The sequence below is a fragment of the Gymnogyps californianus genome, chromosome 27 (genome assembly GCF_018139145.2).
Source record: "Gymnogyps californianus isolate 813 chromosome 27, ASM1813914v2, whole genome shotgun sequence".
Taxonomy (NCBI): domain Eukaryota; kingdom Metazoa; phylum Chordata; class Aves; order Accipitriformes; family Cathartidae; genus Gymnogyps; species Gymnogyps californianus.
The window spans coordinates 3734090-3873325 of record NC_059497.1 but is presented as its reverse complement, the minus strand read 5'-3'; the positions used below and the strand labels follow the sequence as shown (position 1 = coordinate 3873325).

Genomic DNA, 139236 nt, shown 5'->3' with positions numbered 1-139236 from the left:
AACATGAAATGTGAAGAGCCAAACCCCAAATTATAAAAACACCTGAGGTGCAATGGTAGGCTGAGAAGTGACTATAAATAGTCAACTAAGGCCCTATGTTTCTCATAGAATTCTAAAATCAAAATGATTACATATACAGACATTTTTGTAGCCTTTCAAACTCAACATGGAATTTGAGATTTAACTACATTCCTTCCCTTTATGTCCCAGCAGAAATAAAGACTTCACAGGCTGAATTCTGCTCACGACACCTGTGCAACCTCACTGCCTTCGGTTAGTCCGGGCCTTGTGTGACAACTGCAATTAATGAATATTTCCATTACAGAAGCTGTAACAGAAGCTAGCTCTGTCTCCCACCGTTGTGGTACTACCACCACCCTGTTCCCCTGAGGAAAACAAGCCACACTTGTAAAAAAGTGCTAGTTTGCCAGCGTAAGATGCCTCCACGCTACCCGCTTCTGCTGTCACAGCTGTGCAAGCCAGGGCTCAGACTTCTTCATAATCCTGATGACAAAGTTATGCCAGCAGAAGCCTGTAGTATAGGCTTTGTTTTTGCTGCCACTGTAAACAGATATGACACACAGGTACATTCCTATTTTATTACAGGGTTTTGTTTTTTAAACACACTTTCTCCAGAGCAGAACTGTTTTAAAATCACATTCCTAGTGAATTTAGCTGCCAATTCAGTTCAGCCCAGAGAATAAACCATCAAGTGTGCACACAGCCCCACTAGCACTGAGAAAAAGAGCTGCTGACAAAGCTTGCCAGCCATGGGTTTGCCCTCAACTGATGGCAAAGAAATCGGTATCACAGAGATAGCTGAGGCCTGGGGGAGTATTTTCTCTAGTAGAAGAACGTTAAACATTTCTCCAGCAAGAATGGCTCTTCGGGCAGTCAACTCCATCTAGCCAACAACCGTTCAAATAAATACTTGGGTGACTGTGATTCAAACCCTGGAAATCTGAATGGCAATTAAAGGGGAGGGTACTATACCTGTTCCTTCTGGCGTTTTATCAGCATTACTAGGTACGGAAGGTTTTTGAAGCCAGCTGAATGCTTCTATTTCCTGGTTGTGCTCATCTATTACATGCCTTACGCAATTCCTTTTTGATATTAGATGAATGATATACAGCATCAAGCTTTCTCATTTCATTTTGTGAGCATAACTTAACAACAAGATGCTTTAAAAAAAGATTCTGACTACAATCTTACATGTCAGAATTGCACAGCTCGATATGCTTTTCCAGACCCTGGGCGGCAAACATCATGATCTGATCCCCCTTCCTGCAGCGAGCCTTTTTTCCTACAAAGAGGAAAGATGTGAACGCCAATGGTTTTAAAAAAAAAAACAAACAACTGAGACTGCTGATTGAGTTACAGAGCTCCCCATCATGGGAACGTCAGTCCTCTGTCCTTATCACTATTTTTGGACGGCACCTGAGCTTGGAGTTGTTTTTCTGAGATTCTTGCTTTGTCCTGCACTGTTCTTTGAGTGTAAAAAAGAATGTAGGCCTGGGTTTTGCACACTTCCTCCACGCTACATACATTCAGTTTGGAGTCATTGCAGTGGACCCAAAAACCTAGGAATCAAAGTGAGAAAGAGGACGTTAGTAAGGGAGGCATAATTCCTTCTGAATGCATTTTGGAACTGTTCATAGGAAACATCCACAGAGAAAAAGGGCAATGTAGGAGAAAAGGCATCTCTATCTTTTCCTCTACAGATGCTTTGGAAAGGAGCTTCTAGTCTGGAAAACATTTTGATCGTTTCTGTGCTGTTAACAGAGTTCAGAAATACCAAATCATAATTTAACCAATTGTATATTACAGCCCAAAAACTCAATTAGGAAAATAAAAATTCCCTGGAGATAGCCAATTTGTACCTCTTTCTCCACAAGTCAGAAGGCAGAGTCAATACTAATTCAGCTGCAGAAAGAGACTGCTGGAAATTCACAAAAACCCTGCGGATGTTATTCATGAATAGTTCCTGTCCAGTTTCAAAACACTTTCTGTTTATCTCATCATCCCAAGGATACTGAGAAAAGACACCCAGCTGGAGCAGCTCCACAGAGTTACATCGCAAGAGAAAATGAAGCATTCATGCTGTTAACAGCAAGCAATAAAAGGCATCCCGAAGGACTGCAAAGCAAAGAGCAGCAATCTGTGGCTTTATGCAAAAAAAAAAAAAAAAAACCCAACAAAAAACCACCCCAACAAAACATGCTACTAGCAATACATTCTGGGAAACAAACTACCAAATGTCAGGAAACTTGATTCCAAACAACTTTGATCATAAAGCTTTACAACGCACTACATCTATGGAATAAAACACGAGTTTCTTGAATTTGTTTTCCCCCCTAGTAAGGCACACGCACCTCCCTCTGTGTTGTAGCAATATGCTGTGTAGTGTCCTGAGCCAAACCCTTTCCCGTGATGCATCACCACAGCGGAGAGGTCATAGACAAAGGTCTCTTTGTCAAGAGAGGAGAGAGAGTCCCTGCAGCAGTAAGGTTCCATGTTTAATACCTGGTCAAAGAGGACATGGACCCCAATCTTCTCACGGTGATTACGTTCAGACCACCTGCAAACACAAGGGCACGAATCAAAGATTCGGGATCCTGCTTCTTGACAGCGGTACAGGGCTGCGGGAAGATGCACACAAAAGTAGCCACTGCTGAACAACTCTGAAGAGCTTTCCTTGCAAGGGTCAAGTAGGCGTCATATAATTTTTTCCTTCTGTTTTCACTCTAACATCTTTTGCATACAGCTGATTCTGTCATTGATGCCCATTTGGTATAGTTGAGCTTTTCAACAGCCAAACACAAAGAAAGCCAAACATCTACTGTGACAGTCAAACAGCATTTAAAATACTTAGTTATATAAATATAAACACCACACACCTCAATTGCCTGTGCTAACCATTTTAGAAACTTTTCATAACCTTTTGAACTTTGTCTGCTATGTTTTATTCAACAGGTAAATAGATAATATTGGCATTTAACTACCACAGGCTTCCAGCTTCAACAAATCTTTCACTCAACTTATCAGTTCATCCGTCTCACAGCCACTGTTTCAAGTTGTCTGCAAACTCAGACAAATACTGTTGGTACAATTCAAGGAAATCAGTATTAATATTTACAAAACATTACGTTGTGTGTATAGTAGAAAACACGCTACAAACAAGCTACTGATTGTGATGTAAGTAGTACTCTGAGAGGGTATCACACATCTGGTTTGGGTAAAATGTTTCTACACACTCATTTCTCAGAAAGCGAGAGAAGTTATGGGCCCACGCTAATCACTTCTTTCCAAAAAGACAGAGCCTGGTCACTTGCCTGACGTTATGTGGTGTGCCCCACTCACCTGAATCGTTTAAGGTGCAGTCGGAGGACCTGAGGTAGTCTGTAGATCATTAACTGCTTTTTAGCTTCACTCAGAACAAGAGGTTTAGGAGAAGACTTTCGCCGTTTGCCTACCAAAAAAAAAAAAAAAAAAAAAAATCAAGGCAAAGATTGTTAGGGTGTAATTAATTTTCAGAAGGGGAAAAGAGCACATTATGAACTCTTTTTTTCCAGTAGCAGTAGTCCAGCTCACTTGCACTCAGGATGGGCACGCAAGTAAACAATTCTTATTAATTCCTTCACAAAGCAGGAACTTCTCTAGGATCAAAACTCACACGTTTAAAAATACTTAAACTTTTTCACTTTTGTGATGCTCATAATCACACAATCAGATATCACCTTCAAGCTGCTCATGCTGACATTTTGCTCTGAGAAATACACCAGAAATATTAAGACAGAGCTAGTGCCAAAGACATCTAGGGCTGTAGCAGTTTCAACAGGTGAACTACCAGCATACAAATAATACTATTTGACATTGTATTCTGTCTACTACTTTCATCCTCTTATACCACTAGAATAAGGCTTGTAGTAGCAAGCTTCACTAGAATAAGGCTTGTAGTAGCAAGCTTCACTAGCTCAAGAATATTAGTACAAGTCAGAGGAAAATGCTTCCAAAAAGGTTCGACCTCTCACAGGGCTTCTGCCTGCCCAAGAATGCAAAACAACTGCTGAACCAAAACTGGAGAAGAGGAAAAAAGGTTCCTCTTCCCAGTGATTACTCTTTCCAGGACACTGAACATACGACTATACCAGGAGGAAGACAGGTGGCTTTCAGAGCTTCCAATAAGAAATGTACCTGTTAATTAGATTTCTGCACCTCACTGCACCAGTTCAGAACAGATGGGTTGCTCCTCCTCCATCACGTCTGACAAGCAGTGCCCCCAATAGTTTTTGGCACCTAGACGCAGGCTTGTTGCCTTTCCCTGACTTTTTTTTCAGCTGGTTAATGTTTCCTTAGCCATTTAACTCTGAAGTAACTGTTAAAATTCAGGCTTTCACAAAGAATCAAAGAAAACAGTCAAGATGAAGCTGTACTCATCGATATCGACACTGTGAACATTATTTGTGAATCAGAATCTGTTCAAATTATATTTGGCTTTGTTTCAAGAACATCTAGTCAACGATTATTTCCTAACGCTTTGTGAAGATGTTTGGTAACAGATTTGCAAGTTGATAGAGAACAGATCTCTACAAATATTTGCTACTTCAGCTGCTTACTTGCAATGTAAGTCAAATTATTGGCATTTTCCTCCCAAGGGGATGAACATTTGCCATAAATACCTGCATGAAAAAAATTTCAAATCCAGCTTATCAGAGTAGCTGAGCTGCATGATAATACACAAGGCTAAAATTATTTTCAAGCATATAATGACCTTACGCTCAGACCTGCTACAGGAAAGCAGAAGTCATCTTCTAGCTGAGCGCAGCAAAACACGTGCATTCATATAACGGGTAATACATTAACCTGAGACTCCCAGAATAATGTCAGTTCATTGCTTCTTGACAAAATGCCCACAGAGAGATGGAAACTCTAACCTGGCAGCAGACCTTGAGAACTCTGCATTTGTGATTTCTGGTTAAAGGATTCAATCAAGAACAAGCAGCATATAGATGACTTGTTATGAAAGCTTTCATGCCATGCAAAGATGAGCAAACCATAGGGGATAAGGTTCCTTCTTTTGTCTCTAAATCCAACCCCCTCTCACCCAAAAAATTCTTGAAGTTGCCTTCCCCTCCAACACAAGCAGCGAGAGCAGTTCTGAACAGGGTTGTGTTAAACCTTTAGTAAATTGTGCTGCTGAATGGCAGAGACGTGAGAAAAATGACATATCAGATCCAAACTGGTGCCCAAAGGAGCAGAAGCTACCAACAGGAGGAAACAAACCAGCATGAGCACCAAGGAAGAACACAGTTTTCCTATACATATAGGCCACAATACATGTTTTCAGACACACAAAACACGCATCAGAAACCTCTCACTTGGAAAAACAGACAGTGCTTCTAATGGCAGAGACAGCAGCAGCAGCCGACTTACTGTTGCATTGGTCGCACGCATATATCCGCCCTTCCAGAGCTTCGGTCTCGGTGAACTTGGCCAACATTTCTGTCAGCATGCACTCTGTCTGGTTAACAGGGACGATCCCTTTCTCGATAGAGTGATAGCGCTCGGGGAATTCCAGGGAAAGATCCCAAAAGGGCTCAACGGTGTTGGATTTGTAGTTGCATGTTATGCAGGTGACCTGGGAATGAAATGCGTACACACAAATAAAGTTACGTACATGTACACCTGCAGACTGGCGTTTACATTCACATCTAAAGAGCAAGTTTATGCCCAAAAGGCAGTGCAGTTTCACAGACGTAAAGATGATCTGTAAGTCAAGAGAAACACTACTTATTTCCAGTCTGAAAGATAAGTCTATCTTGAGCAAATAATTTAAACTACTTTCTCAATTCTCAAAAAAACGGAGACAATGTTCACCTTTATGGGATTTACTTCCTCAGATAAACACCATTACAGGGATAATACCAATTCACAGTTGGGTAACAAGCACCTTGGATCTGTTTTCTACTACAAAAAGTACACATTGGCATATATCATGCAATCTTCCTTCCATAGTTTCTCTACTTTCCTTGCATATTTCAAAGTGTATAATTCCTTTAAAGTTTCATCTGCTAACTATATAAAAATTACTCATGAATGGAGGATGAAAGGACAAATTTCAGATGCTCTTGTTTTCTTATGTCATCCCAGAGTATTATAAATAAGAACAGCAGAAAAGTTTTCAATTAAACTCAGAGGCAGAAAGTGAGAACACGAGCAGGTAACAAAACCAGAAAGCAAATCTGGTCAGACTCTGTATTATTGTGAGAACCATCCACCAGAAACCAACTTCCAACCTTGCAGCTTCATGCACTGAATGCACCAGTAACTTCAAGATGGATTCATAGCTAGCAGACAGGGAAGGAAGTCGTCTGTGCATAGAGGGGTTTGAAATTAAATACAGTACATGTACACAAGAGTTACGTAAGTAGAATAAATAGCTCGGCAAGTTATTTATAGTGTAGCATATTAGCAGATAAATTACACTGATTTGTGAATGTCTTCACACTGTTAATAGAGACCTACCACTGAATCTAGAACACTGACCCGAGCCACAACACACCATCATCCAGAGCCAAGAGACACAACTGAAGGAAGAACTGTAGTTAAGAAGTCCACAAGAAGTTCATGCACTGCAGAGATGATTCAAATGAACCATGACTTCAAGAATCCTTTCCCTGAAAGCCAAAAGCTTTAACTTGAAAAATACACCTTTTAATCTTTAACATGCACTTAAGTTCTTATGAGGGGTAAGCTCACTGGCACTGACAAGGACGATATAAATAGTAATGAGAACGCACACATATAACACGCTTCATGGTCTGATCTTGTAAACCCTTGAGTGTCAAGTTATGCACACGTTTCATTTCTCCTGGAAAGCAAAGGTAGTTGAGGACTTTCAAAATGCACTGGGCTCTCAGGGTCTGCCTTGTGGGGAATAATATGTTTCAGACAAGGGAACGGCACAGGAATAAGAGACCGAGCAGCACAACAGGCACTTTCATCTCCTACAGAAACGTATGTTAAGCATTCTCAGTATCTCAAGATGACTTTCATATGCCTGCAAAAAAAAAGAATTGTCACGGAGAGCTTATTCTTTATAGCACAAGATGACTGCCCTCTCTGTCCTTCATCATATTCTCTCTAGCCATGGAGACAAAACTAGGAAGGGACAAAACAAATTACAAAAGACACTTTAAAAACACAGTAAAAACTTAAAACTAAGGGCTCAGAACTTCTGTACTTGTGCAGTTTTCATTCTGAAGTGGTAGAAGTCAACTGAATTTACAATACACGTGGCAAGTATTGAAAACGCTGACAACCTACACGGCAACCCAACAGATTTCTTTCTCAGGAGGCACTCCTAAGCAACTCCTCTTACGTATCTGGTGGCTCCTCAACAAACAGAACCTTTGCTCCTTGGTGTGAACGGCTCCAACTGATTTCTGTGCAAAAGGAGGTGCATACCTGACTAAGCAACTGCCCATGAAAGATGGTGTTCACCACCTTCAGGACCTGCTTCGTGAGCTTCCTCTGTGAGAAAGGGATAAGGATCCTGCGCTTCGTTCCTTCTGACTCCAGCTCCTGCTGTACTTTATCCAACAACTCACAGAGAAATTCCTGAGCGTCCTGCTGATCGTAACCTCGAAACGCTGGGATCAGACTCCACACAGAGTGCAGCATGGCAAAGGGGGACACGAGCGCCCACTTGCCAGACCACATCACTCTGAAGAGGGTGTGCAATTCGTGACAGAGGGAGATGTGCTTTGAACTCGGTTCCTTGGGTTGTATTAGTTCTAAACTCCTGCTTATTGAGGAGCCACCATTTAAGCCAGCTGGCAAGCTCTGCGTGCCATATGATCCCACTTTGTCAGTCTTCCCTGACTCATTAGCAGCAGACCCATTTGCCAATTTGCCAGGCATCCTAGACTTCCCATTCACAGTTTTAGCTAAGAGTTCTTCTGTTTCACAGAGATCAAGTGTCAAAAAACATTCTCTAAATTTCTGGAGGTGACTTAGCACTTGCAGAATAGAATTCATATAACATGTGTTTCCCAGGTTCCTTAGACCCGTTACCCCGGGAGTCATCAGAGGCTTACGCCGGATGGAATAAAACTGTTTGAATCTGCTGCTCTGCATCTGCCTTGAGGTAGGGGAAGCGGTCGCCACCTCCCTGAATTTCCTTGGAATCAAGTTCTCTCTGTGCACGTGAGACAACAGCCTTGCACTCTTCCTCGGCGGAGTGTTTGCCAGCTCCTCCAGGAGTTGCCTCTTCATCTCCTGCCGCCGCTGCCGAGCTGCCTCCTTCTTTTTCTCCAACTCCTCCATTTGTTTCTTTTGTTTTAATTTTAGCTGGCCTCTAGAGCTCTTATCAAACCAGGTCCGCAGCGCCTTCGCAAGCAAGGACTGGCGCCTGTGCCAGAGAGCTGTAAGCATCTGAGATTGTCCCTGAGGGGTCCTTTGATGGCTGCACATGTCCTCTCCCAAAGCCATTGATCGCAATGTCCTGCCACTTCTTGTTGACGGATCATGTTTTTGACTTTTAATTGCTGACAGAGAACTTCTCAGCAATTTCAAATCACCCTCCGGGTTATCATTCAAGACATAATCTTCACAAAGGTAACAAAAGACATACAGATCATTAACTTCCATTGCCAACGGATGCCTGGTTTCTTCAAAGTGTTTAAGTGCATGCTCCTCGATGTACCTCCCACAGGCTACGTGGGAGCACTTCAGACAAGCCCAGATAGATTCAGTTGTCTGGCAGTCCACGCAGTGCCACTTCTGGGGGTTCAGGATAGAGTGGTCCTGGGCGAGTCGTAGCCGCCCAACATGTTTGCATCTATCCATGTCTTACAGAAGTCTTCGCTGCTTTGACCTTGGAAGGCAAAAAACCAGAAAGAAAAGGATCTTAGAGCCACTATACGTATTTAAAATGATCTCTTTTGTACCAGCTGTAAAGACATAAAAATACAGATGTCACGTCTTGTCAATCCCAACCGCAGTTTTCCCTCAACCGACTACATTATTTCTGCGCGCAGTTTTTTTAAAAGCAGTTTTTAGTACTAGCGAAAGATATTGGATTGACAAGGTCTACAGAATAAAACTGTCTATCTGTCTACTAAGGACGGCCCAGACGGCTGCCAGCACGCCTTACCCAACCTGAATGGCTCGCTTCCAAGGAGAAAAAGATTAATTCAGTCCACACACACGTTTGATCTTTAGCTGCCCTCTTGAAATTGATACATACAAAATGAATTTGGAATTGGAATGCATGTCATCAGGAACTAGACTGAGGTTACCAACTTCTCACAGAAGGCACAAAAATACCAGATAATTGTCATAACCAGAGCATTTGCAAGTCCGTAGGCTTTAGGCTTTACATTCTACTCTTTAATTCTCTGATTTCCCACAGCCTCCTAAACATTTTAATGTTTAAAAAAAAATCAGCAGGGAAAAAAAAATGAAACTTAACACCATGTTACAGTAAACCTAAAGGAACATCTGCATGTGTACATGTTTGCATGAGCACACATAAACAGAAAAAGCAACTGATTTACTAAATTACTATATTGTAACTGAAGAGAAATCAAAGCAAGGATACTAGAAGGCACGAAAAGCTTTCACTCCATGTCCTGTGCCCATATGTTTTATAAAAGATACTCAGCCGTACAAAGAGCACAACTGAAACACTGCGTGCCAGCGCTGTGGTTTCTTTTGTACAGTCCCTCCAACGCTCTGATCCAACAGAAAGAGATCAGGGCGCAGAAACAGCGCCCAGACCCGCTCGCTCGCGCTACTCACGGAGTCATGTTTAAACATCCTTTCCTCCACGACGCAGCATCCAGGGCACGGAACATCCCCATTTCAGCCAAAGGAGTCTTGGCAGTTCTTCGAGAATTTAATTACTCCTTAAGTCTTCATTGTAAGGCAGCACAGCTTCAAAGCCCTAGAGAGAATATTCTTGTGATGCACATAAACAAACTAAGAACGCTGGCAGGGTTGCTTTTGAACACGATTAATCCCCCCAGTGCGAGAGCTACTGCGGAGAACACATGTATTACAGAGAAGAGAATTATCTGGAAGTCAAAGCATGAATGCACCTACGAACCCAAATACTTAGATGTTAAGAAACGTCACATGGAAGAGGCACTCTGGAATTTCATTTTTCTGCTTTCATTTTCTGATAATCTATAAATCTGCTGATCACATGTAGCCTCTTCATCATAAGTCTTTTGTAGTGGATGACCCAACATATGGCAGAGAAAAAAATCTGAGTTAAAAAAACGGAGCAAAAACGTGCACCTCCTGTGATCACTTCAATTTTGGCTGCTTCGATAACTTGGTGAAAGAAGAGGGGAGGAGATGGGGAAAAAGAAAAAAAAAAAAACCCTGTCCTGAATTAAATTTCATTTCTAGGTGATTCTTCAAACAATAAAAATGAAGTAACGAATAGTTGTCAAGTGTGAACCGCAACGAAATAAGAACCACAGAGGAAAGAAAAATAGGAAAACCCTGCATTTTGCCAAAGACAGAAAAGAATGTAAAAACATATCTGTTGTAATAATCCAAGAAAGACTAGATTAACTTGCTTACGCATCTACGACTACAGTACTTGAATACAATACAAAGTAGTGATAGGAGGGACAGCAATAATAGGCACAAAGTGGTTACAGATGTCACAGTGTCAGATCTGGCACACAGAGTATTTAGACAAAAAAATCATTTTACGAGGGGCGAAGTTCAACATAACGAAGGCCACGGCATGCTTTCCCAAAGCTTTAGGATAGGTATTGAACAGTTGCCTCGATTGGTATGCAGAAAACCTATCTGACCAGGCTAAGAAAACATATTTTTAGTGGTCCTCAAATTATGCAAATTTACTTTAATTACTGTCTTTTTCCAGTGACACTGCTGCTAAAGATGGAATCTGTTAAAGAAAAATCAAAGCTCTTCTATTCTTTAACTCTTCTCGACTTCAGATTAAAGCACAAGTGGCCACTTCAGAATTCATCTCCACAGAGTGATTCTGCAGTGTCTAAATAACCATTTTAGTTGCTTATTTAAAACAGTTTAGAAATCGCTACACCTCTCCTTTGGGCTGCGTTCATTCACTCATCAATCCTAGGAACTGAAAAGGCACTTTCGGAAATCCTACACTAAACAAAGGACAGATTTGGTCTCTTCCTTCCAAGTTGGAAACATCCCTTCCCACCTTCCTCTCACCTTCCTCCCTGACCTTTTTCCCCTCTTTCTTCTTTATTTTTCTGCTCAGGTCTTGACAGAAAATCGTGGAATAATCCCGTCTAGCCTTGGTGAGACCAAGTGGCATAGATTCCAGCTTGAAAGAGTATAGACACTATGGTAACATTGACAGCCTTCATTTACATAAAAGAATACTAATTATGTTGTATCATCAACATCTGTGATTCTGCTCACTGCCATATGCGACAGTGTTGGGAATTTAACCCTTGAGTCTCACCAGCATATTCGAGATTTGTACCGTGTAACAAAAAACGGGCCTTACAAATACAATTTTCTAGAGACTGACTGAAGAGCCGCCAAGCGCGGCCGTTCACCAGCTCTGCAAGGTCTCAGGACACAATATTTTCAAAGAACACTGAATTTATCCTCAATTTCCAAGGAAAAAGAAACAATGCTGCTAAGTTGCTAGTTTCAGCTGCGTAACAGGCTACAAGGAAATCAATCACACACCAGATACAGTGCATTAAAGAATCATGTTTAACAATGAAGTAGGCTGTCAGTATATAAATTACAAGCCTTTTGTCAACTGCTTTTGCTTTTCCTGTGTGGGCCAGCAAGATTTCCTGTTTGAAAAAGGAAAGAGAATTTAACAACGCTGGTCAGTTAACAAAGCAGCTTTGTTACACCTTAATTCAGTACTCCTCAGCACAAAAGCATCTTTGATACTGCATGCGATATTCCCCACCTGTTTCTCTTTAGGTATCTATGGATACTTCCCTTGCAAATCTAAGCCCTAATACCATATACATTCAGCTGCTCTGCAAGTCAGAAACAAACGGTGTTTATTTAACCCAAACCACTTAAATGAGACGTCTTTTCAACCTCCTCAAATGAGATCTCCTGCTTTTCATCGGTGTGGTTTTCATGTCAAAGCTGAGAAGGCAGAGCAGGCTGCCTGCACAGCCAGGCTGCCGGAGCATCTGCATTGCTCACGACAGCGTGCAGTAGGCTCGCTTGCCATGCACCTGGCTGCTGCGCCAGTGGAGCTTCTCCACGCACCACACTTAAGGATTTCTTCTTCACATCAAAGATGCCTGTTACTGACTCACATTTTTGACCCCTTCCCTGGGAAAAAAAAAAAAAAAAGAAAAAAAAACCCCAAAACTAAAATTGGCTCTCTCGCATTGTGCAACACATGTACTAAAGGCAGTTGGAGTGTCTGCAGGTTCAGTCCTGCCATCCCACATGCAAACAGACTACTAAATAAGTCATTGAAAGACATGCACATGGCTAAGAACAAAATTTGTTCCTCTTTTACATAAGTAAACAAATAGCTTGCCACAACCTACTAGCAAGAATAAAAAGAACACACTAACAGGAGAAACTACAAAGCTATGATGAAATGAAAACACAAAGATGAGTCAGAACCTGTAAACAGTTGCACAAGGGGAAAAACAAACCTTGCAAAGATTACAGGGCTGGAGCTATTTAAGATATTGCAACAACTGAACACAAATTTATGCAGTTGATGTGACAAGCCATGAGCAACAAGAAAGTTTAATGATGGAGAATTAACACCTTACATTTTAAGGTGTTGGAAACAAACAAACAGAACTCTTCTCTTTGCAGTTATAGTATATCAGGTTCATTTCTTGGTTTTACAATTTTTTTCCATCAAGGTAGATCTCATTTTAAGAAATATCTATAAACTCGTCCTCTCTCACCTACTTAGATCTTTTCTTTTCCAGATAAAGGGAGTGGGAAGGAAGAGAGGGGAGGGGGAACAACTTAATTGCTTTGTATGGAGAAGAGGTACCAGAAGAAGCGTGGATCTGCATTGCAATACAACTAGAGATGAGTTAAAACTGAAATAAAATAATAGGAAATAAAAGGAAAATAAGGACACTGGTTTAGCTAGTAATGTTTTAGAGACAATTTGAAAAATTCACCTTGCAAATCACTTATAGTATTTAAACACTAAGTCAAACCCTACTTTCTTTTCTTGCATGGCTCATAATCCTGGAAAAACTTATGGTAAGATCCTATAACAGCTTCAAGAACGAAATGCAGCAGAAACAATTTGGCTCTTGACCCTAAAAGAGTGTTAAAATAAAACACATGACTTTATTATGTTTCTTTGTACCATTGTTACACATTTGGAAACTGATTAAAGACATCTGTACAGATCTGTTGACACCAGCTACTTTCTTTTTCTAAATAAATGTGCACAAAGCAAAAAGAGAAGTTTAGGGATCAGGAAAGGTGCTAGATGGTTAGCCTTGGAAACTAGATGCATCTTTCTTTTGTCCAAGAGCTGATTCCAGAACAAATAAGAGTTTTCAGTATTGACACAAACTCCTTTAGCTGCAGTCTGGAAATCATCTTTAAGGACAGGTGGGAAGCTCAGACTGAACGATTCTTTCATTCATTCATCCCTCTCCTGGGAGTGGCAAAAGTGAAACACAGCAGCATTTCACCAGTCCATCGGGAATTGGTACCGCACTAAATAAAGCACGTTTGCCTCCCCCCCCCCCGCTTCTCATTTTGTTTTAAAACACTAGGGAAAAAATATCCTTAGATATTCTTGGTTTCCATCAAAACTACACGTCCTACACAAATATACTGCATTTGATCAAATAGGTTTCAAAATCTTGGACGCAAAGAAACAAGCACCTTCCACTCTCCCCCCAATAAACAATTTTTCACGTGCAACTCGAGTAGAATTTCTAGCCTGCTGCAAATACTAAAAAATGCAAATAAGGAGATATTAGAGAGAATATATATCTAAAAGTTGCATACAACTACTCAAAAACTTTATTCCTCTGGTTATTTTAACCTACCCATTTGTGAGGAACCAATTATTCAACCAGATGTCTAATGAAAACATGTAATCTGAGCTGCGCGGAAGATGGTGAAAAAAATTTCCTGCTCAAGACACTCATGTTCCTTTGCTAGCAAGAGCCGTCCATGTACGTACTCACAGCAAAATCCTGTATTTGCTTCTCAAAGCCACTAGCAATGACACTTCTTCAAACAGAAAAACCCATGTAACTGATATTCCATTAGAGAAAAGGAACTGCTGCATGAACGAACAAGTGCCGCCACCACATCACCTGAGCAGGTATCCTCTGTCCTTACAAAGTCACTGCACGGTCCAGAACTACTCACTCAGTAACCAGAGCAAGGAAACCACCCAGGAAAACGTGCAAGCAGCTCTTTTTGCTTCTCCTTCTCCAAAGAGCCATCGGCTTGCCCAGGCAGGAATGGGTTTTCTCCCTTGACTCCTCTAGTTCAAACCCTGCTGATTTTAGACTTTCAAATTGCATCTCCAAAGAGTAACAATAGCCCTGGAGATTTTTTCAATTATTCTGAAAGCATATTTTCTTGAAAACTGTCAGCTTTATATCCTACAATTGCTGGATTCTCTCTATCCAGGATGACATACTATCAAGTTAGTTACAGGCAAATTAACACAGCTGACAAAGGAAAAAAAAAAAAGAAAACACACGAGGAAGAGTTACAGATGATTCAGGATTCAGCGTTTCTTTGAAAAGACAAGCAAAGCAATGAATTAAATAGCTACTGTGAATACATGAATAAACCACATTTTAAAAGACAGACAGACAAATAGACAGGAGACTTGAGCTGTGACAGCCAAAGCGGTCACTGATCCCACCTCCCTCCTGGCCAGCCCACTCCTCGAGCCTTAACCTCCTCGGGGCCAGAGCCCCAAAACACAGAAATCCTCCACCTGAACCCAAAGCTTACCAAATTCTGAAACATCCCACCCGTGCATGCCGGAAGGTGGCCAGTGTCCTACAGGAGTCATGACAAGCTCAAAGGACTTCAGCTGGTTTCAGTCGTTCAGTACAGGCGCTGGAGAACCCCACACGCCCCACCACGCTGTTCAACTCTGAAGCTACAATCACAAGGGAGCTTGACGAAAATGTGACTTCCCTGCCAACTTCCACAGCGAGTTCTGTTTTATTAACTCCTTTAAGTTAATTGTAACTATGTCAATGTTAAACTGTTTCTGGGAGCTCACATTGTGCTGTAAAAATTTGCTCTAGGCTCAAACCCGGAATCTCGGGAATCAGTTTTCAAAGAAATATTCAGTCATTGCAAACAAAAAAAAAAAAAACCCACAAAAAACAACCAACCAAAACCAAAAAACCAAAAGCACTCAAAAGCACGAGGATTAAGAAAATCCTATTTCCTGCACAAGCATCCTCAGTGGGAGTAAATGCAACTTCTGCAGGACTTTGTCCTCAGAATCATCTTAGGAAGCTAAAATTGGCGGATATCGGTCCATATCTGATTTTAGAGTACAACGAAGAGCAGAGACACTACGATGTACTGAGTACAATAGCTGCAAACATTTCATACTCCACAGCAAAAAGTAGAAGGCTCCCAGGGGCCCCAATTTGTCCCTAACACCAACCCACCCACAAAAATTGGTCCTCCTCCCTACCAAGTTCAGTTCACGTAGATTTATGGGGATAACTGAGAGAAGATAAACATTTGCTTCACGTTTTGCATCAGCTGACAGATGTAAATGTCCCAAACCTGCCAAATCAGAGATGTTAAGACCCTACTACCACAATGCACCAGACAGAAAACCGGTCAAACACCAGGCAGCTACAAGTAGCAGATATAGATATATAGATAGAGAGATACATATAAAACATTTACAGGTAGTATCTGCTAACAGTCTAACCACCAAGTCAATCAGACAAATTGCTAAAGCTGAATTCAGTGCTCAGGCAATGGAGCCCCAGGGAAGGAGCAAGGATGAAAAAACTTCTCTTTTTCCTAAAACTCTGGAATTTTGAAGTACTTCAGAAAAAAGTTTTAATGTCTCCAAGACTCTTTTAAATACGACTGGTGTAGTTAAATCTAAGGCCTCACATAAACTGAAATGTGCTGTTAACCCGTCTATACTGATCAAGACTGAAAAGAACGTGAAATGTTCCCCAGTCCCTATTCCTCAAGCTAGTGAATGCCTGGAACAGATAAAATAACCTTATCCTGCCTTTTTTGCTGTTATGGCTTATTGTGCTTGGTGAACTGGTTTAGCTATACTCCCCAAAGCAACCTTTTTGCAGATACACACTCTCTTTACCAAAGAGGCTTGCTGGCAAACTCTAAGAAGTCAGAAAAAAACCACCAAACTCCTTTTGTTTGGTTAGAATAAATTTATGACTAAACCAAAAGACTTCACACTGCCTGCATCCTCAAAGAGCAATAATTCATACTTTATACAGGCCAACAAATAGTTGCAAATGTGCATGTGTCTTCTATCCACATTCCTTCCCGATGAAGATCCTCTTAAGCAAGAGACAGTTCAGCATTCACTAGGAACAGATCCGGCAGTTTATGGTTTGAAAATAATCATGGAAAGGCAAAGAGAAGGTGAAATTCTTCAGTTCGCAAAGCATTTTAATACAGCCCTCCTTAGAAACTAGCTATTCTATTATTTACACTGCCATTCAAATTCTCCAGCCATACAAGTTTAAACTTGGAAGTTTTTAAAATTTAAAATATGTTTAAGATGAAATATGAATATTCTTATTAAGCCAAACTCACACTGTTTCTCATTTAAGTGCAAGAGATGAATAAAAATAAGTGACTAAAACCTCAGGTAAAGCCCCCAGCTACCTGCATTTTCAATTTTCACCTTTTGACCTTAGCTTTAGGAATAGCTTTTCAATGTGCAACACAACCAATACTATTTATTCTTTAGGGTCACCGTAAAACAAACAAACAAACAGATATATGTCCTACAGTTCCCTGAAAATGTGGGAAGTTACTATATAATGGCCCTGGATGTTAAAAAGCGTTATTAAAATGCTATATACTTCTTAGTTCATGGCTTTCTAGAAGTTAATGTTTCTTCATTTATTGCAACACATAAAATCCCCCCCTCGCCTTTCTTTTCACAGGCTTCTGAGGTTTTATTTTCGGTTTGGCTTTTTGAAGCGTTAATAAGCTGGGAAACACAATATGGATACACTGTATAAAAGAGGCACTCACTGTACATTAAAACAATTCACAGTATTTCCTCTAGTCCTAGTGAACCAGTCCAAAAGGGAAAGAGGCAACGCAGTAATTTCACTGGTACTTACATCTGTAGAAGCCTGAAGCAATTATAGCAAATACATGCAATTTGAATTATCAGAAGCAAACATGAAAAAATGTTTTGCATTAGAACAGTCTGAAAGTAGATGCTAACTGCCCAATATAAAGTAATAATTTCACTTTGAGTCAAGCAATCAGCTTTATAGAATCCACGAATTCTAATTCCATAACTGTGACAACATCAGAGTGACATGCCATAGCGTTTTAAAGTTTTCTCCATGTTTGCCTCCAAACATCGCTCCTGAAAAACCTCTCTGCCAGGGCAGACAGTAACAGAGCTTTAATGGATGCAAAATTAGTGGCACTGACTCCAAGGCAACAGAGCTACATCAATTTTCACTATTTGGAAATTCAGTTTTTACGCCCCACCATCCCCAAACTGTCGGGATTCATACCAAAACTGATGTCTTTGTTTCCTGTCACACTTACCGCTGCCCAATTCGGCAAGTATTCAAGTTTAGTGAGACTGCTCAAATGGATAGAGTACGTGCTTACGTATTCACGGGTCAGGACCTGTGCACAGGTGAACAAGGCAGTTTAAGAATAATTAACAAGGTACAAGTTAAACAAAACAAGCCATGTTATATTTCAACGTGGCCTAACAAAGCAGGAATAGAGGAGATGAACAGCCATTCTCTTGTGTCCCCACTTTCCCTACCTTATTATTCCTTTTAATCATGGCCTACTACAACGCAACCAAAAAGCTACATTTTTTCCGAATACAGAAAGCATTATTTCTTTTGACCATGCTCTTTAAACATTATTTTTTACATTCAGTGTATATCACATTTATCACCAATTGTCACGTAAACAATACATTCAGAGTTGAGGTTCACAGCAATAGTTCAGACATTATATATTAAAAATATTAAAAAACCACACACTCAGCCTTTCATAGGGAAAATTCTACTCAATTTCCACCCGCCTTCACAATAACGTCAACAAAATTAAACATAACTTTCCGCTACTGGCAAAGTGCTTCATTAGCCAGGTCAGAACCGGTTACATTTTGACCTATAGTACCCTGCTCCGTTCCCCCATCATTTGCAAAAACTGATTATTTTTGTATCAAAAGACACGCAATTTTAATAAAATAAACCAAACCCAAAGCCCTTCACTGCACAGGTACGAGGCGAAGTTTTCTAGGTCCAGCACGTCAGAGAATCCTCTCACTGCTGCTCACGCACACAAAACTGACGGCTGCAGCAGAGATCAATTTAACAGCCCTGGTATTCAGCAGCAGACTAACAGCCTCTTCGAGAATCTCTTTGTGATAGACACAAAGACGGATTATACCAGAGAGTGAATACTTGGTAAGTTATGGGTAGTCCTCTGCTGTTCTTCCTCCCCCATTTTAATTCATATTCATCTTGGCAAAATCTTAGACAGACTATTAACTAATCTAAAACAACATCACAGCTGATACAACACATAAAGCAATCAGTCAAATGAACATGTCAGTGCCATCTACTGAAGCAATAAAGAACAAGACAACCCCAGTAGGCTGTGGCTTATTATCTTCACAGCCATAATGAATAGGCAAAGAGTATTAAATATAAGTACAGTATTCCACAGTCACATTTTGCTATGTTTTAAGCAGGAAAGGCGCCTTCGATACGTTTGAGGAGCAGAGATTACAACAAGATGAAAATAACGAAGGGTTTCGACACACCTCTCCATCATTTTCTTTTCCTTCACTTGCCAATCAACTACTATTCGGTCTTTTAAAACCCCAAGCGAGTGAAACAGAACAGCAGCTAGAAAATTTTCTATGGGTTCTAATAAACACTGTTAACTGGTAAATGGAGTAAATCATAGTGACCAATTTATCCAAATGCAGCAAGGACTTCTGTTTTTTTATTTGTCTGACCAACAAAAACCAGACATCAGCCCAAGATGCTCAACAGTATTTATTTGTATAGCATCCATATGCATGCCCACATCCCTGTACGGGAGGGTGCTGCCACGTCCTCAGCTCTAGAAGCAGCAAATGATCTGACCCAGCCTTCACTTGGGACCGCTGGGCTCGACCAAGGTCTTCTCCATTTTCTTGTCAACAAAGAATTAGAGAGATTTACATGTCCTCTTGCTCTGCTCAACTGATGTGCCTGTTTTGCGCTTGGGGAAAATAAAAAAAAAAATCCATACAACAAACCCTCCTCTTCCTAGGTGTGCAAAAGGAGACCTAAAGTGGCATTAATAAAACTAAGAAGTGTATTTTCAGTCTCAACCTTCCCTACGTCCAGCCTGCCAGCTGACACACAAGGTTTGAGCCTCTATTTTCTGGTACATAAGGAACAATTTCACTTGCTCAAATGCACATTTTTTTCGCGCTCTTCCTGATGGAATTATTCCTAATTTGCATATCATGAATCCTGTTCTGGCTGAAATCCTTTTCTATAAATTACAGGCGTTATCTGAGGAGTAGTGCCTTTGTCCTCACCACAACACGTCGATGTAACAGAATGAGGTAGGAAATGGGAACTCGATTTGCAAAATATCAGGTTGTTAATCTTCTTTAAGAATGGAAGATCAACTCAGGCCCGATTCTATAGCATCTGGTATTTTAATAAATTATCCTACCAAGAGGTTAGAGTTCATCACATCAATTGAGATGAAACAACAACAGGACAAGGAGAGGAAAGGAGAGGTGAATTTGGTTTTGATGCGACTATCTGGTGCCTCAAAAAGCTGTTCCTAAAACCTTCCAATTTGATAACAAATAGGATATTATCTTCCTTATTCACTGACTCATTTCCACAGTGTCCAAAACAGCAGGTTGGGCAGCCATGCTACCGAACCATCCTGAAAAGTTCACAAAAAGAGCAGTGCAAATTTCAAAGCAGAATTTTTCAGTCTACTTTTGAAAAACACTCACTATTTTCACTCTTTATCATGAATATTACATTTTCTCAAAATAAACTAACTCTTGCGAGAAGGATCTTCATCCTTGCTCTCATTCAGGTGAATTAACTATTCTTAGTTAAATAGATTTGCTTCTAGTCTTAGTCTGATGACAGATTAACTCATGACTGGTAGGATTATAGACTTACCTCTGGAGCTAAATCACTTTTGAATCTGAGTTATAGCTATTAGTTCTTTAAAGCTTAGCTGAACAGCTTTTAGTACCTCCTTTGTATTTTTGAAAGAATGATTAAACATCATTAAATCCAAGCTAAGGGCTCTTTCTCACAACTCCAGTGAATAAAGTTAGCCGATTTAACTTTTTTTTTTAAAGAACAGCAGAGTTTTACAAGGATTTTTTTCAGAATAATAAGTCTAGAATACTTGTCCTTAAAAATAAAACGTTTTTCAGGTTTGTGTGGTTTTTAAGCACATAAAAAAGCCCTTTTTTCTCCTCGGAGAGAAACAGCTATCCAGATCAACCTGCTCCTTTGTACCCAGCGTAGCGCTTCTGTTCCTGTTACATTTCTCCAGCTGCAGAAGACACGACCAATTCTACAGAGACGGGCAGTGAAGCCCTCCCGTACCGCAACCAGCACACATTTAAGCATGGCTTGTTTTTACATGAAACATGAAATATTCCAAATACGACACCAAAAATTTCCATGCCATCAGCAAACGGTTTCACTACACGCCAACAAAGTAATGTAGGAAGCCACTAAGCAGGTAAAGAGTCACCCTTCCAATGTCCTCCTCCTCCTCCTCCTGACATTCCCTTCGGCAGCATTAGCAAGGAAAGCGAGGAGCAGTCTTTCCCCATACTTTTGTTTCTTGGCAGAGGGTGGAGATATTTAGCCATCATCCTCTCCATTTAATGAGAAGGGAGCCAGCTTGGTTCAACGAGCTGCCTTAATTCACTGCTTTTGCCTTCTACGTTTCCATGACAGGAGGCATGGATGGGACAGTGAGGAGAGAAGTTTCCCCTAAGAAGCAAAAATAAAACTACCCTGTAATTGCTAACGAAGGGCACCGTATGGAAGAGCTGGAGGCATCACTCCTCCAAGAGCGTGATGCTGAAATCATACGATTTAGTCGCACCCTGACAGCTACAGGCAGCAGATCTCCTTGGGTTCCCAGCCCAAGCAGCCAACCGCGGATCGACATCCCCATCAGACGATGGGTTTTTCTTTTTAAGTAACACACAATCCAAATTTTGGTTAATTCATCTTTAAGTAGCCCTCTGGCTCATACTAAGCCAGCTGCAATCTCCGAATTAGAACATATCATTTTTCACTGTTCGTTAATGACTGGAAAACCCCTAAGCATCCAAAAGCAGATCGTGTTGTGCAGTTCTAGCAACACATCCATAGATACATGCACACACACAACTATATATAGTCTGTTTAAATCAATCCTTAGATCTCTCCCACCACCCAGAAAACCCAACAACTATTGTCAAGTATTAAAACCCCACAGTGAACATAAATGCAAACCTCCATTAGTCAAAAAAGCGATTAGGTCCTCATTTCACTGAGTTACACAAATCTGCAGGGGTGGGGGAAAGGCATTCATGCCGAACTGTATTTGCTAAAGTTTAGTGTATGAAAAAATTATTTGTTCTGATAGACTACAGTTCAATATTTATGCAGATAATGTTCAAGCTAGAAGTCAGCCACAAATCTCTATCATTTTCTTAATATACAAGGCACTTGTTATTCAGCTGGAACACATTTAATACACAACATAATGTGAAATTCTAAACTATCTAAAATTAGTGGGTAAAGTTAGCTTCAGCAGCAGGCAAGAGACAAACCAGGTCCCATCACACCAAAAGAAAGAAAAGATTTAATATAAAATACAGTTTTGCTGTTTGAAGAAAAGGAAAGCACATTTCTCACAAGCTTATTGGAATGGAGTCAGGCTTAGAGACACTGATCCCTTCCAGGAAAGTGGGGAACAAAGCCGTAGCAGTACTGAAATACAAGCCAGCATTGACTGCCCTTCTTAGGATACTCTTTTAGTATTTCTAGCTAAAAGCCAGTTATCACTTCATCTGCATACCCACCTAGCCAGGCTGCAAAGACCCTCCTTCCGTACCGTTTTTATTTAAAGTTCAAAACCTTGAATTGTCTTCAGAGGCTTTTCATAGCATGAGAGAGAGGGACAGAATGTAATTACAGGACAGTATTTCTTAATCAAATCTAAGCCGCCCACTGAAAGTGAATGGGAAAATATGGTTGCAAGGCAATGCTTCTCAATCAAGTGGACGGATTTGCCTTTCAGAGTGAATAAGGGAATGGAGCTGTGGTCACCATTTCTTAATCAGCTCAGCTGATGTCCTATAGAAGATCTCAATGGAGGAACACAGCTGTGGCCCATAACTCTTGACTTGATCTTCCATGGTTTGACTGAAAAGCCTGAAAAGAACATAAATGCACTAAAGCTTTTCTCCATTAAATTGGTTCTTTCAAAACCGCCACTGGCTTCACCCGGGGGCGGGGGGGGGAAGTTTCTTTCTCAGTACGCTTGGTTAGAGGTTGAGTGTAAAAGTTTTCGTGATACATACTACACACTGAACTATACTATAATAGATTATTTTCTTTTAAAGGTCAAGATGGAGCATGTTGTTTAGTAATTCCAACCTTCCGTAGGGATTCCTGTGTCTGAGCATGTGGTTTTTGCTTTGGCTGAAGCACCCTTTTGCATTTCAGTTAGCAAAGTTACAAAACATTGAAAAAGCATCTCCTTAGTCAGAATATTTTTTTAAAAGAGTACATTCGTCATGACTGACATGTTACACAAGATACATCTCAAATGCACTCATACTAACTTTGAGCTGTCAGATCCACGTATTCCAGTTTTCTGTCTTCATTTGAAAATGCAGCTGAATTACACAGCCAAGGCAGCGAGACAAGAAAGCAAGCGTGCGCGCTGTGGGGAGGAACGAGGATGTACTGAAAAAAGCTTCTGTTTTTCAGATAGCTGCCTGTATTTTTCTTCTACTTTCTCAGTAAAGTTCTTGAGAAGACAGACTTCTCAGTGAATTACATTATAATGACCTAATTAAAGGAACTTACCTAGTGAGCCTTCTTTAAAAAAAATCTCAAGGTACACACCAACAAGTTTGCCATTTTCTGAGAGATTTCATACTGATCTTTGTAATGTATTGGAGGTGTAACAGTCAATGTGCACTCGTTACCATCTTGTAAGCAAAAAGCTAATTAACAACACTTAGCTCAAAGCAGCCAAGCTTATTTTTTTTCTACCTATCGTATGTCCACTAAAGATACTAACTCACTTCCTGACACTGTAGCAAAAAGTAAAGGGTCTTTCTCCCTTCAAAACCAGCAGAATGCAGTGTAACAGAGTGCACATTTTAATTTGCATTTTCCTCAATACACTGTGATATGAATTACTGCAAATATACAAATAACTAGCTTTAGACAACTTAGAAATTATTTCCCTACAACACTGGCAAAGGACGGAATCTCCACCTCCATTTTTACCTTCTCTCCCCTCACTCCCACTTTAATCTTTTTTGTTTCAGTGGCGTGTTATAGCTGCTCCATAGCTCTGCTGCCAGTTACGTGATGAAGCCTGCATGCTGGGGCTGTAATTCAATGGCTTGCAAGCCACATACGACTTAACAGCCTCGCATGAGCCATCTTTGATCTAAAGTCTAATAAAAACAAAAGTGAAGAGCGTTAGTGTTGGTATACACGGAGATATGAACAAACAACTGAGACATTCTGATCTACAAACCAGATTTTAAAGTGGTAGTGGTTTCTGTTAAACAATTTTTTGAATATGCTTAGTCCAGTCCAGAGCAATGGTTCGTTAAGGATTTCATACTAACGAGGATGGTCTTTCATTCACTGACATTAAGGGGGGGGGGGGCTTTCTTCTATACAACATACCCACATCAACTCAACAGCCTGTTCATTGTGGTTAAGTTTTTAGGGAAGGTGAAGTGTTTATACACTTCAATACACAACAATAGGTTGCTGAGACAAGAACATCTCCGAAGGTTTCATTCCCCAAAGGAAAAAAAAAAAACCCAACAACAAAACCAACCCTTGATGAAATATTCAAGATGAAAACCACAAAGGTTGTTAAACAAAGTGAGAAACTTCCAGCATCTCTCATCCGCTGGAGAGGATTCCTGCACAGAAAATAAAGGATCGGGGGGATCTTTTGGAGCATGTCCCACCACACAGCTCAGAGCAAGCTGTCGCTAGAGCTAACCCATCTTCCTTTTCCCCCCGTTCAATCTGAATTGCTGCGCCCAGTTACAGGCAAAGTTTTCAAACAACTTAGCTTAGTGTATCTCTATTCACTTCTAACAAACAATTTTAAAACAAAAACCTTAGTTTTGTTTTGACTCAGAGCTGAGGTCAACTTCAGAAACCGTTTCACACTTCCTCAAAGCAAAAAATGCACGTGAAAGAATTCTCACATACGAGACAGAAGCTGAATTTCGTAGTATTTCCATTTGTTAGCTATTCTAAATCTATCCACTAACATCTTCTAAGGGCTGAGAAAACACTAAATTTCACTTTGAGTCCCAGCATAAGTCCTAAGAAATTTCAGTATAAAAACAGCTAACGAAAGGAAAAAAAGCCAATAAAAATAAGATCTTAAAAGACTTATTCAGTAATTTACATCACCTTTGCTACTAGAGAAAGTGCTTCTCGTCATTCGTTTTTAGGTGCTGAGACAAAACAGTAACTACTTTTAAAAAAACCCAATTAACAAGTAAGCGCGTTTTAGCACTGAAGAAAACAACCTGCAACGTCTGATGTGGACAGAGAGCTGCAAACAAGCAAACACCAAGCAAAGGATTATGATTAGTCGCAAGAAATCCACTGCAGCAAGAAACTGCACTCAAGGCTTTCACACGCCGAAGCAGAGAGGTGATACACCAAGCTAAACGTGCCCTTCTTTTTTTTTTTTTTCTTTCTCGTCAGCAGTATTCCCATGATTAACAGTACAACGCACAAAAGATAGATCCTTTGCTGTTCCCTTCGAGTTTACCAATCCAAATACTAATCAGACCAAGCGCTGTTTCATTTTGCAAGCCACAGCACATGAGGCTTATTCACAATTTCTCCATTCTTACAGGCCTCCAGTGTGTCTTGTCAACCACAGGGCTTTGTACCACATGCAATCTAAATCTCCGCAGGAACTGCGGTGACAGATTCTTTACTAACGATCTTTGGACACACAACAGCTAAATAAATCCCCAATTCTGACTTACTAGCTGTAACAGTCTATAAACGGTTGCATATGTGACTATTGTTAAGCCCTGCTCCTGAATAAGCGAAATTCTTTGTAACAAACAGAACTTGCACAAGACCAAGAATTATTCCAGACCTGAAAAGCTGCCAACTTCAAAACGCCCTTTTCACTTGAAGTCAGCTCATATTAATAGGAAGAATGATTAGGGAAAAAATAAACAAGCGTTTACCGTTTGCAGCCTTGTGTTTGAAAGCATGCCTAGCTCAGAGACATCAAATGCTGCTCATGTTTGACACATAATTTTCAAATATTTGCACCTAGCCTATTTTCAAAGCAATTAAAAACAACAAAAATGCTTTTGTTGCCCTCTTTTTTTTTTTTTAACATCATATCAAGATATCTGACAATTGTTAAACAACAGCAACCCCCAAGTGTAGCTGCCAAAGGCAGAGCAGCAGAAATTCAGCGCAAACCCCAGCGCTGCATTTACTGCCAGCTGTAGACAGGGTGCAACTCCAGACACTTCTGTTAAGAGTGACACTCGTTTAACCCCAAGGGCAAGTTTAATCCACAGCGTTCACACCCACAGAGAGTTTTTATATTCACAATTCCACCGATTTACCCGCTCTCATCCTCCCGGCTCCTGCAGCTCTTTCTCCTGTCCTCGTTCTCACATCCCAGCCGTGCGTTTCCTTTTCTCGAGCAGCAGCTCAGACCTCAGTCTCCACCAACAGCCCCCTTCCTCCCCCTCCCCGACACCTTATTTTTGCTTCCAGTCCCACCTCCCTATCATCCCTCTTAATCTGGTCCCTATTTTTTGCCTTGCCTTCGCACGAGAACGATTGATACCACTTCAGGAGAAGCTCCCGCCGAAGTCAGAGTTTTGCCTGGGCTGAGGCACCAGTAGCGCCTATCGCATCTCTCACCACACGCTCCTCAGGTTCCAGCGAGCATCTTCTCTGAAGCAGCAGTATATAAAAGGACCAAATTTTGCAACATTTCGCACGAGACGAGCTCAGCGACTTCAAGAGCTCACAGCATCTTTCCCTGACTAAAAGTACAAGCGCAGCTCTGAAAAGTAAAGACACTTTTCCCCCCCCCCATATATTTCAAAATAATGAGGTGCTTTCATTACGTCTGTCAGTATTCTCCCGCTGACTGTACCTGGAGATCAGGAGCTGTTTTGACATACAGATCACGCTTCTTTTTCCTACGTACAACTGCACGTAACACGATTAGCAGGCGCGTTTCCTAAAATTAGCAGCTTTTCTAAAATTGACTCCTGTTTGTAGGGGCTCATACGCGTAGGTAGTTATTTTCTTTGGTTATTCGAGCATTCGCAGGAGGGGATATAAATTGCTGCGACCCACTCTGCTTCGAATGATGTTTAAAATGTGATTTTAAAGCATGCTTCGCTCCCCGAGGCAGACGCTCGCCATCAAGACGCCTAAACCCAAAATGCCCCCAGCCCCCCCCCCCCCCCGCTATTAACTTCTGCTGTTTACCTTTGCGGCGGGCAGGGAAGACACAAAACCCACAGCTTTTTTTTTGTTGTTGTTAAGTAACTATGAATTAGCACCGATTTTCCCCATTTTCGTGCCCTCTCCCCCCTCCACGCACAGCACGGGGATTGACGGGGGAGGTTGTTTAAGGCGCTCTCCCCCTCCCCGCCAGCAGCAAGGCCACGACCCGCTGCACCCACCCGCGGCGGGACGCGACCCCCGGCGCTGTTTCCTCGCCCCCCCCCCCCCCCCCCCCCCCCCCCGGCCGGCAGCAGAGCCCCCTGTGAGGGCCCCGCCGGGAGGGGCCGGTCCCGGGGGGGGGTGTGTGTCTGTGGGGGGGGTGTGGGGGGGAGCGCTCCCGCGGCCCCCGCGCCTCAACAAAGGGAAAGTTGCGGAGCCGCCGAGGCCGGCGCGGGGCTCCCGCCCGCAGACAAAGGCGGCGGCCGCCGGGGCGGGGGGGGGGGGGGGGGTCGGGGTTCGCCTCAGCCCCCCCCGCGCCCCCCAACCGCACCGAGGGGGGGGGGCGCCCTTTCGGGGGGGGGGGGCGGGAGGGCACCAAGGACCCCTCAGCACCCTCCTCACAGCGGGGTGTCCCCCCCCCCAGCCCCCCGCCCCTCTCCCCCCCTCTGCCCTCGGGGGGGTCGCGGCCTCCCCCCCCCCCCAACGGCCCCTTTATTTACCGCCATCATCAGCACGCGCGAGCTGTCACCCAGCGCGAGACACCCCAACCGCCGCCGGCCACGCCCTCTCCCCGCCCATTGGCCGCCCGCCGCACCCCGCCCAGCCCCGCCATTGGCTGGAGAGCACGCCACACAGCGCTCTCGCCTTCCCCCTCGCCCCGCTCCCCGTTCAGCGCCGCTGCTTACGCCAATTCCGTAGAGCGGAGACTGGCGCTAACGGCGCGGCTAGCGCACCGACGGACGCCGTTTGCGCAGTCTACGCCGCGGCAGAGAGAGTTCTGGCGGAGCTTACGGGCTCTGCGTAGCCGCTAGGGAGAGCTCTTCAATGGCTTACGGTCGAGTAGCGGTAGGGCAGCGCCGAGGGGCGGGGACTGCCCGGGACCGGCCCCGGACGGTGACGTACCGGGCTTTGTGAATCCCAGGCTGAAGTTCGGTTGAGTCACAGGAGAGTAAATAAGGATGTTTCGGAGACAAAGAGACTCTTAAAGGGGCAGCGCGGGAGGTGGCGCGTTCCCGCGGGGCCCCTGAGGTGGCTGTGAGGGGTGGGAGATACCCCACAGGGCCGCTGAGGTGACGGGCGGGGGGCACCCCACAGCGCCCCTGAGGTGACGGGCACCCTGAGGTGATGGGGGGCACCCCACAGGGCCCCTGAGGTGACGGGAACCCTGAGGTGACGGGGAGGGGCACCCCACAGGGCCCCTGAGGTGACGGGGCCCCTGAGGTGATGGGGAGGGGCACCCCACAGGGCCCCTGAGGTGACGGGGAGGGGCACCCCACAGGGCCACAGACAGCACTGATGGCACGTAGACAAGGGCCCCTGAGCCATACTGGCCTTTGCCAGGGGTCACTCGAAGGCCCCTAGGTCACACGCTCGTCACCACAGCGCAGGAGCCATGAGGGGATGGAAACGCGTTTTGTCAGAGACAAAGGGACGTCAGCACTGAGGCCAGGGGAGAAGCCTGTCCCCAGCAAGGGACACTAGGGAGTCACCCGCACCCACTGGGACAACTCACTTTTTTTGCAGCCTGCAGGAGGTACCACTGGGGGCCTGCCGGGGAGCGGCGAGTCCTGCTCTCTGGGCAGCACGGAGCCGGGGCAAAGCTGCAAGCAAGCAGTTGTGGACCGTACGGCACTGACGACACGAAGCGCAGGTCAGCGGTGTCACAGACACAATTCCTTTGCACAGGGACAAAGTGTTCCCCTCCATCTTGTCCCAGGAAGTTTTGCAGGCAATTTACGGGCAAAGCACTGCAATTAACTGCGACAGGTGGGAGCCTGCTTTCTTCTGCCACAGCAGAAGGACACTCCACAGCCTTGTGGTCTCCTTGTGAGCTCCTTCACCAGCCAGCCTTCCCACAAATTCACTTCCTGCGAGCTTTGTCATCCTTTCTCTACACCTTCCCTTTCTGACCAGTGCCTGGTCTGTTTTGAAGCCATACCTGCACAGAAATCCAGTCACACACCTCTCAACTCTTCAACAGCTCCCCACTGCAATGAGCCCTCAGTCTGTAATGTCTGCTAAGAATTAAAACTGAAGATTAATGAGGCCCTTACATCCTCACTCTCTTTGTAAAGCTTAGCAGGGTGCAGCTGCTATGTGAGTACTTCCTCATAAAAAATGCCACAGCACAAAACAGAACAAAAGCCCACAGTATCCCCAGGGTAGCAGTGAGACTTGGACTCTCTCCGCCACTGAAGCACTGGTGACCCTGGTAACATCACCCAGCCTCTACTTAGAGCTAGGAGGGGGAAAGCTATTAACGATGCAAGGGTGTGACGCACATCCCCAAGATCCCCAGTCCCCTCTAGGTCAGGCTTCAACTCACGGAAAGCAACAACACTGCCAATGATTTTTGAGAAGTCCAGAAAAAAGGATCTACAGTGGTACAGGACTACAGCTTGGCCACCTCTCCCTCTAGATCTTGCATTCTCTGAGAAAACACTGGGGAGCAACAGGAAAACAACCTTCCAGACCATGCCTTGACAGGCAAAATTAGGGTGGTTTTCAATTACACTGGCTCAATCCATTAATGTAACACAATTGAAAGCCCCCTGAAGACTTGTTAAGATGCAGACTAACATGTTCGAAGCCACGTTAACCTGCCATATTGATGCTGGGGGGGCCAGAATGAGGAGGATTACTGCAGCTAATAAGATTGAAAAATAGTCATTTTGTCCATCAAGAAAGTAAAAAGCCCCAGAGTAAAAGCAGCCCCTCACGCGGGGCAGCTGATCCCCTCGTTCACAGAATGCAGTTACAGCAACAGACGTTTTTGCCAAGACGTAAAGGGCTAAATCCTACCCATCCTTACATGCGTGGAAACCTACTGACGTCAATGGCTGTAATGGTGTAATTGAAGGCAGAACGTAGCTCAAGGGGTCCCATTTTATTACTCTAGGAACAGTACAATGTATTAATAAGAGCACAGAAGTCCCCAGAGATTCCAGCACACATTTTATGTTTGTAAGAAATGTGACCAGAGTTTTGACATCTCTGGTTACAGAATGCATCTTTTGGGAATTAATAAAGCATTAGCAACATTCAGCATGACTAATCTGATCGTTAAAAGGTTTTTTTGTTAACCTTAAGACTTAAAATGGGAAACAGGACAGAAATAACTATCCCTACAAAGACTACAGTTTGTTTTCCTAAGTTTTCCCAGCCACACTTAACTACGTGGAAAGACAGCAGGTCAGATTCTCACTGAATTTTCATCATTGAAAATTAATAGTCCCACTGAAGTCAGCACACGTCCTGAACTTGAGCTAAGAGTTGCAAAAATTCAGTATATTCAGCATGTTGGAATTTAACATAACACACTTATGGTACATTACACCATTTATTATGGCTCATTAACCAGATCTTTCTGGACCCAGCGCTGATTAAATTTATTAAATGCCCACACTAAAAGCTCTAGGCACTCTAACAGTTAATTAAGTTTACAGGTATAAATGATAATCACAAAGTCGTCATATCTAAATAACTAGTTCTCCACCAGTCAGCAAATCAAGTTAGAAAACAGCTTCTTCCCCCCCCCTCTGCTTCAGAAGGAAAAATCTATTTAGGAGAAATCTATTTCTGTTTTACTTGCTCTTCAGACTCTTCAAGACCCATGTATTGGCAAGGAACCCACAATATTTTCTGCAAGCAAGATGCACACTGCTTCTTCACAAGGAACCCACTGTCCTTCCTGCAAATCTGCCTTCCTAAAACCAACCTTAGACCTTCTCCACACCTGCCCTTTATGTCCAGGACACAGGCTGCAGAGCTGGAACCCTGCTACACACAGCCTTCCCAGGAACCACGAAGGAAGCTCAGCGCAAAGGCTGGTGGCTGAATGAGGGTGTTTCTGCCTATTCTGAGACCGAGCAGGGGTTGGAGCAGGGAAGAGAAGAAAAAAAATGACAGCTACAAGCCAGACAGGTACTGAACAAGTAAAACCAAGGGGACAGATAGCTCAAAAGGGATCTAATTTCCCTGGTTTTCCTGCTGTAAAAATAAATCACCACTAAAAAAAAAAAAAATTCAAGTGATATCGTATCATTAAGTCTTATAATAAGTTTTTGGCTCTTATTCCCCAAATCCTTCCTTACTCCATTAAATCTGCTGAAGTCACCAGGATTTCTCAAATGAGAAATAGTGTGCAGGGATAGGACATTTATTACCTACCTTTCAAACAATGAGATTAAGCGGTTGGTATTCTCTTTCAATGCGTGAGAGGGCTCCTGCCAGGCTTACTTATTTATTTATCACGAGGCTTCATCGGTATCGTCTGAGAGGTAGAAGATTTTAATACTCCCATCAGATATAAAAGATGAAGGCAAGCTAAGAACATACCCATAATAGGAATGCAAGAATTCCTGTAGATTTTGCCACAGGGAAATTAGTTTGCTTCAGGGGTATAAAGCTCTTGAACCAAATCAAAGATAAAACTCTGCTGTATAATTGTCTCCACGCAACAGAAAATTTCAAAAGCTGTAAATAAACAATACAAACCAGCACAACACTTGCTGTGCAGAAAGACTGCATCTCCTCACAAAATACAGCTTTTTATTTTGATGAAAAATAAAAAGACACTTTCACGTGGATATCTAAAAAAAAATAAATGTAAAAAATCTCTCATGTAGCTGTTTGCAGTCAAGGAAACTCTGCCCTTGCATGCGTTTGCCTGGAATTTCTCCTTTTTCCTCCTGCCGACGAACAGTAATCCCCTGCACGAAGCACTTTAAAAAGAACCATCAGAACCAGGGGCCCGATCCCAGACACGCTCAAAACCACGAAGGAGGACAACAAGAAATATGCATAGCATTCAAGACCTTTGCTTTGAAACAGGGGAAAGAGTTTGAGAAGAAAAAAAAAAAAAAACAAAAACAACCTTGGGCTGCCTCCAGTGCTGCTTTTTGGAGGGACTCCTGATCCAGATGGGCAGGCAGAAAAGAGGATGCAGTCGCTCTAAACCAGGCTCCAGGGAGTCCTTTCATCTGATCCCCGCTACGGGCACCTGCTGCTGCTTGCGGATCTTGTTGAACAGCTCCATGTACTGAACCATCGTGTCCGCCGGGCTGTAGATGCTGTCGTGCTTGGTGCCAAACACGGACGGGATGCCGGGAGTGTGGTTCCCCATGAAGCTCTGCATGAACTCCATGAGCAGGTTCCAGCAGTCGTTGGCTATCACGCAAGGGCAGTACTCCACCTGGCAACAGAAACCACAGCCCTGAAAGCTCGTGGCAGGGGCAATAACCACGCAGGAGGCAACATGCTTTCCTCTCTCTGCCTCGTTAGAGAGAGAATGCTTTTTATAAAAACATCTGAGAATATTTAGCATATAACTAGGATGGACAAATATAAATGAACAGGACATGGTGGGAACATGCAAGCAACCCTTTCAAAAGGGAAGAGGAAGTAAAGTGTACCCTGTAAGGGCATTGCTTTTATTAAATCCCCAATAGCGGAGGTCTTGGGACATCAGCTCAAATGCCACATTAACTTTACCCCATCCAAAACCAAACTTCATTCCCACATGCTGGTAGGTCGATGACTCGTGTGGCTGTGACACCTTTTAGGAGTGTACTGGAAAAAGCCTTGGGACTTAAGGACTTGAAGCATTTTACTAAATACGAGCCTGGTCCCAAATCAGGAGTAGGTCCTAATGCAAACCCTGAAAAACCTACTAAACTAAACCAGAAGCAGCCAGACCGCCTGGCAAATCTGGTCCTGAACTCAAGTTTAGGGTAAAACAAGCTTCTGTTTATCCCCAGGTCAATAGCAACTCTGACACTACAACATCTGTGTTTATTGCAGTGAAGAAATAAGCCATTTCTCAATCCTCGTCCCTGCTGGCTAGGAACACCTGCCTGATTAATTGTGTATCAGATAATAGGATTTGTGTGTTTAGAAAAAGCATAAGCTCTGATTTTGAAAGACCTTTAAGCATCTAATTCTCAGCTGTCTTGAAGGCTGTTAGGCACCAATATATCTAGATGTCTGGAGTCTGACCTACTCTGCTTTGCCCTTCCCATACCAGCGCAGCCCAGCTCCTTGCCTTTCTCCGAGACGCTTTTCAGCCCAGCTGAGGCTTCTCCACAGCTTGTGAGCCTTCGACTCACACTTGCATTCAGCCAAGCATCTCCCCAAATGTCTTCCTAGATCCTCCCGTGCCCCTTCGTGTACCCTGAAGGATTTTCCTTTAGAGTTTGCTGCAGCCCAGCCTCCGCCCCGTGAAATGCCCATTGGCAGCTGGCAACCGATGGCTGGCAAGCCTCATCAGCAGTCACAGCACCGAGCAGAGAGAGCGGAAGCTGTTTGATGGCAGGCTTCGAGCCCACGGTGCACCCCACGGTGCAGCAATCCAGGTCGGCACACCATGGGGTAGGACCGACGCCTGCCAAAAGCTCTCTGGCGAGGAGAAAACCATCTCTACACCGGGTGAGCAGAACCCGGGGCAAGAGGGCTCTCCTGGGGCTGTGTCTGCTCGAGATGAAGAAAGCAAAACCCAAATCAGCATCGAATTAGCAGCTGAAGAGGTTGTTTTGCCCCGCCTCGGTATGCTTATTAACCTGAAGTGCGCTACTAGTGTTGTGCATCAGGACTTTAAGCAGCTTTTTAGTTTGATGGCATCCCTTCAGGGTTCTGTTTATTGACGCTTCAATGACAGGCTTTTCCGTAGCCGCAGCTGAGCCCCAAAGTACCTGCCTGAATTAAACCTTGTTGTGAAAACGAGATAAATACCCTGCCTGCCGCATACACGAACGCATCTAGTACAAACCACCAGCAACGAGCAATACAACTGAGACACAGAAGGGATGGGGGATTTCTTGTCTAGCCTCCAACATGGGACTGCCCTGTCTGTAGTTGTATTTCATACCCTCAAAGACTATTCTTACCTCCACAGATATCCCACGGGCACTGGGCCCCATTGTAACCGTGCCCACCTTCACCAAGAAGTCACAATACTGGTAGCGGGTGCCCCGGCTCTCTATCTTGTTCGCCTTGGCGTTTTGGAAGAAGCCTTTCAACTTCACCATAAGGATATCAAAGTTGGCATCTGCTATGAGGCAGGGACCGTTTTCAAAGAGAGCGAAGCAGCTGAGGGGATATTCGGAGTTGTGCATCACGTACATCAGCTTGCCTGTCTGCCCTGAAATAAGAGCAATGGTATTTGGGCTGTAAAACCAACAGTCCTGCCCTTGTACGTGCTTTAAAGAAGCATCTGGTTTTTCCTTTGTCCTCCTCATTGCTTTAATTCCAGGGTCCTTGTACTGCTCATGCATGCTCTATGTTATCTGGCCGTTCAGTGACTAGATTGTATTTCCTTCTTAAGATTTAAAGTTAAAGGGGAAAAAAAAAAATCTTCTGCAGCCCAAGGATAATACGCCAGCACAACTCGGAGACCAGAGGGTGAGCTGGGCGTGAGATCCCCAGCAGACTGGTGGAAGGGGGTGGTCAGCAAAGAGCACCCACCTCCCATCCCTGAAGGCAGGGCCGGGCAACTGCTGACTGTCCTGCCCACGGTCACTGGAGGAAGGCTGGGCTTTGCCTCGCCTCCCACTCACCCACCAGTCCTGCCAGGGGAGGATGTGCTGGGACACGTTCTGGAAAACAGGGTGTCCAGAGAGGACGCGCCTGGCTTGTACCACGCTTTAAAAGCTAGAAACGATTTTCATTTATTCACGTAGATCAAAAAAAGCCTTTCCATGGATGTGGCCGTGCAAGTTCCAGCTGCAGAAAAAGCAGCAAAGTGCTGTTCTGGTAGCTTCAAATGGATCTGTCCGGGCAAACCGGCTGAGCAGAGCCCTGAGGCAGCCGCAGAGACCGCGGCGATGTTTGCATGAGCATTTTTAAGCGACATTTGCATTAGCGTTTTTAAGCAATGTGAAAATCGAGGGGCGCTTAGGAGGGATAAAGAGGCTGGAACAGCCCCTCAGGCGAGCAGGCCACGCCGTACCTTCGAGCCACTGTCTTAGGCCGTGCTATGTCAAGAGAGGATTTGGGGTCCTCCGAGCACATCCCCTGCAAACAGCTGGGTCATCTCACGCCTCAAAATCCCCTAGAGCTGCTCCCCACCGCCCCGGGAGCCGGCACTCCTCTCCGCTACCGCCTCCAGCTCGCAGGCTGGCTGCCAGCGCCTGCCCTCCAGTGCTTGCCCCTTGGAGACGGGCAGAGCAGGCAGATGCTGCCAGGAGACTTGTGCCCATCCTCTCCGGAGCAAAACTCAGCCTCCAAAGCAACTCAGACAGAAGCTGCATTTTAAGAAATTTCAAGCAGAAATACGCTGACAGCAAAGATACCCGACACGGCTGCTAAGGCTCGAGTGGGAATCCTCAAAGCAGGGCTCCCCGCCATGACACAGCCATCCCCAGGGCAGGGCAACGCTGGGGCACGCGAGGAGCGGGAAAACAGCGCTCGCGAGCGGGCAGAACAGCACGGCCGGGCATTTCCTACAGCGCAGCCCCAGCACACGGCACCGGCCACGGCAGGCGGCTCCCTGCCTCACGCCGACCTTCCCCAGCTCCCCCAGGACCACATCCAGGAACGCTCCTTCTCCCAGAGGAGAGAAAAGACCAACGGGAACCGCAGCACGCACCTTCCGCGACGGCGAAGGCGTCCTGCGGGCAGCGAGATGGCTGCTCGTTCCCCATGATGATAAATAAAACCGAACAGCGATGACCTGCAGGAAAAGCCTCGACCCACCCGGGTCCGGACAAAGCCGCGGCCTCACCCACAGCAGACACTCCTTCCACGGGACACCGTGCTTCACCAGCAGCTCCCTGAGCGCCACGTTAACGAGCTGGAAACGCTACTGGGAGAAGAGATGGCTCCGGGCCGGCTGAGAGCACCCCCCGCCCGGCCCGGGGCTCTCCCGTGGCTGACCTTGGCTGCCGATGGTGGAGGCGGCGGTGTGGTAGGTCTCGCAGTCCACGCAGAAAGTCCCCTGCTTCTCGGCCCCCAGCAGCTCCAGTTTCCGCGTCAGGATCTCCACCGTCTGCTGCACGCTCTTCCCTTCCGCCACGGGCACCTGCGCCACGCTGTAACCGGGAGGCGGAGGGTCAGAGACCCGCCGGCGGACGCACCGGACCGGCCCCGACCCCGAGGCTTGCTCCCGGCTCCACTCCCCGCCTCGGCGGCACCCCCGGGAGGGCTCCCCGCGATGAGGAGCCCCTCACCGCCTCCGTCCCCCCACCCTTACCAGGTGACCCCCATCCTGCACCCGCCCGCGCCGGGACGGAAGCGCCGCCGGAAGGGGCGGGACAGACGTGCCGCCGGAAGGGGTGGGGCGGAAGCGCCGCCGGAAGGGGCGGAGTCAACGCGCACGCGCGGCCGGTGGCGGAGCGGGAGGCGGCGGCAGCAGCGTGGGTCCGGGCCCGGTCTCCCCCAGGCCGGCAGCGTCCCTCAGGCCCCGCCGCCATGCCCAAGGCCCGGCGGGCGCGGGGCTCCGGCCCCGGCGCCATGTTGCCGCTGGCCGAGCAGATCCTGCAGGAGGCGGCCCCGCGGCCCACGGCGCGGGGGAAGCGGCGCGGCGGCCAGGCCGAGGAGGAGGAGGAGGGCGGCGGCGGCGGCGGGGAGGGCTATGTGGACGCGCGGCTGTCCCGGCGCATCCTGGAGCAGGCGCGGCGGCAGCAGGAGGAGCTGGAGGCCGAGCACGGCCCCGGCGCGCCCGCCGTCCCCAAGCAGCGCAGCACGGCGCTGGGTGAGCCCCCGGTTCGCCCCCAACCGACCCCCGGGGCGTCGAGGGTGCGAGGTCCCGGGCTCAGCCAGCGTCGCTCCCCTTGCAGGCCCGGCGGTGCGCGGCCCCGGCTCGGACTCGGAGGATGATGATGAGGAGTGGCCCTCGCTGGAGAAGGCGGCGGCGGCGGCGGCAGGACGGAGCGGGGAGTACGGCGGGGAGGTGGCGGTGGACCCTGAGGACGAGAAGGCCATCGAGATGTTCATGAACAAGAACCCGCCGCTGAGGTGAGGACGCGGCGGGAGAAGGGGCCCGGACGTGGCAGCGGCTGCTGCTGCCCGGCACGGCCCCTGACTCGCGCCCCTCCTGCGTCGGCCCCAGGCGCACGCTGGCGGACATCATCATGGAGAAGATCACGGAGAAGCAGACGGAGGTGGAGACGGCGCTGTCAGAGATATCGGGCTGCCCCATGCCCCAGCTCGATCCCCGCGTCCTGGAGGTCTACAAGGGCGTCAGAGAGGTAAGGCCAAAGCAGCTCTGCCCCGGGCCCAGCGAATGCCACGCTGAGCCCCGCAGCCACCGCCTCTGTGCCCGTTCTCCCTCAGAGAGGCTGTCCCCATCCTCACTCTGCGCAGGCACTTGTGTGGATCAACTGCAGCTTGCGTAGTATCGGTCACTGAAGGGCCCAGAGAGTTTCTGAGTGACAATCTCCTGAGCAGCGTGCTCGGACGAGCCTGGGACGGTCCTTTCTTAGCAGAGGTGCTAAGGGAGGGGACAACTTTTTCACGGTTATGAGAGAAGCCCCGCAGCCCTGCCATCAGTGCCCATATGTCACGGCCTGCCCTGTATCCATGTCTTCTAAGGTGCTGTCCAAATACAGGAGCGGCAAACTCCCCAAGGCATTTAAAATCATTCCTGCCTTGTCCAACTGGGAGCAGATCCTCTACATCACAGAGCCAGAGACGTGGACAGCAGCTGCCATGTACCAAGCCACCAGGTAAGATCATCTCTGGGAGCTGCTGATGTGGGATTTTTTTGCTTTTTCTTTCTGTAACTGGAACCAGGTTTACAAAATACCAACCTGTCCCCGGCTTGGCCTCCTTTCTCCACACCTCGCTTTGTGCTTTGCTTTTCCCAGGATATTTTCATCCAACCTGAAAGAGAGGATGGCCCAACGGTTCTACAACCTGGTGCTGCTGCCGCGGGTCAGGGATGACATCGCCGAGTATAAGCGTCTCAATTTTCACCTCTACATGGCTTTGAAGAAGGCTCTGTTCAAGCCGGCAGCCTGGTTCAAAGGTAGGGACTCCCTGCAGGGCTGCTGTTCCTACCTGCAGCCTCTCGCCATCTGGGAAGCTCAGCAGGGGCACGCGTCGCGCAGCACTGCCCGGTGTGACAGCACGCCGTCCCCTGCGTGGCGTGGCCCTGCGGGCTCAGCGGGGAGGAGAAGATGTGAAAGAGACGCAGGGAGTCCCCCTCGGTGGACCCCCAGGGGCCCGTTTGCGGTGGTCAGGGCGGACGGGGAATGAGTGCCGTAGGCTTAGCAGGTGCTGCCGGCGAGCGCTGGCAGGTATTTGGGTTCTTTTGGAGGCTGATGGCGGGTTACGAACTGTCTCGGGTCTGATCTCGGTCTTGTCCGGCAACCTGAGGTGGTTCGGGGCTAGTTGCGTGGCAGGGAGGTGCTGCGAGCTCTGTAACAGCAGCTGCTGGAGGAGCTGTTATTTCCCGGGGTCAGATGCGTCCTGGGATAGGAGAACGGGCTTCATCGCAGGGTTCTGCCTGCTGCGATGAAGCCAGGCGGTGCCTGACTCTTCCCCCTCCGCAGGGATCCTCATCCCCCTGTGCGAGTCGGGGACCTGCACGCTGCGGGAGGCCATCATCATCGGCAGCATCCTCACCAAGTGCTCCATCCCCGTCCTCCACTCCAGGTAACGCGCTGGGAGGCTGGCGGGGGCGGAGGTTCTCCTTTACGGACATGGGTGCAACGCCTCGCATCTGTCCCTCAGCCTCTCCAGCATCTTGGGGGTTTGCTCAGCTCCCTCCGGGGTCAGCGGCGGGTTTGTCATCCTTGTGTCCGGGTGCCTGGTGCCCCGTGGCTCCTGCCTGGCCTGCCCTCACCTCGGCGCTCCCTCCGTCCCCGCAGCGCGGCCATGCTGAAGATCGCTGAGATGCAGTACAGCGGCGCCAACAGCATCTTCCTCCGGCTGCTCATCGACAAGAAGTACGCCCTGCCCTTCCGCGTGGTGGATGCCCTCGTCTTCCACTTCCTGGCCTTCCGCACAGACCAGCGGGTCCTGCCCGTGCTGTGGCACCAGAGCTTCCTCGCCTTCGCCCAGCGCTACAAGGAGGACCTCTCCTCGGAGCAGAAGGAGGCTTTGCTCGAGCTGCTCAAGTTCCACAGCCATCCGCAGATCTCACCGGAGATCCGGAGGGAACTGGTGAACTCCAAGACGCGGGATGTGGAGGGGCAGCAGCCCGTGGCCATGGAGTGAGCAGGGAGAGGCAGGGAAAAGCTGCGGCCTGACGCGCTCCCGGGACGCTGCTGGGTGCGGTTGGGAGGCCGGTGCTCGAGCGAAGCTGTGGGGAGGTGTGCAGGAGCACCCATCCCGGGATCCTGCTGCTCCGAGTGGGTGCTGGGGGCAGGCTGCGCCCGTAGAGCTGGACCGCGCTCCCTGCGCTGCTTGTCACGGGGCAGGGCAGCCCCTGTCCCACCCAGGAACCCGGTGCCACCAGCACCCGGGAGGGTTTGGCTTGTTCCTGTATTGGAAAATAAAACCCGAGCCGTGTCCCTCAGCCCGGGCTGGTTCTGCCCCGCAGCCGCACCTCTGTGCGCTCGCATCCCTGCGCGCCCCTGCCCTGTCCCCACCCCACCTTGTCCTGTCCCCAGCAGGTGGCAGAGCAAAGCCACCAGCCCCCGGGCTTCTCGCAGAGCCGCAGATCGAATCTGCGCTGCTGTCCCCAAATTGCAAAGGGAGAAGGGACCCCCTGCGCACCCCCTCTTCCCTCCCTGCGCCCTGGCTGGGGGCTGCTCCCCTGCGCTCTGCCCTGAGCAGCCCCTGCGTGGCTGGGCAAGGGGAGGGTGGGTGGGTGGGGGGACCGGGCTGGCACCCCCAGTCTGTTCCCAGAGCCCAAAACTGCTCTCAGGGGGGGAAAAACCCTGCTCCTGTCGGTGCTTGAGGGTTTCCCCGAGGGCTTGGTTGTCACCGGGCAGGAGCGGGCTGCGGAGCTGCCGCATCACGGCGGCAGCAGGGCCGGAGCCGGGACACCACGGGGAGCGTGGGCAGCGCTGGGAGCCTGCCTGCCTGCCTGGCACCATCCCCACCACCACCCTGCCTCCAAAATGCCAGCCATCCCCCTTCCCCAGGGATTTTCCTGAAACGCTGCCCCAGCGGGTTTACCTCTACTTGGCCAAGGCTGGGGAGGCCACGGGGCCGCTGTCCTCAGCTGGCCATCGAGGCCACGTGCCTGGCCCGCTCGTGGCAACCTGCCCACGCACATGTGCCACCTCCGCTGGAAAACCCATCGGGGCTTTTCCTCCCGTGTCCCACGAGGCGCCACGCTTACCCGGGGGGAATCGTCAGCGGTGACGCTGCGATGCTGCCAGGTTTGTGCGTTGCAAGGACCTGCCCTTGCCCCTGAAACCAGCACAGAGTCCTGCAGGTACGGCCCGGGGAGAAAAGCCCCCGCAGCTTCCCAGGGCAGCAGGTTGTGCTGAGGACAGCTGCCTCCTGGCTGCTTCTCTCGAGAGTTGGCTCCTTCTCCCGTGACGGCAGCAGCAGCCACGTGAAGCGGAGCAGCACGCAAAGCCCGGCCGCCCAGGCTGCTCGCACACCGCAGCGCCTTTTCCTTGGCTTCCTGATTTTATCTCCTTTCTTTAAAGAAGCCAGAAGCTGATGAGCACGAGAGATAGCCCGGGCTCGCACGGCGCATCCAGCACGCTCTCGCCACCCTGCAGCACCGCCTGAGCTGCGAGAGGGAGGCTTCAAAGCTGCCGGGGGCGTGAAGTCGCTGCCTCCTCTCCAGCGGCCGCTCTGCAGGCAGGCGTTCGGCTCCACGTTCATCCACCGCCATCCCTGAGCTGCCCCAGGGCCTCGGCGAGCGCAACGCGTCCCTCGGCCGCTGCGGCATCTCCCCTCCGCCTCTCAGCAGGGTTGGGGCTGAGCTGGTGGTGTCCTGCCTGCCCGCCTGCTCCCTGTTTCATCCCGCTCTGGGAAACGCAGGGCTGGAGCCTCCGGGAGCAGCCCGAGGGGATCCCCCAGCTGAGGGGGTCCCAGCCCAGAGGCAGGAGCTCTGCGAGGGAAGGGGAGGCCGAGGTCTGCCCCGGGGCGGCCCAAGACACAGCACGGAGCAGATGGCAAAGGGAAACCCTCGAGGCGTTCATACTTGTTTAAAATACTTTATTGCAACATCATAGGGTCCTCTGATTCTCCCAGCAGCGGGAGTCTTGCATGTGAACACCAAACCAGTTTACTCTTAAATTAAAACTCATTTATATATAAAAAAAAAAATGTTTTTTTTTCGTTTTGTACAGACAGGCTCTGCGCAGCCCCCAGCCCCCCGGCTAGCAGGAGTCAGCAGCAGATGGCTCTTCTTGACAGATCAGGCTAGTGGAAGAACAGCAGCCCCATCTTTTTTCCACCTGATAAGACTTTTGTCTCTAGTGGCATCCAAAAAGGAAGATTTCTACCTCTTCCACGTCCCCCACGGGAGGACAGCAGCCACAGCTCCACATGTCCGGAGGTCACCAAGCAGCAACAGTCTGCCTCCCATCCCTGCAGAGTCTCTCTGGCTTCTCCTGGTTAATACAATTCTACTATTTAATGGTTTTCTCTTAGAAAAGCAGCATTATTTTTTTTTAAACACTTTTTTTATAAAAACTAACAGACAGGATCAACAACAACAACACAAAAATGCAATAATCGCTTTTCAACTCAAGTGCGCAGCAAGTTTTCCACCCTATAAGGATACGACTCGGACCCACATGGAGATGTACGCAACGCAGCCCCCTCCTGAATGCGATCCGAGATCCCTGCCTTGGAGGAGTGAAGATGCATTTCAGACTATAGCAGCACATTCAAATGTATTTCTTAAAACCTAGTCTGATATCCAAGCTACCTAAAATCAACAATCAGCTTCCAAGTGAGAATCTCCCATTGCCCAGGGAGTTAGGGAAGGGGACGAAGGGTGAAGGCACTCTTTCGGAAGGAGAGGAGACCAGCATCCAGGCCCCACGCCAAGGAACTGCGAAGTCTTCCTCCCTCCCCGTTTCCCAGCAGTTAACAATAAATTAAGCAGCCTCAGTGGGGCAGCGGAAAGCTGAGGGGATTGCGCCCAGACCTCACCCAGGAGGCTGCTCCTTGAGGCGAGGACTTCTCTTCTGCTCTCCATGCAGACGGGGAGCACGTCCCCCAAGCAAGCCAAAAACCCACAAATCCCAAATCTAACGGCAACAAGAAACAAGCCACACGTTTCCCCTCCAAGCAGAAGCAGCCACGCCACCCCCCAAGGAGCCACAGCAATCTGGCACGCAGCAATGGGGACCGAGGGACCAACAAGCACCAGCTCCCTCCTCCGGGACACTCGCTTCTCTCTCGTGAGCCACGCGGGCCTGTAGCACCCCGGCCCGGGGAGGGAGGTTGGGGGGTTATAAGGAATTTGGTTGCATAGGCCAGGGTAAGAGGCTCGCTATCCATGATTGATGGCCCACGCAGGGCTGGAAGTCGTCACGGTAAACACCCCCGAGGAGACGGCGAACAGCGGCCAGCCGGGCTACGAGGAACACGAACTGAGAAACATTTTACAACTTCATTTTGGGTCCTGCTCCCCCTTCCCAGCTATTCTTGTGCCCTGCCACCGTGAAAATGGTCGCTTCACCCCGGCCACCTGCAGCAGCGAGCTCCGACTGCCCGCTCTGACAGACGAGCGCAGATCCTGCTCTGCGCTCCCAGCGAGCGGAACAAATCCTCAGGAGGCGTCAGATGGAGGGGGCTGACGGATGGGTAGGTGGGATGCAGCGACCATTCGGTGTCCAGGGCGAGGTCCTGCTGCGGCGGGGCTGGGCGGCTCTCGGGAAGGGGAGGCCGGTCACAGGTTGATGTCCGTGACATCTGTAGGCGTGCTGGTGGGCTGGCTGGCAGAGTAAGCAGCAGTCTTGGTGACGCTGTATTCCTGTTGGGTTTGGGACGCCTGTTTCAGGCTCTCGGCTAAGGCTGCTTCAATCTGCTCCTGACAGGCTTTCAGGCAGTCCTGCGGGAGAGGGAGTGAGACAAGAGGCCTCAGTTCTCTGCTGCTCAGAGGTGGGTGCCTTATAAATAGCTCTGAGCAGCTGCTGGGCTACGTCTCTGGCCCCTGGAGCATCTAAACACACAAGACAAAGAAGCCTTTCTCCGACGAGGGGCATCTCCAGCTTGTCCGTGCTTTAGGCCCCTCCCCAGGAGAAGCCCCACGCTCTAGCTGTCTTCTCCCCACCTCCCTGCTTGACCACGTTCTCGAGGAATAGACGTTGTGCCCATCAGAGCTTCCCAAAGCATCCGGGCTCGTGCCTGGATGCAGCATGTGATTTCAGCATCACGGCAGTCAGCTGCCGCTGATGACCAAGACGGCAGAGCAGAACAGCTCTGCGCGGGCTGGTATCGACCTTTACAACCAAGGCTTCCCAGATCCACGAGCGATGGCCGGCGTGCAGCAGCACGGGTGCACACGGGGACCGTGGAGCCCCACCTGCCTCCCCCAGGCCCTACAACCCAGGTCTCCCGGAACTCGGCGTGGTCCTGCGTCTCTGCAGTCACCCACCCGCTGCAGAGAAGCTGCACGCAGGCAGCTCTGCCTCTCCCGTCCCTGCCCGTGTCCGAGCCCTGACAAGGTGAATCCCCGCTGGGTGCCCTGGCTGACACGCACTCCATCAATTTGGGGATCTCTAAGGCAGCCGGACCCGACCCTTCCAGACCCAACAGCCGCCCCAGCCACGTGTTCCCTACAACACTACGCGCCATCGACACTGGGTCCTTACGAGAACGATGCTGTGGTCGTGTAGCTTCTCGCAAGGCTTTTAACCCTCCTGCTCTCCCCCTGGGGAGCCCCGCATGACTCACCCGCACCTCCCCGGGGCGCAGGGAACTCCGTGCTGGGGGCCACACCAGCCCCACAAACAGGAAGGTGCAGGGGACTGCAAGCAGCGGCCTATCACTTGTAATAAAAGCAAACCCCCCTCCGTTTTCTCCCCACACAAGCTGTAATCAGAGGAGGAAACTCCTCCACTTCGACACCAGAGCATGATGACGCATCGAGAGCCGCGGGAGGCATCGCCAACGGGTGCACCCCAGCCCGGCTCCTACACCGCATCTCGGCTCTCACCGAGGGGTACGAGGTGGCATTTCGCACTTCAGGGCCGGAGCCGAGCTGGACGCCGCGGGGCCGCATGCGCTCACTGGATATTGTCACACACTGAAATCTCTTACCAGGAATCCGCCGCCAGTTCTTAGAAACTGACAGAGGATGTGGCGAGCGAAAATAGCAACGCCCACCTCCCCTTCCCCACGCCGCTTCCCGTCAGCGCAGCCTCCAGCCCGCCTGCCCGCAGCCCCGGGGCGAGCTCCCTGCAGGGCCTCGCGCCACGGCCAGCCCGTCCCCGGGCTCTCCCTCGGCAATTTCGGCAGAGATGCTAAAAAGCCGGCTTGGCCACACGCAGCCAGGCTCTTTTGCCAGCTGGCGAAGCCTTGGGGGTTTGCAGGGGCTGCCCGGGAGGCAGCTTGGCTTGCCCCAGCCTGCGTGCCCCCTACTCCTCCTCAGGGCAGCCGTGCCATGGGGCTCTGGCTCAGACACCCAGTGGGTCTGGTCCTGCTCCGCGTAGGATGAGGACTGGTCCAGAGCGGCTCCAAGCCTCACCCAACGTGCCGCCACAGCCAGCAACGAGCCAGCCTCAGCGCGGCAGCGCAGCTCCTGCTAGCCATGGCAGCTGGCACGGCCCTGCACCATCGTCCCCCTCCATCGCCACAGACTCCCCGCACCCCCAGCACTGTCTGGCTGAGCCTCGGCAGCTGCGGGAAGGGGATTGCTCCTCCAGTGTGGAGCCAAAGGGGAAACTGAGTCACAGCCCGGGGACACTGTGAGGCCAGGTTCAGGGAGAAGCATCAACACCACAAACAGGGAGGCTGAGGCCGGGTGCTTCCCCCAGGAGCCCTGCAACGCTGCGGACACATCCCCAGGGCTACAGGAGCTGCCGTGGTCCTGCCTGGGCAGGGGCTGTTTGTGCAGCACCTCGCACCCAGGCAGGCTGCGGGGCAGAGCAGATGCCCTCTCCGGGCTGAGGAGGGAGGGAAGCGGGCTGGAGGGTAGCAGAGGTGTGCTGGGCTCCATTTCGGCTCCCCTCCCTCGGTGGTGCCCTCCCTGCTTCCCACCTGTTCCCGCCAGCAGCCCCGACCCAGCGCAGGTTTCAGCCCCTGCCCCATTCACCGCAGCAGCTTGGGAGCAGCTGGCTGCACCGATTCACTCTTTAAAAAGGCTCCGGCAAACAAAAAAAATTAAAGCCGCACAAATAGATCAGGCGCCCTCCTGCCCCGTCCCCTCCCTGCCCGGACAAAGCCTCGTTGCAGCCTGCCACCCGCTGCGGCACCGGCACCTCTTCCAATTCCCGGCGCTGCTGTCAAGGGACTGTAACTAACCCCGCGCCCGGCTGCCGGCATTAGCGCTCGGGCAGAAGAAAAGATCAAAAGGGGCCCCGGGCAGAAGAAAGGCTCCCGATTACTTCGCTGCAGCAGAAGTGACCTGGAAACGGGGAGCCCGACAGGGTCCCCCTTCAAAGGGCAGTGGAGGGGCGGGCAGATGCCCCCCACCACCCCGACGTCCCCCGCAAAGCCGCTGTGCCAGCATCCCGAAACGCTTCATGCCCCCGACCCCCTTCCCACCCGAGTCTAGGCACCTGCAACCGGACACCGGCGGAGGTTAGCAGATGCCGAGCCGGGCTTCTCCCTCTGCCCAGTCCCACCTTGTCAACCCGATCCCCCCAACACCTGCCTGCGCAGGGAACAGACGCTCCCCTTTGTGCTGCTTTTCAAAGGCTCCCGAGCTCGCCCCGCTCTGCGCAGGCAGCGTTCGGTGGCCAGGAGCCGACCGCAGCCACGGGACTGACCAAAGGTGCTGCGTTTAGAGATGCTCACTCATCTCTAGGCACTCCTCAAACCAAGGTCAGCATCGTTATGAACAGCCTAATTTCCTCTCCCTCGAAGACGAACGAGCAGCAGAAAGAGGAAGGGTTTCCACCGGATCCAGCAGCAAAACCGCTTCGCTCTTCCCCCGCGAACACTCACCACCTCCGTGCCAGTGATGCTGGCCAGCAGCTCAGTGATCGCCTCGCCGGTGAAATCGTTCACGGAGACCGTCAGGCCGTGGATCGCCGCTCCGATACTGCCTGTTGCAATCATGGAGGGGGGGTACATGGCAAAAGTGTAGTCTAGAGCCAGAATGGGGACACAAGGGGCAAAAAGAAGAAGCCGTTAGCAAGGATGTGCGTGGTAAGTTCTTGAGACTGGGATTTCCCTGGAAAACTAGAGAGGGCCAGACAGAGGGGTCTCTCCAGCTTAGCAGAGAGAAATGGGGGTGAAGTGACAGGAAACAGGCTGAGCATCAGAGCAGCAAGCTTCATTAAGCTATTTCTCTGGGCCTGTCTCACCAAAAGAAGTCCTGAAGATGAGGTTGCTCTAGTGACTTAGAGCAAGGCTGATAAAAGCTCATATTCAACCCTGCCTTTACCCTGGATGCCCTCCCACAGTCGCAGCCTGTGCAGCAAGAGGTGCGGCACGGCGGCTTTGCTCTTTCCTGGCATCTTTCAGGCACCCACTAAGAGCCCCCAGGAGCGTTATCCCACTTTGTCAGGGACAGAAAACATATCATTGAGCAGCAAAACGCTCCGATTTGAATGAAGGCAGGCATTCAGCTCCCCAGAAAGCCAGGGCATTGGGGAACAGCCCCAGGTTACCCAGCAAGCCTGACTCAAGCCCAGGCTACCCTGTCTGCAGCGGCCAGCCTCCTGGCATCCAGCATCCTCCCCAGCACCCCGGCGGGTGGCTCCAGCCGGAGCAGGCACCCACCTGTGGCACACAGGGCGATAAAGGTCTGTGCATGTTTCTTCACCAGCTCCATCTTGTCCTTCGGCAGCGGGAGGTGATGGAGGATGTGAGCCAAGAAATCATTTGCTATCACTGAGACCAGGTCCCACTTTAGCTTCTCCAGGACAAGAACCTCCCAATCCTGCAGAGTCAGACAGACAGACAGCATGTTACTCAGCGGGGCTAGGCCAGGCAGAAACACCAGATTCAAGGGCAGATAAGGCCAGCGCTTGGGGAAGGGACAGTAGAACAGTACAATCCATGAGACAGGGAAGAAAAGAGGGAACATTCCTGCTCTGCGACTATGGCACAAATCCAGCCTTGAGCTGTTGCAAAGTCAGGAGTAAAGATCAGAAGAGGAAGCGATAAATCTGGTTTCTTCTTTCTGAGGTGCAGTCAGATTAGCCTTTGACACTCCTCTGCTTTGCAAGGTTGCTGCAACAGCCCACAGAGGAAAAACCAGAGCAAGGAGCAGTAGGGACACCATTCCCGTATTCCTTCTCCACTCCCGAAAGGAGAGGCTGATGTCCAGGCTCCCAGGAGCAATCCAGCTTGGCGCTAACACCATTACAGCAAAGGGAATAGAGGAGCTCTCCTCTCTGTGTGCCCCTCGGAGCCGGCCAGTGCGTTGACTCCCTCCTACAGCGGCCCCTTGGCCAGTGAAGTGGAGGAGGCAATAGCTGCTCTGCAGCCAGCCCCTCTGCACAACACACTGAAGCAAGGGAAGGTGGGGGAAACACAGCTGAGCTTTCAGGGCTGCATCCAGACAGCCCAAGCTCCTGTATGAGATCTTCAATCCCTACAGAGCTCAGGGGCTGCGACTAGGTGCTGAGGTCTTCAGCCCAACAAACACTGGGTGCGCAGCCCGACGGAGGAGGTCCCAGGCTGGGCACTAGCATTCTGGCAGAACCTCCCCTACTCATCACGCCTCTTCTCTGCCAAGAGAGCTTCCAGTCATGCTCAGCAGAGCATCCCCAGCAGCTTCTCGGAGGGAAGAGGCACTAAACAGCCACGCTAATGCCCACCTCTCCCACTGACATACAAGCAACGGCTCACTGGTGCTTCCTAGTTATATGCCAGGTGGCTGCCAATGTCTCCGTCCCATGTTGTGGTGCTCTCTCTAAGCATCTAACAGAGATTTCTGTAATATCTTCCATGAGCCAGTCTCTGTGCAATCTGCAAGCTGGGGAACAGATGGCGGGAAGGCCGGGTGCCCCCTGCGGATTTCAGCTGGAGCCCGGCTGCTCCTCTCATCTGCTCAGCCTCTCGCAGGCTCTTCCAACTCTGGGCGTTAATCCTAACACCGACAAGGAAACCGAAGTGCAGAGCAGCCACGGGCAAGCACTTGGCAGAGTCATCACCCAGCAAGTCACCAGGTGGTACCGAAGCACCCATCCAGCAAGGTAGAAGCAAGGGGAGCCCCACGATTAGAGCCTTAGCACAGAATTTGGGACCCCTGCATTCAGTTCCCTGCTCTGCCATCAATGTCAAGGTCTACGTGACTTAGCTAGAGTAGCAGTTGAATCAAACTCAGAGGCCACACACGTGCTGGTCTCACTGGGCTGGGTGGCTTTGATGTTATGCCTGAGTACGACCATGCCACCGACAGAGCAGTCTCAGGAGAGGCGAGAGCGGCATCTTCCCAGGATCGTTTCCCTTCCCATCCCAGCAGGAATGTCACGGGCAGCCCACACCCAGCCGCCCGAGCCTCTCTGCCGGTCCCAATTCCCCCACGTCCCGAGCCACGATGAAGATCTCTGGCCCTCAATTTCTCTCATCCTCTGGATCAGTAGCAAATCTGGGTTTGGCAATGGGGTCCAGGTACGCCAGAAAGGCCACAGAAGATGCCCCCATGTCCCTTGTCCCCGCTAGTAAGGGGTGACAGTGGCCCTGCAGATGTGCTGGGAAAGGAAAACACCCTGCAGGAGCTGAAGCTCCAGGTTTGGAAGGACAGAGCTGAATCGGGATTTGTATCAGATATCTCCATTTCAGGACCTAGTCCTACCCAGCAGAATATCTATTCTTTTTCCAAGTAGTCTAGGATTACAAGGTCAATGCTGCTCACAGACGTGCCAAAGGGCTGCCAGAACAGATGGATTTGAAGAAGTGAGATTTTTCATAAGGGCAGATCTTCATTTTTTCTCTCTTTTCTTTTTTTTTTTTTTTTTTTTTTTTTAAACCCACTCTTTCCCCTTACACAACAATACCAGTTTGGAGTTGCTTAAATGAGCAGCATTGCTCAACCTGCTCCAAATCCCCCATGAGGCCAAACGCGCCGTTTGCCATTTCACAGCCTGCACTTTTCCAACCAGAAAGCAGTGCTTTGCTAGAGCACGCTCACTAGTCTCCCATATGGATGGCCAGCCTGCCAGTCTTTCTATATTTTTAAGCCAAATCCACAGGATAAAAGCAAGAAGAAACCTAGCGATAAGCTCAAGAGCCTGAGGATCGCAACACAGGTCACCAAGGGTGCCTGGTTCAATGGGGGGACTGGAACAGAGAGGAGAGATCAGGCTTGGGTAAAAGAAGAAAAAACAAGCAGTGCCTTGGTTAAACTGAAGCAACACAGCAAGGTTACACAAGGAAAGAGCCACTGGAGATGGAGAGCTCTGTACGTTGTCCCTACCTGTTGCTCATCTGGAACCCACCAAGGGCAGCGGGCTGGGAAAGCTGGCTGCTTGCTCGTGCATCAGCCCAGTTTCTTGAGAAGGGGCACAGGACACTGCTGACACCTTTGGCAGTCACTGCCCCGAGGGCAAGAGGCCGGGGCAGCTCCAGCCTGACTTCTCCACGCGAGCTGGGAGCATGGCCCTTTTGCAGACCCAGGCAGAAGGTCAAAAGGAGGACCTGGAGATCGCTGCTTGCAAAGCAAACCCAAAAGGGATCACTACACCCGAGGGGAGCTCCTGAGCACAGAGGGGACACCAGCCCAGCATCATCTGGGCTCTTGCTCCTTGCCTTTCCTCCCAGAGCTGCAAGCCAGCTACTGGGAGTCACCAGAGGCACATGATGTGCACACTGGTGTGGCAGAGAGCCTGTCCCTGCTGGGACACGTTTTGTCCTAAGGAGAAGATCCAGGGTGCAGACCAGCTCAGCCATGAGACCTCACCTGGGACAAGCTGGCTTCTGCCACACCAGGACTGATCCAGGACAACAGCCTGTCCATTTGCAATGCACAAAAGCAGCTCTTTTCCAGCTAGTACACAGGTTCATCGTCTTCTTAAAAACCTCGTTGTTACAAAAGGCCTGATCCCGAGACCCAGCCGGCACTCGACATGCCAGCTGAAGGCGACAGGCGCCAAGGACTGTCACCAGCTCACAGGATTTAGCTCAGGGAAGCCTCTCTCCTGCCAAACCACCCTGCTCCTCGCTTCTCTCCTGCTAACCCTGGGGACTTCCCGCTCTCAGAGCGGCATGTCAGAATCTCTGAATCACTTTATCTGTGGAAGAAGCAGAACAAAAGGCTGCAAGAGATAGGCAAGCAGGTTTGCGACAGCAGTACCACTCAGTATAGCAAACATCCTTTTCCTGGCATTTTGTTTTGCACCTAATTGAATCAGTCTCTGCCTGGCTAATGAAAGAGAGGAAGAAAGTGGAAAATGTTCCTTTGTTTCTCCAGCCTGCGGAGCCCACCCTCCTCGTGGAAGGGCTGCAAGCTGCCAGCGCTGCCCACTGAGCATCCCATCGCTGGGAATGCATCAGGTCCCCCTTCTGCAAGATCCCCCAGCACAGAGCTCCCCCACGCTCGGCCAGCATCTCTAGGGGTGGAAGTTGCAGAGCAGCTGAGCTTCCCCTCTGCAAGCTTGCTCCCTTGATCTCTCCTGGCTGCATCCCACAAGAAAGAAAAAAAGAAGGAAGGAAAGCAGCGACCACTTCCCATTGCCTCCCCTGCTCTGACAAGGTGATCTCAGAGCACAGTCCAGTTGCAGTGAAACAGCCTCAAGCCCCTGGTCGCTGCCTCTGCGCCCTCTCATTAAGACAGACCCGAGTCACGAGCAGAGATGGTTTTACTCAATTTACAGCTCTGCAAAGTCAGTCTGGGATGTGACAGTCACACCAGCTTCTCTCCTTTTCATGTAGTAACAGTCACTCTGTACATCAAGCTCTACCCTCAGCAACACCTACACACCCGCTATGCCTACAAGGAGTCTGTGTAAACCTATCTGGCGAGGCTGCGCAGGGAGCAGAGCGCCCAGCTCCTCTCTGCAGCAGCCCTGTCTGCAGGAGAAAAGGAAGTTGCGCTCGATTTTGTCACTCAAGTTGATAAGGTACCATTTTACATTATCACAGGCTTGATGAGACACCAGCAAAGCGGGAGCAGGCTGCACTCTGTTGTGCTCGCGAGCTGACTCAAAAAGAGGGTGGAAAGAGCTGCTGATGTTGCTGCTGGCCACCCACCCTACCCAGCAGCTGAGACACAGCTACAGAAATGAGCAGCCATGAAAGTCCATTTGCAAATAGAAAATCTGGGGCAAACGTTTGTTTCCGTCCCCTGACCAGAGTTGAAGACTGGATGTCAAGGGAAAAGGTGCCAACTTGAGGTGCAGACACGGTCACATCTATCCCACCCATGCAACAAGCAGAAGGTAAAACAGTAAAACACAAGCATGTCTTCTGGAAAGTCAATGCTCTATCACAAGTGAACATCCCTTTCTACTCAGCTGTTATCTCTTTCTCTTATTTTCACTCCTCACAGCCTGCTGCCACCACTGCTCCCTTCATTATCTGCCTAGTGGCTTGATCCTGCTTATGGTCTTTGCTAGGAAATAGCTGGCGGTTTGCAAAAATGACCTTAGGTCAAAGATTTCAGAGGCAAGACAATGTATTAGGGGCAAACCAGACAGATGAAGGTGACCTACAACGGCTCTCCCTAGCCTTCAAGCAGCTGAACACCCTCTCGCACAGGCCAGAGAAGCCTTTATTAAAACAAAAAAAAAAAAAAAGAAAAGAAAGGTAGGTTAGATAACGCCCTTGACGGAAATCCAACTTCCTCCAAATGGACAAGTCCCTTGTTGCATCATTTCCTTCTCCCTAGAATAACTTCATCAAGATTTTGTTTCAAGTATGTCCCTTCTAAACTGCTGAGCTGGTGCCAAGCATCCCTGCAAGAGAAAGAAGCAAACCTACTGGGAAAGTCAGCCAGCTTCCTCCAAAAGGCCGGGGAGGACATGCTGGAAGCTGAATGGCACCGACTCACAAGAAGAAGCCAGGATGCGCCATTGTCCAAACCTTGATGAAGAAGCTCCCCTTCCCCTCCCTCTTCCACTGCAAGATTATGAAAGAGAAGTAACATTACCACGATTAGCACAGAGGAGGAAAACAGCAGCTCGCCCTGGTTTTGTAATCAGGGTATTAACTCTTGTCAGGTCCCACAGCAAAGACAAATCCTTCACGTATCTTCAGACATTACCTCCACTCCCTCTTTACAGTGGAGGGCAATGGGAGACTGGAGCAGGATCTGCTCCAAACAGGGTTAAACATCTACTGAAAGCAAGCCTTGTGGCGGGCAGGGAAAGATGACCAGATCACGGGCTACAGAGCATCTCCTGCCCAGACATCTGCAAATGCCTCAGCACCTCTCCTTAAGGGCTGTGGCTGGTTTGTGATGCCTTCTGCTCAGCCCTTTGGCTCTAGCACCGATTACCAGGAATAAACCCCTGCACTGCTGAGTGCTCACGGCCATCCCCTTGGGAAGGAGAAAAGGGATCCTATTTGCCTGAGAAAGCTATCTTTGGCTATCCCAAGAAAGGACTTTTGACCCCCCAAATGAAGCCATTCTTGTCGACCTCAACTGCATGTTGATTCCGGAGCACAACAATGAAAGAGATCCGTGCCAACCATCCAGCTGTGCCTCCTGCTGCACTGAGAGCAACCCGGGATCCTGGTGGGAAAAAAAAAAGTACAGGGAAGGAGAACTCCAGTACCGAGACCTGCACAATCAGAAGTGAGCAACAGGCGGCAGACAGCGCTTTCCTCCTTCATCGCCACCCCACTGCTGCCAGGAGGAGGGAGAAGGGAAGATGAACATTGTGGCACTGCTTAGCCACAGCTTCCTGCTGACAAACCTCTGGGGGGAAGAAATAAAAAAAGACTCTGAGTGAGGAGGCATTAGCATTTGAGTGCGAGAGCGAAGGAAAGCCTCCAGGGATGTTGCACATTCTCTGCCCACTACCCACCTGCACATCTCCTAACCGTTCTCCTTTGGAAGGAGCCTGCTACAAACACAGCTCAGGATTCAACTGAAAAAAGCAAATCCACACCAAGAATAAAATCATCAAATAAATCAGAATGAAATACAACTGGGATCCATGGGAGATATGCACAAGGTGCCCACCAAGACCAACTCCTTGTAGCCCAAGGTCCACGCTGCAGGAATCACTAGAATTTGCAGCGATGATCTTCCCTAGTCTGCAGGGATGATGATAGGACTCCCTGTAAAGTCTGGATCAGAGAGGGAGACAGAGGTGAAGCATGGCAGTAAGTTCACCTTCCTGCAACCCATATTCCTGTTGGACAGAGAGCTTATCCTTCACTCTGAAGGGACAGAAACCTGACACTGGCCCACAACATGTATTTTGATCAGCTTCATGCTCCTGAGGACACGGAGAGCACTGTCCATGCTTTGAAATGCAGCCTGCTTGCCTACAAGACGACTGTTACGCGCCTTCTGCTCAGCTCGTTGCCTCTGCAACAAACAGAGGCAACTTTTGCTGGCCCAGCAGAAAAGTGAATGCAAACCAACTCCCATTCCCCTCTGCCTTTTTTCCAACTAAATGTTAACCCCCCTCGTTATCACAGGGCCAACAGGAACCCTCCCGTTACAGGCTGGGATTAGCTTCGTGTGATGGATCCCAGTCCTGGGAAGATACCCACGCAGAATCCGTCGCTGGATGAGAAGGTGCTCTCAAGGATGAAGCTTTACTGGCAAAGCAGGAGAAAGCCTTCGCACACAGAGATTTTTGTGGCAGCCCCCCACAGCAGGATGCTGTAGCATGACCACAGCTCAGCATCCAGAGAAGCAACGAGCCCTCGTATTTCCTCTGTGCCTTCCCATCCCTCACCACTATTCATGGTAATGATCCACATATACTTTTTTTCCATGAGTGCTACTTAAGGCAACAACCACCCACAAATGACTACAGGGAGAGGGGTATGGAGGTGAGGGGATTTTCCCCAGCCTTCACTGGCACTTGGAAAAACCATGTTCATACTAGAGTTCCCCAGTTACCAGAACTGCCTTCCGATTCACACCTGAAAGTTTTGTGGGTTCACTCCCCACCCTGGGGACAAATCACACTCAGCTCATCTCACCCACCCCGGCCCAAAAAAATAGTTATTTAATAAGGTGATGACTAACCCTGAGAAATTCTCGTAGGCAAACCGTCTCCAGGGATGTTTGTTACTCGAAGCGAGGTGGCCGTTTCCTCCCGAGGGCTCTCATCTACCAGCACGGAAGGCCCCCAAGAAAAGGGGTTCTCCAACTTCCTCCCCCATTGGCAAAGTTGAACTCAGAGGTTTGGATCTTTGCTTTGAACTTTTATCAGACATGAAAATGGTTTGCCTTTCAAAGCCTACACAGCTTCTGCCTGAGTGTACGATGGGAGAGGGAAAGTAGCCCTGCTTTAACTCAAGGGCACGGAGCAAGACCTGGGCAGCAGCAAGGTCCCACTTATTTCCATCACCTTGGCAGCCGTGTCAGCCTTGACGGTACAACCCAGCCAGCTGGATCCCAGGTCAGAAAAGCTCCCACCCATTTTCCTGGTTAACTCTCCACTTAAAGCTTCATTTTTCCTGCTGGTGTGGAAATGCACCTCCCACGTCATGCCCCTTTGCAGCCGGGACAAGTCAGAGCCGCACGCCCCAAGCAGCAGCCCCCGCCTCGTGCCCCGCCGGCTGCGCAGACAGGAGCCTTTGTTCTCCAAAGCTGTCACTCGAGAGCGAACCAGTGCCTGAGAGCGAGTTCAGCGTGGCAGCTCCACGCTGACAACGAGCGCTTAAGGCACAAGGAACTTTCTCTGTAACCTGGAGGTGACAAAGCTGCTTCCCACAACACGGAGCGAGGGTCTGCCCAGGATGGGAAGGTCTCCACCAACTGGCATCACACCCACCGGGGCAAGGAGGAGAAAAGGTTGGTTGGGGAACGCAGAGGAAGGTGAAGAAATGGGAGAAAGAGAACAGGAGGAGACACGGAGGCAGGTATGCTGCCAAGTAGCAGGATGCAGGAGATAAGAGAGCTGGGGAGGAGGTAGAGGGCTCTTTGAGATAGGGGTGTTTACCAGGAGCTGCTGAGGCGTGATGGAGTTGTCTGTGTAAATGCAGAGTTTCTCCACGGTCAGGGGCATGGTTTCTCGCAGCTTGGAAGCCAGGAGCATGCAGACGGCTCCCAGAAGCTGCAAGTGATTTTTCCGCGTGGGGACTGACGACAGGTAGCGATCCACGTAATTCATGGCCAAGGGGAAGACCTCTTCTTCACACTTCTGCTCCTCACACACCTGACAAAACCCAGTTACAAAAATAAAAAATAAAAGGAAGTTTTAATCAGCACAGGACTCCCCAGGTCCTGCCTGCACCGCAGCTTCAGAGCTTCTGGTCATGATGGTGTTTCACACTTATCCACAGGGCTTTGAAGGCACCTCGGCGCAAAGGAGTAAATTAGCTACAGGCGTTAAGTCTATGACTTTGGTAGGATTGCACCAGCAACAAGTTTGACCAATGCCTTAAGACTTCATCTTACTGTGGAAAGCTGCAGAACTTCTATGTAGCTAAAAAGAGTGCACAGATAAGTTAAGACCAAAATTGCTTTATTTGGCCCCCTTTCTAATTTCCCCTGTTGGGGATGTCTCCAGCCAGCTGTAGAGCAAAGCTGCCATTTTCTGCTCTGTGGGGACTGGGGACCTCTGGAGAAAACGAGCAGTTCCAGCATATCGCCAGCTGGAGACCTAATAGAGCGGGAGCCACAGTCACTTCTGGCAGTTCCACCTTAAGTGGTCCAGAAACAGGAGAAGAATCAATGGCAGAGCCCTAAAGCCTTCATCCTCCCTCAGCCACACTTGTACCACAGCCACCAACAGAATCCAGGAGCTCTGAAGTTCAGTCCTCTGCTCTTATCTCTCAACCCGCATCAAAACACTGGTCATATTTAACTTCCTTCTTTCAACACAACCATAAAAATATTGAGGTTTCTCCTTATACAGCAGCAAACACCACCATTCTCCTTCCAGCAGCGACTGCCTCCCCCTGCACTGACTGCCATAGTGCCGGGGACACCGACACACACGGTCATGACAACTGCAAAGTGTCATCCACTTCTTGACTGCCTTTAGGGCTTCACAGGAACAGGCTCCAAAGCAGCGTTTATCTAACTACCCTTCTCAGAAAGGGAATTACAGAAACAGAACAATAATACCAGGAGAAAAAAAAAAAACCACTTTAAAAAGCAAGGTGTTCATTATTTCTTTTGACAGAAGCAGGCAGCTTCTTGCAACAGTGGCCGGGGTGGAGAGCAGGCAGGCTCGATCCCAACATCATTTGTCCTTTGCAGAATCTGTTCTTTCTTTTTCTATTGAGACTGTTCGCTTTGACCATCTCATGAAGAGGCCCATGAGATTTCCCCCAGTGAACTGTATCCCGCAGAGAGCCGCATTCATTTTTAATTTAGGGAAGTAAATGGTAGCGATATTATTTTCCCCCTTTAACCAGGCATTTTCAGCCCCATTCAGGAAACACAAGTCTTTAGCCTGCCAGGTGCACAGCTGAGCTCTCTGCCCAGAAGCTTTGGGGAGCAGGATGCAAAGAGGGGGTCCGATAGCAGCGTGGCAGCACACCACCGAGGTGGGGTGAGCACAGGCTGTAGGTTTGGGGGGGGGAAGAGGGGGTCTGCTCCTCCTGCATGGGGCAATCACATCTTCTAGCACAGCCAGCACTCACAGAGATACTGCCCCACTGCAGACTGCCTTCGTCACCCGCCTCCGGACCCTCCATGTGCAGCCCCCTTCCTCCCCACCGGCATATCCCCCCATACCGGAGACCTGACCTCCGGCGTATACCAAACCCCGGGACTTCAGGGCTTTCCTGTCCCCTGGATTGTCCCTTGCACGCCTGCACGAGGCGACTCCCCTGAGCCCCCCAGCGAACACGGGTCGGGTGCCTCTGTCCTGTGCTTCCCCCCGCCTCCAGCTTTCTCCCGCCGGGGCAGGAGCGCGCACGCTTGCAAGAGCGGACGGCGAGCAAGGAAAAGCGCCAGTGGCCGGGCAGGGAGCCGGAGCTGCGGCAGGAGAGGCGGCAGGAGGGGTGCCCGTACCTCCAGCATCCAGAAGGCCAGCATCTTCCGCATGTAGGGCTTGATCTCCCGCTGCACGCAGTGGAAATAGGAGACGTGGGGGCTGTAACGCTCCTCCTGGCTCAGCAGGTTCTGCAGCACCCGCCGGTCCCCCAGGAGCTGCGGGTCGCGCCCGGCGCGGGGCACGCGGGGGACGGCTTCCACGCACAGCAGCTCCATGGGCGCGGGCAGCGCAGGCAGGCAGGCAGGCAGGCAGGCAGGCAGGCAGGCAGGCAGGCACCCCACCGGCTCCGCTGCAGCCGCCGCGGGACGCCGGGAACTGGCCGCGCTCCCAGGGGGCGGGGCCGCCGCCCACCCCGGGGCGACCCGCCGAGCCCGGGCGGCCGAGGCGCGCCGAGAGGCGGGGCCACCGCCGCCTCTCGCCAATCCGCGGGCCGACCGGCAGCGACGCGCCGAAACCGGGCGGTGACCACGCCCTTGGGAGGCGGGGCGAGAGGCGCGCCGGCGGGCTGACAGCACGTGGGGCGCTGCTGCCATGTTGGGGCGGGTGGGGGGGGGGAGCCGGTACCAGCCGCCCCCGGGGCTCGCCCCGTCCCTCCGTTGTGGCACCGGCGACCGCACATTTTCCCCGGCACCCCCTTTGTTTCCAGGGGCCGCTCCCCGGTGACCAGGCGGTGCTGAGCTCTCTGCAGGCCAGCCAGGCTGCAGAGGGACAGTCCCGGAGTTTGCAGGGAGGCTTCTGTCAACCCAATCTACACATTTCTAAGAGTAATTTTTTCAGTATTTAGTCCTATACTTTTTTGGGGGGGTGTGTGTGTCTGACCGAAGTCCTTCAAGGCTATGAAAATAATCAGCTGTGTACATACTTGGAGCCAGTCCATACTGAGCCTGCTGTCTTCCAAAAGTTACGCTCATGTTACTACTGGTGCAGCACTGTGGGAGATAGCAACCTCAGTGTCTGCCGAGATAAGGGTTTGTCAGGCTTGGCTGGTTTTTCAGAATAATTAACAATTGTTTGGAAATACCTTTGCAAATTGTACACTGAATGGCTACTTACTCTAGGAATTTTAAAGGCGTTTGAGTAAGTTTGCACTGTGACTTCCGCAGCACAGGATTTGCTCTGCGCTGGTACCTGAGTCTGCTTCTAGTTGACCCGGCAGTAATTGCTTTCTGGTATGGGAAGCTGAAGACAACAGGCTGTAATTCTGGCCACGTTTGTCACTGGCTGCAAAAACTGCAATGTCTTGACTTTGCTAGTGCCCATGGGAAGGGTCAGAAAACAGTATAAAACGTACAACAGATTCTCTAATTGGAAGGGGGAATGGATTGCCTTCAAGCTTGCAAATTAAAAGCTCCTCACTGAGTTGAGAGATTAGCTCAGGAGGTCCATTTTTAATGGAAGTCCCCAATACCGGTTGTGAAGGCAATGTGCCCGAACGGGATGACCTGCCTGTATCAGGCTCTTCGCCACTGGGATGGTGCCGCAATGTAGCATTTGCAGCAGCAGCTGGAACCAAATGATTATAATCACAAATGTGAGAGGTGGGAAATACATTCCAGACCACCAGCATCTCTTGCTCTGCTAAATCACATCAGCCAGTTCTGACTGCCTTACCCTCTGAAATGAAGCACCTCAGCAGCATGCACTCCTGTAACACTTCATGGCACAGGGCAGTATATTCCATTTTACAGTGCAGTATTGCTGGGCTGGGAGCACGATACAGGGAATCGGAGGGAGACAAGCCCAAATTCAACTCGCAGCAGTAATCCGTATCTGCAGTCCTGGGGAGAAAGCTGCTCCTGTTCGGAAGGGAATGGAGCAATGGAATTTATAGAAATTGAGGACTTTCGGGATGTGGTGTCATACAAAGGGGACTCAGCTGGAACACCTCTGACCAGTTCTGCTGGAGTATTCCTCAGTATATACCCTTGTATATATTTTTAGGCTAAGGAACAAAGAACCAAAGGAGTGGAGTGATTTGCCACAATAGCTACTCCCCACACACAAGTCACTTCTATGTGTGCCATTTTGGCACATTTAGTACTTTTTTTGTATTTTCAGTCATCTAAAAAGAGTCTTTTAATGAAGAACAAACATACGAAGTTAATAAGCATAAGTAAAACAAGACTGAAGTCTTTGTTCTCCCTGCTCAGGATTTTTTTGTTGTTGAAAATGAAAAACATCTTTTTGATCAGAGGTTTAGAGGTTCAAAATACTACTCATGACAGTAAACACAAAGGTCACATACATAACACACATTTCACGCGCTGGAATCCCATTTCTACACTTGCACAGATGGCTTTCATTTTCTGCAAGGTATAGGATACATTGCAAATTTTTAATGATGCCATCAGCGTTGATTTGTTGTGCTGAATGCCCTGAGAACACCATACAGCACAGTGAAGTGGGACTGGAGAAAAGAAAGGGGGAGAGAATTAGATCAATCCCATCCCTGCCTTAAAATGAAGAAGAGGAATTTTTGTAGGTGAGATGAGATTCCCAAATCCCTTTCCCAACTAACTTTCTTTCACCTTACAAATAAATCTTCCAGTGGTGTGGGCAAGAAATATTTGAAGAATCTATGGGAGAGATTTCTGTGGACCAGTCAGCTGGTTTTAATCCGGGATGACCCCCCCTGCTCCACTCCCCCACTCTTTCATTGTGAACAGCATCCCCCATTTGTGCAGGGGAAGAGAAGGGCCCCATGTCCCACATTTTTAGTAAAAATAGACAGCAGCTATTTTCTTTAGTCAGGCAAGGGGAAACCACAGCACTGAGTTCTTGGTCCTTCTGGTTTCTGGGCTGTGCCTTTTGAAATTGAGAGTTTCAGGCCCTTTCCCAGACTTCATGGTCTTTCTCCTGTTTCCCAGTGTCTGCACGGCGGTTCTGACACAGCCCATTCGGCTGGAGCTGGGCTCGGTGGCAACCGTGGGCCATAGGACACGGAGGGGGAAAATGAAGCCTGTTGCATAAGAAAGTGTTCCTTCCAGATGATGACTTGGCAAAACTGATGCCTCTGCAAGCCACATTATCAGGCTAGAAAGGCAAATTACAGACTGCAGGCGTCCTAAAAAGCCTATTGTGTGGGTGTGCGGAGGGAAGAGAAAATTCCAGGAAAACCAAATTTTGGTCACTGTTGTCCATAGATAGTCAGCTTCCTGGCTTTGGCAAGAGAGAGCACAGCAATATTAAAAAAGGAAATTCCTTCAGAGTAAAAATTAAAAAACCTGATGGCCTCCAGACTTCCAGGATCTCAAACCAGCAATGTTATTCTTTGCTGAATCATAAAGGGGGCTCATTTTTTTGGTATGTTGATGATGAATTAAAAAGAGTGACCAGCAGCTGGAGATCTTAAAGGGGCAATACAGATGCAGGTCTGATTGTGATGGGCAGCTGGTGTCACGCATGGGCTTGGATCAAGGCTAAAGCCCTTTATTGCGATGGCCATTCAACAGGCGCACGTCCGTAAGCCCTTTGCTGCAGAAAGCTTTTATCTATGTCACTTTGCATCAGCAGTGGCCTTGGCCCCAAAGGCTGTCAATAAACACGATCAGTACCTTTTCTACACTGGTTTCTGTGTCTTATATTTTATATCTACCTTCCGTCCAATTTTGGTCTACCAAGAGCTAAGCCATCTTCTTCCTTGGTCATACTGCAACTACGGCATCATCAGTGACATCAGAATGAAACTGCTTAACATACACGAAGGACTTGAAAACCAAATCCAATGAGCAAATAACTATATAATTTGCTGTAGGAAATCCCCAAAATAAAATGAAAAACAGGTACCATTTTGTGCATGTGTGAGAAAGAGCAAAGACAGTATTTCACACTTTCTGGTTTGAGGATTTCAAAGCACTTCAGACATCCTAATCTGTTATAATTCACATTCAGTTTTCCCTAAGGCGGAGAGATACTGCAACTATTCCCAGCAGGAACGAGCAAGGGCTAGCAAAGCACGCCGTGGCAATTTGGTGTCACAGTCTGTGCTTGCTAGAAGTCCCTGCTGCTTTAGAAGGAGATGGCCCAGTTTTGCAGTCCACCATACACACTTAAACCACTGATAAAGATGGACCAGTACTAGCAGGTCAGGCCGTGGGGTGCACAGCTTCATCTGCTGACGCAGCAGCAGCAGGGCAGATCGCTGCAGGGACGCAGCACATCGGCCCATCGCAGATGTTCGCTCTAGTGCACATGAATCAGAGCTTACAGGCACAGGGAGCTGAGGCATCTTCCCCGCTCATTCAGCCGTTCCCTGGTCCAGTGGGCAGGAGAGCTGAGGATTTCCTGGTCTCGGTCCCATGCTTAAACACAAGACTTCTGTCTCCCCCCTGTAGCTGGCTCTCTCTCTTTTCTCATATCTTATTCATTCTTAACTTAGAAAAAATGCTTTCACTGAATTGAAGGGAAGTTTGGTTGAGTACAAGTTTAACATTTGACCCAGGGGATGTGTTTCCTAATATCTTTCCCATTACTGGCAACCACTGCATTCCCTTTCCTCTGACTTGGTCAGACTTTTGAGTACAACTAATTAGTTCGGAGTGATATCATCTGAATACTGAATCTCAGCAATGCTTAGATATATCCAGTAATGATATACATGAGAATTCTGAAGCAGCAAGCTTGCTGCTTCAAAGGTCAAAATACAGCTTTTTCATTGACTTAAATCCCCTTATTAGAGCAGCTTTTGGTACAGTTTGGACCAATTGTCTATTTAAACAAAAATAGAAGTGTGACTGTTGATAACTGTTTGGGTTTATACTATATCCCTCACGTCTGCATCTGAGCGTGCCTGTTCCTGGGATATATATCAATTTAATAATATAAGTTCCTTAACCAGGATTATTAAAGGAGAGAAAGAGTTGGATGTAGGGAAGCTTACCCTTCGCTTAGGTGGCTTCCACAACAGAACCAAAAAGTGATTGGAAGGAGGTATAAATGGATGAAAAGAAACGCATTTGTAAACATGCACTTAGCAAGAAACTCACTACGTCTTTTGGCAAATCATTTAGGAGATTTCCAAAGTGGCTATGGCTTTGGAGTGTCTCCATTTCGGAGCAGCTGGGCCAGATCTGACTCCAGTGGAGCCAGCCCAGTTTGCCTCACCTAACAGTTTAGGCCAGCAGAGATTTAAATGTAGTTTCACCTCACTTTTTATGAAAAGCATTAGAACAAGTTTGTCTTCATCTTGCATTTTAGCAGCTGTTTTCTGCCTTAGTTCCCTTTTCCTAACGAAATCTAAAATTAAGTCACATTTTCATTGACTCAAACTTGTACCATAGTGAGCCATCCCCAGGTGAATGTTCAGTTTTGCTCCCAAATCAGCCATTTTAGAAACCAGCCAAATTCAGCTGGTAAAGATAGAAAGACCGACCATAGAAAAAAAAAAACGCAAAGCTGAAACCAATCAATTTCAGAAAGCAAACTGGGCTTGGAAAGCCCCCAGTTGTGATATATTTAGTTCATTTCAGGGGATTATCTGTGGTTGCCAATTATGCAAATTGTTAAAAAATACTGCCCTGAAATTTTACATATAAAATACATCTTTTTTACAACACCCTTCCCTTGTCCATCCTTTCTGCCTTTTCCTGCCCTGCCCTGAATTGATCTTGTTGCCTACGTCTTGTACACCCTATTCGGTAGATTAGACGCGTTTGGGTTTTTCTAAGAATTTTTGGTTGCATGATATTTTTCACTTGATGTGGCAAGCCCGGTGCCTAGCGCCTGTTTGCCAACGCAAACTGCCAGTCAGCGAGTCAGAGCCAGCTCAACGCTTCTCAGCAGTGCAGGCAGAAAGGGAATTTGCCATGGCTGTACTGGAGAAAAGATCAGTTCTGCCTGGTGAAGTGATGAAGAAGGGGGGACTGGCCCAGCTGGAACAGGAGCAGGGAGAAAGGAATAGCCTTGAAAGCTGGGCTTGGTGCTCCTGCTGCAAGAAGTTGAGTCTGCTATGGGATGAGGCTGTTTGCAGCACCGCAAGCCTGCGTCCCAGCTGTTCACTGCACGGTAGCATCCAGCCACGTTTTCCAGGACCCCCCAAAGCAAAGCAGGCAGCAACATCATGGCAATAGGGCTGGAGCCAGCCAGCACTCCTGAGGAAATGGGGTGTGATAGACTGAGCACTGGACTGGCAGGCAGGCTGGCTGGCTTTTAATCTTGGCTTGGCCAGGTGGTAAATAGGGATGGAGACTGGGCAGGTCTCTGCCCAAGTCTGGACTAGGAGGATTGTTCTCTTTACAGGGGCAGGGGGGATCATGTCAGGACAGGATGGAGAGTGGGCTCAGAGGGGGTGCACTACCCCGCTGCCAGCGTTGCAGTGGAAATACTGCGGGACCAAGCTCCGGGGTGCCACTGATGGGCAGGCAGGAATCTCATCAGATCAGTCGAGTCTGTGCTAGATTTGGTTCCTTGGAGGGAAGGAGGACTATGCTGTACACATGTGAGTGTTTTGGGGGGTAGAAAGAGAACAATCGATACCCCACTGACTTCCCCCACTTGTGGTGCACCTGGCTTGCTGTTACCTTCCAGCGCAGGCTGAGTATACGCTACAAGGGCTTTGAACTAGAGGCAGACCTTGCAGGCGAGAAGCCTTTACCATGAGCTTGCTGGCTGCACTCAGTTCACCCTTGGTGTAACTGAAAGGAAACATCTTGCACCAACCCCACATCAGCCAGAATATGCCTACGCAGCCAGCGGACGCCGAGCTGAGCCGCTCTCACGTCCAGCACAGCAGCTGTGTCTGTGCATGGCAGACCCTCCGCTCTGACACCCCAGGGACCATCCCAAAGCCCACCATCTTTGCTGCCAACCTGGCTTTACCACATTAAGCCAACGCATGTGTAGCGTATGTGTCCTCCCCCACCTAGGCAGTGAAGAAGTACGCTCATCCCTCCGGTTCAAACTGCAAAGCCAAAGAAGGAAAACTTTAAGGACCTACAAACGACAGTGATTAAGTACAGGCAGAGAAATGTCACACCCCTGTGTTAATAAATGGAAGTAAAATACAATCCACACAACAGCACGGCCATCGTTCAGATAACCTGCAGCTTTGAAGACAAGTCTCCTTCTCTAAGTATTAGACTATGCTCCCAGAACACTTTCCCTGAAGGCACAAATGTCACTGTATTTCTTGTGATTGTCACAGCCAGGTACCTCTGTATATCCCAACAGATGTATAGAGATCAAATTCACTGAGATGCTAGTATCTGTAATAAAATATGGATGCATTTCTCCCAGCAGTTCTGGCAGTTGTACAGTACCTATGTATGCTTCTGCATTCATGTCACCAATAATTACTGACATTAACAACATGCTAATGAGATACACTCTGTGAACGCATACCCGTCACCGGGCAAGCAGTATTCCCACTGTATTTAGGCAGATCTTTCGTGGAGCGATTCCAGCAGTCGCCCGATACATTAACCATTTCTTCCAACACTAACCTACCGCTTTGCATTTGCTCTGAGCCTTACGGCATAGGAGTTGTTGCTCCTGCCTGTCCACTCTGCCCTCCCCTAGCATCACAGCAGTGAAGAAGATGCCTTCTGAGACATCATAAGCTGAAATCAGTAGTGATTTATATGGCTGGCTGAGTTTTAGAAAAAATGGTATTGTGTCCTATTCAACTATTCCTACTAGAGAGCCAGGCTTCAGCCAACCCCAACTAGACCTGCTGCCAAAAGCAAGTCCGCAGCTTACACTCCTGCCCTGTGTATGTGAGCAGAAATACCGTCCTTCTCACTTGACTGCAAGAGCCTGAGCAGAAGGGAATCAGATCTACTGCAGTGCAACCCCAGAGTCAGCCTCCTACCAGGATATTGTCTGTAGCAATTAAAATATGAACTTCCTTCCCACTGCAAACTGACAAACAAAGAGGTTCCTGCAATCAGGCATGAGTGCTTCTGAGTTTATTTTTGTAGCTCTTCAGCATTATTTATAAGGTGAGCTGGCAGACCATGTCCCCAAAACAAGTGTTAACGTCTGGACAGTGAACAGCCTGTGGGTGTTAGGGGCTGGGCCAGACAGCTTTCAGAGGTGGAGGACCTGAAATCCAGCTGGATATGCTCTACTCTGGGTGGCTGCTGACACAGGGATGAATCCACAGTATCTGGTCCACACTGAAGAACCCTCTGTTGCTACCAGTATTTCGAAACTGCACAACATAAGCCGCTGGGGAAGGAGAAGAGATGAAGGGATGGCAGTGCTTAGCAGACCTGCAAAGGGATGCAGGAGCATCCCCACTTACTGATGAGGAAACTGGACCACGGGGCACTGAAATGACTTGCTCGTCACTCCCCGGCAGGTGAGCGCCAGGCCTAGACAGGGAGCCTGCAACTTCCAAGTCCCAGCGTGGTGCTCTGTCTGCCCAAGCCCCACCACAATCGAAGAGGTCGCGTGCCCAACATCAGCACCACGTCCTGCTCAGGCATGCTCTGGTGTGCTTGGTGTTGCTGATGCAGCTGTCTCCCCCAGGGACTGATCCGTATGGCACTCACTTGCACATACTTTCCACTGCTCTGCGACATAGGGCTGTGAAGATGCTGAGCAGTCACTCCTCCCTGGGTGATTTTCCATAGCCCAGCAAACAAGGGGACCTTGCAACTGTTCTTGGCTCTTCTTTACTTCTTTGGTGGGGGAGACTCCCTGCTGCACGGCCACCTTGCCAGTCCCCATCCAGGCTCAGGGCAATGATAAGTGCAGAACTGCTGAACAGCCCCATCCTCAGAGCCACTGATTATCTGCACAGCTTGGGTCAGGCAGCAGGGAGTGCAGGGCTTGCCAGGCCTACTAGGAACTGTCATTGCCATAAAAACATCCTCTCCTTCCTAACATATTTGAGCCAAAGCCCATTGCAAGCAGCTGAAGGATGCTGGCCCAGCAGCTTTACAAGCAGGTGGGAGATGCTGGAACTAGAGATGCTGGTTTGGACCCGTAAGGTATTACACAGCCAGATAAATGGCTGTCATGGGGGCACTGCAGCGATTATCAAGCAGTGTCAGGGAATGTGACCTCTCTGGGAGGCCGTGGTCCTTGCCTGCGGAAAGCCTATGAGGGAAGCAGGAGCATGTGGCAGACAAACACAGGAGGAACGTAGGGACAAGGACACACGGGTTGTCACGGCCCGGCAGGTGCAGCGGTGTTAGCTTTGCTGTTCCTTGACCTGGAATGCCCCTGCCTTTGTTCTGCAAGCGTGACTTTGGAACAGAGATCTCTGGAGTCTCTCCTTTGGCTTTTCCTTCTGTGTTTTGGACCAACCTGGTCCCCTGGCCAAGCTGAACTTGTTAATGTGACCCTAGGGAGAAGAAAAGGAGAGTTACACCCGTACCACCCAGTGCACCAGGGCAAGCAGGGGAGAACTGAACGGGTGGAGAGCTGCAAACAGCAAGTGGAGGAAGCATGCAGACAACTGGGCAAAGTGAGGAAGATGAACCACATTGCTCTGCTCGTTCTGTGACAAATGTGTGAGGCTCAGCTGGCAAGGTGACAGGAGGAGACGGCTGGTCAGATTCAGCCAAGGAACTTTCATTTCCCAGGCTGAGCTCTGAGCAGTGCACATGATGGAAAGTAGAGTGACTTGTTTCTCCTCCCACCTGAGCTCCAGGGGCTTCTTGTATTCAGAAAAGGCAAATGTCAAATTGGCACAAGATTTTGACTTCTCAGCCCAGGCAGAGACAGAAACTGGGAAGATGCATGCATGCTTAGAGAGCCAGAAAGAAAAAGAAAAGGGAGGATAAGGAGAAAAAAATAAAAGCTAGATCAAGGGCTGAATTTTCAAAGGCACTCAGCAGCCAGCAAATCTTTTTGTTCTCAAGGTGGTGGAAGAAGCAGGGTCTGAATTATTCTCAGTGAAAGCTGAGCTTTTTTAGAAACCTGCCCCCTTCCCTTCCATGCCTATGGTGAAGATTTCACAGAGATGAGATCTGTTTGATTTAAAGGTATAATCCTGTGGTCATGGATGTAACGCACAGTTCTGGGTGTCTGAACAAAGGCTGCAAGAGACTCACCGCCCCCCTTAAAGCGGCCATCTGGGAATGCATGCCAAGCACAGTGTGCTCTGAAGTGACTTGGCCATCGTCTTCTGGAGGACCTGGCCTCTCAGTTACAGGCTGCACTGTATAAGCACCACTGTCTTGCCCTGTTTGGCAGCTGACAGACCTTGTAGTGCAAAACGTGAGTGTGAAGACATGGGGACCGGCCGAGCCAGCCTTTCGATAACGGTCTGAAAACTCAGGAGAGAATCAAACACACAGCACAGCAGCTAAGTCCTGGGAAACGGTGACTGATGAGTTCAGCTCCTGTCTTGACCTCATCGAGGCTGGGGAGTACAGTCAGTTTGCAGCTGCCTCCGAGAGTTACCAAAAAACTCCAGGTCAGCTGGGATCTTCCCTTTTCCTTGCCAGAAAAAAAACAAACCCTTAATAGCTACAGAGGAGGAAAGAACAGGAGGCCCTACAAGGATGTAAAGAATTTGGAGGTGATGGGAGATGACAGGTAGACCTCACTGCTACTTAAATCTCTTGTACACCCTGTAATTCAAGGGCCTTAGCCAAGGAAACTGGAGTTACGCCCAGTCCTGTGAGTCCCTCTGAGGAAACAGCTACTGAAAGAGGACTCGCCTCCCTGCCTGATGTTGGGAACAGCCTCTTGGGAGATGCTGGGGTTGCACCCTGAGGCATGAGAGAAGAGGAGGCAAGACCCTCCTTCAGCACCCGCTTGGGAAGAATGTTTCCTCCACACTGGCTGTGCCCAGCACATACACAAGCAATAAGGAGACCCTGGGAGTCTCCCCCATCCCCTGTCACCACCGCCTCGCCAAGGCCTGAGGTCCCCCTGTGAAATCCGTTGGCTTGCCTGGAACTGCTGAAGGGCATCAATGCATGGCTTGCTATTTTGGATGGACCCCCTTTCCTGTGGTCACGCTCCAGGGCAGAAGAGTTGTATGCACATTTGCCGTTACCACTTGCCTGCCTGGTTCAAGATGCAGCTGTTTGGTCACTCAGGGGAATCAGTCAGTCCCCTCCCAAGCATGCAGGGTTAGCAGGAGCTCCCTCGTACCCAGGCAAGGATCAGGCGATGTATTACTGCATCAAGCACAGCTGAATACAGAAAGGCTTCATTTTTGAACAAAAGCTGTGACCAGCTTCAGTGGAGCCGGGAGCAGATTCTACTTGAAAAAACCCACCCCTTTCTGCTGGCAACTGTAGTGAAAGGAATGAGATCTGGGTCTTCTTAGCAAACTGCTGGGCCTGGGAGTGCTTGAAAGGTTTCCTAGAGACAACAGTGCAGTGCATGGAAATGTTTTCCATTTGCAACAGCACTCCTACCTCGTTCTTCTCAGTGCACCAGCCTAAGCGTGACCTTTTGGGGTTTGACAGCTAACAACCAGTCCTGGCTCCTGCCACTTCCTTTTGAGCCTACAATGCCAACTTCTTGCAATTCCTAAGCAAGATTACAAGCCAGAAAGAGCTTGGATGTTCTCTGGATATCGAGACTATCTCGTATTCTAAAATGCACGAGAGGAGATGCTAAACCACATGCTTCAGAGTCAACACCAATAACAGTTCTTGCAAATTAACCCTAGTCTGCTTGTGCAGGGTTCTTCTGCCTTCCTGAGTCAGCTAGTACTGGCCTCTTGGAGAGAGGCTGTTGGATACTGTTAAATGAGCCTTAGGTTTCATCAGCACAGCAATTTCTATTTTCTAGTGTCTTAACAAGTTGCCCAGAGAGAATGAGAAGCATTATCGCCCTCACCCAGATAATACGATGTACAATAAAAATATGTAATAAATGTTTACAGTGAAAAGAAAAAGTACATATTGGAAAGAGTCAGGAAGCGTCAGAGCTTGGGGATTAATTTCCTAGCTCTTTTCTGCCTTGCTTGGTAGCCTGGGCAGACCACTTAGCCTGCTACATGCTTCAGTTTCCCTCTGGCCAAGTCAGATAAAGGAGGTACACAGGTCTCCACTGAATTCAGTAGAACTGCTGCCACATACTCCAGAGTACACATGTGCAAGTGGAACTCCAGCAAATGCATTTATTCTGCACTTACCTGGCACTAAGCCTACTCCATTGATATTTATGCAATTACTCATTAATGATGTTCATTTATTAATGGTGTTAAAGGCCTTCAAGATGGTAGAAAATTCCCAGGTGAAAGATGCTATAAGATTATGTCTTCAAAACAACTCTATAAACATGTAAGCAAAGGATTTCATTCTCCCTGAAAATGACATCGTGCAATGGAATGACTGGATCAGACCCTTGGAAAGGGACCTAGTAATTAACTTGGTGTAAATTAATCAGCTTCAGTCAGGATTTAGAGCCTTTAATAGCTGAGTGCTAGCTTTTGTAGTGACAACTCCCAGAATGTACTTTGAAGTGGCCTGCCTGCTTGAAGTGGTACAAGCTCCAGGACTCAGGAACCAACAGCTATTATTTGCCTTACAATGGGTATAAAAGCACCCCCCACCCCGAGATCCGGGCCTTTTGGGCCCCGATGCACACAAGGAGAGACTGAGGAGGTGCCAGCCTTGCTAGGTAAGGCGGACAGAGGAGCTGCATGAGAAACCAACTGCACAGGGAGAGCAAGGACAATCTGGGATCTGGTTTCCTGGGTGAAACCACTGAAGTCCAGGCTGCTGCCAAAGGGGCTGTCCTGCTCTCCCCGCTGCCAGTCCTCCTCCCTTCCTTGCACGGAGGCTGGTCTTTGTGCTGGCTGCCCTGCTCTGACTGGGTTAAACTGTGCCAGATCAGGGACAAGACCTGGCTGGCTGCAAAGCTGCATTACCGAATGGGCAAGTGCAAACAGGAAAGCCGTGCCCAGGAGAGATTTAGGTCAACTTTGTCTCAGAATCAGGTGGGCTTCTCCATTTGCTCCATCCAGATAAAAGCTTTACTCTTTTCATCACACAAAGGATATTGTGGTGGCAAAACCATTTAAGTATAACTGTATTTAAATTAGTATATATGTAAAATAAACTGTGTTAATGTAAAGTATGACCATATTTGTATAAGAGCATCTACTGCTCTAACTACGCTGGCAAATAAACCTCCCACAGCTCAGGAACAATTTACATTGGTAAAACACAGACTAGACCTACATGTTCTGAGCCCCAGTGGTTACCAGGGCAGGCAGCCATTCTGAGGAGCAGAGACATACACTGCATAAGTGATAGCCGTAATAAAGGAAATGCTCATTACTATGTGAAACACAGAAACTGAGACTACTGCAATTAATTAAAAAAGGAAATCAGAGCTGGGTCACTAGAGCCTAAACATAGAAGGGGGGGGGACCAACAATCTGGGGAAAATATAATATTTTCAAGGCCCCACAAAGATAACTATCACAGGCTACACCCCAGCTGACCCCAAGTCACCCTGGTACATGGCTACTGAAAGTGCAACTCCTCAGCTGGCAGGGTGGGGCTGCCAGCATCTGTACCGGGGATCCGTCCCTCCGCCCGCCACAGCGGTGGCTGGAAACAGCTTGAGAGAAAAAGAAGCCTCAGCAAAACAAGAAACTTTAGAGGATGTTTTTCTCCAAAGAGGCTGGGAAAGTGTTTAATTTTTCTACCTGAAAATAAATATATACGTATGTTATATTCTGCCCAGTTAATCTCTCTCTTCTTGTTTACCTCAAGGTCATGCTGTACTGCCTGTCCTTTGTGGAATGGAAGCAGCAAGATTTGGCTGTGATACCATAAAGGGGAATTTTTACTGAGGCTGCTGGACATAAACACACCCTGTGGTCCTCTCTGTCTGTCCAGGGCCCATCGCTGCAGCCCAGGCTTACCGCAATGGGTCTCCCTATGCTGCGGCACGGACCGGAGCTGGGCAGGAAACATTTTTCCCATCCCACAAAAATCTTCCTGTTCTGCATCAGGATGAACCCAAGACCTTTCAGCACTTCTAGCCTTGTTTTCTAAAGAAACAAGCCATGTGCAATCCTGCTGCATGTGTCTGTCCTCCCTTTCCCATAAATTCTTAATCCTTTGGCCAATTTCAACCAAGTCTGACTGACTTGATCAGGTAAAGGTACCAACAGTGTTACATTCCCACAAGTCTCATACAAGCAGGCAGCTCAGGAGAAGAGAGACTCAAATCACACTTCCACTGAGGAATAGATTCAGTCCTTGGCAGACACCAGATAACGCACACAGGAGCTTCAGTTTTGTTGGAAACCAGCTGTGCCTGGCCTTGCTGCTCACAGCAATAGTGTCTGGAAAGCTCTGCATGGCATGACCTGGGACATGGGAGGACAAAGCTCAAGTCCAAGACTTGCTTCCTCCTGGCCACGATTCTGTCTGTGCCCAAGGGGGTGGCTACAGCCAGTGCAGCAGGGTCATGCTTTCTTTCATTCTAATATACTTCCAAGCAGGTAAAGAAAAATCAGCATTTTCCTCCAAATGTTTGCACTGGGGAGTTTCAGCCAGCTCCAGTACAGGTACAGCGAGCAGAGGAGTGGGCTGTTCACCACCGCCCACAACTGGTGGAGCAGGGCTGGGTTTTGCACAGAGCGGGGCATGGGTCGGGGGCGGCTCTTCTCCAGCATCCACCTCGTTACACTCTTCATCGGCAAGAAACTCGCAAAGGCTACAAACACTCCCTTGACCTTTTGGCAAAGCCCCTCCTGCTCCCCAGACCGGGGCACTGCCCCACCATGTCACACACATCCCTCCACCCTAGCTTTTCACCACGCTTTGCAGAGGAGACTTCCCTTATTTATTTTTTCTCTCTTCTCTGCCACCTCGCAGGTCTTTACCAGATCTTTGCAGATGGCGTCTCAACGCCTAATCGTGCATCCCAGCTTTTGCATTATCTGGGCCGTGGAGGCCACCCTGCAACACGCGTCCATGCCAGAAAGGTCAGAGATAAGCAAAAGGTCCTTTTGTGCTCCTGTCTCCCTGCCTACAGCTCCTGTCTGGGTTTCTTAGAATCTAGCTGCCCTCAAAAAGAGAAAGATGACAAACAACTGCACAGGGACAGTGACTGATAGTGCTTCATTAAGCCCCCAGCACTGTCTTTTAATGCCCAGGCAAGAGAGAGAGGGTGCCCTAAGGTACTGGCAGGCTCATATCCCTACGCACAGAGAAAACTAAGGGCAGCAAGGTGGGGGAAAGAGCTGATTGCACTTTCAGAGGTAGCTGTGCAATCAAAATTGCAGGCCAAGCAGGCGATTAGCTTGCACAGGAAGATACGTACAGACACAAGAGAATCCACTTGTGGCCTGCAAGAGGTAGAGATGCATTGCACTAATGCATTTCAACTGCCACAAACTGGAGGCTGGCAGGAAAGTCTGTGAACAAAAGGAGCATTTAAAGAGGGCAAGATTCATGCCGGTGCTGAGAGCTAGCACAAAGCCTCTGACTTACCTCCACACCCCAAGCTGAGGTTGGTGATGGGTAAAAGGGACAGGACACTGAGCTAGTGTCTAGGCTAAGGCACAGAGAAATACCCATTGCTGATTATCAGCTCTGAGCTGGGGAGGGGCAGTTATCAGGGAGACAGTACTGGAGGGGTCTGTGAACTGATTGCTGAACTGAGTGAAAATAACCTCCCGCTTTTAATCAGTGATAAGCTAGAAGGTACTTGGATGATGGTGGATGGAGAAGTAAGATCATACATACTGAATCACATCTCCCTAGGCCTGTGTATTTTAAAGTGTGCTTAACTTTATTTCCGTCACAGCTGCTGTGAGTTTTGCTCCCAGCTTAGGCCAATAATGACAGCTTTGGAAAATCCCATCACTGCAGTTTAACAATGATGAATTAGTTAATACCTGCAAAGTGCTTTGATGATGTAGATTTCTCAAGCAGGCAGTGCAAATACTGCTGCTGCTTCTGGAGGAAGAAAACACATGGGATACATGTTTAGCTTACAACTGGACCAAAACTTAGATGTCCCTGCCAGTCGTACTGCCTGACCCCTTCCCCTCTTACCAAGAGTGGAGGTGGGGAGCATGAATGTCTAAGAACAGCTGTATCAGTTTGTGTTCATCCCTGTAGGACTGAGGTTCTGCATGACCCTCAGCAAATGGACTCCATGCACCGTGCCTCAGTTTCCCCTTCCATAGTACTTTGGGGCTGATGGAAGCAGACATTCACAGAGCTCAGCATTTTTTATAATTCATGCATTTTGTGGCTTGCTTTTTTTTTTTAAAAATTCTTGACTGGGCATATAAATACCAGCTGCCCAAGGCTGTAGTGCAGAAAGTCAAAGGCGTATGTCTTTGATTTATGAGGCCTCCATTCAGTTCAGTTTGCTTCCCCCTGTAGTTCCCATGGGAAAAGTTGCTCTTCACTTCCTATCCAAAATCTCTTGGATGGTATGGCTGGGAGCTGTTAGACAACAACCTCTTTCTGCCCTTGCTACAATTTTCTCAGCAAAGTAAACTGGACATGCTGCTTCTCCCTTCTGCTGTGCTGAATTTGTTGAAGAAACAAAGGTACCAGGTTAATAGGAAATGCAGGCACTATGGTTTTGCTTAGTAAGGTGGTGACCAGGTTAAAAAACTTGGTTATCCAACCTAATGCACAATGCAGAGGAGGAAATCAGCATGTGTAAACATTGATGGAAAACATCCTACCTGCAGAGCACCCCACCACTGTATACAACTGCTACACAACAACCTACAGAGACACTGAAATGTTCAGTCCCCTTCTGCTCCCAGAAGAAAGGTTGGTGCCAAAGGCTGGGATAGGACTCAAGAGAGCTGGTTCAAGCCCAAAAGCTTGTGTAAATCAACAAGTCCCTGCCCTAATCTTTTTGCTTTAAAATGGACGCACCATCTCTTGCTTTAGCTCCCTACATTCCCCCGGTAAATCCATTCTGCCTTATTGTCTGTATGTACAGTGCTTTGGAGAGCCATGCTGCTGGGGCCTGGGGCTGTTACAGCAAGTGATTTGCAATAACCCCAGTATTAATATTTGCACTTTTTTTTTGTAGCAACTCCTCAGTCTCCTGCCAGAGCAGCTCCCTTCTACAGCCGTGCTCTCCTCTGTATCACTGTCCCCTGCTACTGGGTTGTTATGAAGTCATGCCAAGTGTCTGCATGAATTGTTTCAGGACAGAGATTATGATCTATCTGAAAGAGAGGGGAGACATTTATCTAAGTGTCAGCTATTACTGTGAACACATCAACCAGAGATACCAGAAACTAACAACATGCCCTGGAAACTCCTACTTGGGTCAGTAGATTTACTCAGCTCTGTATACCAATTTGATGTCCATGGAAACAGTAGATCTTTCTTTTTCAGGCATACACTGCTTGAGATTACAGTTGATCCTAGGTAGTAATGAACCGTAAACCAGGGACTGTACATTTGTACTTCTGAACCTGACAGGGCTTTCCTACTAGATGGGGTTAGGAAATGCTGCAAGACAAAGAGCAGAGTCCTATCTTTTGCAGTTATAACCATCAAATCCTGGATGATTCCTCCCCTGATGTGAATAAGAGAGCCCTCAGCCCCCACACACCCAAGAACAGGAAGGTCAGCCTATGACTAATGGTGGCAGGGCTGCAGGGTACTATTCCTGTGTGCCAGCAGCTGAGACAGCGAGACACAAAAGGTTTAAAGACAGGGCTGATGTTTGCCATCAGTTATACCCTTGAGACCCCCTTGATTTCAATGGGCTCCCATGTGCAACATGAAGCAGCTCTCAGCCCATTCAGCCCCACAATATGCAAACTTATTTTTACCTGACAAATATGTTAAAAGTATGCATAAGTGTTTATTTACTTCCTGCACAGTAAAAGTTAAGAAGGAGAAAATAGATGCTCAGCAACGATCTCTGCTCACCTGCAGAGATTGATGGTTGGATGCACAGCTGAAAACTACAATGGTGCCCTAAAGACACACAAGAGATGGGGAGTGGAAACTAGTCACTTCTTGCACCTGCAGATCTGGCTCAGCCAAGCCCTTGCAGGCACAGTGAGGTGCCTAAGGAAGATATGTCTGGTTGCACATGTGGATCATGCTTTGAGCTAAACTTGCAAACCACTGCTTTAGAGCAGAGATAGCATTTTGAGAGCAGAGATTATGCTGGTAGTCCTCAACCACCACAGAGGTCTGCTGTATTTAGGCCCACTCTGGGTCCTGTGTTTAACCCTTCAGCTTTGCAAGCTGACAGTTTCAAAGAGCTTTAACAGTTGCATCAGAGTTGAAAAACAACTGCAAGTGAGGCAGAAAACAAATGTGGCACAAGACCTTTGAAGAGAGACAGTAGCATGAACATTACACAATGTATCTCAGCAGTAGTTTCCCCGCATGCACTGTCACAGCTATAAGCACATAAGATTTTTCCAGTTCTGGCGCTGTCACCACTGCTCTCATACTCCATTAGCTGTTTGCGTGTTGGCAGCACCACGATGCTGGGCAGAGCTGAACCTCCCCTCTGCTAACTGCATGCTCGCTTTGATGGCATTCATGATTTGGGGCATCGCAAGCAATATTGGGATTGCATCCTTCCCTGCATTGATCAAGCCACGTGACACAGGGCAAGTGACCTATATATCTGTACCCTACTAGGCTAGGGCTAGAGAGGTGGCCTGAACAGCCACCGCAGCCTCTCTCCTGTGCAAGATAACAGAAAAATGCTGAGAGAGTTTCTGGGTAAAGATGACAAGTGTCATCTCCCCAGATAAAGAATTTGGGGAAATCTCTGCAAAATCTGAGACTTTCTGGGGTATTTCCAATGGAGAGGCTGACCCGGGCTCTGATTGTCAATGCAATTAAATACACTAGACAGAAAAAGGGCAGATCTCCCATCTTTATTTATTTATTTTCTGGCTCAGGCTAGAAATCTAAACAGGGCTGGTTTGAAAGGTACTTTCCATAAGCCTGGAGTCCATCTGTGCTTGCCTGGGCCCAGCTCCCCCATAAAACATATGCATATAGAAACCCGAGCTGGCCTGAAGAGCGCAAGTCCCTGAATACTTGAGTTTAGGACAGACTGTTTTCGAGTGAAAAAACCCTTGCAAGAGAAAATCCCAGCCGCATATGGAAAGGAATAACATGAATTGTGCAAACAACTCCTGGGTTAGAGCAAGCAGATTCATGTACATCTGCGTGAAGCAAGGGACCTGCTCCACTCTGCCTGCCTTGTGCCAGCAAAATGCCTCCCAGAGACAACTGTCATGGCTGCAAACAGAAATGCAGGATGGAGCCATCTGCACAGGGATGTGTTGCTCCTCACCTCTCATGATGGTGATTAGGTAGTGTTGGGCTACAAGCCCACAACAGAGCTGATTTGGGCCTCATCCGATTTTGGAGTTCAGGCACCAGTGCAGGTCTCAGCACCTGGGCATTACAGGCAGAGGCACAAACAGTTATTTTGCTGCTTTGCACAAGGAGTTTGACACAGGCCACTAGCCATGGACAGCTGAACCCTGCACACAGGCGAGATGAGACCAGCGATGCTGCAGCGAACAACCAGGAGCAGGTTGCACATGCAGCATGGCTGGCCTGTGGTCTGATGCAAAAAATAAAACAGGATCCTTTATCTCATTGCTCTCTGGGGCTGTTCCTTACCCTTAATCTCCCATTTGCCCAAGCTGTGGTTCTTGCATTGCCAGCACACTGGTTACCTTGACTAAATGCAAAGGCATGGGGCAGGACACAAGGCAGCACTCCTGCACCAGCTCCGACTTCTGCTCTCAAATAGGAAGTTGATAAAAACCTCACTTGGTTGCAAAAAGAAAATCAGATTTCAAAACCACTGTCAAAAGGGCTCCAAAGTCTAGCAGCAGTCCTGGCATTAACCCTTTCCAGAAGGCAGGCCTCTTCCCAGCTGCACCTGGGGCCAAGCAGTGGCTGGGGCTGACACCAGATACCCTGGTTGTGCCTTGCTCAGTTCTTTGGGGGCTTTTTTTTTTTCTGAGCTGTTGCTTACATTCTCTTGTAACATTGCTTTTATCTTGGGACATATCACATGTCAAATCTGCTTTCATCGATAACCAGGTTGGGGGATGGAGGGGAGGGAGGAAAGGGGGGGTTAGGAAAAACTGCTGTCTCAGTTAACATGCTCACCCACTGCAAAAGATGAGCGGGGGGGAAGAAATCCAGTGCTAGGTTGGATGGCAAAACCCATCACCCTCTCAGCAAAACACTTGGCTCCTGGTGGGAAGATCCAGCTACTCTGTGATTGCATGGGCTTTCCCAGTTCTGGGTTCCAGCCCCAAAATCCTGATTCCAAGGGACTCCTCACCGAAGAGCCAAGTTTCACCTCTCTTTTGGGCCTCATGTATTTTCCACCCAGCTGGGACATTTCTCCTTGCCAGCCTAACTAGGAATCACTTCTGCAGTGGGAACAGATACACAGTGACCTATACATCTGTACCCTAACAGCCTAGGGCTAGAGAGGTGCAGTTCAGCACCTCAGAGTTCAGCAGGGGAACCCACTGATCCATGCTTAAGAAACCACTTCACACACAGGCCATACCAGAGAACTGACACCTTGTGTTTGCTCAGAGGATCAACACTGACATGGCTCTTTGTAGACTGTATGAAAAAGATTTGGCCTGGGGGCTTCAGTTTGGGAAGTCACAATTTTAGCATCCTTCCCACTAGGTATAGAAATTGCCACTAGAAGAGGGCAGTTTTCAGCTTCCCCCCCCCCCCCCCCCCCCATTTCCTTTGCTGCCCTGGCTTAGAAAGATGGTGCTCACCCTGACACTGCAGGTAGAGCAAAGAGGACTGCAGCAGCCAGAACACAAGGACCACCAGCTCAGCCAGCTATTCTCCACACACAAGCCGCTCCTGCTGCTTAAGCAGGCAACCTTTAACACACAGTTAGAGAGCAACCTCCTCTCAGGGGGAAGAGATTTTCTGGTTTCTGGGAGGCAGTTAAGGCATCGGATTTGTCTCACCTCTCACCACACGCATCACACTCCTGCAAATGTGCCTTTGGAAGCCTCCTGCCATGCAATGAATCTGCACAAACCCTCCCTACCAGCCCTGGCCCCTTTGCAATGTCCCTGTCATACTTCCACTCCACCCAGATGTAGGTTGCAGAAAACCTTTGCAAAAGGTCCCAACCATCTGACTTTCCACCCAGGCAGGATCCGGGCAACTCGCTTCCCCCCGCGCCCTCACTACCGGCTGTGGATTTCCTGGCCCTCCTGCATGCACAGCCTGACCCAGAACAGGGCATGCTGGCTGGGGGTAAGCAGGTGCTCTGTGTTTCTTACCCCTTTCCCCTCCTTTCTCTCTGCGTCCTGTATGAGTCTGTGATTAAATCAAGCCTGTTTAACCGCCGCAGCCAGATGTGGAGACCCTCTTCATTTGTTACAGAAAAAAATAAAAAAGAAAGAAAAGAAACAAAATTAGATGTGGTGACAGTTGTCTGCACGTGAAACATGGCCTGTAGCCCTCTGTATACCTTGAAGCCACAGGATCTTTGCTTGGCCCGTGGGAACTCAATTTATCAGACCTTCAGAGACCCAGTCTTAAATATTTACCCCAAAATAGACCCTACTGTTGGTGAGGCTGAGGAAATGCATGCTCTACCAGACTCCACATGCCCTCCCATACAGTCCTCCCCTCTGAAGCTGGTGCAGATCTCAGTCCTCCTTGCCCAAGGAGCCTTCTCCAGCACAGACTCGCTCTTCCCCTCTCCATGGGCCAATATAAGTCTTGCTGCCCTCAGTCTCGGAGATCCCCTTCCCTCCAGCCAAACTAGATAGTTTCACAGCCACAGAAAACTTGTTCCACATCTGCCCCTGGAGCAGCCTCCCTTGCTGCCAGCCCAAGCGACTTCTCTGCCACACAAGCATGTCACCCCAAGTTCCAGCAAACACCCTCTCCATTACACTTCAGTAGGTGTCCTATTGCCGCCATCCCTGGGAAGACCAGTTCTTGGGGTGACACCAGCATCCTCTTGGCTTGATGGAGGTCCTCACAGACAAACCCAAGTGGCACACAGTCATACTCTGAGGAAAACTTTGTCCAGGGAGCATGGTTCAGTGTCAACAGTTTCTAGCCACAAACATTTTCTTCAATCTATTGTTTTGCCTCTTCAAAATTGCATTTCCAACGACAGAGAATACTCTGGGGTTTCCCAGCCCACCATCACTAGGTAAGACCCTCAAAGGGACCAAGGCTACAAGTCCCTAGGGAGTTGCACAACAGAGGGTCAGCGAGCAGAGCCAAGCCAGAAACTCTGCCAGGGCAAGTTAACAGAGGTTATGGAGAAAACTTCAGACTTAGAGAGGAAGAGTTGGAGACATGAGGGAGGAAGGGAGGAGGAAGGAAGGGAGATGATATCTGTCCCCATGCCCAGAGCAGGGAGGTGAACAGACAGAATAAGCAGCAAAGCCTATCGTTGCCTCCCAGCTGGTGCAGATCCCCGGAGACAGGCTGTGGGTCACAGCCCATTGAGGCTGTGAGGCTGTCGTCTATGTGAAGCTTTATCAGAGGCTGTTTCTTCTTTCTGTCTTGCTCCAAACTCGATTTCCAAAAAGGGTGGGAGATGTCACAGAATCAGCAACACATCCTGAACAGCTGCTGCCACCCTCTATCTCTGCCTCACCCCTTGTGTCCCACTGCTGCTTCTGAAGCCCCCAGAGAAACAAACTGCTCTGCCTGGCTAATACAAAGGGCCTGAGGGGTGACATCATACCACAAGTCTAGAGGACTGCAGATGTCTGGTGGGACTCAGTTTTGGGTTCCCATTAGGTCTGACTGATTCAAGACTTCCATAGACTAACTGCCTTTGGGTCAGGCTCCTGTGGGAAGAGCCATCTGGAGAAAACAGAAGTTTTCCCAGCTCAGGCTTATTCCATGACATGATCCGGAGCATCTCTTTCCTCTCAAGGAGGGGAGGACAGGTGGGAGAGGGTAGAGACTTTTTTCAACATCCAAGGCTTCTCATGGAGAAACTAGTATGAAGATGGCCTGGCTGCACCTCCTGCCTGGGCAATGGGATTCTTCCATGGCCACAGGTGGAGGAAGGAGGTACATACAGAAACAGCTGGCCACATCTCTCCACCCATTTGCACAAAGATACTTCAGCATCTAATTCCAGTTTGAATATGCCTCCGTGCTAGCAAAGGAAGCACTTTTTGAAGGGTGTATGATTTTTAGAGACACTAAGCAATGCAGCTCCTTCTGAAATTGAGAAAGGCCATAAAAGAGCCAGCTTCTGGGCGGGGGGGAAGGGAGGTGTGTGTGCTTGAAAGAATGCTATTCAAGTGATTTAACAAACCTCCCTCTCCTCACTCTCCCAACAGCCTATTTCAGGATTTCTTCCCAAGAAGCCTCCTTTTTCCCCTGAAGATCCTTTTTTGAGCACAGATGAATAAACTTCAGGCTTTGTTCTTAGGAAGAATCTTTTATCAGCTTCTTGCCCCGATAGTGACAATTTTCATTTCATCTGAAAATGGGGATGGGGAGCTCAATTTGATCAAACAGGAATCAGTCCAAACCCAAGCTCTAAACTCAGCTTGAACCTGTTGAGAAGGTCCAATAAGTTCACAGAAGTTCCTACATTTCATCCATTGCTACTGCTTCTGTATTTCCAGGATCCCACTGGGAAGAAAAAAGTGACTTTCATCAGACTCCGAGCTCAAATTTACAGACATAGGCATTTGCTCAAAGTGCTTTGCTAAAACACCAGTATTAAAATGACAGATTTAATGGGCAAGTAAAGGTGATAGCAGTCCCTCTCAACCCCATTATTGTCGCCCACTCTTATAACAGTAAGCAGCTGCCTAACTTTGCAACTCTTGCAGTCAAATCACTGATGGTTCTTAAGCTATTTCCCCCTACCCCATTTTAAAGATAGGGGGAAAAAAACAAGCACAGAAAGGGAAGCTTATTGCTATGTACAAAGACCAACAGCAGAGCCAGAACCAGGCCCTCTAAGGCTGGCGTTCTAGTCATTGCACCCCGGCAGCAGACAGAAGTTTGCACCACGTCACCCATCACTGTGGGAAGCATCTCCAAAAGCTAGTAAAACCCCCTCAGTCCAATGTGGGAGAATTTTAGCAAGCCATGTCTGTGCACGAGACCCAGCTGAGACATGTGGGCTCTTCAGAACCCATCCAAACAGCTTTCCCGTCCTTTGGGAATAGGAAGCGCTCAAAAAAGGACCCCAAGCCCAGCTGGGATAGGTAATGTCACACAACCACAGCTCAGAAGAATTTTCCAAAAACTTTCATGTTCTTCTACTCCAAAGCAGAGCCAGGTCAGCCCACTCACAGCACAGCCTATGATCTGCTGCAGGAATTACTCATGCTGGCCCTGGATGCTCCCTGCCAGGGGGAGCGTGGGCAGCTTTGCCCTGCTCTGATAGAGGAGCTACCCACAGCCCGTCCTGGAGAGCAGAGGTATCCCACCACCCCATCCCCATCCCTGGGCCTGTGCATGGAGGAACAGGATTCCTTCCCCCACCGCTACCCTGAAAAGACAACACCCACCATGTGGTTTCCTGAAACGATAGCGATATTTGTCAAAGACAGCAGTAAGAAACCCAAATGTGGTAAGTGGCCTCCTCTAAGTTGAGAGCTGCTGGTGCTTGTGCTCCGGGGTAAGGCTGTCACCCCGTGGGGCCAGCAGCAACACCTTACTCTTTGCAAAATATCAAAGGCACATGTGATGCAGCTCTGGCTCAGAGCAGAGATGGCTTCATCTGGCAAGCTGTTAGCCACAGAGGGAAGTGTGCAAAAAACATGCAGGAGACATTGTCCTGGCCTAGCTTTAATGCTGACATCTGCTTTACAAGAGAGTCGGTGCCCACCTTGCTGTGCAGTACTTCCTCTGACAGCCTGAAGGTCTGGTCCTCTGAAGATGACATTTAAAAGTGAGACAGATACTTGAGGTGGGGAACGGGCTCACGGCCCAAGGCAAAATATCCCAAGTGTGGATACAGGGGTCAGCAAACAGGGATAATTCTGGTTTTGCTGCAGTTACGCATTGCATTTGGACTTCTTGGTCAAGGATGAGTGAGAAGAGGAGGATTCAAGATCTGAGAAAGTTTAGGGTCAGACATATGGCTCTGATCGATGAATCCATGCTAGGGACAAGGCAGAGGCAACGTGTCTCTTCTCCCAGAGTCTCTCTAGCTGGTTTTAAGGGTCCCTAGCAGCCAGATAATCATCATCATCCCTTGACAAGGCAGGAGAGAGGCTGGGCCAGACAAGTACTGGCTCTCTGCTGAACATGCCATTGGCTCTCCCTGACACCACTGGGGATATTTTGATTGACAGCATCCCTGATACCAAGGGACTGCACCAGTGGCTGTTACATCCAGCATCTGGCATGTCCAAAGCAGCTGCAAACAGTTTGCCCAAAGCAAGGATGGGAAGTCAGAACAACAGCTTGCAGATAAAATTGGGCAGAGAACTTTTTATCCTCTCCAGTGCAGGAGGGAAGGTGAGGACCATTGCATTGTCTGTAAGAATCTGCACTGGAGAGCATCCCCTAAACTTGGCAGTGTTCCTCTGCCTGTTCTCTCAAACTAACATCTGCCGTTCCTCAGAAAATAAAGTTCACATCTAACCGGTTGCACAAAAGCAGACTTAACCCATCTCCTCATCATCTTTGGACCCTAAAGCTTCAGGCAAACAGAGGGACAGAATGGAGAAGAACATCCACTGAGTCACTGATGAGGAAGGACAAGCTGACCAGAGATCTGCAATAGTTCTCGGCAGCGGAGACTCTGGACAGCCTGGAGGTGTGGGTTTACATGCTTGGTGGATTAGACATGGCACTGACTCAGAAACATAGCTATGAGCTGGTGGAATGGGAAGGAACAGTTTTTACATCAGCTAGTGTTGAAATAAAAGGCCTAGCAAATATCAATCACCCCAGGCCCACTTTAAGCTGTAAAGATGCTCTGACATTCCAGTTTGGCCAAATGGGGCTCCTGGGACCTCCTTGCTGTTGCAGGCTCATCCTTAAGGAGCAAAACTTGCAAAAGGCAGGCTCCCCCCACCCAGTGTCTCCTGAGTGCCAGGGGACCCTTTGGGGTCCAATTCCAGCACGGACACTGCCATATAGTATAACCTCGGAAGGGATACTAGCTCTGACTGCCTGCTTAGGAGCTGGCTATAAACACCTCATTTCTCTGTCTAGCTCAGCAGCCCGCAGATGAACTACAGCATTATCTTCTAGAAAGACAGTCGGTCTTGATTTGGAGCCTTGACATGTTTGGGAGTGTACTGCACCCTTGAGGAGCCCGATTACATTCCCCTATGAAGAGATGCATCTTATTTCCTATTTTAACTGTGCTGACCTGCACTTCCAGCACCTGGATCTTGTTATGACTCTGTTAGATCAAAGAGCCCTCTACCACCAGACACCTTCTCTCCTTGTGGTTATTTATAGGTTTGACTAAACAGCTTCAAGCTTTACTCAAAAACTCCACGGCTGGAACTCCTAACTCACACACTGAGATGCATTTTGCATTCTGGAAACTCTTCTCCACCCACTATGCATGTTACATCTTTTTGAAAGGTGAACATAAATTCCTCAGCACTATCCAGAGAGCTCATCCACATCCCCACGCCTTGCTACGAGCTCAGGCAGGGCAGTCCTTTCTGCCAAGGATCAGTCTCCTCTACCAAATAACAAAACCAGCAAGAGATCTGCAAAGGTTTTGCTTCAAGAGGCTTTAATTAACACACATGTATATTGCTAACAATAACACCACTGCTGTTTTAGAGAGGAGGATAATAACACTAACAAACAAGTAATATTTCTCAAAATAGTAAATAAAGTAATAAAAAACAATAGCAGCAACATGGCTGTAGGCTCTCTGCGTTTGAGTTTTCATTTCTGCAAGGCATAAGCCAATGGCATTAGAGGAAAAAAACCCAAAACATTCTCAGATGTGCAGTTTATTCCCTCCTTGCCCAGCAGCGGCTTCCTTTGCCTAGCAAGTGTTTATCACTGTCAAACCGCATAACAAAACCCCACAGATCTGGTCAGTCAAGGAATTTGGGGGGCTCATAAGAGCTTTTCAGCAACAAATGGGTGCAGGGAGGATTTTGGTGGCATCCTCACAGCTAAGGGGCATAAGAATCTAAATTAATTCACTGTTGGCTGTTTTGGTTTCTGAATTAAGTTGCTCAGAAATAAGAACACATTGGTCACAACGTGCCCTCTGGTGGCAACGGTGCTGGGGTGGCTTGGGGCAGACCCAGACCATGCAGGTGGCAGCTGCCTCCTTTTGGAGGCTGGTGCTGCAAGGAAGCCAACCTGCACCAGCTCCATCCTTTGCTCTGGGCCCATCCAAGGCACATCTCTCTGGCAAGCCAGAGGCACAATGAAATTTAAGAGCACAAAGGGACATTAGATCGCTTGGCCTGGCTTCCTGTCTAACACATGCTGCAAAATTTCACCCCTACATTGAGCTCAGTAATTTCCATCTGACTAACCACCTCGCTCAAAGTTGTGATTTTAAAACGTCAAGGTCATACAGCCAGCCTTCTGCAGGCTCTTCTGCTATGCTGAGCACCTCCCAGGCTCAAAAAAATTGCAAAGCCTTGGGTTTTCCCTACCCAAAGAGTCCAGAGTTGTCAGTTCCCATTATTTTTTTAAAATATGAACTTCAACAAGCTTTACAGCTTCCCCTCTGGGACTGTATGTATTGGAATAACTATTCAGCTGTATCTCAACAAGGTTAATATTCTTCTTGTCTGGGGTCACACAACTGTTTAGGGTCAACGCACCTGGGAATCCTAACTCCTACCTCTTCTTTTAAATAATCTGCATGTGATTCAGAGTAAAAACACATGAACTTTTTTCCTTTCTCAGTTTGACACCAATAGGAAAGTGTTTTTTGTTGTTGCTAAAAATGGGAAACAAGAGGAAAGGTTCCGACCTTTGGGAAAACACAACATGCCCAGGAAGGCACACAGACTATCGCCATCCTGCATTTTTTCGTTTTGCTGCCAGATGACCGATTTGACAGCGCTCCAGAGGAAACTGGCACATTAAATTGGCAAATTCTTCCAGTGGCAGTGTCATTTCCCGCTTCACATGAGCTCTGAAATAAAGATACCACCCTCCACCTATGCACTCAAACTGCCAGCAGAGTTCTGCTTCCAGATTCTGTCCCTTTCAAATTGGATCCCTGGCAACATCTTTTAGCACGGCACTGAAGTGCTCCTTTTTTGCTAGTCCCCTCGTCTTGGCTGGCTAGTCTCCTCTAGTGGCTGCTAGCAGCTACTTCAGAGACATGCAAGAAACTTAAATCACTGAGTAACTGGACCTTTATGGAAGTTTTTTATTCCCACCCCATCAGAGGGGAGCTATGCATAAGTGAAGAATTATGTACCCACACCATAAAGAGGGATGTTGTATCCATAATTTTAGGACTGTCTGCAAATCTGTGGACTAGTGGATTTCTGCCAGACTCTGGAGACTTTGCTTGTGATGAGTCCAACATGGACTGCACTGCTCTGGGAAGAGCTTTCCAAGGGTACTGCGCCACCAACCAGAATATTTTAATGTCAGATGCTGCTTTTTATCAGCTCTGAAAGCATCTCATGCGGAATGCCAGTACTTACAGATGGGAAAATGAGATGCAGAGGAGCAGAGACTTGCCTATGGTTACTTAGCAGTCTGGCTGCAGAGCCAGGACTAGAGCCCAGAATAATACAATGCATTGCCCCACTAACCACAGCACCCAGCCTCCCCTAGCACTCCTCACTGCAGGACTTCCCCCCCACCCCCTTCCCAAACCCAAGCCCCTGGAGTGCAAAGAGCTAGAGACTTCAACAGTTTTGTTTTCTGAAATTTGTCTATGAAGTTTTGGGAAGGAGGAAAAAAAGAATATTCCTAAGAGAGTAAAAAACAGGCAGCACAGAGCTGTGAAGTACTCTTATTTACACAATAGCTCCCACACATGAATAAATCAGGTAATGCAGTACATACAAGGAAAGAATCAGCAAAAGGCATCAAATGCAGAGGGGCACACACAGGCCAGGCCAACCAGCTCAGCCAGAGCAGGAAATATATGCTTATGCTGGAATTTCAGCAGCCTCATTTGCAGCAACCCATCTCTGTAGAGGGAGCTCACAGCAGGAGACAGTGGGTGCCAGGGGAGCACTGAAGAGTTGCGGCTGCTCATCTGGACAAGCATACGCCCCAGGGAAGGAGGCAGCACACACACAAGAGCAGTGGACCCTGCCTGGGTGCATATGCTTGTGTGAAACTGTGAAGGAAGGCACTGCACTGGCCTTGCCTCTGTCCTGGCAGGCAGATTCCTCAGCTACAGACGGAGCTTGCATGATGCAAGTGGGCACAGGAAGATTTACATTTGGTAGCCTCATCTGACCTTACAGCTGAGCCTGCTTCTAGCAGGAGACTGGACTAGAGACCTCCTGAGGTCCCTTTCAGCTTCAATTGTCCTGTGGGGCATGTGATCCCTGATGGGAATACAGGCTAGGTTAGGCAAGACTCCCTCAGCATTGCTTTGGTAGGGGCTGGTATTTCAGAGACTTAAAATAACTAGCTGGGAATTGCTGACAGATGTGGGGAGTCTCAAATCTTGCCTCTGCAAGGCTCCTTTCCTACAAAAGCTGAAAGAAAAAAGACTGTGCCCATGTTCTCAGTAACTGCTCAGCCTCTCCGCTTTCCAGCTCCCAGAAAGATGCCCCAGGTCAGCTCAGGAGGACACTGGATGCCCTCCATCCATATGGATGGAAACAAGCATTGCACAGGAAAAAAATCTGAGAGTCAACTGGGGCAGAGGGAAGCTGAGTGGCTCTACAGATCAGCAGTTAATTCTCCAGAGTAGGAGAAAGGTACTGGGTCTCAGTCTGTATTCTTCAGGATTGTGTCTGTGTTTTACATGAGGCAGTTAAGTGAATAAACACTCCTGAAGGCAGGCACTGAAAGCCAGGTTTGTTTCATTCTAGGCAAGTACTGTAAATAACAGGCTGAAAAGTGACATTACAAAGTACTGAAGACAAAAGATCAAGAAGAGACTGTCTTCATGCAATAAAAACAACCAGGAGTTATGGATCAATTATCATGTGCTGTATTTATATTGCACCCCTCACAATCTCAGTAAGATAACTCAGCTAAATAATATCCTCATCCTCCTCACTGCCTACATGGGGGAGTGAAGGAGAGACTTAGGTAAGCTAGTAGCAGAGATAAGAGCAGACTGAAGTCCTGACCTGCACGCATCATAAAAACGTGCATGCTACTTCCTCACTCTGCACTGGGCCCCTACCCGATCCCTCTTCAGCCTGAAATATTTCGGGATCTAGTTCCACACCACTAATCACAATTTATTTTTCTTTTTTTCCCCTTGCTGAGTGTGATGGCTGGCATATTATATTATGAGGAGAAAATGCTGCCTTACTCAGTACTCTGATGCACACAATGTTCATCAGCAAAAGCACCTGTCCACACTTGCTTCCTCATTTACTCATCCCCTGGCTTTGCTACAAGAGCAACTTGTAAATTGGTTGCATTAACTCAATGGCAAGCTGAGACTAAGGGGCACAGTGCTTCTCATGGTACCATGCATAGTACCAACCAGTTGGAAACTCCCCCCAGTGCTCCCACAGACAGTTCTGGCTCAGCCCAAGCCTTGTCTTTGCAGGAGCACTGTGCGGATGTTTTCAGTCCAGACCTGCCAGAGTTCACTTCCCTTCCCATCCAATCGGGGCCAGACACTTCTCAAAGAGTTACCCAGCAAATTGCAACCTACCAAAATTAGGTACTCGCATTCCCCCTCTTTTAGCTTCATCTACAATGTCAGCTTACTCACTAGCATGCAGACCTCCAGAAGTTCCTCAAGTGGAAGCCCCAAGTGCTCAGCATCTCTGTGAACACAGCTCTACATCTCTTCTTAACGTGCTAGGGGGCTGAGAGCCTGCCCCACCTCCACTACAAAGCCCTGGCAGAGATTGCCATCCCTCAGCAGGGATGTCTAAGTGACCGTCTCATGGTTTGGCGGAATGCTGACACCCTGGGAGTTCACATGGGCAAACTGCAGCAAGATCCCCAGTCAGCACCGACCCCCTCACACACAGCCATTTCAAGGTACTTTTAATATCTTCAGCACAACTATATTCCACCGGCCCTCTTGCCAATAGTTTTGCCTGTCCCTGAGCACGTAAGCCATAAGATTGCCCTCTATATCACATTTTCAGTCTCTGAAACTATGTTGCCTCCTACCTTTGATGATCAAGAAATTTGCTTCTGTAGGTGTGTTTGCTTTGAAGAATCCAGCCTCCACCTTCCTCCGCTTCCTCGCTTTCCCTATCTGTTAACGGATTTCGCTGCTATTGTTGTTGAAAAGCCAGCAGCGTGTGGAAGCTGTGTTGCCATCCAAACCAAATGAGATCAGGACCTTTAATTTCCAGCATGGCAGCTGTTGTTTACATCACTTTTTTTCCCCTCTCACACACAGTAATTGGTTCTTACAATGTTCTTGCTCTCCCACACATGTACTTAAACAGGAAGCAGGGGTGGGAGTTGTAGTGTGGCGGTTTCCTGTTCTGTCTTTCTGAAACACTTAGCTGACACCAAAGCTTTGATCAAAAGATCTAAGCACACAAGCTGGTACACCGAGGTTCAGCTAAGAGTACATATTGCTTACAACAGGAAAACCCTAAGTGCTCCCATAGTTACAGGGTTCCTGGCACACAGCTGGTACTTTCAAGCTTTTTTAGTAAATAATGTCCTAATGGGAACACAGGCTATTCTAAAGCAAGTGCAATGCCATTACACGAGGTTTTGCTTTCCTGGTTACCCGTAGAGGCAGGGTGAGGGCTCTGCCCCCCAAGGCACCCAGACAAGAAATGGAAAACCACAAGCTTCAACACATCTCAGGAGATGAAAGACGCGCTCTTGTGAACCTCGCAACAAGGCAGACTGAACTTGAGACCCTTGCCCCGCTGGCTCACGGCACCCGGCAGGCCCACGGGCTGCAGCCGGCGCTCGGAGCCCACGTACGAGACCAACACCCGCCTTCCGCGGGCCCAGACGGCAGCGGCTGCGGGCACGCAGGTGTGCAGGGGAGCGCCCAGGGGACCCCCACCCTGCCGTGGGCACACCCCTCCGCTGCGGGGGAAGGCAGCGTGCAGGCAGCGGTGCAGGGCAGCGGTGCGGCAGCGGCAGCCCACGCGCACGCGCCTCCGCGCGCTCCCTCCCACCCACACTACAAATCCCACAATGCCCCGCGCGCGCCCTACCGCGCCCCCTCGCCACAGCACCTGGCGCACGCGCACAGCTCCATATGGCTCCAAGATGGCCGACACAGCGTCCGGTAGCTCCGGCACGGTAACGGCAGCTCCTCGCCGGGACGCGGGGCCGTTGTGGAGGGCGTCTTCCGCGGGGACCGGGCAGAACGGCAGCGGCCTGCTCCTCCCATGGCGCTAGGGCGCCTGCGGCCTGCCCGTGGGGCTTTGAGGCGGAGGCTGAAGGGAGGGAGGCGCTGATTGGCTGAATGGCCGGAGGGAGGCGGGGCTCGGCAGCGGGGCTTGATTGGCTCAAGTTCCTCCGCTCGGATTGGCCGGCGAAGAGGGCAGCCAGGCGGGGGTGCCCGTGGGGCGGCTTTTTTAAAGGGGCCGCGCCCCAAAGGGCGTTCTGCGTTGGGTGGTGCCTGCAGCACTGTGTCTATACATCTGTATGTATGTGTGTGTCTATATATATGTATATTTGTGTATGTATGTGTGTGTAGACGTATATGTATAGATCTGCGTGTGTGTATGTATATGTATATTTATGTCTATATGTGTGTATGCATATGTACATGTGTATATATGTGTGTGTACGTGTGCATGCGTGCAGTGGGGGACAGGCAGGGCCGGCCCCTTCCCTTTGCGCGCAGGCAGCACGCAGGCAGCTCTGCCTTCAGCCCTCCGGTACATCACAGAGCCCGTCCCAGGGCAGTGCCCCGCAGCCCCGGGGTGCCGGGGCAGGATCGGTGCCCTCGCCCTTCCCGGTACCGGCTCCTGGGGCAAGCAGAGCTCGGGCCTCGCTGCTCCCCCGGGGTCTGGAGGTGGCTTCCTTTCTCTGAGCTCTCGTTTTGGGACGGGGCGGGGGTCTGTGTCAGCAGAGGTCGGGCAGCAAGCATGCAACGACACCTGCGGATAACTACTACCTGGCTCGGAGGAGGACTCTGCAAGTGGTGGTCAGCTCCTTGCTCACCGAAGCCGGCTTCGAGAGCGCCGAAAAGGCCGCGGTGGAGACGCTGACGGAGATGTTACAAAGCTGTGAGTATCCAGCGTTGTGAGCATCCAGCAAAGTCACACTGATCCCCTGAAGTTTCTTGTTTCTCTGTTTTCAAATTGGCTGTCACTCTTTCATTTTTTTGTTGGTTTTTTTCCCCATTTTTATTATCTGTGTTAATGACGTTAGCAAAAGCGGAAGGCTGGACTGGTGGCTAGAGCACAGCTCTGGAGTCACAGACTTCTGTGAGCGTGAGATGTTTGTCCAAACTCAGAAGTACTTATTTATCTTACTCAGTGAGTACTCATTAGGTACTCATTAGGTATCCTAATAAGCTCCACATATTGAGATGCTGCCAGAATAAACAGAGCAATAACAAAGTTCCAGACATTTGGTTAGTTAAGGCTGTAGAAGTGCCTGTGTTGGGCAGCTCTGCGCCTACTTTCTGGGTGATGTGCCTAAAATCTCAGGTTACATATTTTTCTGAAATCAAGAGATGATCAAGTTTTGTATTTTTTCCTGCTTGTGATGCAGATTTGCCTTTTGCATTTGTGGAAAACATCTGGCTCTTTGATCTTTAGTGTCTCCATACTTTGCACATGCTTTAATTTTAAATACGCGGGCTGTAAGACACTGGATTCTGGGAGCTATTTTTCATTCCTTGCTAAATTTGCTAAAAATTCACATCGCTGAAGCTAGGGTTGGGCTGATACAAATGTGTGGTCACTGTCTGAATCAAATATGTGGTGGTGGTTTTTCCCCCCCCCCAGATATTTCTGAAATTGGAAGGAGCGCAAAGTCCTACTGTGAACATACAGCCAGAACACAGCCTACGCTCTCTGATATAGTGGTTACTTTAGTGGAAATGGGTGAGTAATTGACTGGTCCCGCTAATTCCAGCTGCCTGCATTGCAGAAGATTTGGGTGTGCTGCATTGGTAGGAAAATCTGTCCCCCGTGTTTCTCGTGTTTGTGTGATGCCCACTGTTCTGGGCGTCATGCAGGTGCTCAGGTATCGCTGCTGCGGATGCAGTATAAATATATACAGAGTGCATGATTTTCTTTCTCATGTAATTTGGAGCCCTTGGAAAAATTGTGGAGAAGCCTAAGAGAAGGGTTTTTGACAGGATAAACTCTTGGTGTGATTTCTGTTTCCCCTTTTGTATTTTAGGGTTCAATGTTGAAACGCTTCCTGCATATGCCAAGCGCTCCCAGAGGATGGTCATCACTGCCCGTATGTGGGAAACCCTTTCTCTTCTTATGCAGGAAATTGGAAATAATTTGGCATTCCTCTCTGCTGGCATCCAGAGAGCTCCTGCTTTTCTGATAGATGGTGCAGTCCAGTGCTCCTGGAAGTGCAGTTTGTCTTAAGGACTCCTGTAACGACTGTGTGATAGGTGAAGGAAGGTACCCTCTGCCGAATCAGTTGCCTTTGCTTCAGCATCCTCATCGCACATGAGAATCCTCAAGATGGTTTTGTTCTCCTTGTGTAGGAGAGAGGGGTCAAGTAATCCTTGTTCCCTTTTGGGATGCCAAACACAACCTGAAACTATTGCTCGTGGGATGTGCTCTGTCCCTTTTATAGGACCTGGAGACATGGGTCACAGCTCAGTATAAGCTAGCACTTTATGCCTAACTCTTGGCAGAATGAAGCTGCCTGATTTGTGTGTGTGTGCATGTTTTTTAACTGTAGCTCCTGTGACAAACCAGCCCGTGACTCCCAAAGCCCTGACAGCTGGACAGAACAAGCCACATCCATCGCACATTCCTGGCCATTTCCCTGAGTTTCCAGATCCTCACACTTACATCAAGACACCAGTGAGTGAAAAAAGATTTTTATGCCGTTTGGGGTCTCTTTGAAGTCAGTGACACCAGGAGTCATGTATAAGTATTTTTACTGCAGTGCGGGTACTGTTTATCCAAAACATTGCTTCTCCTGGCTTAATATATCGCTTGTTGTTTGCGGGTTGCCCTTGTTGTAGATTTCTGGCTGACTGACATCTGTAGCTCTCTGAAAATCTGTGCATGTTGAAGGTCAATGCTTGCCTGTAGCATCTGCATCCTAGTAGTGTTTTGAACTTCAGCTGTCTGCATTGCATCCACTAACGGTGGCTTTTTTTTTTTCCTCCCTGCTCCACAGACATACCGGGAGCCAGTATCTGATTATCAAGTCCTACGAGAAAAGGCAGCATCTCAACGGCGCGATGTAGAAAGAGCTCTCACACGTTTCATGGCTAAGACGGGAGAAACGCAGAGTCTCTTCAAAGATGATGTTAGCACATTCCCACGTGAGTTATCTAGGACGCTTCGTGCTGTAAATGACAGCTGTCTAACTGAGCATACCTCCATTAGAGTTCTTGCTACTGCAGGAGGTGAGCACTGAATGATCACATTGTGTTTGCCCTTCTGAGGCACCAGAAGGCTGGGAAATGAGGAATTTTCTATTTAAAACAGGGATGAAAAACAGAATCAAAGCCAAATGGTAGGCTTCCACCCTCACCAAAGGCTCACTTTCTTCTGCTGGTGGAGAAGGCCTTGGCTGATAGGTGCTAAATTCAAAGCTCATCCCAATCCTGTCTCCACCCCTCTGTAACTTTTGAACAAGTAATTTCTCTCTCTTACATTTTTGTGGTAGGCAGTGGAGATTTTCCTGTCTCTCTGTGTGCAAAGCAGTGATGAGAATTCCCACCTTCCCAAGGCTCACTGACAGCACAGATGTCAGTGTTACCTTAAGGGCGACTAAGTGATGCTTCGGCCTGTGAGATAATTGAACTTTTATGGAGGTCAGGAAGGATTTTTTTGTGTTAATATAATGCTGTGTCCTTGGCTGGAAACATAAAGGGGCCTCAGAAAATAGGAAATTAGAGACTGCCATCTTTAGGGACAGCATATTTCATTCCTGATCCGTGGGAGCAGCAAGAAAAGAGTGTGTGTGTTTAAAACCAGAACCAGTGAGTGTGTTTGGTCTCTAAGTAACTGCTTGGCTTTCTGCTTCATAATCTCTGACTTGAGGAGTCTTCTCCCAGCTTGCTGACTGTGTCCTTTTCCCTAACCCTAGTGATTGCTGCCAGGCCTTTCACTGTACCCTACCTGACAGCTCTTCTCCCCTCTGAGCTGGAAATGCAGCAAATGGAAGAAACAGATTCATCTGAGCAAGACGACCAGACAGACACTGAGAACGTCCCCCTGCATATGAGCACGGTACGTCCAGCCTGAGAGATCAAGGTCTCTTGGGCCTGACTTTCTTAAACTTATGAAACCTGGTTCTTTGCCTGTCTTCCTTGCAGCTGGGCAGAGTGGGTGGAAAATGGCAGTGGGTTGCGTTTTACCAGGTGTAAATGACTAAACATTGTCATGGTTCTTTAACTTTCTGCAGGGTGCAATGCAAAATGAGGTTGGATCATGAGCTTTCCGTATAACCTTCCTTTTAGTGTTAGGGGAGAGAGGATTGTCCTAGGATCCCACACTGTTCCCAAAGGGGATCTTCTTGTGTTAGAAATCAGGAGTCCTCACCTTGAATGCAGCTCCTTGTGTGCTGCTGCTTATCTTGGCTGTTGATTATCTGTTTTGCCCATAGGTTATGTGGTTTGAAGTTCTAAGCCTTGTTTAGCCTAACTTTGGTTGTTTATGCTTAGGTTTTTTTTTTTTTTAACGTGGCAGGATGATTCAGGACCTGAAAAGGAGAATGCTTCAGTGTTACAGCAGAACACCTCCCTGTCAGGCAGTCGGAATGGGGAGGAAAATGTGATAGACAATCCCTACCTCCGGCCAGTGAAAAAGCCCAAGATCCGCAGAAAGAAGTGAGGTGTAGCCAGCTGGCTGCTCAGAGGAAGAGAAACCGGGGGGGTTCACCTCCGCTGCTGTGGGTGAGAGGCATGGAGCAAGACAGGAGAGGCAATCCAGCTGAGTGGCAGAAGCAGAAGAATGATCTCTCTCTGCCTAGTGAACTGCACTCTCATCCTGGTTTGCAGTGCTCCCTCTTTCCCCTCTGCTCTCCTGCTGACTTGGAATGGTCAATGGTCAATTGCCTTAAAACATTGAAGGCCACCGGGTTACAGATTGGAATTGTCTCGTTTACTTGCGTTTGTTCTCACTGTCGGCAGGATTTACTCCTGAAGAGACAGGGGACACGAAGGTTCTTGCTGCTCAGTGCTTCCCAGCAGGCTCTGCAGAATACAAAGGCATAATTTGTTTGTGGCTGTCTGGCAGGCTAGAAGAGAAACTTCTGCAATCAACCCTGCCTGGCCTTGTAATCTAAGGAGCATGTATTAACAGAGACAGAAAAATCCCAGAGAGGTTTCTTTCTTTGGATTCTTGGCAGGTAAAAGCAAACAGACTTTTCTTTTATAAACTAAAGGCATCTGATGTGTTGGTAAGAGAGTGAAGTGTAAATACAGAGCTAAGATGGCATTTTATTCTCACTTTTCTGACTGCAGCTGCACTTCTAACTTAAAAGCGCTAAGTGTGGTGTTTACCCTGTTCTGCTTTGAGATTATTTTCTAGCAGTATGAATGCAAGATTTAACAGCTGCTTCAGGCTATTTTTCAGTTCTATTGTTAGTTTCAACACAGCACAAGTCCTTTGAGAGTTCATGCCTTCACCAGCTGTTTTGAAAGATGCTGTGCTGAAAAACTTGGAATATGGAATAAAGCTGTATTGATTGCAGTCCGCAAGGCCATGCTATTGATCGCACTTTTTTATTTTGTCCATTCTCAAATACGAGCTTTTATCAACGGAAGTTGCTCTTTTTCCCCCCTTTATTTCCCCAGAGCAGACGACTTTATTTCAGCAGTGAAAATGACTGGTGATGGATGTATTGTAATTGTTAGCTGGTTCTGGAGGGCTTTGCTTTAATTTTCTTTCAACCTTTACTTAGGCAAAATATGGGTTAAATGTCTTTGGCAAAGGAGTCCTGTAGTTTGGTCCAGTCTCCCAAGAATCTCTTCTGGATGACAATGTGGTGCTGGGAGAGGCAGCAAAGACTGCCTGCTGCAGACTGCCAGGCAGGTCATGGTTTCCTAGAGCAGTAGCTGAATGCAAGAAGTCTGTTGCAGTCACCAGGGAGATCAGAGTTATGTGTGTACATGTTCACCTCTCTGTTTAGTTAAGGCATCCTCCCAGGCCTCCCTCTTCCGCCGTCACCCAGGGAGGAGGAAGATAAAAAGGAGGAATTGTTTCAGTGAGAATGGAGGCATTCCTGCCAAACAATCTGAAATTACATCTCTAGCAAAAAAGTCCGGCATGTGCCATTGTCACTTCTGCTGGTGCCTTGGTTGTACAGAATAACAAATGTACAGAGACATTGTGTATGTATGTATATATAAAAATTTATATCTTTTTTTACTTGGATTAAGCATTTTTCGTAATGAGAAAATCCCTCGCTGGGTAGGGGAAAAATGTAGAATGAAAATAGTAATTTTTATGTTCATAATAAAAGAAATTTTATCTCCTACAAGCAAAACTGGCTGAGTCCTTAAAGTTTCAGGAGTGGAAAAGCACCTGAATGGAGCCTGAGTGTGTTTTCAGTGGGGTTTACAAGCGGTAGGAAGTCTTGTCCTTCCCTCTGCATCTCTTCCTTTCTCCACAGGAACACTTGATAGCTGAGAAGGTTGGGAATTTTCCAACAAAAACTTTGGTTCATTAGAAATATGTTCAGTGAGGACAAAGTGCCTTTTGAAATACCATCAGTTTTGCAAAAGCTTTAGTAGAAGGTTTCTCCAGTCACAGGTGGAACACGTGGTTGAGAAGGACTGCAGAATCATAGGTACTGCTTACTTTCTTTCACACCTTCTCTTACATGTGTATTTTTCTCCTGATTAGAAAACCAAGACAGATGGAGGTGAAGTATGCCGTATCAGCCATGAATACAAAGGTGAAGCCTTAAACAGCCATAAAACCCAGGTCTTAGGACAGTACAGTTTCCAGTGAGTCATACCCCCTCCTTCAAAAGATTGCACCAAAAGGGGCAACTGTGAATCAGCAAGTACATCCTTTTCTGACAGCTGCAACTACAAAGCAGCCTCCTGTGGTTGGGAGGGAAGGGGCCAATGTGCCTAGAAAAGACAGGTCGTGAGCAGCTGTTGTTGTGCGTATGCGAGAGCACTCGAAGACCAAAAGTGGGAAATTGGAAGAATACATTTTGGTTTTATAGCTGAAATTGGGCTACAGGTGAAATTTGCTACAGAAACAGCTAAACAGACCGAGAAAATTTGAAAGCCTGCATTGTGACTGGTAGTTAGAGCGAGAATGAATGTTGCCTGCTCTTAGTTTTCCCGTGAGATTGAATCAAGCTTGTGATCAGACAGATCAAGTCTGTGTGTGAAGGTTTGTAAACATTTATAGAAATCCCTAGGGTCTGAGTTGTACATTACAGAAACAACTGATGATGAATACCGGCACCTTTCTGTTTCAGACTAAATTTATTTTCGTGGCCAGATTCTTAATTAGCACCACGTTGCTTGCTACTTGCTTGAGAATATCTTCCTCATGTCAGTAGGGAAAAAGCTAGTAATGCAAATGTACGTCTTGCAGGCCCTCTGCTCTAACCTGTCCCAGCACAGCCTCTTTCCCTAGGATGTTTGCTGTGTGCTACTTTAATATAGTTGCTGGCTGTGCACAAAGCCATTATACTTTCTGAACATACCTGAGGGCAGCGCAGTACTGTACACCCCCGTGTTTCTCAGCTCTCCTCAGGCTGTGGGTGAACCCCTGGGCCCGGCCTGGAGCGTCTATTGGAGATGAGGAGATGGTGGTGAGGAGGCTGGGGAAGGCAGGTGGTGGCTGAGGGGAAGATGGTGGTGTTAGCTCCCAGTGCTGAGGAGACAGGGCAGCAGCCGAGCTGCCCTCTAGCTGTGTTAATTTGGCTCCTCTCTGGTGCCAGCGAAGGCTGGATTTTGGGGGGGAAAAGCCTCCTGCGGCAAGGGAAGCCATGTTGGGGAGGGCGGTGAGGTGAGGTGTTTCCATGGCGACCCAGAGAAAATGGCCGCCAGCCCTGCCTGGGCCGAGGGGAGCAGGGCCATGGGGTGCTGTGCGCGGGACCCGGCAGCACCCAAACACACGCAGAGGCAGCAGACACCTGGCGCGATACCAGGTAAGCACAACTAGTGGCAAGAAATCCCTCTTTTTGAAATGGTTTTATTTGGAGAGGCTGGGTAGTATAAATGAATGTCTCCACGAGTGGGTGGGAAGCGGAGGTGAGGCCTGGGCTGCCCGGCTGGAAGAGGAGGACGTGTGGCGGCAGCCCTGGCTCCTCAGCTGTAGTATAAACTCAGGTAGGCCACTCGGTCCCGGTGTTTCCTGAATTCTCTGTCTATGGTCAGCTAAAAGACAACTACTGTTTGTTAGATATTAGCAATGACAATTGCTTCAGAAAAGCCCAGGAAGACATGAGATGGTGTCAAGAACCTTAACCTGTGTTTTAAATCGGAAAGGTTTTCTTTTCAGCAGAGCTACACGAGGAAGTCTGTGCCCTGGCTCTCTCACTTTGTGGATGGAAACTTCCAGAGCAAATTTCTTAATAGAAGGTTTTTTTGAAGGACTGTAACTGTTTTTGCAAACCAGCATTTTCTGATAGAAAATCACTTTGTATCTTGTGCCCCAGCCTAGTAGAGCCACGTACCCAGCAGGTCAGTGAGGAAAGGATGACAAAACATAGTGCAAATGCGTTGAAGTAATCATACAATTTCCCTTGTCAGAAGCATTGAGCCAGGAATAACATCCCCTTATCCCTGTCCTTACCTTCTGTACCTCCATTTTTAGCATCCTCTTTGCTGGCATTGGCACTAAAGACCAGTCTGGAGACCCAAACTTCATCGGCCAAGTGATTTTTTTGTGTAATTGCTTGTCTGCTTCGTAAGTTCCAGGTCTAAAGAAAGCAGGCACAAAATATCTCATTTCTGGAGCTGGTGTATGATGTTTGTAATACCGGAATTTACCAGCCCTACCTCGATCCATGGGAGAAATGCATGTTGTGGTATTCTAGTCATCATGCTAAGTTAAAGACTAAAGCAGGGGAGCTTTTTGAAGGTAAAAAAGCATTGCCGGGAACTCAGTTACCTATCTCCCATTTGTGTCTTAGTATTTCTCTCTGCTAGTACTCCTGTTTATTATTAAAAGTGTAAAAAAATGAGTTACATTACCCAGGGAAAAATTCTTTATCTGAAGGCTTATCTGGAAATCGTGGTGTCTTAATGGAAAACGGAGCATAGGCAGGCGGGCATTTTCTCTCTTTCTTCCAGAATGACTGGTACGTTGCTGGGCTGGGAGTCACAGTCTGCAAGAGACAAAATTTCTATACGGAAGATTTTGTTCTGCAAACCATTCCTACATGCTCTGATTAGCAGCCAGCTGGGCATTACAGACCTGCTGTTCAATGCATGCTTTGGCTACTCTGATAGTGTAAAAAAATCAGAACAAGTCAATTATGCACTCCCTACTCCTTACCCAGTGTGTCCTGTGATATCTCTCCTAATATATTGTTATTCTAGAGAAGCTGGGCCAGAAAACAGAGTGTTTGTTCAGGTAGTATAGCTGAGCTCCCTCCCTGATTTTGCCTCAATATTTACATTTACATGTGTGTGTATATGATACAAAGGAATGTGTATATACAAATGCATGCGTTGATGTTGCCACAGCTCATATGATCAGTCATCGGTCTCTAGGCTCAACACCTCCCACTAGACTATGTATAAGGAGATCTGTAGCTACCATATATATTAAGCTGGAGGCAGCCCCAGCAAATGTGATCGAAACTGATAGTCTATGTTGGGAACAGACTACAAATTCTTGCAAAGCTGCAGCTCTGCTGCTTTGAAGTGTGCTTTTCTTACCTGTGGCTCTGGTATGAAACGCTGGGCTGTTCTCGCTCCTATCACATACCCTTTCTTGCTCAGTGGTTTGTTTTCCAACGAGTATCGGAGGCAGCTTCTCTGCAATTCAAAAGGAGAAGTGTCTTACTGACATTTTTAAGACACCATTTGCATCAGGGGAAGGGCAGAAGTACATGAGCAGCAGATGTTATTCCTATTAACTCCTCTAATTCTCACTAATGTAGAGCGCTAGGGCAGCTGCAGCTTTGAGGACTGGTACGTTTGGAAGGGGGGGAATTTCTTTTTCTAGGTATACGTGGAGACCTTGTACAATGGGTTGCAGGCAGGTGTGGGGGACTCCGTGTCCGGCTGGCCATGGTCCTATAGCTCCTGTACTGTGTGTCTTCTGTGAAGGAAAAGCTCTGAGCGTGAAAACTGAACTTACCTCTTGACTCAGGTAACAGCCTGGCCCAAGCGAAGGGTCTCCTCTGATGGCTATCAGCTGGATTCCCAGCCTGTCTGGGGCATGGTGGAGAGGGAACATTTTCCGCTCTTGACATGACCCAAATGAGATCCACTTCTGCACATCTGTGAGACCAGGAGAGGGAAATGCCACCAGTGGAGATGACCACTTGCTGCTTTTCTTCCTTCTTAAGTGTCTGCTGCTCTCTGCCTGAGGCCAACCATCCCCTTATCTCCCAGACGGGAATTTCCCCTGACCCTGGCTATTTGTGAGGCGTCTGCCCTTTGGATGCCTGTTCCCTCCTGCCGCAAAGGCTTCTTTTTCCCGAGCCTGAGCAAAGAGTAGCCTAGCAGCCCGGTTGTGGGGAAGGTTGCTGGGGAAGCCCGATGCCACCGGGGAGCTGTGCAAGAAGGAAAGCCCTCGTGCCCACAGTCCCCCCGGGTGCATGCACCTCGCAGGGCTCACCTCTTGGCTCCCACTCCACTGCCATGCTGCCCTGCCAGATGTCAGGATGTGTGTGTACTCCAGTTGCTATAGACACGGAGCAGGGGGTGCTGGAGGGAATGCTGGCAATGGCAGTGCCTGAAAGGCGCAGGGAAAAGAGGAGGATTAATAACATCCCTGTGGATTGCGCTGTGCTGGCTCATACTCTGAGGAGCCGCTGTTCTCACTCTGTAAGTCAGTAGGGGAGAGGTCTTGGGGGAAGCAGCGTATAGGTTGTGCTGTCAGGACCCTTCTCTCTGATCTCTCTTGTGACACAGCCTGATCTGCCCCGTTGTCTGCTCTTTGTCTTTTTCCCTGTGCCTGGCTGTCATGGTAGGGCAGCAAGAAACCCCTGGAAAATGCCATATTGGAATTAAGTCTAGCTTGTGGATTCAGGCCATTCCCTGAGCACAAGTGTAAGTATCATGAGAGAATCAGGGAGCATCAAAATACTAAGAGCAAGATGAGTTGAAACAGTGAGGATTGTTGCTTTTGCAGAACACTTTATTGAATCATTCTTATTCCGTGCAATTAGATCAGATGGGTCTGTTTGCTGTAATAGCATTGGTATCTTCATGGCCAGTTGCAGCAGGAGCAGCTGGTATCAAAGATGAGACCGTCATTGCAGCTCTGCACAAAGGTTTTGCCATTAGCGCAGTTGTAGAAGATGTTCTTGTTGGTTGCATCTGCATAGATGCCATTGGCCTTGCCAGCACAGAAGTCACTAACACCAGAGCCCTGACTCCCACTTCCAGCTGTATTACCAGGAGCTTCAGTGACTGGAGAACTGGGCTGAGTTGGAGGCACATAGTCTGAAATAAAAGCAGGAAACGGCTTATTTTTGTGTTGACAGTCTCTCAGCCCTCCCCTCCCTTCATAGGTCCTTTAGTGGTGGGGTCAGCTATTAAAGTGTGTTCCCCCAAAGTCTGGCCTGGCTCACACCAGGCCTTTGAAATATCTGGACCCAGGTCCAAGTTACAATCTCCCTCTTTTATCCCAGGGGATACAGACTGAAGGGATCTTTCCAGGACAATCTCTAGTTGTGGCTTCCACAGAAAGTCTTTATCCACCAAGGCTCCAGAGATAAAGGTTCATGGGTGTCTGAAGCCCTGCATCAGCCGTGAGCTAGGGAGTCACCTTCAAGAAGTACACGCTACTCAAGCTACTCACCGCCATTTTGCAGACCAAGACCGTTCTTCAGAGTGGTGATCAGGGGATATTTGCCTTCCTTGCAGAAAGTGCCAGTGAAGTCATCCAGATCAAGGGCCCAAACCACAGCACCTCCAAAATTGTTCTTCAGCCAGTCAACCTGTTCAGTGCCAGGGGAGAAATCCCAATTAGTCCCGGAACCTGCTACTGCAGAAGGCCTCCTGCCTTATTATTAGCACAGCCACGCATCCCACCATACCTTGATGTTGAAGCTCTTGATGTTGTCGTAGCCAACCCATTCATTGCCCTTGTAGGCATAGGGCACGTCCTGGGGGACATCCCAAGCCTGGGTGGCTCCAGAGTCCAGGAACATGCAGATCTAGGAAAAAAGGGCAGAGAGGGAGAAGTTAGCAAGTGTCCTGCAAAAAAGGGCAGTTGGAATATTACATGGGTTAAAAATTCCTTGCTGGGAAGTTTGAGGAGTGTTGTTCTTGGTGGCCTAGGTGTGAGCAAACACATATACCTCATAGTAAGCCAAGAATCCAGCCTGCTTTGTGTAAGGTCCAGCTGGCCCAGGTCCTGATGTTGGTGCCCCAATAGCAGTGTCAGATGGGTTTTGGAGGTAGAAGTTATGTCCATAGGTTGGGAATCCAACAAGGAGCTTCTCAGCTGGAGCACCATTATTCTTCCAATAGTTCATAGCATATTCCTATAAAAAAACCACCACAGTTCAAGTCTGTGCCAGGATATGTAGGCAGGAAGATGACTTCTGTGGCAGAGGCTCGCCAAATATACTTACAACACTGAGGTAGCTGTTACTGCCACTGTACAGAGGGCTGTTCTCCCCAGTCTGTCCATCCCAGGAGCCATAGAAGTCATAAGTCATCACATGGATGTAGTCCAAGTACCTGTGGAGAACATAGCGCACATCTATATCTCCTGGCCTGCTCAGTCACCCAGACCTGATTGTTCCTTTAGTGCTGGCCATTTACCCCACCACATGCCTGGCCATGTCCCCACTTTCTGCAAATCTGAGTTCTTCAAGATCTTTTCTGAGCTGGCCTTGTAAGCGCTGGAGCCAATTCTTTCCTCCAGAGGCGGGAGGCAGAGGTCAAGGCAGAGTGGGAATTGTGCTGGTATTCTGGGAACCGAGAGATGTTCCCCGATGGCATGGAGTGGCTGGAGCCAGCCTGTTGTTACACTTGCGTTCCTGAGGTGTCCCCTTCCCCACCAAACAAGCACCACTCATAGCATTCTTGCCTTACGCAAAAGAGTAGGGACCCCACATGCATTGAAGTTGGTTTCTGCCAGATAATGGCAGAGTTTCCCTTAACGTCTTGAAGGAAGACCACTTAACTCACAGAAACGATACCTGAGAGTTTGCTACTCACTTTCCAAGCTCAGGAATCTGGTAGCCAGCCTGAATGTTGGAAAGTCCTGCAGCAACAGCTGCAGTGACCATGAGACGGGGCTTGCTGACCTGTTTGGCTTCCTGCTCAAAGGCTGCCAACATTTCCTGAGGGATGCCAAGAAACAAGTCTCACCATGGACTCTCTTGGCTGAGGCTTTGCGTCTGCCCAGGGCTCTGGCCAGAGCTGTGCAGAGCAGAGGGCTTGACCAAAACCTACCTTAACCAGGACGGTAAAGAGAGTCTTGTCCTGGGGTGGGCTGCCCCTGGACCCAGGGTATTCCCAGTCAATGTCCAGCCCATCAAATTGATACTGGCGCAGGAATTTGATGACGGACTTGATGAAGGTCTGGCGGTTCTCGGGAGTGGAAACCATTGTGGAGAACCTAGGGAAGCAGAGCAGGACAGTTGGTGCCTCTTTCCCCCTCTCCCTCCCTTTCCAGGATGCTGTTATGGGAAGGAGATGGTTTGAACTTACTTGTCTGTCCCGAAATTCCATCCTCCGATAGACAGCAGAGTCTTCAGATTTCTGTTCCTGCAAAGGACGGGACAGGAACATATTTCACTACAAGGAATGGTTCAGTCTTACCAATTTCTAACTTTATACAACAGACCAACATAAAGCACAGTGCTCTTGCTTTTCTTGAAAGTTTCTGCTGTAGCTGCCTTTGTAGGCTGTGATCTCTTGGTGTGAAACCCAAAGAGCAAGTCTGGAGCGCACTGAGTCACTGTCACTGTTCTCAAAGGACCAGTGCTGGCAGCCTGCCCTGCCCTCCCCATCACTATCTGCCTCTTCTCCCTGGCATCCCTCAACCATGGATTGTGCTGCCATTGTGCAGAGAACAGATGCTGGGCAGGACTGAGAGGGAGAACAAGTGATGCCCTTTGCTCTCGGTACATACTGGTTCTTCAAGCCATTGAAGGATTTGTAAAGGATCTCGTCGTTCCATTCGTAAGTTGTGATCTCATTGTTGGACATCCCAGCAAAGGCGTAGATCAGATGGTTGCACAGGCACGGGTCGATGTTGTCAGGCATGAATTTTCCCAGGCCAGGCCTATACTGGGCCCAGTTGGTGAAGTAACATGACAGCACATAGGCAGTGCCTGCGGAGAAATAGAGGAGGTGGGGTCGATATGGACTGCACTGAAGAGATACTAGTAACTTCAGGCGGAGTATCATAACTAGATCTGATGAGAAATGACTGGGCAATGTTTCCCTGCAGGGTAAGGAGTTCAGAGAAAGTGAAGTAGGGTTGGATATCCCTCTGGGAACTGGCTCTCCAAGGATAATAATGGATTTCTTTCCTTCCTACTTTGTTTCAGTAGATGAGTCAGTCTAGGAGCCTCTTGCACCCTTAAACTTATCAATCAGGGTGGTTCTGAGTGCTGGGTCTCTTCCCCAGACTGAATCTTTCTCCTTTGCTGCCACGTAAGGAAGAACAGAGGCAGAAGGGATCTTGGGTGAAGTGCCTGGAAGGTGGAAGGCTCTTTGCGTGTTTGCTGTGCCACCTGTTTGACCTGCCTTTGAAAGCTTCTGCAAAGACCAAGCTAGTGGCTCTGCTCATGCTTCATTCAAGCTGAGCAGGAAGGGGCTGCTAAGAGGAAGCTTGCGTGAAAGAAAGCAACATATTTGCACTTTAGATTAAGCATGCCATGCTTCATCAAGCTTTTGTCTTCAGAGACACCGTCACTGTGTGCCTGCCTGCCTCTCCTTCCTCCCCCGTGGCTTGTAAAAGAATTAGCTAGTAAGTCTGTTCCAGTTGCCTGCGTGTGCCCTAACTAAGAAGGGTTTGGTAGAGTTTTTTTGGGGGTAGAAAGCACATACCTATCTGGGCGTTCAGCAGGAGAACCAGACCTTTAAAGAAAAAAGTGTGGGATTAGTCTTAGAACTGAGAAATATGGTAATGCCTGAACTAGCAGAAACTCTCTGGTATACATCCTGTAATGCAGACAATAAAATTGCTTCTATCAATGGGCCTATTTTTGCTCCTCTTCATGAGGATCTGTCTGAACCCAGCATAACCTGTCTCCCAGGTCACAGTTCATTCTGCTCAAAGGGCACACAGAGGAACTCATGGTCATTAACGGCTCAATGTTCTGCTGCTGCTTTCAGCCAGGGTTAGGCAACGGGTGATCTTGATGCCTGTAAGCATGGCTGAAGTAGCAGAAGCCTTTTGGAATATACTCTGCTATGGAGACAGTAATAGCCTTTCTATCAGAATGACCAGTTTTCCTCCTCAGAGTGTCACTTTCTTGGTCCAAGCTAATTTTTCAATTTAATAAAGCAATTAAATCAGGAATTTGCATATCTAAAGAAAAACAAATCAACTCCAAAAGTAGTGCAACACATAATCATCCGGAAGTAACTGCTATATATTTTCCTTTGACAGAAGAGAGTGTGCTGCATTTTTAATCCCCAAAAATCTCCTATATAGCAGTGAAAGAACCACAAATACTTGTCATAAAGGTAGAAAACTAAGTTTTGAAGCAGGACTTACCAGTAAGCAAAGTGAGCTTGGCCATCTTTGACCAGGACTGATCTGGCACAGACCATCTCCCACTTTTATACGCTTCTCTCATTTCATGCCAGTCTTGTACCAACAAAGATGGACAAATATTACGAAACTTGATAAAGATCAGTATCACAAAAAAATGATACCAGTACAATGGGCCTTAACACTCTGGCTGGAGCACTGCTATTATCAGGCTATGCCATGTCATGGTGCGCAGGAGTAGCTGGAGAACAAGATTAGATGGCTTTTATTCTTAGAAATTTTGTTTATAGCAACAGGCTTTGTGTCAACACTGGCGATTACGCAGTGATAGATGGCTGAAGTGTTCAACCTTGCGTTGTCAGTGTGTCTGCCCAGAGGTGGTAGGCACTGCCAAACCCAAGGTGGTTTACAAAGGTTTTGTCTCCTTGGCTGGGGCAGTCAGCAAGGCAGGACTGAGTAGGGCTTAGGCTCACAGCAGTGGGCTTTTTGGGGACACAGGAACTGAGCTCACTTGCTGTAGGCAAACTATCTGTTGGGATCCAGGGGGCTTTGTGATCTGAGCTGTCTCTTGTCCACACCATCTGAGCTTGTTGTTACTTCACGGAAGTGGAGAGGATTTCCTGGTGTCCCATAACCAAGCGAATCAGAATCAGCTTCTGCTGAGTTGTTCTCCCACCTGTTCTTGGTGACTATTGTTGTCAGGAAATAAGAAAAAGAAGGTGAGAAGAGTGCTTTAACATGTGCCTTAAACAATTAGTGTACTGCTGGCCCAGAGAGTGGATGCTTAGCAGCCTAATGAACAAACATGACAGTGTCTTGCCAAGATAATTTTCTTCAAGCAGAAGCATTATTTCTTGGAGGTCAAGCTCTACAAGAGAGAGCCGAGGGACAGAGTATCACGCAGGTTTCATTTCCTCTCGCACTTATTCCCTCCTCTTTTTGCTCAGCTTTTTCCCGAACTGAGAGACCTCTGTGTTGCCAAGCATTCATGTCTTGCCTTAGGTTTCTGTGAAGTGAAGTTACCGAATCTCTTTTATTCTATATGAGCTTGTCAGCGGTCGTTGTTGTGAAAGGCTTTTTTTAAACAGCAATGTATCTGTTTTAGCTTAAATGTCTCACTTCGATGCTTTTAGGATGCGATGTCTTTCTTCTAAGCATATCTGAATGGAATTTTTTAAAAGGCAGTTACAGGTGCTGAAAATGATGCTTTTATCTCAAAATATTCTTTCTTCATCTTTGTTTCATCTTCAGTCCAGGTGGAGACTCAAAGCTATTACTGTGTTCGAAGAGATATGTGGTTTCTTTCCTTTTGCACAGTAGGCATTATCAGGGCTAGTGCAAATGTTGTAAGACACCGCGGGCACGTGGCCAGTTGCTCTGCACTGAGATGTTGCTTAATTCCTGTTATGATGATGTGAAGGTGAATTTGCAGTAGGTCACTCAGACTTAGTTGAATGGGAGCCTGGAAAACATCCTGAAGTTGCCCATATCACATGGTGGCACTGAAGTCACTGACCTGCAGATTAAAATGCATTAGACTGACCCTTCAGGTTTCGTGTATGCACTGGATGAGATATGGCACATAATGAAAGGACAACCATCTTCAAGGAGTATTTTTCCAGTGTGTTTCTTAGTTGATAAAGTTAACACAGTACAAACTCAGTTGGAATAGATTCGGAAAATCCCACCCTCAGTGACCTCTGGAGCCGTGCAGGTCTGTTATCTGTAGAAGTACATTTCGGTGTGAAAAGGAAAGCATTTGGGGAAGGATCAAGGACATTAATTTATCTGCATGTGGTGGTAACAAATGTCAGTTGGTCAAATCCTGGAGTTTTTCTTCAGGAGTTTTTCTGCCTTCTTTCTGTCCTAAGAAAGGTTGTTTGCCATTGGCTCCTGTGGGAGTGGTAGTAGGCCTTAAGTAAGGGCAGAAGAATTGGTCCTCATGAAAAGGATTCAAGTTAAAAGAGAGTTGAGTATGCAGACAGAGACCTTGCACATTATTCCTGTAGCTGAAGTGTTGGGTTTCAGAGAGATCCACCAATCTGGATTATTTCTGCTTTAGCTTCACTCCACGCACCAACTAAAACTGTCATTATGCTGATTCTGTGACTATGCTAGGACTAACTCTTGTCTGCCATTCAACTGCCTGGGCTCTTTTCTGATGGTCATGGAAAGGAGACCCTGATTTTCATGTTGTCTCCAGCTGAGCAGTGCCCAGGTGTTCCTTTCCTGGTGTGGACCTCCAGGATGGTTCCTTAAGCTTTCTCATCTTTTCAGGCCCAGAGGTTTGTCAGATTCAGGCATGGTGCTTGCACAGCCTTGCACCCATCTCCTGTGAGACGTGTCTGACAGCTGACTCTCAGCAAACTCTCTAAAAACTGCTGGTTTCCCCAAAGACCTTAGCCATCCAGGCCTTCCTAACCTCGGTGTACATGAGCCATTGCTTTACAGAGGTTGTTTTGTTCTCCCTGCCCTCGCTATGGAGGTTAGGCAGGTCACTGTGGAAGGCTAAACTGGGGAGAAATGTAAAGGCAATGCAATGGCACCATGTGTTTTGGAGAGCCCTATCTTAACCCTTATCTGGATGCAGAGGTACAGGTATCAGTCTCCTGGTACAGGGAGACTGGAGCTGACAGCCGATACAGGCATTTGTGCTGATGGCAGCGCTACGACAGCCAAAGTTCATGTTAGCAATGCAGACATATATTAGGTAGAAGGGCCCTTGGCTAGGTATATGCAAGATCCGGCTTTGGATTTCCATGTGAAGCGAGGCTGCAAAGATGCTGTTGAGCTAGCTTAAATGCATTCTGGATTTGGATGTGAGAAGCTATGTGATTTTGCACATAAAAACCTGGGGAGAGCTATGCCTGTTTTGGGCTGCTGATCTGATGTTCCTCATTGCATGCAGACAACTTACTACCGCCACGGAGACAATCTGTTGCCAGTATGTTTTTTCTTAGTGTGGAGTGGTGTTCTTGGAAATTCCTTGGGAATCTTCCTATGAGAATTTATCCCAGATATGTCTGCATATATGTATAAATGTATAGCCTACGTTGGGAGTAGCAGGGAGAAGAAGTATTTCTTGGAGTAATATAGATTACCATAGGAGCAAGTATGGGCATTGCTATCTTCTATGTTGTCAGACTTTTTTCTCTTTAATGGTGGTTACTCTTCTAGGTCTGGATCCTTTTTCTCTCATCTCTGTTCACAAATGGTTAATATGAACAATAGGAAGCTATTCAGAATTGTCAAAAGTCCGTTGAAGCTAGTTTGCTGAAAGTTTCTGAGGAGGAAAAGGGTAATGTTTGGAGGGAACACATAGAGGTAAGCTCTTTCTGCCAGCTTGCTAAATTTTTCCTTCATCTCTTGGGAGAGATTTAAGCATCTTATGCTTAAATTCTCTTTAATGGGCTGGAAAAAACCAGCTGTGCATGAAGGAAATCACAATGATTAACTTTTTAGTGTGAAGCACTTTAAGGGTGTTAAATATGATCTGGCACTATGGTAAAATGTGATAAACTCTTTCTTTCAAACCTATGCTCTATACTTGGCTGGGTAGTGCTTTCTGATATGCTCTGAGAGGTCTGTACGGGAACCTCATTTCCTTATGAGCTAGAAGGGTTGAATCTCCTGAGAAATCAGCATGCTCTCTCTCACTTAGCGTACAGCACAGCCTTGTCTGATATCAGCAGCATTAGTTTTCACCTCTTTTGTTTTTATCAGCTAGCCTCATAAAAAACTCTCACTCCCAAAGAATCATCTAATTCCATGAATTAAACAAAGGAAGAAATTGAGTTAAAGGAAGAAGTTTCCCTGCACATGCAGCTTCTCGATTTGCAATTAAGTGCACCTTGACAGCACTGCAGGAGGCAAAATGAAAGCAAAATAAAAGTATTAGCATGTAGTTTTAACTAAGGAGAGCATCTTCCCCCTGCTTTACAAGAATCTTGTAGTCAGTGGCTGGGTACTATCAGCAATTAAAATATCCAACAGTAGGTGTCAATGTTGCTTGCTCTTCCCAACCGTGTAGATGGAGTGCTTTTCTAGCAGTCTTCTGATAGCATTTCAAGAAGAAATGTGCTTGCAGGCCAGGAAGCTTAGTTGCTGCTCCTCTTTTTTTAATCACAAATAGAGATCTGAGATTAACAGGACATTTTTTGCACTTTCAAATAGAAATGGAATGCTTCATTCTTGCTATATAAAAATAATGAGGATAAGGGCTGAACTTTGTTCAGTTCATTTCTCCAGAGCTGTATAACCTACATAAGACATGACTATCTTAGAGTGAAAGAGGAGCTATTAAAGACATCTGTCCAAAAACTAGCCTAACCTCGCAACATGTCAGGATGCCTATTAAGACATTAGTCATTTTGTTAATATGCCCAGGAAATCGCATCCCCTTATAGAAGAGCATCCCAGTGCCTGGGCAGGGTACTGATAAATCTATGCTTTTTGGCTGTCTCAAATGTTTAAGTCACCTGCTTATGTCTCTAACAGAGAATTTAGGCTCACTTCCTGTCCCTTCCGCCTTTCCTTACCAGCATAGTAAGTATATATTGCAGGGGAAAATGGGCTTGAGTAGTCAATTTAAAGATAGAAACTTAATTTCCCTGGGTCCATGTCATGTGTGTGCAGTCTCTGCAATATGCCTAGTTTTATTCAAGTGGCTTTGGGTGAAGCAGGCCTAAATTGTGTGTGGCCTTGGCATATGTCCCTTATTAATCTGCTAGGAAAAGGAAATTTCAAACCATCTCTGATGTATTTATGGTTTCCAAACCTTTTCTATTGGGCACTTTTTTGCTGTGGAGCAAACCCTGGTTTTCACACTGGCAAAACATGAAACAAAGCAGTCACACCAGATTATTCACTCCAGTGATAAATGTTACATCCTGACAGCAGTTCCGCAGGTTCTCCTACCAACTGCCTGGTTTTGCTCAAAGCTCTATATACTTGATAAGCATTTTATCATGAAGATCAGAGCAATCTTATCTACTCCTTCCTGGCAAACTACATTTAAATGCAGCCATCTCCATCCTGGACATAGTAAGCAGCTTCAGACTCCTACCCAATGCTTGATCCTGAGTTCAGCTCATGCTCCAGGGCCTGTAAAAGAGGATGTATTTCTGATGCCAGCACATGTCAATGGCCTATACCATGGCCCTGCCTAAACTGTGCTGTGTCAAATATCAAACCTCTGGGAGCAGCAAAAAGCAAGCAAAACAAAATCAACAACCCCTTTATACATAAATGCCTGCAGCAAGAAGTAACCCTTTATTTTCACTTTGCTAAAAGTGAGAGAGCTTTTGTGCCATGATCAGGACAGCTTGACTCAATGGTGGTTTTATTTCTTACAAGGTCTTAGCTTTTACCTTGCCATCTTGGCAAAAGTTTACCTGCTTGACTTGGCTTAAAATCTAAGGGAGGAATATCAACGAATCACTGACTGCTACTTTGAGATGTGTTGCTTCCAATGCCCAGTCCAGGAAGTGTTAGGAGATAACCTGTTCTCCTCCTCTTCCTTCGGTTTCTGCTTTAGATAGAGGAATGGTGGAGTTTCTTCCTTTCAAAAGCGGGGTGAAAGGTATCAGGAGTCTGGTCAGCCTGGACCTAAGGGAATGACGGGAACACCTTTACCTCAGCTTTAATGTTCTGCATATCCTGAGGCTGGAGTTGAGCTGGAGGCAGGGGAAGGAATAGACTCTACAGGCTCAAACTTCATTAGAGATGCATGGAGCATGTTTAAAGAGACCTATCTGGGTCTCCTATCAAGCGCTTTGGTGATAATGCTGGTCTCCCAATGGCTTAACAGCTTTTAAGAGCTGAGCTCTACTTGGGGGCTGCTGATCTTCTTGGGAAACTGTCCCACTCTCTTCAGGAGTCTGACAAAGAATTAAGAAAATATGGCTGCAGTGTCAGTGGCCAAACATGAAAATCTGGCTCCACATCCAGTTGAGTATGTATACACTTGCTTAAGTTACTGCCACTATAATCCAATGCCTGTAAACGGAGTCCTGAAAAAGGATCTCTCCTACCTCCAAGTCACGTAACCCTTGGACGTGTCCTTCACTGTGCAGCACACAGAGCTGACGGTGGCTGGTGTAATAGTATCTGTGCAAAGAGGAGATAGCTGGAACGCCTTTGGGTCTGGCATCTGCTCAGCTGCCTGACTGAGAGCTTTGAGAGTGATTTGGGAGCTGTCTTGGTCCAAGTCCCTTTCTGTTCTTCTAAACAGATCATTTGGTATAGCTGAAAGACTCGTGTTGCTGCTGCCATGAGAACCATCCTGTGGGAAGCCCAGGCTGAAGAGCCAGCACCACTACCTGCAGTGTAACATGGTCTATCCAGGAGCACATGATGTGTAGGAAATGTCTGGCATCTGTTCTTGTTCAGATTCACGGCAAGAAATTAGGAGCTTTAAAGCTCCTCAGATTCCCTCCTCCAAAAGATAATGACACCATGTAGGTCTTGGGTGGGGACTTCACGCAGACAGGCGTTCAGGGCACTTTGCCTGTCTCTTTGATTCTTACGACACCACTTCATTGGTTTAAAGGTCTCTATTTTTAAGTCTGCTTTCCCCAGTACTAACTCCTTGTTACAAAAGCTGGATCTGTTCTGCTTCACACCATCTTCCTCTGGCATTTGATTTCCCTTCTCTCCACAGCTCATTGAGTGGAACTAAAGAACTGCTGATTTTCAGATACCAACCATTCCTTGCCTCCCGGGGGAAATTCTTGCCTTCTGCATGTACATTCCCAGAAATATCTCTGACTCACTCTGATTACAAAATGCTGCAGCCATTTTCCCAGCTACTTCTACACAGTGTCATCGTTTATTCACCTTTTGTCCCCAGGTATATTTTATAAGGACTTAGAAGAGTTCTTTTCATGAGGAATTTGATGCAGTACTGCAATCGCCCATTGCATATTCTTTCCTTACAGCACATCTTTCATCTTTCCTTATTCTCTGTTGGCACTAAACTGCTATAATTAGGTGCTGTAAACAAATCTGAAGCTTCTCTGATGTTGTGAAACACTCAAACTTGATTTCTGACCATCCTGTTCCTCAAATAAACCTTGACTCTGCACTGCAGGCATCCTACTAACATTCCCTGGTGATCAGGGTTGAGGCAATGCATTCACCAGCTCTCTGTGGTGGTGGTGAACCCCAGCGAACAGGCTCCTCTCTGTGCCTAGGAATGGGCTGCAGATCCTTCCACCTATCCTTGTAGCCAAGTGTTAGTCCCAAGAATTATTTCCTGGTCTGTCAGCAAGTGAGAACAGGCCTTCGAAAGGCGACATGTGTGCATAGGATACAGATTCACAAATTGCTCACTTGCACATAAATATCTATGCCCAAATGCAGGTGTGTGCAGGTAGGCAAAACGTACTGCAAAAAGGTTATATATGCATGGATGAACATGCACATGGGTGTTATTTTAGCTAAGGAAGTATCACATGAAGAATGCTTTGTTTCAGCTGCTCTGGATTTTTCTTTGCTTTTGCTATTTTTATGCACCTTACGTCACATGCAAATTTTTTATAGTCTGATCTTGTAAAAATTGGATTTATTAAAGCATATAATCCTCAAAAATCCACTTAAGATTGAAAATGCATATTAGAGCCTAAACTATTATAATCTATTATTTAGAAAAATAGCAGCACCAAGCATGCAGATCCTGAACTTCTTACAGTCAGGATTCAAAGTGGCAGGTTCAGTCAGGCTGCTCCATGTAACATGACCTGTTCTCCCCATCCATCTCACCCTGACAATCCCCATTATCTGTGAGGAAAGAACCAGATGCCCTGGATTGCGAGCTGAGACTAGCTGAGAGTATTGGGTGCTAATCCATCCCTGAACGCTGCAGCCGGGCACTGACGTACAGCCATCGTCTTGCGTTTGCATCCAGTGTTCATGAGGTCTAGTCGTTACCAGTAACTTATAGCAGGGCTACAGGAACTTCCTTTCGGGCTTGTTCTTTTTCCTCTGAACCCTTCAGAGGAGGCTCTGCCCCCACAACAGCATCCCAGCTCATCTAATTACTTACTAAGCTCTTTTTCTGGTTAGCCGACATCTGCCCATTTCCAGTTAATCCTTGTTCACAAGCTCAATAACCTGAGCCATCTGTATAGGTAAGAGAGATAAGCTTCCCATTAAACATTTACAGGACATAACAAGAGAGTATTGAAGCAACAGTTGCTGAGACAGCCCAGGCGGGTGTCTGTGTGCAGGGGAGTATCTGACCCTGTGCCTCTAACTGCCACGCTGTAATCGAACGAGAAAAATACATGGGTCTAAAAATGTATGTGGACCGCCAACACATCCCCAGAAGGGTACGTGCTCCCCTCACTTACATCCATGAATGTTCTCGCTATATTAACATGATAAAGGCTTTTAAAATAATTCAATAGCATTTTGGGCCCTAGAAGTCCTAGCAACCAAAGAGCCTTTAAATAAAACATTCACTACTTAAGCAGCAGCTCTAGATGCCCTTTAACCTCAAATGCTTAAAAATAGCTCAGAAGTCAGTCTGACCCCCCGTTCGGCTTTCCTGAACAGGGTGAAACGTGTCCTTAATTCTAGGCAGAGACGTTATCTTTGTCCCCACACTTCATCAGTTACTGTCCTTGTTTTTAAAGAACAGTTTTGTTTCAAAATCTTGCTAGGATGGGGTTTTATCTCGCAGAGCGCCTCCGTCCTTTTTCCTGTTCAAGGTTTCCATCTCTGGGGCAGCACAGAGAACAAGATCCTTTGCCGATATATCCCATTCCCTGAGCAGCGATTAGTGCCAACAGAGGGGTAAAGTTTTGCCTAAAAACCTTTATGAAAACTAAGGTGTCTCGGCAATGAAGCCAGGGCATTGACAACTTTTTAAGCCTATCTCAAGATCCGGGGTGAGGGTTGGCAGCTAATCGCTTTTAAGGTTGCAAAGAGTTTAAGGGGTCACAAAAGGGGAGACGGTGACTTCTCTGCTCCCTCAGCGCCAAGGCGAAGCACAAGCAACCGGGGCTGAAATCTTCTGAGCTGTGAGTGAACTTCTCCGAGGCTCGGGGGACCAGAGGGGCCTCGGGGGACCACAGAGGCTTCGGTGGCAAAAGCACAGTGCTAGCTCCTTCCCGGTAATTCCCGTGCGGAGCCACGGGGGGCCGCCCCCGGGCCGCCCCCGCCGTGCGGCCCCGCGACAGGGGCCGGGGCGTGGGCAGGGGCCGCCCCCGGCGTGCGGCCCCGCCGGGCCTGCAATCGGATCCGCGTTCTGCAAACTGATCCTTGCTGTCAGCTGGCCTGACGCAAAATCGAGGGCATGCACATCCAGGGCCTGCGCATCCAGGGCGGGCACATCGAGGGGGTACACATCGAGGGGGTACACACATTGAGGGGGTACACATCGAGGGGGTACCTAACGAGGGGGTACACACATCGAGGGCATGCACGTTGTGGTCTTAAACCTGGGTGCGAACTGGCAGCATGGGTACCTCTGCGCTGGCTGGCAAGTTGGTGCTTGTAGAAAGTTAGTTTGGAGCTGGCTTGGGAGCGAGAGATGATCGGCTCTCCACCTCCACGTGGGGTCCAAGATGCTGGTATAGTAAATGCACAGGCCTATACCACCACCCTTGAAAAAGCACCTACTTCTGTTAGCTAATGGCTACAGGAGGCTCCCGTCCCCAGTGCAGACCAGTCAAGATCTCTCCAATCTTGCATTAATAACTTTTTTCCTCTGATGGAGTAGGCTGTCAGCCTGATTATCTCACTGCTTGGAGCTTGAGCTTCAATTGCAAGGTGATGTGGCTGATCTGCTAGCTTTGCTGTGCAAAGCTGCCTACTTTGAGTGGGTGCTCTCCTGTTTGGAGTGAGGTGCTGAGAAGCAGAGACCTGGTGTGGTTTGTAGTGTTGCTGTCAGCAGGTTATGGGAGAATCTGTGTGTCCTGGGGACAGGAGGCTGGGTACCTCATCAGGGTACATTGCTTCCAGCTTGTTATGCTTTCAACTTTTGCTTACAACGTAGAAGTTGTACTTCAGTCCAGGAACTGAAACACCTAGTGCAGCCAGCTGTCCGCCTGGTCATATCTAAAGACAACTTGAATTTCACAAGCCCCAGTCTGTGCTGGCTGGTGTAACTCAGAGCAGATTCAGCAAATAATTCTGAATATTGCAGACATGAGAGAAAACCCAGGTAGGCTGAGGACTGTGGCTAACTTGAAAGCAGTAAAAGTGAAATTCATCAAAGAAACTACCAATTACTTACTTCACTCAGGGACATGCTGCAGGGAAGGCAGCACTAGGTTTCTAGCGTGTGAATACATTTCTGCTCAGCGCTTGCATGCTGGCTAGCCTGTTCAGTGGGGCGTGGGAGTGGGGAAGTTGGAGTAAGGGCATTGTCCTGAGTTTAATCTTGTATTCGTATCTTTCGGTATGGGGATTCTCCTGGGGCTGATCTAGGGCAGAGAGAGCCTTGAAAAGCTGCCAGGTTCAGGTTTGTTTGGGGAGTGGAGGAGGAAGTGGAAGTAGAAGCCTCTGTATAATAGTCTCTTGAAACAGCAATCATTTCTCCTCATTGATCAGACACAGTGAGGGAGGGTGTGAAGGGGCTTCCCTTCCATTTGCTGACCCTTTATTTTAACCCCAGGGAAATGAACACACCCTTGTTCCATCTGTAGCTGGGACATAGCCACGTCTCTGCACAGACCCGAGATGCTCTCTGTGCCTCTCTTCCTTTCTGTCCTCACTTACAGGCTGGATGCAGTCACTCTTTCAAGCATCCAGGCATCCTGAATGTGCTTCTCACCGGGAGCCCTTTGTTGTCATGCCAATCTCTATAAAAACTTTAAAATCTGCCAGTGCCCACCACAATACCACAGTCCCTGGCACTCCTGGCAGCGACACAGCAGGCTCCGGAGGCTGTTATCATGCTTTTGTTACCAAGGGAAGCAGCATGCGGGCTTTCCTTCTTTGGAAGCGTGGCTCTGCTCCACATCCCCACTCGGCTCTGCCCTCCGTACGGAGGGTTTAACCGTGCTGTGTGGCTGTCTCCTACGTCACATGTTTTTAAGAAGCTCTTGCCAGCTTCCTGCTGAGGAGCTGATCCTGCTGACGTCTGCAGAGCAGGCCACGTCAGACACGGCCGGGAAGGGAAATGCAGTCCTTTTTTGGGTGCAGACTAGAGCAAAGTCTATTGGCCTGAGCAGAGAGGAGGGCTGAGATTCAGGAACAGCTGGGCTCTGTCAGTAATTTAGCACTAAAAGCTTAAACAATACCCAGGATAAACACACTCCAGGACTGGCAGACCTCCCTCTTTTTCTCAGCTCAGCACAATATTTTCCTTTCTCTTTTAAAAATGTTATTTCACTGCTGATAATTAATTTGAGTGGAATGCTTTTCCAGAGTTATATTTAGATTTTCTTCTCCGACAGCACTCCCCCATTCCAACTTCTCTAATGCAGCTGTATCGCTGTGCTTTTTGAAATGGAAACGATCATTTGCCTTCCACAAAACTTAGCAGTTTCATGTCCCGAGGCAGCACCTGAACTGGGGCACTTTTGGGGGTTCATAAAGGATGTGTTTGTGGAGAAAGAGAACTAGAGTAGCAAAGCAGAACCACTCCATACCTCCAGCTTCAGTCTGGGGGCTTTCAAGTGCCTGGAAAAGGGGGGAGAAAACAGCCCTGGATCAGAGCACGCTTAAAGTGGCGTGTTATTCAGAGTAGGTTATATATATGCGCACATATTTGGAAATTTGGACAGTTTACAACAAGTCTTTAAGATAGGCTTAAGTCAAATCCCCAACCTGACTGCTCCTCAGCTTCTGGGAAAACCCCAAGCTAGACGCAAAATCCATAGCAAGGCACCTTTCCCCAGCACACGTCCCACCTGCCTGGCAAGGCTTTGCTTTCTCTGCCTTCCCTGCAGCTCTGTCATGGCTGTGCGCTGCAAAGTTCCTCCTTTCATGTGGGTGGTTGTGAGATAAGACAGCTCTGTTCTGCGCCTACGTGGCGTAGTTTAAAAAAAATAAAAAAATCAGGCTACCAAGGTTACAGAGCTGTGAAGAGGAGATAGTTAATCTGAGAACAGCTTTCTACCCTTGCATAAACAGCCCAAAATGAAGGACAATTACAGTGCTGCCATTGTGGGATAGGCCGCTTAGCTGGAAAGTCCCTTTACCCCCCCAGCCCAGCCTGACCCCGGGGCCTCCCAGCACTCCCGCCTGGTTTAAGGAGTGTGTTGCCATAAGTGAGGGTCACACCCAGGTCTCTAATCTTATCGAGCAGCGGTGGAAACCTGTTCAGCAGGGTCATAGAGCAAGACGCAAAGTGGGTCCATCGGGAATACTTCTGTTTTTCTCATGTTGGACAAGACGTGGTCAGTATCTTTTCTATCCCATGTGTGATGCCTTTCTTTGCATAGTTAAAGCTGCATAAAGTGTAATTAGGCAGCCCCATATAATTAAGACAATTATGTTAGGTAAGCACCCCACAGAGTAATTGTGGCCAATTTTTAGCATACCCAGGGGCACTTACAGGGCCCAAGGTGGCCCTTCAAATGATTTACCTGCTCACATGTCTCTAAAGCACTCATCTTAGGTGTGTCTTAAGTGACATCTTTGAAGTGGACATTGTTGTTCTGTTCTTGCTGAGAAACAGCTGGCTGGAGAAGTACTCTTTTTTTTTCTTCCTTCTTGCAAAAAAAGGAGTTTCATATCTTGTTTCTGTTCTGAAGCAGACTGAAACTGAGACTCTGGATGTGAGTGACCCAGATTCAGATGTGACCCGCCAGAAGAAGGGCTTGACTTCAAGAGCTGTCACTCCACAGGGGGAGCGTGGGTTGCTCTAGGCAGAGGCTCGCTTGCTTGCTGTCTTCCTCTGTTGCTTTTTGATGAGAAATTCCAGCCTGGTTCTGAGAAATCTTCCCAACAAAATGGTGCTGACCAAAATGTGTGAAAAAACTTCCTTGAAGTGTTTTGTTTGTAATGGAAGGATATGTCAGTTCCCCTGCAAATACCATGAGGTTTCTTTTTTAGATCCTGTTCTTTTGAGACAAAAGGCAGCTCTCTGCTTTCTTCTACCCTTTTACCAGGTTCCTGAAAGCCATCTTGTCCCTTCCCTGCCTGAAGATTGACCTCTGCTCAAGCAGCAAAATGCCTGAGGCAAGCCAAATCCTAATCTGCATCTCAGCTCTAAATCTGGAGTCACTCCATCCTCATCCAGAGAAATATGAGCCAGTATCTGGCTATGGTAACTGAACGTGAGCACCAATCCTGATACAGAAGGCAGAGAGTCACCTGAGCACTAGGAAGGACAGTGTTAAGATCCAGAGGCTGTAGGAAGTGGTAGGTTGGAAAAATTTGCATCATTGCCCACCCTCACTAGCCAGGAAGAGCCCTTCTTGCTGTGTGCTGTGTACTTGGAGGAGGGGGCATCATGAGCACAAAGGATCTTGTCTCAGAGTCAGCAGAGCTGCCCACAGGGCACCTGTTTGCTCTTTGGGTGGACCAGATCCTCTTCTAACTTGCCAGCAGCACACGTGTACATCTGGGATGTCTTCTAATGCATATGTTCCAGTCTGCACAGAGCTCAGGCCTTCCCTTTCTGAAAATAAAGTTGAGAGCGCTCTGTAAACCAGCTCTGGGATACAGCAGGGTGTGAGGAAAGGCTGAATATCAACCTGTGATGCTACAATGCCCTGCTCCCTCTGGCTCACCAGGGCTCGGGTTCTGCTGTGCTGGTGTCCATCCAAGGGAGCTCCAGGAAAGTCAGTGAATTTAATGATTTTGGTAGCTTCTAACATGTTTAAAATCACAGTGGGTCTACGCGCTCCCTGCCCCAAAACACACATCAACATCCAAAACTGAAATTTTATTTTATGCTTTATTCTTTTTCTTTGCTTCTTTTAGCTGACTCCTGTGTTTCAGGCCTTAACATGGATCTGCAGAGCCAGTTCATGTTTTCAGTTTTCTTCTTAGCAATAACCTTTTTTTAATTAAAAGCTCACCCCTTGCAGGAGGGAAAGAAAAGCTTCAAACATGAGAAGACTTGTGGTGAGATCTCAAGCGTTGGCAACTTTGAGCTGGAATTTCTAATGGTGGAACAGAACAGTTTGAGCACAACGTGGCCTTGCTAGAAAGAGGGAAAACAGCCATTTATGGCAGACAAATGTGTACAGTTGCCAAGCAAGGGCCCTCCTGGGCTCTGGAGCAGGCAGGGTGAAGGGTGCATGAGTTATTATTAGCTGCTTTGTATGGTAAAGAGGGCCTTCAGTTGCCTGGTCTCTGCAAAAGCTGCTTCACTCAGGAGTACTCTTGAGAATGAGGGAGTGGAAGGCAGGAATTTGAGACCCTTTTAAGGTCTGTTTACTTTTCCAGCCTCCGCAGATTTCAAGGGCATGTATATGAAGCAAATCTGAAATGGTTATCATGGTGAGAGCTGCAGGCACAGGAGGGAGTGGAGATCCCTGGAACCCTGTCAGCCAGGACTAATGGGTCACATGGGAATGTTTTCCTGCTCCACTGGGCCATTTCCGTACCGAGTGTCCATGATCCGGGTTGAGAACGGCCCCTCTGCAGGGACCATAAGAAAACAGTCCTGAGCCTTGTGTTTTCGTATGGCTTGTTGCTATGGGGAAACTGGAAAGCGATTTTCCCCTCCCTTCCCCTCTTGCGCAATTCTGTGCGGAGACCTTCACAGCATTCATCCTCTTTCTAGCAGGGGTTTGCCTCACAGCTACGTTCCCAGCTCCTTCCACTCATTAGAAATGCACCTTTTCAGGTTCATAAGTCTCCAGGTGCTTTTATAATGGGAAGTGAGCCTCCATGTGCATCAGGAAACTGAGGCACATACTGAGAAAAAGTGAGTTGCTTTTGCAAATACAGAGCAGGCAGGTGCCAGCAGCAGGATCAACCCTATCGTGCTTGTTCAGCTGCTTTTCAGGCCAGCCGGGAGGAACACGATCCTAAGCACACACAGCAGATTTCAACCTGGCTTCACACCTTGAGATGGGTAGGAGGGATGTAGTTAGCTTTTGAACTCTGTGAGCCTCCAACAGGCTGCATCAGAGTGGAAAACCTTGATATATGTCCACACAGTCCCATACTGGAGGTCACAGAAGCATGTGAGCTATAACTCTTGTTTTACACTGCCATAACATCTCCAATGCTGAGATCCAGATATCCCAAATGCTGGTCATCTAAGACACTGTTTTGGGCAGCACTTTAACCATGAATATTAACTTTCAAATCTTGGGTTACCCAACAAGATTTCGCATCCAGACCTGAGTCTGGTCAGAGTGAGCAGACAGCTAGAACGTAGGCAGAAGACCTTAGCTGCAGAGGTGCTGTGCCTCTGCGTGGCTCTGACACAGCAGACTGGGCTTATCTGGTACTGGAGCTGCTGGGGATGCTGCGAACAAAAGATGTATGACCTGGTGGTTAGGAATCTGAGTTTTGGGGGGACATCTCAGTTCAATTCCTGGCTCCATCACAACTGCTGGCCTGCCCCAGGCATGCCATTCTGCCTTCCTGTGACTCAGTTTACCTTCTGGGAAACAGGGGAGAAGAAATAGCACCCTACTTTGTGGGCTAATTTTGGGGGATAGCTATATTAAAGACACTTCAGTCTTGCAGGCCTTGGGATATCCTGTGCAGGTGGGGGTGAGTTGCTGAGCTCACGGTGCCCAGGCAGGATGGTGCTGGCTGTGAAGGGAAGCAGCAGGGTGCATCCTGCTCTAACAAAGGGGCTCCGATCCCTGCCTGGCACCTCTGTCCCCTTCCCTGGTCTGTGCTGATGTCTCGGCTGCTGGCAGATTGGGCTGCGCTTTCCCAGCTGTGAGGAAGGCTTCCTGACAGAGCCCCGTCTATAATTCACTCAGCATGGCCTCAGCCAAGGCTCAGTACAGGAAGGGGAAAGTGGGTTATTGTTGTTATTGTTTTTCCAAACCTCCTTTTGTTTTCTAAGGAATGTGGCTGCAAAGCCCTGCTGCCAAAGCCTCTCTTGAGAGTCCTGCTCTGACGGCAGGTCTTCCTTGGGACTGCTGTGCCAGCAAGTGAGCTGCATGTTGTTTCTTTTACAACCAAGTAGCTGTTCCCCTTGTGACACAGCTCACCCCACTCTCTATCCTCCCACGCACTGTGGCTATCACAGATCTTCAATGTTGCCTTTGCACAGCCTTTTCCTCTGTCACCTTGTGGGGAACAGTGTCCGTGCTCTGGATTTCCAGTCGTCGTTCTTGGCATATCTTAGCCACCATGTTTGGTTTTGGGTGCCTGCTCAAATTCCAGAGGTGCTGAGAGATCCCAGACGGCTTCGCTGACCTCCCTGTGGGAGACAGGGACATAGCTGTCTGGGGTGGGAGTGGGACCATCCCTACCATTACTGGTGGGTGTGGTGGGGCAGGGCTGGGGTATAACTGGGCTCCCAAAAGCATTAATTATAGTGTCAGCTGGTGATAAGCATGTGGAGGACAATCACTCCAAGGAGCTCTGGGGAACGCTGGTCAGCAGAGGTGGACTGAAGCAGCCTGGGCCAGGGTGGCTGGTCTCTCAGGATCATCTATGCTCTAGCAGAGTCCTTGGGGCCAGGTCTTTGACCATCACATCCCTGGTGTACCTCAGGGCAGCCTCCTGGAGACTATATCCAGGATACTGAAGTTATGTTTAGCTTAAGCAGGTTTAAATGTGCCTGTGTCATTCCAAACCTAGCTTCTACATGAAGCTCCTGGGTTTTCATAAAGCGAGGCCAAAGTCCTGAGCCAAAATTGAGCAATAGATCAAGGCCTTGGACAGACACCAAGGTCTGACCCGAGAATGGCTCAGGAATCCAGCCCCCACCTCCTCTCCTCAAATGTACACAGATAAAATCATGACTCTCTTAATTCCTCTAAATATGAATGGAAAAATGCCCCCAGAGACTCTGCTAAAGCCTTGGTTGTTGCTGAAATGCAGAAATATGAAGAGAGAGCTTATGTGCTGCTGGTGTGAGTAACAGATGTGGCTCTAACCTGAAATTTGGGATCCAAACCCAGATGAACTCTGTGTGCAATCCAAAGCCATGCCTAAACCCAGATTTTTGAGTAAATGACCCCCACTTTAATAACTAACCAACTCCCTCCCTCCCTCCCTGGTTGCACACACCCTGGCAGTGCAGGGCGAGTTCCAGCTCTGAAGCCAGATTATCTGTTCAGCTCCGACCTCCCTGACTTTCTTGAATAACAGAACTTTGTGGGGGACTTCTGCAACAGGCAGAGTGAAGAAAACCACATCTGCTTCTTCTGCTGGAGTCTGCAAGACAGCAAGCAAACACGTGAATGCTGATATTAAGTCTGTCTTTGCTCTGATGCTCAACTGGCCTTTGGTGTTAGCTGCAAAGGAGCTGTGTTCTGGTTAGGGAGAGTGTGCTGGCCGCATGTGAAATTGCAGATAGGAGGTTTGCGAAGCACCGGAGGGTGGATGCATGTGGTACACCCTGCGCCTGCCTCCCCCTGCCCAGGTGCAGCACCCCACCAAAAACCAATTAGCCGGCTTTGCCAGGGAGGGCGAGGAATCCTTGGGAACAGCCTAGAGCAGTCCTGCAGAGTCCACCTGCTACCCAGGAGGTATCTCTCCAAGCAGGGATCAGCTTGCGTCTTGGGAAAGGGCACCACCCATCTCTAAGCTCTTGTAGGGTGTTGCCCTGCTTTATCTGGGCTGTCTTTGTGCACTAATTGATGTTTGCAGGGGTTGGGAGGTTTGCTGGGCTCTGGGAAGCAATGGCTTCTTTCATTTTTGTGGGTGTAGCCTGAGAAGAACCTGAAGGACCTTCTCCCAGTGTCCCTTCTCTCCCACGCTGGAGCCTGGACCATCCGCGTGCTGCAGCTCTCGCTGGCTGTAAGACAAAAGTCCCCCTGTAGATTTGCATTCTGGGCATATAGAGGCCACAGGAAGAAGGATGGATTGGGCAGAGCTTTGTCAGTATAGCAGCTATAGATTATGCCTGACATAATCAGTGCTGTGGAGTTGAGCTGTGGACCAAGAAGAGGGCTGGTGGGGAGGGAGAGGAGGGGAAGCCAGATCCATATGGCCAGATCCATAGCCTGTGATGGTAATGAGACTCTGGAGTTAGCCCTAACAAGGTCAGCTTGCCACAAACTAGAGTAGGCCAAAATCTGGAAGTCCTAGAGCTACTTGTCTTCTCTTTTGTTAAGCAGCACCTGCTACACTGAGTCTTTGAAGTCTGTATGGGACTGCCTTGATCTCTTCAGCCTTGTGGGAAAACACAGAACTTCCCAGAAAGATCCCATTTTCTGTTTGACACTGTGTGTCCTATAAAACCCACAAGCAAAGGACGCTGTGGTGGTAGCTCAGGTCTCTGATGCCGCAATAGAAATCGCTTTAATCTGTAACTGTCTCCTTCTCTTCTCCAAAGTGTGGGTAAATAAACTGCTCTTCACAGGCTTTCAAAAAACACATTCAAGCCCAGCAGAGATCCCCACTCAGTGCCGAGATGTCAGGCAGCTCTGAACGGGGTCAGTAAATTCACTTACCAGCTGCTACGGCAACAGTGCCTTTGGTGCTCTTGCCCTTATTTTTTTGCCGATGATTGGGGTTGCTATGGCGCTGCAACACACGTTACCCTGCGTTAATGCTTTATAAGCAATAAACGCAGATTTCGGCAATGTGCTGCTTTGGCAGCTCGTCACAGCGTTGCTCCCTGGCTGAGCTGGAGTTTGGCAGACAAGTCACATTCTCACCACCTAAAAAATCCTGTCTTGTGGTTTCAGCCAGAGGGTTTTTTTTTTAACTTCTCATTTCTAAGAAAAGAAAAATCCCTTTTTTGTAGCATGGCTGCATGTCAGTAAAGTGTGAAATCCCTATATATAACCCTCCAGCCTCCCTTAGAAGGAAGGGTGTGAGATAGACCCAAGAAGGGAGGTTTGCCTGAAAAGCGCTGGCCGGGAGGAGGAATGCTGGCCCCTTACCCCACCAGACTGCAGTACCGGCGCAGTGCAGCTCATGGGAAGGGCCCTGTATCTTGCCTCTGCTTTGTGGCTTGGAACAAGACACAGCATCTCGTAGGCTCAGTTTCCTGCCGTGCTGGTTGTCTGTCTCTCCCACGTTAGACCGTAACTCCTCAGCTCGTGGCTGTTCATGTGTGTCTTTGCAGTACTGAGGAGGATTTGGCTCCGGTGTCCTGTTGTTATTGGTGGGTTTGCCACCAGAGTTAGTGGTGGGTTTGCTTGTTCCCAGTTGTGGGGAGGGAAATCATGTTTTGACTGGAGCCAGTATTTATTCCGGGACTTTCTAGAGGAGAAGAGAGCAGAGCCCGGGTAGGCAGACACACCCCAGGGTGCTGCGATAAGGGAGAATTACCAAGGGGCAATTTGCCTCTGTGCACATCTGTGTCTCACACATGCTGTTTACCTTGTGCTGCCGGCAAGGACTGGGGGAAGATGTTATCGCCAAGGGCTGGTGAAGGGCAGAAGGCGTGGAGCAGGACAAGGGGCTGTCCAGGGGCACGTCTTACTGCAGTGCCTTACTCCCAGAGTCCTGCTGTTCCTTGCTCCATTTCTGAGATAAAGACAGGGCTCTGGACTCTTTTTATCTCATAAACTAACAAGCCTGTTCAGGCTTTACAGCTGACAACTTTCTCTGGACCTGACTGTGCAAACACCTCCAATCCCCACACTGCTCTGGGTCTGCTGCCTTGGTGAGCGCTCCCCTGGACCTTTTCTATTGTCCCCTTTCTACCCTCTCAAGCTTTGTTCGACAGGAACAGAGGTGGGCAGAGGCAGTTGCATCCTGCAAAGAGGATGTGGAAAAAAACAATAACCAAATGCAAAGAACAGGAAACCATCTCTGAAATCAGCGTGAGGTCATCTACACACCTTCCCCAACGAGGCAGCTTCATGAGGAACTGTAGTCTGAGGCTTCATCTCCAGCCAACAATATTGAGCTTTGAACAAATGTCCTCTTACACAAGACACTGTCAACATGGGTTCAGCAAGAAGCTAGTAAGGCCAAGGAGAAAATCCCAGAGTGCACTGAAGGCAGCTGGAGCCAGTGAGTGCTCAGCACCATTGGAAAACTAGGTCCAAAGTCCTAAAGAGTTTGAAGAAAAAGCAGTTCTTTCTGCTTGCGACTCCCTTGAGTACAGCAATGTTTGCTTCCTAAAATACTTCTGAACAGATGTGACATTCGCACTGGGTCAGATAGGTTGTTTTCCATGAGGAAACATGGCATGAAGTAAGGAAAGTGGATCAGAGGGAGGAGGTTCTGTGAAAGACGGCTCCTAGGAACTATGGGTCCTTTGCTGAAGCCCTGGGCTTGGGCTGCAAAAGCTACCGTGTTGAAATGCTGGGGGGAAAAGCATCCAGCTCTCAGTCCACATACAAATCCGCTCAGAAGCAGAGGGGAATATTTGAAGGTCCCCAATAGTTTACAAATGAAACTGCCCGGACATGCCCAAAATGTGTCCTGGCATGTCCTGTCCACAAATCCCAAGGCACTCGGAGCTGGCGCGGGGAGTCAGGTTACAGGCGACACAGACCGAACAAAGGATCAAGCTGACAAAAGACATTCAGGCACCAAAATAGGTGGCGAGGTGCTTAGCAAAGCCCAGCGCCATGGAGTCATGCGGGATGATAAGCTTCTAGGAGGTTGGCCTGCCTGGAAGATGCTACGTGCTTGTCCTGACTGTGGTCTAGACTGCAGGGAATCAATACATGCTGTAAAACATGGTCTGATCTAGCAGCGAACAGGTTAAAAAGGCTTTGTTTTCTGTCCATGTCCTCCCTCTCCCCCCCAGTTGCATTTCACACGGTTCAGTCACAGTCTTATTTCACAACTGTGTGTTTTGAAAGAACTTATTAGCTCTAAGTGTAGGCTGGGCTTAAGAGTCTTGCTTTATTGTTTACCCTGCCTGCTAGGCCTGTTTCTGGGGTCAGACCCAGGTTACCAATTACAGCTGTGATTAAACATACTAGCCCAGCTTACCCCTGGGCTTTTTTCCCCTTAAATTCCCAGTGATTCTGCTTAACTGGTGTTAGCAACCAGGTGGCTGCTGGTACGGCCATCACAATTGTCTGTGCCTTCTCCGGCAGAGCCAGATAATGAGATTTGAACCGGGCCAATACATCTATTATTTTTACAGTTCAGAACTGTTCCCGGAGATTTTGTTCGGTTTTTTTTCTTAACGTAAAGAAAGCCAGCCCTTGGCTTCCCAAATCTACATAGATAACCTTAAAATCCTTCTCAAATGCTAGGGTAATTGGGAGGGACCTAGCTGGGAGAAGTGACAGCTAATTTAGCAATCTGTGGGACACGTCTAAGCAGGAGGATTTGAATGTTAATTCTGTGTAACTATTTTACTGCTGATAACAGGGGGTGCGGATTCACACTGTCGCTGTTTGACTGGCAGCTGACTCTAATGGTATTTGAGGACAGCTTGAAATTGTTTTTTTTGTCTCATGTCTTACGAACTTCAGCCCAGCAGACTAAAAAAGGTGTTGTCACCCCCCAAAAAACGTAACAAGTCAAAGTGTAGCGTGGGAACGGTTGCCTTTTAGGTGTACATAAAACACTGTGAGTTGCTGACTCTTGAAAAGCCTAAGTCTGTGTGAGCAGCTTGGTCTGTCCATGCTGAGTTTTAACCCTTGATTGAAAGCCAAATGTTCCCCTTTTATTGTAAAATTTCCAGCTCAACTGGTTTTGAACCTCATTTGGATAAACAGGGCCAGAGTGTTTGAAAGCCTATCTGAACTTCTAATTCCTGTCAAACCAGTTACAAATCTAGTCTGGCCAATTGCTATGGAGAAGTTTATTGGTTTTTGTTTTTTTTTAATTGAAATCTAAATGCTCTCAGCCATTTCCAGCTAAACACAGGGTGGAAACTAATCCAGCCAGAACAGCATTAAAACCAGCTCCAACTTCTCTTTTTAAAATGAATTTTATTTTCTAATTGTTTGTTTACTCTGTAACTCCTGAAAGCAATTTGAAAGCATGTATTAAGTCTTACGCTCTGTCTTTAAGACTGCAGTCTTCTTGTAACAGGGCCAGAAATTATGGGCACATAACCCGCTTAGAGGTCCTTGAGCTCCACAGGAAATCTCTTATTGGAAGGGCTTAACGAAGACAATCTGATTTCGGAGACCAGGGCCTGTGTCCGACCATATGAACACACAGAAGACAAAGGCCCTAAGCTGTGCAAAGGGAGCCTGTAGAAAGACGATGATTAAGAATAAATGGAAGATCTGAATTTGGAGAATGGTGCCACCACTTACTTCATCCACTTGCGGAGCAGGGGGGACCAGGAGAACCTGCTTGCCAAGGTTAGATCAGCAGCAGCACTTAACGAACACTGTTAGCCCTAATGGCACATAAACCTGCACTTGCTATTAGTGCTATTCTTGGCAGGCTGGAGGACAGAAGACCTCTTGCTACAATTATTGTCCAGTGACTCAGGATTGGATGATACCATCCAAGTACTTTTTAATGTGATCCTTCTGTTGGATGGGAGAAACAAGCCCTTTTTCCTCCTCTCAGCTTGTCGGGTTAGATTGCAAGCTCTGCTCAGGCCTGCTGTGCTTTACTACAGTAGAAAAGTTGAGGGGTTATTTTTGCTTTGGCTTTTACTGATATATTTGTATAAAGGCATCTTCTACCAGGATGGGTTTGCTTGCTTCCTAATTTTCTGCTGATTATGACTGTACCCACGCGCTGTGAGCGTGTCTGCTGGCTGACAATACAGGTGTGTTTAAAGTAATGAAGCTGTGCGTGGACAGGCTCGGGCTGTGTGTTTATGCAGCCTCTTCCAGGGGCCTCTGGCTGCTGCAACAGTATAAATAACCTCCCCCTGCATTGTGCTGTGCTCTGGGTTTCACATGCACCCATGTGCTCTTTCATGTGTGTTGCTGACTTAAAAAAAAAGTCCTTAGACTTTAATCCTTGGGTTTATTTCAAAGCTTACAAAGGCAAATCTGGTTTATAGCAAGAGATTTGCTTGATTCCTTGTGCTCTGCAGATGAATGGAGCGGCAGATGGAGCAGGGAGGGGAGGACTCGGGGACCCCTTGGCTCTATCTTCTTGCTGGCTTGACCCTACTTCTGTGCCTGCTGCCCAAAGCGCTTTCTTTTAAGCTGCGCAGAACACAAAAGGGGGTCAGTACGGACCTCTGCTTGGGCAGTACCTGTTATATCCACCTCTTCTATGATTTCCAAAGCTATTTTCTTACTCTTTGCTCTGGCTTGTTGGTTACGCATTGCTACGTAGCCATCGTCTCGTGCTTCAGAAGGTGTGAAATCCCATGTATAGTGTGTGCACATAGGAATGACAGAGGTGCGAATAAAATGAGCTGCAGACTCTGGAAGCGAAAGGCCTCAAAAAATCCTATTACACCCTTGAGTCATGGGAAATAACTGGAGTTTTGAGACCTGCTGCATAAAGAGGTGCTGGAAAGCCTCCCTCCGACCTGCCGCACGAAACCCCCTCTTTTGACGGGGACAGGCAGGGTGGTGCTCTCGCTACCCCTTGCCAAGAGCAGTGCCCAAGTGGGACAGGACCCCGAGCAGTTCAATCAGAGCCGTGATAAGGTGGAGCCACGCTGGCAGGCTGCGTGCCGGCAGGCGCACGCTCCTTCTTATCAGGGAGCGCCGCAGCGAAAGCGCTGTGCCAGCGACGGGAGCGGCACTGTGGGAACTGGCGATGGCTCAGCCTCCGCAGGGCTGCTCCTTGGGCACAGGCAAACCCAGATGATCTAATTCCCTGCCTCGGTTTTCTCCAGCTGCACCCACTGCTTGTGGAGATGCCAGACGAGGCCCCAGCCATAAGAGGAGAATGCATTTTTGCTGGGGGTCACCTCAGAGCTGTGGCTTCAGATCCTCCCCCAGTGAACGTCAAGGGAGGCATCTGGGGCTGCGAGACAATGGCTTGAAACAATCCCGGTTCTCTGCCAGGGAATATTCATTCAGAAATCCCATCCTGTTTTGATACTAACTCTCTCATGGTTGATCAAAGCAAAGGCAAGAAAAGAGCTTGGCCTCCTACTGTTGCTTTAGCTTCGGGCCAGTTTCAGCAGAAGCTGGGCGAGTGCCTTTATCCTGGGCAGCGTGGCTGGCAGCTGGGCCAGCTGGTGCAGCTCCCCGTTTTGTAGTGGCTTTAAGGTGCTGCTTGCATCTCACTAAGCATCAGGGCCGTGCACCGCTTGCACCAGTTCTCCTCTCCCCTCCTGCTGGGCTGGACAGAGGCAACTGAGGACGCTTGGTTCTGCTCCATGCTTGCCTTGGCTTGCTCTCTCTGCTCCGTGATCGGACATGTCCTCTGTGCTGCAGCCACCTCCTCCTGGATCCCGCTCTTTCTCCAGCCAAAAGCCAGGCTGGAGGGAGGCACCGGGTCCTGGGGTGTCTGCCCTTGCTCCTCACCTCAAACGCTCCTCAGGCTGTGAGATGAAAGCAGTTATTGTCATGTTCCCCCTCATCTCCCTCACCTGTCTGGGACAGTGCAGGTGATGGCAAGTTCTCCCTGCACGCTTCAGGGATCTCTGGAAAGGATTTGGCCTTGTCCAGGGAAGAAGGAACTGTGATGTGTCTTGGGGAAGGAAATTTGGTGATGGAAATTGGCTGGGGAGAAGAGACCCCCTGTGTAGGGGGCCAGACCCCATCCTGTACTGAAGCCAGGAGGGTAGGAAGGGGCAGACATCAGGGGTGGGTCGCTGTCACTGACTGCCCTGCGTGACTGATCCGTGTCATTCCAGGTCAGCAGAAACGCTGCTCCACCGGTGCCGAGAACGCCCCGACGCTGATCCAGCACCCATGCTGGGCCGATGCGCCGGCAGAAGCACGCAGGACCCCGGGGCTGCCAGCTGTCGGGGGCACCCTTCCCCTCGCACCGGCTCCCGTTGGCTGCACCGTTCCTTCAGTCCGTTGCAGTTTCAGTAAGTCTCGCCAGTGGCTTGGCGGGGACGAGCCTTTGCTTCACCCTCCCGAGGCGTCGTGTTCATTAGTGGAAGCGGCCCGTGAACTCACCCGCTGGCGGGGAGGGTTGGAAACCTGACCCTGGCGGTACCGGTGCTCCGGGGTTCCCTGCAGCAGGCCGGCGAGGCTGCCTCGAGCACCCGCAGTTGCCAGGGATCCCCGATCCCCCCCGACACCCGGAGCCCACGGGTGCCGCAGCCACGGGGTCCTCTGCCCTGGGGCAGGGGGATGCGGAGAGCTGGGGTGGGCGGGCTGAGCCCCGGCTCCGGCCCCCTCTTCCTCCTCCTCCTCCTCCTCCTCCTCCTCCTCGTCTTCGTCCTCCTCCTCCTCCTCCTCCTCCTCCTCCTCCTCCTCCTCCTCGTCCTCCCAGGTCAACCCCAAAAATAGCCCTCCGGTAACATCTCCTCCCGCCGCTATTGTCATCGCGGCGGCGACGTCACTCCTTCCACTGCGCTGAGGTCAGGCGCTATTAGCATACCGCGCCCCCTCGGCCAATGGGAGCCGCCGCGCCGATGACGCCTCCCCGGGCTGCGCTATTTAAAGGCGGCGCGGAGCCGGCGGCGAAGACCGAGCCGAGGTGATCGCGGCGGCGCAGCAGCCAGCCCGAGTCCTCCCGCTGCCGCCCGGAGCCCAGCATGAGCCAGCGCCAGAGCCAGCGCCGCGGCGGCCCGCGGGCCGATATGGTGCCCGAGATCGCCGCCGCCGCGGGATTCGTCTCCAGCCTGTTGCGGACGCGGGGCTGCGTCAGCGAGCAGCAGCTGCAGGTCTTCAGCGGGGCGCTGCGAGAGGCGCTCGCAGGTGAGGCGCAGGCCGGGGAAGAGATCGGCTTCCTGGGGAGGAAGGTCCGGGGTGAGAAAAGCCCACTCGTGTCCATCCTCTACCCCTCGGGGCTGGGTGCCCACTGGTGTCCTTCCCCGGTGCCGCTCGTGTTGTTGGTAGGACCTGGTGTCCCTCCCTGGGTGCCCACCTGTGTCCTCTTGGGTCAGGCACCCATCTGTGTCCTTCCCTGACACCCAGCTGTGTCCTCCTTGATGCCGGATACCTATTTGTGCCCTTGCCTGGGCACGCACTTATGTCCCCCAGGGGACTGGCAGGCACCTGTGTGCCTCCCTGGGCACCCACTCATGTCCCTGTGGGGTCCTGGGCAGCAGCTGCTTGAGCCCTGAAGGTGAGCAGGTCCCCTGCCCAGCCTGCTGAGGGTTTTGTACAGCTCCCCCCTGCCTTCTCCTGCCAGCAGCCCATCTGCTTGAAGCCCTGCTTGTTGGGGCTTGATATGAATAATCCAAAGCTGCTCTGTGTGCCCTGTCCCCTGGCAAGAACGGCTCAGCTCTGTGTCAGTGACGTTTTGGCACTCCCCCCCATGAGCATGTCTGGGGCTCAGCACTAATTGGGTGGTTCAGGGGTCTCCTCCCAGCTGAACACAGCCTTATGTTATCAGCCCTGAGAAGGGATGGTTTGTTTGCCGCTGTGCTGAGATAAGGGGTAGCGATGTGCCCCTGAACTTAGAGAATGACCTGGATGTTACTCCCTGACTGTGGTGTTTTGTTGTTGGTGATACGGTATCTACCCTGGCCACCCCAGCGTTCGGGGTGAGAAGGTGTGGGGGTCCCATCACTGCAACCCCTGTGGCACCGTCCTGCCTGGGGCTTCTAGGACCTGAAGAGCTGGGCTCCTGCCCCTTGGAGCAAGCAGCAGCTGTATAGTTGAGCACTCTGCTCTGGAGCCTCCGTCTGATGGAGGCAGCCTAAGGAGGATTTGGCTTCCTCCGCCTGCAGCGAGGTGTGGGACCCCCTCGGGACTGCAGCGGGACACAGACCGCCTCACAGCTGCTGCACGCCTGCTCACCGCTCTTCCCTTCTCGCTTCCCTTGCAGAGCACTACAAACATCACTGGTTTCCTGAGAAACCGTTCAAAGGCTCTGGGTATCGCTGCATCCGGATCAATCACAAAATGGACCCCATTATCAGCAAGGCAGCTAGCCAGATCGGACTCAGCCTACCGCAGCTCTACCAGCTCCTGCCCAGTGAGCTCACGCTCTGGGTGGACCCCTACGAGGTCTCATACCGCATCGGTGAGGACGGCTCCATCTGTGTCTTATACGAAGCGACTGCAACGAAACCTGTGAGCTCCTATGGGATGCTTACCTGTAAGAATCAGATGATGTTAGGTCGTACCAGTCCTTCCAAAAACTACATCATGACTGTCTCCAGCTAAATACTCCTCTTGTCCTTACACTGCCAAGACACAGGCTACTGTATACCTCACCTGAGGATCTATTTTTAAGATGAAGAGCTATTTATATTTTTTAAAAAAATCCAAGAAAATCCAAAATTAAAATATTGGGCACCGCTTTGAACAGAAGCGGTGTTCTAGGTGCCTTTTTTAAAGCTGTTGCAAGCTTATGAGTTTTTATTATGAAGCCGATATCTACCTAATTAGTGTTTGATGGCAATTTTGGGCTGGCTTGCTCACCTGGGGCAGCTTGGAATGGAGGACCAGGGGGAAGAGCCAGGCTGGGAAGTGTGGCTTGGTGGTGGGAGATGTCTGTGTCACCTTCTCGCCATCCTGGTACCCACCAGTATTGCTGTATCGCCGAGTATTGCAATACTGTTGGAGAAGGGACAAAGGAGTTGCTGTCTTTACTCCACTAACTTTTCTTCACTCCCCAGCTGCTCTGATCTCTGGGGCCTGGATATAGTGTTTGGGGGAACCTTGCCTCAGGGCTGGCGATGCTGGGGACCCTGGGATCCCTTTCCTTTGCTCCCACACATCTCCTCTGGACCCACTTACTCCGTGAGTGTTGCAGCTCTGCTCTGCCCCACTCCCAGCACAAAGCGAGGGGGAGCATGGCCTGTCTCCAGCCCCTCCATCTTTCCTGTCTGCTGCTGGGCTGAAAGGGGCCACATGGCTATCGGTGTCCTGTGAAGTGGAGCAAGGCAGAGATGCAGTGGGGGTCAGACTGTGCAGAGAAGGTCCCCAAGATGAATATTGCAGCTGCCGTGGTGGCACTGGAGTACTGTTTGTTCCTGGTGCTTCCCAGTACCTGGCTATCACCCACTGCTTGCTGCACACTGAGGAGGGTACTCCAGACCCTGAAACCAGCACTGAACAGCTGTGAATTACAAAGCCTTTCTGCTATGTGTGGCTTAGGCATCAGCCCATGACCTGCTCTTGTGTGGCCTCTCTCTGCTCCAAGAGTGGAGTCTCGCCTCTTGCTTGCAAAAGCTGCCTAATCCAATGCTGACGACTTGCTGTGTCACTTCTCCAGAAGAGCTGAAGCAACTCGCCTTGTGCCGTAGAGGTTGGTGTGTGAGAACCCCCTTTGCCCTATCTCTAAAATCAGAAGTATTGGGGATCTCTTCCCCCTGTGTGTGGGATGCTCAGATGCTTTGGTGTCCTAATGTTGCTTTTAAAGTCACAGCACTTCTTCCCTCTCTTCCTTCTCTGGGTGATTGGCACATGTCTGTCCCTGTCTCCACTGATACCTTGGTAAGGGGCATTGTTTTGTTCTGATCTCTTGGTACATAACTGTTTTGCGCAATTAATGCCTGGTCCTGCACTCTGTCTATTCAAGCAAAACTACTCTTGGAGTCCCAGTGGTACTTGTATTCAGGGAGACTTTGCCCAAGTGTTGTTCAGGATTTGGCCCTTAAACTGCTCTGGCTAACTACAAATGGGGTGGGAGCTGAAAGTGCTGCCCCAAGAACTTTACCTGTTGGGAATGAGCCTTTACCAGGATGTTGTATGTACGTTGCCTTTTTACTAACAAGCTGGTGCTGCTCCAGTGATCTGGGAGAAGTGATTGAAAAAGCAGGGCACTGGCATGGTTGGTTGTAATGAAACTTTCCCAGATTTGTGTCTCAGCATACTTTTTTTACCTTCCTCTTTTCTCACCTGGCAGCTGACTGGCATAACCAGAGTTGTTCTTGCCCAGCCTTTGACGAATCAAGTTCTCAGACATTTGTGCAATATATTTCCAAATCTTGGGTGCTCTGGGAGAGGAAGGAAGCCTCCTATCTGCCACAGTTCTTAGCTTGTGTTTTTAATATAGTAAAAAAAAATTCAGCACCGCTCCCCAACTCTTGACTACTAATGTGGGAAAGTACGTTCAGATTTTTGTAAGCTTCAAATCATGAATTCCAGAACTGGAAAACCAGCCTCAATTCTTAGATCCTTTTAAAATGTCAAGTGGTGAGTTATTTGTCCTTGAACAGTAATAACAGACTTGTGGCTCTGAAGTTGCATCACTTCCCTCTGCATCACTTGAATTTCTCATGTCAGCAAAGTAGAAGCTGAAATGAAGCACTGGGGCTTTTCCCTTGGTGAACTTGTGCAATAGGTGACCTCACCAAGAGGGGAGTACTTGGGAACTTCCAAAAAGCAAATTCCCTTTTCAAGGAAAAGGGATCTCGGTACTTTTTGGAGTCCTCACTTAACCTGCTTATGTGGAAAGCCCATGATGAGAACTGCATCCAGGATGAGCAGTGTTTGCTTTGCTGAACTCCTTGGCTGGATGTGGAGTTTCCTGAAGGCTGGTACTTCCTTGGGTTGTAATTTGTCATGATCAAAGCAGTCTTAAGATTTACTCCCCCCCTTACTCTGTTCCCTCCCTCTTACCAGAAAAGTTTTTCAGGAACAATAGGCCACACCAAAGGAATACACTATAATTGCTCTTAACATGCCCTCACTTCCAGAACCAAAATAGCAAAGTCTCTTCTTTTTGTCCCTGGTGTGGAGGAGTCTAATGTTAAAGCTGTCTGGTTTTAGCTTCAAAACCAACCAAACCTGGGTATAATCCATTTCTCTCTTGTAGCTGGTTACATGTAAAAGCTGTGAATTAGTGTGCTCTGTTGCCTTCTGCCTACAAGCCTGATACTCGACTGCAGAGCTGAATGGTGTGTATTTTGAGACAGTGTATTTGAGGGGTTTCCTGTAATTTTTTTAACAAGCTGGACTGTTGAACGGGACCTGCTTTTTGTATTTGGTGAAAATGGTAGAAAGTTTGTAAGCTCCACTTGGAGGAGGGAGTGGATGGTTACTAATTGTATAGTAGTGTTTTTATATACAGAATGTACAGATCCTTTGACAGACATATGCTTTTGTTACTTTAATAAAAATGTAGCAGTATAAATGAGCCTTGTTTTCTTGCTGGGAACTGTTGTATGCTTGCAAAGAGGGTGAGAGTTGGGATTGCAGCCTAAATCCCACACTGAATGCTGTGGGCTTGGTTAAAGTGTGGATGACTTAATATCCAGCTGTGTCAAGGAGGAGGTTTAGAAAAAAGCTGCTTAGTCAACATGCTGACTCTAAACCTGATCCTCCAAACCTGAGGAATTAAGGCTGGGAACTGGTCTGACTAATGCAGGGCTGTGGGTGTCCTGCCCTCTCCTTCCCCATGCTGACTGCTGGGTTCTGGCTTGGGCAGCAGGGGATTTATTCAGTGCAGGATTGTAGAAATCCTGTGTCCTGCCAGGGCGTGAAGGTGTTACATAGTCAACTGCCGGATCTCTTACCCAACCTTAGGAACAGCATAAATGAAGTCTTGGAAAGAAGCGATTAATGATCCGAGTGAGGCACAGGGGCAGTTCCTGGTTAAGCCTCCCTGCCCTCACTGTCCTTCCAGGGGTGACTGAGCCAGCAGAGGAGGAAGGGTGAGAGATCACGGGATTGAAATGTTCAGGCGTGTGGAGGATGCTCTGGGCCTGTCATGATAAAGGCAGCTGGGGTTGATTCACAGGAGATCCTGTTGTGGCTGTGAGAGGCTGGTGACTGCACCACAGAGCTGTAACCCTGCTCCCTAGGATGGGGATGTCCAGCTCGTGTTTAACCCCCATCTGCACTCATCTTCAAGCTGACCTGGTTTAAGGACCTTAGCTAAATCAGCTTGTGCTAGTTTCAGTCCAAAACTCCGTTTTTATGGAGTTCAGGAGGGCTTGAGTTGCAGCCTGCCAGGGTCCTTGTGACCTGCCCCAACCCGCTCCCTGTGCCGGCGCCCTCCTGGAGCGGTGATGCCAAGGGGGGGATGACGATGATGATGACACAGGCCTGGTCCCACCGCTCTCCCTGGTGGGGGCAAAGCAGCTTCCTCCCCTCCTGCTTTTTTCATAACATGCCACCTCTGAGAGGAAAGCAATTTGTGGGCCAATTTTGGTGCTCTGTCAAAGCTGCTCCTTTTTGAACTCATCCCTTCATTAGTTTCCATAAACACACCCAAATTGCTGCTGCTTGTGAAACAGGGCTGTTGGGGAGGAATGGGCGTCCCATTCAGTCGCTGATTAGCTCGGGAGTCATCTGGGTTCAAAGGCTTGGTGAAGTCAGCTGATGGCGGCCTTCCTCCTCCTTGTTTGTCTGGACCTGTGTGCCCTGGTTTGTGGCCCATTTTCAGGCTGGCATGGTCCATGCCATGGCAGCCTGGCGTGGTCCTGTGTGCTGTGGCCCATGGCTGGCGTTTGGGCCAGCAGGCAGAGCCTAGATCATCTAAAATTTGAATTGCTGTATAAAAATACAGCTCTTACACCATGGAGTGTTTAGTGAGGAGTCAACACTACCTGTGCTGCAATCAGATCCCCCTGCTAGCCTTTTAATAGCTGACTCATCTACTATTTTTATTTTGCTTGTCATTTTTCTTCTGGTAGGATTGTGATACCTGGTATACAAGCTGGGTTAGCTTGGGGGTGCATCTTTATCTGCCCCCTCCAAAGTCCTTCCTAGGCCTTTTAATGTTGAGCCTCAGCTCTCAGCACATTTTCTCATCGCACGCTCGGAGCAGCTCTGAAAAAGACTGAAAGTAACTAAAACTCGTCCACTGCTGCCCACCTCCTGCCTGTTGAAATCTGGACTCATTTTCTGCCAAGCCTTTTGCTGGGTTTCTGTTGGGATTTTTTTATTTGGGTGTTTCTGGGAGGGCAGGCAAGTGTCCAATTCAGGGAGCCTGGGTCAAATGTTGTCCTCTGTAATCAGAGATTGGTGCGTTGCATAAACAAGTGCTTGCCTTTGACGTGTCCTCGGTGAGAGCTCAGCCCTTTGCCCGGCAGACCTGCCTGCACACCTGCCTGCTTCCTAGCACCCCGCAGGAGAGATGAGCTCTGCCAGCACAGCGGGCTCCAGGACTTAAACCCAGAGAGTGTCCCTATGTGTGTGATATGCACCTAGAAACGAGTAACCCCCGCAAAAACCCTGCTGCAAGGGAGGAAGGGCAGCACGGGTGATGCTGGCTCTTGGGAAAACGCTCTCCTCCGGTCCCAGCAGTCTGGAAGGGTGTTTAATGCCTATTTAGAGTAAAAAGGCGTGTGGGCTCTAACGTCCTGTCCCCTGCACTGATGCGTTGTCCCCCTGCTATCCGTGCAAGGCTTCCTGACTGCGTGCGTGCTGTAGCAGTGCCATCAGTCCTTCCTCGCAGGAGCTGGGGCGGTTTTGGGGGCTGGTCTGTTGGGGAAACGCAGATTGTGCAAAGCCCAAATCAGCTGTGAGGAATGTCCTGACCCAGCGGCAACAACCAGCCCAGGACAAGGTCCCCCTGGGTCCACGAGGATATTTTGGTTGACTCATGGCAAAATGTTTGTTTGATTTTTTTTTTTTTGTGTGTGTGTGTTTGTGTGCTCCTCTTTCCTGGGGTCCCTTTAGCAGAAATTGGGCATTTCTCAGTTCCAAGTTACCAGAAAAGCAACATCAGCATTTAGAATGCGAAACTGCTTGTTGGGGTTATTTCTGCCCTTCCCACAGAAGCCAGACCTCATCTGCTGCCAGTCCCCGGTATTACCGTCCCTGTATCGAAGCGTTTTTACCCCTGCCCACCGTGAAGCTGGGAAGAGAGCTGGGCCCCGTCGAAACGTGGCAGATGGGACAGGTTGCTCAGAAGGCAAAAAGGTGAGCGGGGACGGGGACGGCGTGGCAGCCAAGGCTCTGCGCTCTCCCTTGTTTGCCTCTGCAGCTGGAGGAGGGACAGAAGCGAAACCGGGCGCCGCCGAGCCTCCTCCCCGCACCACCACGTTCGCGCAGGGCTCGGCCTCTGCCAGGTGCTTCCTGCCGTCTTTGTTTGCCGACGGGGCGATGGGAAGCCACCGGCTATTTCGGCTCGGCCGAGGCCAATCAGGCACTCGCGTGGGTGCAGCCGCGCTCGCCTGTATCTGGGGAGACGCAGCCGGCAGCGCCCAGCCCCAGCCCTGGGAAAAGGGGGAGGCGCGGGCCCCAGGGTGCTCCATCGCCTGCGGTGCTCCAGAGCCCGGATGATCTTCCCAGGATCTGCCGGAGCCGTAGAAACTCACAATCACGTGGCCCGGCAACGGGAAGATGGTTTGCGGGGTTTGGAGGGGTTGGTGCTGCGCCAAGCCCGCAGTGCTTTGGGTTGCAGCCCTCCGGCAGACTCTGGCGTTGCTGCTGCTTGCACCGGCAATCTCTGGCATCGCCAGTGTTTGCTGCTGTGGTGGAGCCCCCACACAAGCTCTGCCTCCAGCCCCGCACCCCACGGGGCTGAGCCAAGCCCTTCCCCGAGCCTCCGGGGCACGGGCAGGCATCGGGTCCGTGGTCTGGGTTGGCACACGGGCTCCTGTTGGTTTCTGTCCCTTGGCTGGGATGGCAGAGTGATGCCTGGCTGAGGACCGTGCTCCCTGCCTGCCCTTCCTCCTGACAGACCTTCCTCTCCCTCCTCTTCCCTCCTCCAGCTCTCTGGCCTCCCTTTGCATCTGCACAGTGGCCGTGGCCAGACCTTGAGCTCTCCCCAGCCAGACCTTGAGCTCTCTCCAGCCACGACCCATCTTGTCTTTCCTTGTACATCTCCGAGCACCCCAACAGCCTCACACACGGCCGGAGCCCCGGAACCAGCGCCAAGGGGAAGGCACCACTCTGCCTTTCCAATCCTTGCTAAAAACTGAACCACCTGGTGGAAAAAAAACCCCTCCTTCCTCCAAAAAGGTCATGGGCAGATGCGAGCGCGTGTGCCGCAGCCGCCGCACGCCCACTCGCCTCCCCCCCGCGCGGCGCTGTAACCGTCTCGGCGCTCGTGGCTTGCTGTGCTTGGAGGGACTCCAGCAGCAGATGGGGCAGGCTGCGGCGTTGCTTAATGCTAACTTGAAATGAAAAAAATTCCCCCCAAAAAACCACAAAACCTGCCGGCAGGCTCAGCCCCAGCCCCGTCTCCGCTCCCTGCCTGCTCGCTTCCTCCG

The 139236-nt window shown here is 48.9% G+C and overlaps 8 protein-coding genes across 11 annotated transcripts; 3 read left to right on the top strand and 5 right to left on the bottom strand.

The window, feature by feature from the left end:
- Positions 1 to 830: 830 nt before the first annotated feature.
- Positions 831 to 9920, bottom strand: USP49 (ubiquitin specific peptidase 49). The gene is made up of 6 exons (XM_050911255.1): positions 9805 to 9920; positions 7468 to 8878; positions 5434 to 5638; positions 3361 to 3469; positions 2373 to 2578; positions 831 to 1580 (listed from the first exon to the last, which is right to left on the bottom strand). Exons 2-6 carry the CDS (start codon positions 8848 to 8850, stop codon positions 1390 to 1392), a joined length of 2094 nt encoding a protein of 697 aa, XP_050767212.1. The 5' UTR covers positions 8851 to 8878; positions 9805 to 9920; the 3' UTR covers positions 831 to 1389.
- Positions 9921 to 31701: 21781 nt separating this feature from the next.
- MED20 (mediator complex subunit 20) lies at positions 31702 to 36368 on the bottom strand. 2 transcript variants are annotated; one of them, XM_050911262.1, is made up of 4 exons: positions 36355 to 36368; positions 36039 to 36193; positions 34043 to 34305; positions 31702 to 32382 (listed from the first exon to the last, which is right to left on the bottom strand). In XM_050911262.1, the coding sequence occupies exons 1-4, from the start codon at positions 36366 to 36368 to the stop codon at positions 32146 to 32148; spliced, it is 669 nt and encodes a 222-aa protein (XP_050767219.1). In that variant the 3' UTR covers positions 31702 to 32145. The 2 variants fall into 2 exon arrangements, with proteins under 2 accessions (XP_050767219.1, XP_050767220.1); XM_050911263.1 differs by having other exon boundaries at positions 31702 to 32361; positions 34052 to 34305.
- A 204-nt stretch (positions 36369 to 36572) lies between these two features.
- Positions 36573 to 39895, top strand: BYSL (bystin like). Its single transcript, XM_050911256.1, has 7 exons — positions 36573 to 36855; positions 36941 to 37118; positions 37213 to 37351; positions 37695 to 37828; positions 37970 to 38130; positions 38657 to 38759; positions 38975 to 39895. The coding sequence occupies exons 1-7, from the start codon at positions 36573 to 36575 to the stop codon at positions 39321 to 39323; spliced, it is 1347 nt and encodes a 448-aa protein (XP_050767213.1). The 3' UTR covers positions 39324 to 39895.
- Positions 39896 to 41213: 1318 nt separating this feature from the next.
- On the bottom strand, positions 41214 to 89476 carry CCND3 (cyclin D3). 3 transcript variants are annotated; one of them, XM_050911261.1, is made up of 5 exons: positions 89391 to 89476; positions 55211 to 55426; positions 46917 to 47076; positions 46137 to 46279; positions 41214 to 43077 (listed from the first exon to the last, which is right to left on the bottom strand). In XM_050911261.1, exons 2-5 carry the CDS (start codon positions 55379 to 55381, stop codon positions 42916 to 42918), a joined length of 636 nt encoding a protein of 211 aa, XP_050767218.1. In that variant the 5' UTR covers positions 55382 to 55426; positions 89391 to 89476; the 3' UTR covers positions 41214 to 42915. The 3 variants fall into 3 exon arrangements, with proteins under 3 accessions (XP_050767218.1, XP_050767217.1, XP_050767216.1); XM_050911260.1 differs by lacking the exon at positions 89391 to 89476 and adding an exon at positions 88351 to 88378; XM_050911259.1 differs by lacking the exon at positions 89391 to 89476 and adding an exon at positions 57235 to 57432.
- On the top strand, positions 89425 to 95793 carry TAF8 (TATA-box binding protein associated factor 8). Its single transcript, XM_050911258.1, has 8 exons — positions 89425 to 89463; positions 90236 to 90392; positions 91119 to 91217; positions 91519 to 91581; positions 92041 to 92165; positions 92488 to 92635; positions 93406 to 93548; positions 94008 to 95793. Exons 1-8 carry the CDS (start codon positions 89425 to 89427, stop codon positions 94149 to 94151), a joined length of 918 nt encoding a protein of 305 aa, XP_050767215.1. The 3' UTR covers positions 94152 to 95793.
- Positions 95794 to 97597: 1804 nt separating this feature from the next.
- On the bottom strand, positions 97598 to 100107 carry PIFO (primary cilia formation). Its single transcript, XM_050911264.1, has 6 exons — positions 100083 to 100107; positions 99600 to 99742; positions 99176 to 99274; positions 98486 to 98619; positions 98085 to 98211; positions 97598 to 97666 (listed from the first exon to the last, which is right to left on the bottom strand). The coding sequence occupies exons 1-6, from the start codon at positions 100105 to 100107 to the stop codon at positions 97598 to 97600; spliced, it is 597 nt and encodes a 198-aa protein (XP_050767221.1).
- Positions 100108 to 100640: 533 nt separating this feature from the next.
- Positions 100641 to 105180, bottom strand: LOC127026161 (acidic mammalian chitinase-like). The gene is made up of 11 exons (XM_050911257.1): positions 105156 to 105180; positions 104483 to 104512; positions 103560 to 103761; positions 103136 to 103192; positions 102878 to 103043; positions 102641 to 102765; positions 102049 to 102157; positions 101773 to 101958; positions 101509 to 101628; positions 101271 to 101409; positions 100641 to 100912 (listed from the first exon to the last, which is right to left on the bottom strand). Exons 1-11 carry the CDS (start codon positions 105178 to 105180, stop codon positions 100674 to 100676), a joined length of 1398 nt encoding a protein of 465 aa, XP_050767214.1. The 3' UTR covers positions 100641 to 100673.
- A 25478-nt stretch (positions 105181 to 130658) lies between these two features.
- BTG2 (BTG anti-proliferation factor 2) lies at positions 130659 to 135209 on the top strand. Its single transcript, XM_050911266.1, has 2 exons — positions 130659 to 130873; positions 131949 to 135209. The coding sequence occupies exons 1-2, from the start codon at positions 130711 to 130713 to the stop codon at positions 132287 to 132289; spliced, it is 504 nt and encodes a 167-aa protein (XP_050767223.1). The 5' UTR covers positions 130659 to 130710; the 3' UTR covers positions 132290 to 135209.
- The last annotated feature ends 4027 nt before the right edge of the window (positions 135210 to 139236 follow it).

Coding starts and splice junctions, on each gene's coding strand:
- USP49 (XM_050911255.1), bottom strand. CDS start 8,850: ATGGATAGATGCAAACATGTTGGGCGGCTACGACTCGCCCAGGACCAC. Junction 2,579..3,360: donor CTGCACCTTAAACGATTCAG/GTGAGTGGGGCA, acceptor TTGTGTTTGCAG/GTGGTCTGAACGTAATCACC. Junction 1,581..2,372: donor TTGCTACAACACAGAGGGAG/GTGCGTGTGCCT, acceptor TTTGATTCCTAG/GTTTTTGGGTCCACTGCAAT.
- MED20 (XM_050911262.1), bottom strand. Junction 34,306..36,038: donor CTCCACCATCGGCAGCCAAG/GTCAGCCACGGG, acceptor CTCTTATTTCAG/GGCAGACAGGCAAGCTGATG. Junction 32,383..34,042: donor TATCTGTGGAGGTAAGAATA/GTCTTTGAGGGT, acceptor ACGAGCTTTCAG/GGCTGTGGTTTCTGTTGCCA.
- BYSL (XM_050911256.1), top strand. CDS start 36,573: ATGCCCAAGGCCCGGCGGGCGCGGGGCTCCGGCCCCGGCGCCATGTTG. Junction 36,856..36,940: donor GCAGCGCAGCACGGCGCTGG/GTGAGCCCCCGG, acceptor CTCCCCTTGCAG/GCCCGGCGGTGCGCGGCCCC. Junction 37,352..37,694: donor TCTACAAGGGCGTCAGAGAG/GTAAGGCCAAAG, acceptor ATGTCTTCTAAG/GTGCTGTCCAAATACAGGAG.
- CCND3 (XM_050911259.1), bottom strand. CDS start 57,432: ATGGAGCTGCTGTGCGTGGAAGCCGTCCCCCGCGTGCCCCGCGCCGGG. Junction 47,077..55,210: donor TCACGCCTCAGCAGCTCCTG/GTAAACACCCCT, acceptor CTGACTCTGCAG/GATTGGGAGGTTCTTGTCCT. Junction 46,280..46,916: donor TATCGCCCTGTGTGCCACAG/GTGGGTGCCTGC, acceptor TTCTGGCTCTAG/ACTACACTTTTGCCATGTAC.
- TAF8 (XM_050911258.1), top strand. CDS start 89,425: ATGGCCGACACAGCGTCCGGTAGCTCCGGCACGGTAACG. Junction 89,464..90,235: donor GTAGCTCCGGCACGGTAACG/GCAGCTCCTCGC, acceptor CTGTGTCAGCAG/AGGTCGGGCAGCAAGCATGC. Junction 92,166..92,487: donor ACACTTACATCAAGACACCA/GTGAGTGAAAAA, acceptor CCTGCTCCACAG/ACATACCGGGAGCCAGTATC.
- PIFO (XM_050911264.1), bottom strand. CDS start 100,107: ATGGCAGTGGAGTGGGAGCCAAGAG. Junction 98,620..99,175: donor GTTTCATACCAGAGCCACAG/GTAAGAAAAGCA, acceptor TGTCTCTTGCAG/ACTGTGACTCCCAGCCCAGC. Junction 97,667..98,084: donor TAAAAATGGAGGTACAGAAG/GTAAGGACAGGG, acceptor GTTGTCTTTTAG/CTGACCATAGACAGAGAATT.
- LOC127026161 (XM_050911257.1), bottom strand. CDS start 105,180: ATGGCCAAGCTCACTTTGCTTACTG. Junction 103,044..103,135: donor TGGAATTTCGGGACAGACAA/GTAAGTTCAAAC, acceptor CTGCTTCCCTAG/GTTCTCCACAATGGTTTCCA. Junction 101,959..102,048: donor GTAACAGCTACCTCAGTGTT/GTAAGTATATTT, acceptor GTTTTTTTATAG/GAATATGCTATGAACTATTG.
- BTG2 (XM_050911266.1), top strand. CDS start 130,711: ATGAGCCAGCGCCAGAGCCAGCGCCGCGGCGGCCCGCGGGCCGATATG. Junction 130,874..131,948: donor GCTGCGAGAGGCGCTCGCAG/GTGAGGCGCAGG, acceptor CTTCCCTTGCAG/AGCACTACAAACATCACTGG.